At 39.3% G+C, this 121896-nt stretch overlaps 3 protein-coding genes across 5 annotated transcripts in view; 2 read left to right on the top strand and 1 right to left on the bottom strand.

The window, feature by feature from the left end:
- Positions 1-2460: 2460 nt before the first annotated feature.
- LOC101875123 (myosin regulatory light chain 2, smooth muscle minor isoform) lies at positions 2461-9153 on the bottom strand. Of its 2 annotated transcripts, XM_031052950.2 has the most exons (4): positions 8999-9153; positions 4123-4320; positions 3832-3993; positions 2468-2973 (listed from the first exon to the last, which is right to left on the bottom strand). In XM_031052950.2, the coding sequence occupies exons 2-4, from the start codon at positions 4304-4306 to the stop codon at positions 2801-2803; spliced, it is 519 nt and encodes a 172-aa protein (XP_030908810.1). In that variant the 5' UTR covers positions 4307-4320; positions 8999-9153; the 3' UTR covers positions 2468-2800. The 2 variants fall into 2 exon arrangements, with proteins under 2 accessions (XP_033924556.1, XP_030908810.1); XM_034068665.1 differs by lacking the exon at positions 8999-9153 and having other exon boundaries at positions 2461-2973.
- A 17385-nt stretch (positions 9154-26538) lies between these two features.
- On the top strand, positions 26539-92887 carry MYOM1 (myomesin 1). Of its 2 annotated transcripts, XM_031052859.2 has the most exons (37): positions 26539-27026; positions 36171-36308; positions 41395-41605; positions 43255-43412; positions 47274-47366; positions 48305-48393; positions 48521-48583; positions 49427-49591; positions 50174-50335; positions 53705-53846; positions 54980-55179; positions 56767-56823; positions 57201-57325; positions 58720-58903; positions 59964-60138; positions 62376-62497; positions 63421-63438; positions 65396-65592; positions 66331-66457; positions 67209-67393; positions 68740-68854; positions 71969-72125; positions 73152-73258; positions 73380-73424; positions 77056-77192; positions 78047-78191; positions 78797-78856; positions 79112-79179; positions 79735-79848; positions 80515-80602; positions 81299-81337; positions 81431-81536; positions 83304-83467; positions 84867-84903; positions 85219-85241; positions 86856-86911; positions 92008-92887. In XM_031052859.2, exons 1-37 carry the CDS (start codon positions 26599-26601, stop codon positions 92287-92289), a joined length of 4782 nt encoding a protein of 1593 aa, XP_030908719.2. In that variant the 5' UTR covers positions 26539-26598; the 3' UTR covers positions 92290-92887. The 2 variants fall into 2 exon arrangements, with proteins under 2 accessions (XP_030908719.2, XP_030908720.2); XM_031052860.2 differs by lacking the exon at positions 63421-63438 and having other exon boundaries at positions 26602-26891; positions 36168-36308.
- An 11293-nt stretch (positions 92888-104180) lies between these two features.
- LPIN2 (lipin 2) overlaps positions 104181-121896 on the top strand; it is a 40143-nt gene continuing 22427 nt past the window's right edge. Inside the window, exons 1-3 of the mRNA XM_034062431.1 lie at positions 104181-104325; positions 118078-118278; positions 119953-120048. Coding sequence (XP_033918322.1) covers positions 118087-118278; positions 119953-120048 — 288 coding nt within the window. The 5' untranslated portion in view covers positions 104181-104325; positions 118078-118086. The remainder of the gene's footprint in view (positions 104326-118077; positions 118279-119952; positions 120049-121896) is intronic.

The following is a 121896-nucleotide window of genomic DNA, read 5'->3' as shown; positions in this document are numbered from 1 at the left end:
AGTAGTACTTCACAGGGCATTATATATCACTATAGATGTAGGGCTATTAAATGCGTGCATCTGCTGTGTAAATAGTTTTTCATTATAAGCTTAGTCTGGCGTGGAGCTTGGAGACCATTATACATGAACCCCAAGGGAGAAAAGGTTAGGCTCCAAGATCTTGACTGTAAACTGCAGAGCTAAGTCATCAGAATCTTAAGCTGTTTCAGTGACCAAAGTTATTTTTATTTTTGGAAGTGGATTATTGATGACACATCCCTACAGCCTCGGCATGCAGCCTCAGCTGTCTGGATGTCTCTTGTGGCCTAGCCACAAAGTGCATCTGATGCTCTTATATGGTCTCTTGGCTGGCTCTGTTGGCTGTGTAGCCTTCCCCTGCTAACGGGTTTGTGCCCGCCTGCCGGTTAACTGTTCATCTATGTTACACCACCAATACTAGGGAAACTGGCACTTGGAAGGTTGTGCTTGAACAGCCTTGTAAGTTTTTCCTCGGTAACATGTCTTCCTGAGCAGGTATCTGTATATTAAAGTGGTTCCCCATCCCTACCCCCTCATCAGAGGAAGTACCTGAGACTGTAGCATCTACACGATGCAACAAGGAACCCAGTGGCTATATCCCAATTTTCAGCTGGCTGCTCAAAAGTAGAGAGCAACAGTACAGAAGGCCTTCAAGTGGACAACCTCCTCTCAAGGAGGATCCCATATTTTCTTTTAAGTAACTAATTTATGGTTTTAAAATCACTACTTCAATACTTCCAGCAAGAAAAATCCAGCTGGCTTCTGTGCCAGTTACTCAAAGCAACATACCAGCACCTAAAATTTACTGAGAAGATGGGATCAGGAAAAGACTGGTTTGGGGATCCAGTGTTCATAACAGGAAGAAACTGACTCTCTGAATCTTGCACCATTTAGACATTCACAGGGAAAAAAAGAATCAAGATAGTCTAACATCTGTCTTTTGTGAGGGCTACTTGTATGTACACAATATTGAATTGCAGAGAGGGGATAAGATTAGTCAAGAAGTGACAGTGTAACTGTGCCTTGGCTTAATGCTACATAGCAATGGTGCAACAAGACAAGTACTTCCTAGATCTGCACACTGCTGTGTCACATGGGTACTGAAGGTGAGAAAGTTTCCCTCCATACTTGTAAGCTACCTTCCAAAAAAATCATCTGTTGCTAGAACCTTGCAGGCAACCCATGGAGAAACACCTCAGCAACCACGTTGAAGAGCACTGAGACAGTTTATAAGCAAACACTTGAAGAGTGGGTGCAGCAGCCTGAAGACATACACCAAAGAATATGGTCCACATGGGAGAAAGAAAAATTGAGGCTAAGCTCCAGATAGCAGACCAAAACTGGGACAAGAATGGCTGAAAACCTGTTTTAAGTAAGCCCAGAAGGGGAAGAAAGCACCCAGGAATACCAGAATATGCCTAACTACGCTTTGTAAACTTATTTACAGAGCTGAAGGCAGAACAGCTTCAGGAGCTGCCACACTAGGAACATAAGCAAGATTAGCCAATCAAGCCTCCATAGTACCATATGGAAAAATGAGACAACCCCTCTGTACAGTATGAGCTGCCCCAGCCTTTACAAGGGTAAACTTAAGACCCCTCTTCCTTGAGATCTTAAGTAGTGTGAAGTGGCTGAGGGCATTGTTTCTGGACAAGAGGTCATCACTTTAATAAATATCCCCCTTACACCTCTCAGCTTGAAGTAACCAAGAGAATGAGACCTATTGCAGGACACACTCCTGCTCAGAACTCACAAGAACAACCTTCCTCTTTTTTTGGTATTTGAGACAACAGCATGAGCACAGCTGTTCCTCAGCCAACAATTCTTGCTTGGTTAAAAGCCATTTTATTAATGTAGTAAGGAATATTTGTGATCTTTTAAAAAAGTGAGAGGGACTTTAGCATCTACATATAGGGATTTATCAAGTTAATTCTCGTAACTTTGGTGTCATTCTTAGCTGCAGAACAGTGAAGCTTTATGTAGGTTTTCTGCCATGTACTCCTGTTAGTGCTAGGATACATGCTGTAAGCTCAGAGATTCCTTTGCACAGGCTTCCTTTAGCAGAAAGGAAACAAATATGTCCAATCCCCTGCTAATAATCTGGCAACAGCCAGCATGAAAACTTGGCAAACAGGAATGCAAGTTTTGACACAAAATTATTGCTAAACCCCTATCAATATTAAAAGAAAATAAAAGCTGGGCACAGTATCTGTTGGCAGTGAGGCAATTTTAACCGTTTTTCTGGTGAACATGTAAAAAACCCAAGGTAAGAGATTTCTACAACTGCATTTTTAAAGTCACAATCACACACTGCAAGGAGCATTTCGGAACTGTGACACCAAACATATAAATGAGTTTTCCAGCTTGATTTGCAACTGCAAGTAGAATTCAATTAACAGCTACATTTACAAATGCATAATAGAAATATTCTTCACAAAAGAATTTGAGGTATTTTATCTATATAGCAATCTTTATTTCAAAATGGCATTTGTAATACAAAAATGTAAAAATCCAGCTAAACCAGAAACATTGAGATTAATTATTCTGGACTAAAAAGTCCACGGATCTTTGTCCCCATATCCTTTTCCTCGCAATATTTTCCCCTCTTCCAGTTTGATTAAACAGGTGCAAATGTGCCTAAATGGCCTGGAATATATAAATACATTGAAAAAGGCAAAAGCTGTAAAGCTAAATGCATGCAACAAGTTCTATCAGGAAGGAAACCCTCAAAAATAAATGTAAGTGTAAAGTAGAGATAATCTGCGGGTATCCAGGGATCCACTCAGTCATCCTTGTCTTTTGCTCCATGTTTCAGGATGCGTGTGAACTCAATATAGTTGAAGTTGCCCTTTTTGTCAATGGGTGCCTCCCTGTACAACTCATCTACCTCCTCATCTGTGAACCTGTCTCCCATTGTGGTAAGCAACTCTCGCAGGTAGTCTTCTTGGATGAACCCTGGAATACAGTAATACAGGACATTAGAAAAAGGAGTTTTTATAGTTATCTGCTGACAGATGGATGATAATGTATTTCCCTGAATTCTTTGTTTCAGTTAAAGATAGCTAGTCTTTGTTGCCAAACAAAAACAAAGACATTAAAGCCTATTACTACAGTTGCAAATTAATTACAAGCATCTAATTAAGTCAAGCCTCTTAGGGGATTTGCCTGGTCTCACTACTTCAAGTAAAGGCAAATCTTATGATTTGCCTGTGTTGTTTCAAAGAATATACAAATTGGTCAGTATATGTGTTGGACCTTCTTCCCAACAGCCAAGCTATACTCCTAGTACTACCAAAAGCATTTAACAGTTGTGTATTTTACACAAAAGGGATCTGTTTGTCTTAAACATTCCTAATCTTAAATCAGAGGCAAAACTCAGATTTACTAGACTGGTTGCAAAGAACACATTTGGGCATTGTTTATAAAACAAGCAACCTTGTAAACTTTGTGACTCCTATTAGCATTCCTGTTAGTCACTCAGGGATTTTCTTGTACTTGGTTTCTTCTCCTTTAAGTGCAGTTTAACAAAGAGAAGGTGGATACAAGCTGCCAACACAAAACAAGTTCTTCATAAAAGCACAATGGCTTTGAAGACAAGGATTCCCCTCACAAAAGGTGCCTTGAAGCTGGATTTTAAGTCAGGAAAAATTTAAGACCCTGGTTCCCAAATTAACTTTTTTTTTTTTTACCTTCTGCTCTCTTGAATACCACCAAAGGGCCAGAAGTTTGGGGATCTTGAGTTTTATAGTGTTTGAAAGAGTAATTTCAGCTGACAGGGCACAGACGTGATTTTTAGTTATTTCACCTACATACCTGTTGCTTCTTCATCAAAGCAAGCAAAAGCATTCCTGATTACATCTTCCGGGTCAGTGCCATTTAACTTCTCACCAAACATTGTGAGGAACATTGTGAAATTTATAGGGCCTGGAGCCTCATTCATCATGGAATCTAGGTATTCATCCGTTGGATTCTTTCCTACAAATAAAGAGATTCATAGTCCAGTTTAGCTTTCAAACTAAAAGTAACCTGAAGAGCTTATCATCATTATTCTAACTCTAACTGCACAAATTTGCCTGTCAACCACAAACAGAAAAGTGACATTACCAAGGGAGGCGAGCATATCATGCAAGTCCTCTTTGTCAATGAAGCCATCCCTGTTCTGGTCAATCATGTTGAAGGCCTCCTTGAACTCCTGAATCTGAGACTGATCAAACATGGCAAATACATTGGAAGTGGCGCGCTGAGGGCGCTTCTTGGTGGTCTTCGTCTTTGCTCTTTTGCTGGACATGTTGGCTGTTGGTTCTAGGGAAACAGAAACATACCCAAGATTTAGCCTTATTAAATCAGATTGCAAGTCCTTGGGAGAGGGGTGGATAAAGGAATATCAAATTCTATGTTGTAAATGTGAATTTGCTTAAAACAATTGGTTATAAACATATTATTTAGTATCTCTGGCTTTATTTTCTTTCACTTGCTACTAAGCACATTTTCCAGACTCAAGGACTGGCACTGTAGGCCAGAAGCAGGCTACATTAGGAAACCAAATGAAATAATAAATTAGCAAAGTGAAACTCACACAGTGCTTTTGTTGCTGATTCAATACTTTATCTGTGCCTTCTGCAAATTAAGACTACATATTTAGTAGTTAAGGAGGCACTGCTGACCTACCATGTAGAAGGATATGGGCTGCTAACCTAGTGTAGCGTGTAGTAATTAACTAAATCAAGCAGTACGCTAAACTAACATTTGTCAGGAGAAAAGTATTTTAGGCTCTGATTAACATTTTGTTGGAATAGCTGCCATTAAAAGAGCAGCAGGTCTCAGGACACAGAATGACCCTGGTGAGATCCTGTGGTTTTTGTGCAGATTTCTGCATGGTGCTGGGAGAGAGATCTGCCAAAGTACTCCTACTACAGTTCTTTCATCACAGTCAACTAAGGGAATTGTGTGTGGTGGAGAAAGGACACTGACTTTGTTCAAAAGCACTACTTTGCTATTCTGTTACACAGTGGAACTATTACACAACACATACACAAATGCAAGCATACTCTCTTTAAAATAAATTGACATAATAGTTCTAGAAATCTGAAGATGGTTTCTTTTAAATTATCAACCTTTCAAAACATATTTCACAGAATCTTTATATAGTTTCATGTATCAAGTACACTGATTTAATTGTTTCTCTTGATCTGTCAAATGAAAAAAATGTGGCAGTTCACTTGTTATAACACTGAGATAATTAGGATAGAAGAGAGGCTTTCAAGTTAACTCTGTTTGGCTAGGAATATATGATTTAGCCATCAACTATGGTTGACAGCACAAACAGGAAAAGCTGAGTCATTGACTGAAATGCAAACACAAAAGACCTCAACATTGCTACTGGATCAGAAGAAGACAGACACTGCTTAATGCTGTTTCCAAAAGTCTTCTTTCACCTCTATGCTTTAGTTTTACCTAGTGCAAGCAATCCATGCTGCTGTCATCCTTTATAATGCCCAAATTAAGAGTTATGCAAACCACGTTCCTTCTATCCTCTGTTGAATTTTACAAGGAGCACTGCACCAACTGTGTCCTGAAATAGGACAAATTTATACTTCACCTGCAGTCACAAGAATACCAAGTCTGAAATTTACAAGTATTAATTTTGTAACTTAAAAATTATCTGGTCAGAAAAGCAATTTAATCAATCACGGTACACTTCTGTTTCTTGGATAGTTTGCTCAAAGTTACAATATTTTATTTTAGACTCCTGACAAGAAAGACTGAAGTCACTAACTGTGACTGATCCTTAAAAAAGGGAGCAAATTTAAGTAAAGTAACTCCCACACATGGTTAATCAGTCCAACATTCAGGAAAAAAACCCAGTTAGTTTGGTTTTTCTTTGTTTGCTTGTTTTGTTTTTAATTAAAAGGAAATACATTTTACCTTGTTTTTTATCAGGTACCTGACAGGCTGTACCAAGCATCTGGATCATAAAAGGATATTCCATGGTTATGTCCTTCTCAGTCTGTCTACAAAGAGCGTTACTGATCTCCCTAGCTAATTCCATGCTTTTAAATCCTGCGTGCATATACAACGTTCCTCTGACGTATAAAACAAACCATTATGTCCCAAACTAAAAATAGCTTATGAAATGCAGCCACACATCCTTCAGCAATGAAGTTCTCTTCATTGCATTCACTAACCACAAGCTATCAGAGATGTCTGCTCTCCAAAGAATACTTCAGACAAATAAACATGAACTCCTGACATCTAGATACTTATGAAGACAATAAGGTAGCTTGCTTTCAAGCTGCAGTCAAGTTGGCGTACCTTCAGCATTTTACTTACCTCAATAAACATACTCATGCAAATTACTGTTAAACTCCAAATTATTTATAAAGTTCCACTACCCAAAAATAGAGTCAAACAGTAGTTTTCAAGGATGTGGCCTGAGTTCACTTTGCATGTGCTGCCAGGCAGCACTCCCAACAAGCTGCTACCTGCAATTCTCCTGTGTACAATTCCATCTTAGTCAAGAGGCAGCTGCAAAAGCAGACTACAGCCAACTGTACCTGCACATGGCAGGAGGAGAGCCTCTTTTTAATTGTTCAGAAGACTGCCATGCCAGAACACTGTACTAGAGAAGATAAAACATTTGCTGGTGTTTGCATTATTATTCCCTGAGTTTCTCTCCAGCAGGCTCAGGAGGCAGCTGTATGGAATACAGATGACACAACTCCTTCACTTTGAGAGACCTGTCAGCCTACATGTAGAGAAACATTAAGTCTCAAGAGATAGTGGTATCTTTCAGCACAAGTTTGGTGCAGCTGTGCCATTTGGTGCACTCCACTCTGGGCAACTCTATCAGAAAAAGGATGATAAATTGTAAAGTCCTCAGGCAAATGAGGCATCAATCCAGTTAGCCAAAGAGATCCATTCATAATTAAAAGGTTACAAGTGTTTACATGCAGTATACCTCTCTGTGTACAACAGTGGCTCATGTAATGAGCCAGAACTAACTTGAGTCAAGAACTGGGCCCATTAATTTTAGAAAAAAAATATTACATTTATATATTATATATATAATATTATAAAATATATTTATATATAAACCCCCCTTTGCTTTTATAATTGAAATATGGTAAGTATAGGCTGAAAATAGAAGAATCCCAGTAGATGTAAAGTGGAAATACTTCACATTAGATAGTACAAGTCATGACAGGCAAGTTTAGTCTGCTTAAAACTGTGATGCACTGAATGGTCTGGGACTTGTTTTGGAAACAGTTCAAGAAAACTCTAATGCAAGACCTTGCCTGTAAAACTTACCATAATATATTTCCAAAACCATAACCTTTACTTCGGAAGATTTTAACGTATTAAAAGGAAAGAAATAATAGCAAGGTAGTAATAGCATGCATTGCACTCTGTAGCTCGCACATGTGCATTCATTTGCTCTGTTAAGCAACAGCAATGGATACCAAACACAGCACACACAAACACAGAAGCACAGAAAGTCATCCTATGGCCCTTACCTCTGGGCAAAGGATAAACCCCAGGAAGAGACAAAACTGAACAACTAAAGAGCTTGAGCCAGCAACTAAGATTTGAAATTTTATAACCCACCAACAGTGCTGCAGGTTGGATCTGTTTAGAGGCAGTGACCAAAAGTTACGCTTTAGAAAATACCCTCATGTTTCAACACTGTTTTTATAATGCAAGATTTGGGGTGCCCATAATGCAAGATTTTCCCAGTATTAAAGGCTGACTACAAAGATGTAGACTCTCTTTTTACAAGGAGTCATATGGAAAAGACAGAGGTAATGGCCACATGTTACTCCTGTGGACATTCTAATTTGACACAACATGAAGTTTTTTCCACAAAGAGAAATCAGCCATTGGAATAATCTTCCCAGGGAAGTGGTGAATTCCCCAACACTGGACACTTTAAATATTCAGCTGAACAGGGTGCTGGGACATCTAGTCTAGGTCATGGTTTGTCTGGAAAGGTTGGGTCAGATGATCCTTGAGGTCCCTTCCAACCTGGAATTCTATGAGTCTATGACTGAAATGAAAAAAAAAAAAAAACAAACAGCCCACAAACAAACGAGCCACATAATAAAGCCCCACAGTCTACACTCAGAAAAGCCTCTACATGACCTAAGATAACAGTCACCTTCCTTTCAATAATAAAATTCAAAAGTCAGCCTCAAAGCTAAATCCCAAGTCCTGTCCACATAATCAATTACAGCATCAGGTACAACCATGCATCCATCACAGTACGGGTGGCAGCAGGAAGTGTAAGACTAGGGCACTCTGAGCTGATCTGTAGCAAGGCTCAATAAAGAGCAGATTACACTTTGGGGAAAAAAAGAAAGGGAAATAAAGACCACGCCCTCTCAATCTTGAAAGTCATCTTAATGCACTCCTCACGAATAAGCTTTCCTAAACCCTTGTATAGAAGTCAAGCTTGCCTTAAAATCCATTGTCTTTGATTCAACAGGGTCTCTGCAAATCAGCGGAAACCACTATGAGCTGTTCCTCAGAGCTCTGTCGCGGCCATGGTTATTTCAAAATGTACGCAGGAAAGAGGAGACTCACGGCCTCTCCTCCTATCTCGGCCTCTTCAGCCATGGCAGCTTTCACACTGGCCCTTCCCCTGCTCTAACTTATGGTGAGGAAACGGCTGCAGAGGGTCGATGCGGCCGGAAGGCAGCCGGTCACTTCCCACGGCGCCCTTGTGCCGGCGGGCGTGTCCACGGTAACGGCCCCACCGACCCATTCAAAAGGCCGCACTGGGAAAGCCGCGGGGCCAACGTAAAACAGGGCTCCAGCCAGGCCCGGCAACACCGATGCGAGAGCTGAAAAGAGCAGCCCCCGAGGCGGGCGATGCCGCAAGCGATCCCGGCCGGGCTCCTCAGGCGGTCTGGCCCACCGCACCCCAGCTCCATAACCCGCAGGCGGCTGCTGCAGCCCCAACCCAGCGCCGGTCCCACCTCACCTGACGGCTGCAGGAGAGAATCGTCGTCCTAGAGCGGCAGGGACCAGACGCAACAACAGCACTTCCGGAGAACCGGCGGCCAGCGCCCCGCCGGCGCAAAGGAAGGAAGACGTGGGCGAGACCATCGGCGCGAAGAGGCAGAGGGGGAACTGCGAGGCTCGTCGCTTCGGTGTCAAGGTTGCATAAGCCATGCCAAGAAGAGGCCCCGGCGGCGACCGTGTGTTTCGTGCTTCCTCTAGGAGAGTCTCTATCTTCCCTGAGAGCATAAGCTCAAGACCTGTGCTCGGCCTCTTTACCACCATGTCTCCCCCCAGCGAAATGCAGCATTGGTGCAGCGCAATGTAGTCACCACATTCCACAAACAGGAGGCGGAGGGAATGCCACGCCTGCCCTTATAAGGCAAGGCGGGAGTTTCCTGCCCGTCCTGCTCGCGGCCGTGGGCGGGGCTTCATCCCCTCGCCCCGCCTCCCCGGCCGCGCGCGGGTGTGGGCCCCGAGGGGGGGCGGGCGTTACCCGCCGTGTCTGCCCCTCTCAGCCCCTCCCGGCCCCTCAGGGCCCACCCCGCCCGGCTCCGCGCGTCCCTCCCGCTTTCCCTTATAGCACCCGCCGCGAAACGCCCTTCCCAACAGCCCGTGCTGCTTTTACAGGGGCGTTCTCAGGGAGGGTTGTGGTGGCCTCAGGGCATCACGGATCTCGACTGATCCCCTTTTCTGACAGAAACCCAGAGCATCTTCCCAGCTGTCCTTGGCCATACAGGGGCGGGGGAGCCGGTCCAATAAAAGTGCGTTTTATGGTAGTGTCGTGCGTGCTCGGGAGAGGCTGTGTCGCAAGAATTTCCTATGAATTAGGGCTTATGCCGATTTGTTGTCTGTACATCAGTCCATCTTCGAATAGTATTTACTGCCTCAGCTGATGGCGGCAATAAAACAGGCAGCCTGAGTCCTTGGGTGTATTCAGTTCTCCCATGGTCTGTGAAAACAGTGAGGGATTGCAACTGTTTCTGACGTTTTTGAGGGAAATAAAATAGAAGGCCTCAGGGAGACATTAGAACAGCCTTCCAATGCTTAAAAGGGCCTACAAGAAATGCAGTGAGGGCATTTTTACACGGCATATAGTGACAGGACAAGGGGGAATGACTTTGAACTCAAAAGAGAGGAGTCAATGGCAAAATTGACATGTAATTTAGCAGAGTTAGCCCTGACAAGAGCAGGAATGGGAATCTCTATCTGTATTAGAGGTATTTTTATCCAATGAAATAAATATCCAATAACAATGAATTCCTATTTTTTTTTTCCTTCAAAAATTGATACAATACTAACTCAGTGATTTGTAAGTATATTTATTTTTATGACCTACACCAAAATAATTTTTTGGCATACCCAAAATTGGAATAATCAAAAAATGCATGACTAAAAGAGCAATCAAAATGTGAATAATGATTACATAGGAACACCTGTCAGAAGAAGCCTTCATACCTGATACCTGTGTTTGGAGTGTCTGGCTATGAGTAGCTGCCAGGTTTAATATTTAACGTAATGAGTAATATATAATATATTGACTAACCACAGAAGACTTCAGCCTGTATTACTAAATCACCACAGGTGAGTTTACCTTATTGCCCTTTGAACTTTTGCAAGATTTTTTTCTTCTGAATAATTTCTTAATGGGAAAAGGTGTGCAACCTTTTATTTTGGAAAGTAGGGAGAAATTTAAAGACTCGTTAGATTTCAGGCACCTTTAAGAAACACAGATGGCAGTAGGATTGATTCAGGAACAGCAGTTGTGCTTCCAGAAAAAAATAATAAGCCAGTTATAAAAAGTATGCATGATTCATTTGTAATCTTCTTCACTAGCTCTTACTAAACTTCTTCAGACTGTATAAAAGTTTCATGAGTTCCACTTTACAGATGGTGACAGTGAAGCACAGGTGGTCTAAACAAACAATAATACATAAATGCTAAAGATGTGGTTTGGAATGTAAAAGGATTTTCAGTCAGGTGAGAAGTTTCTGAGGTTTTCTTAATTGAGATTTGGAAGTTTGCATACTTCCAAAACCCTTGTGAGTCTTTGAACACCCAAATTACTGTAGAATCCACCTGAAAGTGAGTTACATGTTACTTCTAAGAGGCCAAAGGTCCCTAAAGGAGGACATTTTCCAAGGCTGCTTTCAAACTCTTGAATCACAGAATGGTTTGGGTTGGAAGGGAAAAATTATGAAGTAAATAATAACAATAACAAAATAAAATAGAAGGAGAAGAAGAAAAGAAGGAGAAAAGGAGAAGGAGAAGAAAGAAGAAGGAAGAAGAAAGCTCCAGCAATCAACACACATCTTCCACACTACAGTGAATAACATGAATTTGCTTCAACAGTGCAATTCCTGCTGGTATCAGCCTGTGGAAGATGAGTGCCACATGGCAGGACTGGTACTGCCATTCCTAGGGCATTCCTGGCATGAGAATATGGCCCTGCACCTCCCTGACCCAGGAAGACATGAAGATGGAGGTGCTGCCTCTTGTTCACTCTGTGCAAGCTGAGCTGTTTTAGCTTTACAATCTGTTCGCTTCTTACACAACCCGGATATTCCACTCACAGTTGAAGTAAAGAAGCATTTTGAAAATGCAAAGCAATGTCAATACACTTAACAAACTAAACAAAAGCACTGGCTAAGCCAGGCTGCCATTCTGTACCATGAGGCCATGAGCAATATAGCATGTGAAAGAAAGAAGTGGCCACCATGTCTAAAGTGTTAAAAAAGGGGACTTGGGTGGACTCTCCAGCTGTGTCTGTGCACTGAAATAGTCCTCTGGTTTGCTGAAGAGCTAGTAACTGCAAACTAATGATTAAAAATACAGTTACCTTTGATTACAGTGTGCTGGATGACATCAAATCTTACCTTTCTTTCTCTTTCCAGAGACTTCTGTCTGCAGTCAATCATGTAGGCTATATCACTTTTTTCCAGCTGTGGTTAGTACTACAGGAACTGGTTTTAGTTTGAACAACTCTGCATTCTCTTTAACCTCAGAAACACATCTCTCTTATTTGGTACTGTTGCATTATGTATGACGTAGAATTGTCCTTCCCTTTTGGGACAAAAACTGGTTTGTCATTCCTCTTTGGGACAAAACCTGTCTCCAATGCTGAATGCGAGGAGTCAAGCAAGAACTGGAAGCCAAAGGAACAGCGGCCCATCCATCCTTGTGGCCCATTCTGCTCTGTGACAACTTCTGTCCCACCCTATCTCCCTGTGAGTGAGTTATGCATGTTGTGCAGGATGTGCACAAACTCAACACAGATGCTGTGTTGAGGAGCAGCACAGCCACATTCCCACAGCATTGACTGTGAGGATTCCCAGTCCTCTCTGGTTGACAGGTGAGATACCCTCCTCTGCTTAGCAGTATTCCTTCATTTGTTAAGCCCTTAGTGTAGTCCTTATCCTGGAGTTTATATATGTGCCATACTAGAAATGTTTTTTGTTGTTGCTGTTGGTTTTATTTTTCTCCAGGTTCTTTGCCTGATGCTGTGGGTGTACTACACTTCAGATGAAATAACTCAGATTGTATGACTGTGAGGGTGCTGAGGCACTGGCACAGACTGCCCAGAGAAGCTGTGGCTGCCCCATCCCTGGCAGTGCTCAAGGCCAGGCTGGAAGGGACTTTGAGCAACCTGGTCTAGTGGAAGGGGAACTGGATGAGCTTTAAGGTCCCTTCCCACCCAATCCATTCTATGATTGTGCTTTGCTCCAGGAGGAAGATAAATGGTTTATTTACAGCAGTAGTCAATTGCCTTTCTGTATTGTCCTGACTCAGCCTGAGGCAGAGGGCTCCGTGCCTGAGGCAGCACAGCCACACGAACACTGTGTACGTGGACCCAGAGTCCGTCCCCACGGCAGCCCCCTCTCGCCCCGGTGCCAGAAACCCTCACTGGAGCCCTGCTCCTGCCCGCTTTCAGGCTCTGTGGAGGCTGCTGAGGGAGAGTTAACTCCCCTTGAACTCTCGAGCTGGAGACGCTGGTGTCACTACAAGCCGCCCGGGCGGCGGGCGGGAGCTCCGGTACCGGCTGTCACCAGCAAGGGGAGCTCCTCATTTGGGTAGCGACAGAGAAACAGGCGGGGCTGAGTACGGCCGCCGGCGGGAGAGGACGCTGAAAAATGGCATCAAATCCTGCTGTGGCCTGGACAAGGAAGGGGAAAGACCCTATCAGTGCCACGGGCTGCGGGGTGACACTTGGGGTGTGCCCGAACTCCTCAAACTCCTGTAGCAAGCACCTACCTACCTCCGCAGAGAGAGGTATCTTACAAAGTGAGGATCTGCCTTGCTGTCCTAGCCCCTCTTTGCCCTGATTCAGTGCTGCTAATTGCTTTTTTCCAGTCACCAGAAACATACAGAAGTGTCTCCAAGCTCTGGCAGCTCCAGCAGCTTTCCCAGCTAAAGCTCTGTGAAAGCTGACATCACAGTTTCACCTGTGATGAAACCCCGAGCAGCCTCTCTGGTTTCAGTACAAACTGGGAATCAATGTGTTCCTTTTATGAAAAGCTCAAATATGTTTTTCTGGGATGGAAAGCATTTTGGTTTATGGTATTGCAAACAAAGTTACAAATGCAATAAGAGGTACAACATCAGTAATCAACAACACCTGGGGTAAACATGCTTTCTGCTTATATAGCAAAATTAGTTTCCTTGTTTTCTGCAGAGATACCCTGGGTAAGCGTGACAAGCCAGAGTTAATCTAGCACTTGGACAAGATTTACAAATCATCCTCTGAAACTGGATTGAATTTAGAAAAGGCTTGAAGGAAATTTTGAATAAAGCTGGGTTGAATAAAATACCCAAGTTCTTGGAAGGTATATGAAAACAAATATTCTAGAGGAGGCCAACAGCTGGAAAAAATGAGATTTGGGGTGAGTTTCATTCAAACCTGAAAGCCAATGAAGAACTCATAGTTTATGAACCCTTTTCAGTAAGAATTGAGGAAATAAGCAATCAGTGAACAAACAGACAAGTTACAATGGCAAAATGAGCAAACACAGCAAATTAAACCCAGCCTCACAAGGCTCTAAGTAGTGCTTCCTAATTCAAGTCTACTTGGATAGCCCACAGGAACATACTAATTTTGAATTTAGGAAGAACATGTTCTCTCCCTTGTGTAGCACAGGAAAAAATAATGAGGACTTAACAAGGACTGTTAAAAATTCATGAAAGACAGAAATGCTTTAAAAATCAAATATGTTGAATTTTTCTTATTTGTAAGCCTGTCCCACTGAACCTTCTCTGGATGTTCTGCTTGCACCCAGGACTCCACTGGCTCCCTGTTGCCACCTATGGGAGGAGATACCATTTTTTCTGTTGATGGGCAGAGAAGATGCCTCTCACTTGGGCTTTGCCAACCCACAGACTTGTTACCCTCATCACTAGCAACCCAGCAGCAAAAGTAATGTAATTGCTCCACCGGGAATTTCTGGAGCTCATTAGCAGCTGTTATTAACCCTCTTGCAGTCATTACTCAGCTGTGCTTGGTTGTCAGTCCTTGCTGGCGTTACCAAAGGGAAAGAACATATTCCCTCCATATTTACTCTGTCAGCTAGTGTAACAGTCCCTTGAGAGCTGTAACGAAAGAGTACAGTTTATGCAGATGCAGGAGGGTAAGCAGAAAATCAGCCCTCTGTCAGGAAGCCACTAATACCTTTGGCAGGGCTGTTCTCAGCTGTGCTCTGCACTTGCAGCCAGTGGCTGAGGATTCATCTTTCAGCTGTCTGCCCGCCATCATGGCCTGAGCAGCACACACTCTTCCACTCTGAAACCCCAAACTTGGGCCTTCTGTTAGTGGGAAACATAAAGTACCACAGTGCACTTAATAAGTACAATTTTTCCATAGGCAGAATAACAGAAATCTGATATCAGCTGAAAGATGTTCATTGTGCACTTTAGTTTCATGACACACGCAGACCTGCAGATGTAATGGTAAAGAGATGTACTAAAAATTTCAAGGTGTCTCTGAATGGCTTGATGAAAACTGTTTCTTCATCATATAGAGATAAAGACAGTACTAGCAAAAATATCTAATAACAATATGTTTCTTGTCCTGAAATATTCCCATTTCTCCCCAGTGTGAACTAATTGCATAGATTTTCCCCAAAATCCTGTTGGAATCTGAAACTTTCAAAAAGTTCAGCTTCTGCAAGTTAAGTAACCTAAAACATTAACTCATAAAGCCATATATTGTGAAAATAAGCTTGAACTGTCCAGTTTGATCTCTCCCTTGTAGTTAACTTTAATTTTCTTTGGCATTTGGCCAGAGCAAAATGATGTTTAAATAGTTTGGAGGGGTTTTTTTGCAAGAGCAAATACAGTAACTGTGGCTAAATTTCAAAGAATTGCCAGGAGATGATAGATGGTCTGCAGATGTGCTCAAATTTGGACTATCTCATAGTAAATAAGACACATCTAATGGACAAATGTTTCCCCTCTGTTTTTCATGCAACTATAAATAGTAAACAAAGATATGCCCTGTATTTTTGCTGTGTATATCTAGTCCTTGGGTTGGTATCAGCATTATAACACAGCAAATCGTATGAACTCCAGACTCACAACTTTATCTAATAACTGTGAGTGTTGTGGGTTTGTATCACTGTTCTAATTATTCCTGCAATGATTATGCTGTTATCTATAGGAATGTTTCTAGTTAATCCAAAGTGCGTGTGAGTAGAGAGAGATGATAATTCTGGAGGCTATCTCTCTTCCACTGTTTTTCCTTTGACAGATATAAAGATTAGGAATCATATCCATTGGGGTTAGTGGTGTAATGAGCCATGGAGAGTGGCAGCTCTTGCAATAAAGAGATTGCATTGCAAGTATGTTAGTAGGCGTTTTGGCATCATGTACTATGCATGCCTATCCATAAAGAGTGCAGCCCTCTGTGTGTAGTTCTCTAAATTACTCATCTAGCCCATGTTAACACAGAGGGGATGCATGCTGGAGGAACTGTTATGAGCAGCTCAGAAACAAAAAGTACCTGGACAAAAGAGGGTTTTCCACCCCATTGACAGCTCACTGCCAGCAACAGTGAGATCAAGTAGTAAGGGCATGAGCTGACAAAGTTTTTTATAGTACATTTATCACAATAGTTCAGAGACTTACAGAAAAACGAGCCCCAAGATGCCGGTATCATTCCACCTTCTTGAACTGGAGACAGCTAACATTAATTACAACGAAAATGTGTACGAGGACACTAGAACCAAAGACATTCAGTGACAAAAATGCAGAATTATAAGTGCCAGATCCCAGGCAGGTTTCAAATGGCTGCCACGCTGCCCATGAAGCACATTTACCCTGTGAGCAGGAGAAACCCAGGCAAACCAAGATCACCTGCCTTCCAAGTTATTACTGAGAATTAGATTGTAACATCTTCCTTGGCCAGTGAAGTTAATAATGACACTCAGTAGGGATGGTATCTGCTCTCCTGAGCAAACTCTGAGAAACTGCAAGATGTAGCTGTGCAGCAACAAAGCGATTGTAACTCAACAGGCTGAGAAGGTTGGGTCTGTTCAGCCTGGAGAAGAGAAGGCTGCGTGGAGACCTCATAGCAGTCTTCCAGTATCTGAAGGGGGCCTACAAGGATGCTGAAGAGGGACTCTTCATCAGGGACTGTAGTGATAGGACAAGGGGTAATGGGTTTAAACTTAAACAGGGGAAGTTCAGGTTAGATGTAAGGAAGAAGTTCTTTACTGTAAGGGTGGCAAGGCACTGGAACAAGTTGTCCAGAGAAGTAAATGCTCGATCCCTCACAGTGTTCAAGGCCAGGTTGGACAGTCTTGGGCAACATGGTTTAGTGGGAGGCATCCCTGCCCGTGGCAGGGGGGTTGGAATTAGATGACCTTAAGGTCCTTTCCAACCCAAACCATTCTGTGATTCTATGATTCTGTGAAACAATTCAGAGATGAACTTCAGAAACAGATATCCATTTAATCGTGCTACAAGGAAAAGAGAAAGAAAGAAATGAAAAGTTACAAAGCCAATTATGAGGCAGGATTTTAATGTTTGTAAATTTGACTTGGATGACTGGAGTTTGAAATACATCTCCAGTGCTATATTCTGTGGTTAGTCTTGCACATATCTGGTTCTTAAGTCGTATCTCCTTGTTGCTTTCCACTTCCATGGGGAGACTGAAAAGACAGAGATCACAGAGCAGAAAAGCCAGGTAGAGAATAATCCCCCCTGTGCCCAGGCCCTATCAGTGCCATTCCCTGAGATTGTATTCAGATTTGTCAACACTACATCTGCCTGCCCAGGTTCACAGTAATAAAGGTGAAAGAATCTTTAGTTTCCCATGAACTGTTATTAAAACCCAGATGATAATTAAGCATATATGCAGGTCACCCAGTGACTGCTGTTCACAAGCTCCCTGAATACTCTATCTTACATAGTAATGCAAGCCCTGACTTACAGTCTTTCTTCCTTGAAGTATTTTGGGATTCTTGATAGGTGTCTTTCACAGGTAATTGCTTCTCTTGAGTAAAATTATGTGAATTCCAAAATCAGTTTGACATTACAAGCTTGTTTTAAGAACTAGTACTGAGAAGGGACTGAAACTAAAGAGCTTTTTGAATTGTACAGCTGGTTTCTGTTTGCTCATTACTTTGAAGTTATTTTCAGTGAAATAATGTTATGCTTGTATCTGACACTTGGAAAGAAAAACTAGAAAACAAATAAAGCTTTGCTATGTTTGCTAGAGATTGTGAATATCAATATTGCTTTCAGCAGTTTCCACTCATCTAAGCAAATAACCATGTAGTTGATTAGCTAGTCTGAGCTTGCATTTAGAATACTGATCTATTAATTATACACATAATTGCATATCTATACACATGTATACAAGATCAGTCTGCTAGATCTTGATCTTCAAGATCAGTCTAGATCCATCTGCTAGACTGATCTTTGATGGATTTGAAGGAAAGACTATTTAAAATAAATTTAATTTATACTTGCAGTCTTCCTGCCTGTTTTCCAATCTGGTAATAAAATAATTCTTTATGGGCCACCATTCAGATTTTTTTTGTTCATTAGATAGGTAAAAAACCCCAACTGTTCTTTCAAATGGAAAGGGGTTCAATTTAAAACATGTAGTGATTTACCTTTTAGCTGAGACGGCCATGAGAGGTAATATACATAAAAGTTTTGACACAAGAATATAAGAACTGATGAAACATTTTAAATATATATATAAGTATATATAAAAATATATAAAATATATCTTAAATGTGTAAATATAAATTTATTTTTTTAATATTTTTATGTTATTATTTATAATTTAAATATATAAAATAGTTTTATTTATAAATAAAAGTTAAATGAAGTAATACTTAAAATTATAAAATATCTACAATATCTTAAATCTAAAAAGGCAATTCTTTTGAAAGCACATCAGCATTTGGAAGATTTTTGACAAATGACTTCATATGGGAAGCTTGAATCTTATACCTCTACAGCTCCTAAAGCTCTGCTGTGATTTATGCAAAGCAATTGTAATCATCATCAGTCAGGAAAAAAAGAGAGCAAGAGAATGTTTCCCCCTTAAATTTGCATATTCTGAATAAACTTGTTTTACACATGCCTGTCAAACTTACAAGCACATATAAAATCTTCATACAGTTTCCACAGGGATTGAGCAGTGACAAGATGTAGGAAAGATTCGAAGAATCTGGTGTGAAACAATGCAAAGATTTTTAATAGAAAGATTTTTAGCTCAGTTTGACAATGATTTGTTTTCAACATCTGTTTGAAATTACTGAAGCCCTAAATGAAGATGAGAAGCTGAGTATGCAGAATGAGCCAGCTGTATGTTCAACAGTGCCACAACCTGTGCTTTGCACAACAAAATAGGTGTGTGTCACTTGTTTCTGCCATATGTCATATCTCTGCCTTTTAAGACTTTATTTAAGGTCTCAGAAATTGTACTCCTGGGAAACCATTTATCTGTTTGACAGCATGTAGAATGGCAACTTTATATATGTATTTCTAAGACTAAATAAAGCATGCCGAACCATAAAATCACAGAATGGATTTGGTTGGAAGGGACCTTAAAAATCACCTGGTTCCATCCCCTCTGCCACAGGCAGGGACACCTTCCACTAGACAAAGTTGCTCAAAGCCCTCATTCCCTCAACTCTCATTCCCCAGCTAGGTACAAAATCAGGGTACTTTTAGACCTCATTAACTATTATTGCACAAAGCACTGTGGGTGGGGCTGTGGTGAAACCTCCTGTGCTTGCTGTTGTGTTGTATAGAGCAGCTGTACTTGGAAGCAGTTGCTGGTAACCATTTCTTACATAATTTTGCAACATGAGTGATGCCACAGATAACGTTTGTGTGTTTTTAGTTATCAAGAGGAAGAATGGGACCACATGGCTTCCGCCTCACTTCATGTTCCTCCCTGGTGCCACAGCAACACAAACCACCAGACCTCTGTCTGGTTTCCATGTCTGCTGTGGTTACCCTGGGCTCCATCACTCGCCTTGAGCTTTTGCATTTTACACTGTTTTCACACTTCCAACATGCTGCCCACGTCCCTTGGCTGCAGGTTTAGCCTTGCCAGGTAATTTAACTGAGGAGCCTGCCAGCAGCTCCCACTTGGTACCATCACTCACACCACTTACACCACCTGCATAGCTTTGCATGTGTCCAGCAGTGCAAGCAGAAGGTCTCTGTGAGCATCCCTTCTGTTTGACAGCAGAAATGATAAACAGAGTTTTTTTTGGGGGTTTTTTTTGTTGTTTTTTTTTTTTTTTTTTTTGTAAGAAACTGCTGTAATAGCTGAAATGACTTCAGTGGGGAATCTTCTCCTCCTGACAGGGTCTGTATGGTGTGCTGCATGGGTTGGAGTCCTGCTCGATGCTACACCGCTTGGGTTTCCCAGCATATAAGGGGATGTAAGTTTTTCTGTACTATTTTCTTCTTACAGTGTTAGCAGTAACACTTTATATTTTGACTAATACCTTACAGAGCCTGAGTGTCATTATTACTGGGAAAATAGTGGACAAGCATCTCCTGATGGAAAACAAGCAGTAACATTCAACACTCCTAGTGAAAAACTTGCACCAGTGTTGGTTCATTTCATATCTATTTCCCCCTCCTTTTGTATGCTAAAATAAAATCTGAGAAATACCTTTCTCATATCATCTTCGTTTTAATGTAAAGCAGCAACAGGAGAGCTAGAATCAGATACTGGCAGTGAAGGAAATGGCAATGTCCTCCTTTTTATCCAGCCCTGCCTCCGCATCAGTGAGGAGAATCTCTGATCAGGAAACCTTGAATGGAATTTCTATCCATATCAAGGAGAAAGTGGTCTTGTATTTGTTCTTCCAGGTGTGTGGCCAGACTCTCAAGCTGCAGTAGGCTGCTCCTATACCCTTCTGACTCCATGTGAAATACATGTACTGAGAGTGACACAGATAATAAACAGAAACAAAGATTGAATTCATCTGGAGATTAAGACCTTCTCATGGGTGAAGGTAAGGGAACACAGATCTTCCATGTGTTCAGTGGGTTATGAAGACAGCTAGTTAGGGTATAATAGAGAATAACACATCTTCCCAAAGGGATATTTTTTAAAAAATGGGAACCCATTCAGAAAATTTGACACAAGTCTGAAATAAATTAAAGAAGACAACACACATAATAAAAAACTGCATTCCTCAGAAAATGCTTTGTTAGTTGCATTTAGGATTCCACTCTAATAAAAGAGATTGACTTGGATGCTGTGGAATTTGACTAATACCCACTGCTAGAGGATGCTGTAGTTCTTAAGACTTCAATGGACTGTCTAAAAAGCTATTTTTTTCCCAGTATATAAGGTTTTAAATTAATCTTTCAGGTGTCCCATTCAGAAAGGCAAACTGGTCTCTGACACTGTGTAATTCTAATTAGCAGAAGACAGAACTAACATTTCCAAACAGTCTCTCTCCCAGGACCAGTGTCACAAACTACGTGTGGATGCACAGTACTGCAGGGATTCTGAAACTTACAGAAATCCAAGTGGTTTGAAACATGTACTTTGATACTCAAATAAGAGTTGAGTGATTTAAAATCTGCTGTGAAAATGATCTCATTTAAAGCCAGATAAAAATATGTAAATTTAAATGAAATAATGAACCCAAAATATGTTGATGTCACACTATCTCCATTTCTTTTACAGAATAAACAAAGGCAGCACAGAATTTGAAAACTCTATTGGCCTTGGTAGTGCCATTATTATACCCCAAAAACTACTGAAAATGTTGTTTAGATTTTAAAATCCCATCTGTGGTATATACACACTGTATTGCAGTGAGAGCAGAGAAGCAAGATGTTTGGGTGTTTTCATTTGTCTACATCTCTCTGAATTTTTAAAATGCAATTTGGATGTCATTAAGACTTTTAAGATGTCAGTGCAAATGACTTATGGTAAAGGAGTAGATCAGGAGTCTACAATAGAATACAGGAATCTCTCCACTGAGGCCCCTACCTTCTCTAATTAATAATGTGTATTAAAACCCAGATTCTACAGCTCAGTGGCATTGCCATTGCACAGACTTTTTGGGGGGGAATAAAAGGTTACATGAGGGTTCCCATTTTTCATTCTGCCTGTTGCAGGTTTGGCTATTTTCCTGAGCCATGATATAGTTTCTATGACTATACAGCTTTTTGTTGACCATACTTGCTGTGCTTGGAAGCAAAGACCAAAAGCCCGTATGGTTAATGTAGCTGAGGCATGTGAACTTACTTCATGGTGTAGTATCTGGCTGGGGCAGTGGGGTGGTAATGGCTTGCCAGGGAATAAGTAGACAGTGGGAAGAACGAAGAGGTTTCAGGTGGAGTCAAGGCAGTGAGGTGAAGAAGAGGGTACTGATGAACCACTGAAAAGACTGGGACCTGCTGGTCTTACCAGACCTTCAGCTGGTGGTTCCATACATAAAGAAGAATGTCTCAGCAGAAAAGGAGGATCTGGAAAGTTCTCAGTTGTGTCATATGGTGGGTATGGTGAAAAGTGGCTATAACAGAAATGAAAGGGTTGATATTTCTGTCAATGCAAATGTATAAAATTAACTGATCACTTGTACTAGAACTTAAACGTACAGTGCTTAGCAAAATCTGTATTTACAAGGAAGTCAAGGTGTGTTTCACATACTAGACTTCAGATGATGGAAATTGTTCTGATGTAATATTCAACCATACCAACTGTACATTTCTGTGCCAAAATGCTGTGACCAGTATTAAAGAAGACAAGCTCATTTAGTTATCCCTAGGGGTAATACTGATTAATTTAGAAATAAAAAGTTGGGTCTTTGAGCTGTATTGTCTGTGTCTACTTAAATACCTTATGAGATCATGTTAATTTAGTATTTTATCTTAAGATGATAAAAAAATAACACTATGTCAACAGAACAAAGAAAGCACATTTTTATTGAATTGTAACACATATTGTATGGCTTTATAGAGTTTTGCTGTTAGCTATATGTACTGTATACTGTTAGCTATAACTTCTCTATATTGCCTGCCATTAAGCTGAAATATCTAAATTACATGCACCATGGCTTGGCATTAAAAAAATAGAAAGAAACCCATAAAATATTTATATTCGTGTACCATGGCAAAGGTCAATACTGGGACTGATCTTTCTTAGTTTCTGGTTCCTGACACAATATTTTTTTCTCTCCTAGACGTAAAAAATCCTAGAAACAATTTTGAATTGGAATGCTGATTTCATACAGAATTTAGTGAAGATACTTAAAAGAGACAACTGTCAGTGTGAAGCTGCTGTCATCGTGTCTTTGCACAGAGATAGCACAGGGTATCAGTGTCTGACTCTGTCTCTCTCCCTCTTCGATGCTATATTTATCACACCCTTGGCCATAAAAGGTCTGGAGTGGGGCTCTGACATTCCACTGACTGCAGGCATTATTTTTGTTCTGGACCTTATGCCCAGTCCTTACCCCTCGTCCTGGCTACCTCTTTCTTTGCTGGCTTCATCTTCATTGTATTTTTCATCTGTTCATCCACTTGAGACTTATTCCATTTGCTGCTGTTCATTTGGGCCCTGGTAAGTGTTCCTTTATGACAGAGACTTTATGTTTCAAGTTTCTTTAATCTGAATCTGTAATGCTGAGTTCATAGTAGCTCCCTTTGTTCTTCTGAGCTCAGCAGTTATTTGAAGGACTTGTGGACACGAACTGAAGACATCTAAGGGTTCAGCTGTGAAACAAAGCAAATTAGTGTAAGGGTTCACTCATTATCCATTCAACTATCCTCACAAACTGTCACAGTACTCTGAAATGAAGCATGGGTTACTGAGATACAGGAGGAATTTGTCGAGTAACCTTCTTTGGGCTTAGAGAATGTGTAAATAATCTAAATAATTTCTAGTTGCATAGGTTTTCCTGTGATTTGTAAAGCTATTGGCTGAGCTGAAGGAAATGTTGTATTTTTTTCCCTGTTTACAAGAGTTCCTGAGCTTTATCTATTTCACTGTTTTCACTGATTGATGGAATAGATCTTTAAAGACTGGTAAACAGTGCAGGAGGTAATGCAAATGAAATTGCTTCCTTTAATGTGCGGCTATAACCTATGAACAAGTACAGAACTGTCTGCTCAGCAGTAATCTTTAGAATTCAGTTCAACAGCTACTAACATAAAGCTCCAAAAAGTACATGTTCATCTAATTATGGCCACTAACATCTTAGGCCAAACTCTGTAGTTATGAAATGCTACACAGATCTTACACTAAGAGGGGGCTGATCAGTGGACACAGACCAAATGCGTGCAGGTCACACAGGTTTTATAAAACTTGATTGGAGTCAAGCTGGTAATCGCAGTGCTCCAAATAAAACCAAAATTCTTAGAAGGTTTAGACTTTATTTTCAAGTCCAATAGCATCAGACTACTATATCTGATCAGATTAGCGCACCTAACTGATCCCTATGAGCAATGCTTGATGTTTCAGAAGAAATAAAAAACATAACTCATAGTGTGATAAAATACCTATAAAAGGAGTTTCCTCTTCTATGAGGAAACTCATCTGTGAGTCACTGTTGTCCTTCAAGTTGAACATGGAGAGCTGACTTCATGCTCAGTTCTGCCTTACTGCCTTAGCTTTTTGCTTCTGTTACAGATGATTCCTTTTACTCCTGAGGACAGTGAAGTCCAGACCTTGCTTCTAAGAAAAAGTTTCCTTTGTACATTTGAAATATTCTGACTTTAAGTTCTCTCTCTGCTTGTTCTTTTGCTCTGATAAGATGTAAATGAAATTTAACTTCTTCTTAATGGGCAACACATGTAATGCTTTATACTTGTGGGTCATCTTCCTTACTTTGAAGCATGGAGGGTTGTGGGAAACCCTGAGCGACAAGACTGTATGGCTGTTAGCATGGTGGCTGCTGTATCCATGATGAAGCCAGACAGCACTGCAAATGAAGCTGGTGAAGATGAAGAGAAACAACTGTACTATTCTATAGAAGAAAAACAAGATGTTCTTGTGTTGTTTCCCTTTCAGTGCACAAAACAATACTTATCTGTACTCCTTAACTTTGCCTAGCAGAGATCACAATGGCTTGCAAACCCTAAACCTAGCTCTGTGAAACTGGGAGGGAAAGGAATGAAGAAAAATGGAGACAAAATAATCTGAAACTAGGGAAATGAAGAGGAACTACGTACTACTAGAAGCTAACAAAGTGAAATAAATAATAACAGAAATAATTGATAGGCATTAGAATCATGGACGCTAGACAAAATAATTGGATTCTTTAGACTCCATGAAAAAATAGCAAGCAGGAGAAATTAGGGAATTAAAAAGGAACATTGGGTTTTGCCATGGAGAACAATGGGCTAACACCCTTTCACATTCCTCCCGATTCCTCAGATAAAAGTAAATGCATAAATTGGTCTCCTTGAAATCATAGTTTCACTGTGATCAGGATATCAGATATTTCCTTTATGTACTTAAAGACTTCTGAATCACTTTCTTACTTGCTGACTTTTCGCCAACAAGTGATCTGTTCCATCACACAAAGACCAGTTCCCTTGAGTGAGCTCTGAAATATAAGAAAGTTGAAACATTGGGTTTTTTTTTTTCGTAATTTGCCTTAGTCAGGGTGAATACCTCTGAGGACTTACCAAAGAGAATAGTTTGCAATTTGTTGACTTGCTGTCAGAACCAAATAGTAAAAAAAAGCCAAGGAATGAAATCCAGGAAGCTTAAAGACCAGGGAAAAAATATCTTGATTTTCATGAAAGCATGATTACACTCCAGCTCTGTAAGTGCATTTTATGGCAAAATATCACATCATTGGTCATTAACATGAACAAAACCAGAAGCAGAACAAGTTTCCTATTGTTGTGATTGATATTTAAAAACCCCAAATCTATGTAACAATAACAAACACCTCTCACTATTGCTTTTGCATCATTTATAAATTCTTCTGAACATTTCCACACTGTAGCTCATTTCTATTCTTAACCATGTATCTTTTCAGGGACATGTTGTAAGGTTAATCTCACAAGTGATAAAGGTTATCATAGGGATTTGTAAAGGCAAGCTTGCACATTAAAGAAGAAAAGGTCAGTTTAGCAACAGCAAAATAAACCAGCAACAAAATAAAGATTGAACTGCCAGCTTAAAAATAAACAAAAATAAAGCAAGGGAAACCCTTTCTACATTCAACCCTCCTCCCATTTTGAGAGGGAAACTACCTCTCACTTGATCATATTCCCTACTACGAGCAACTGCAATACAATCTACTGGTCACTGTGCAAAGTAAAACTTAGTTGGAACTCTGGTATGGAAGAAGTGTCTTGACAATATTGAACATGACATTCTAGGTTAAAAGAAAAGGTCATTTGGTCTAAAGAACATGGTATTATTTTACTCATTGCATACAGACTGCATCCCTGATCAAGCTGTATAAGTATGATTAGCCATTTTAAAAGGATCTCTTGTATCACATACAGAATAATTAATGTAATGCATGTTTGCAGAAAAAAATATTTTTAATTCACTATGAAAATATTACATGGAATATTAAATTCAATATAAAAATTTGATTACCAAATGAATGATATATTAATATATTTTTATTTCAGCTAATATAACCTTGGAATTGCTCATGGCTTTTAAAGTAATTTATTACTTTGTTCTTTCTTTTGTAATATAACAAAAATATTTACACTATCTCTGAAGAAGCTGAGCACATGAAATTTCATTAGTTCACAGTAATGAATGGAGAAGTTGAGCACATTAAACTTAAATAATCTGCAGTTACAAGACCAACTACAAATGAACAGACAAAATAGTGCAAGGTTTTCTGTTCATGATGAATGACATATGAGTGTCTTGTAACTTAAATGCAAACCCATCTTAAAGTCTAAAGCATGTCATAAAAAGATAACCCTTAATTCACTGCATTTGATTTTTGAATTTTTAAGTACTGTGTTAGTTTGTATGAAGTTGTGTATTATTTATATGCTAACTCAGAATTTTCTTTGAAAGTAGTCCTTGTCTGATCTGTTCTTTTCCAGACACTGTCCTGTTTATTTGCATTCAGAAATACACAGAAAAAAAATAATTAGAAGACACCCATGATGTCTTTACCTTTCTACCAAAGACACCATGAGCACTATGACCGTGCGTATCGCCATAAAGCACTGCAGTCCACTGTAAGCCAGTACCAAAAGGAAGCAAAGAGCAAATCTGCTGTCTATGCTCAAGGATCTACAGCTTACACGAGGGGCTCTGCAGCCTATCGCCATGCATCTGCAGCAGACTTCAGCCTTGAGTCCTCAGCAGCATATAGTCATGGCTCTTCAGCCTATGACCTAGAGTCAGCAGCCTACAGCTATGGATCTACAGCCTATGATCACTCTGCTGCACAAAGTAAAAGATCTGCTGCCTACAGTCTTGACTCTGAATCACTCAGCAAGAGCTCTTCTGCCTACAGGCATGGATCTGAATCCATCAACAAACTCGCTGCAGCCTACAGGCTGGGATCTGAATCTTACAGTCTTGGGTAAGTAAATCTGTTGTATTCTGAAACAAAAACATCCAGCCACCTCTCATTTAAATCAATGACAAAACCCTTCCCCTCATCCACAGAAATAGATTCTGTAACTTAGTGTTAATGTATTTTCTAAGCTTGGTGTCTTCCTTTGGCTTTGGCAACAGGAAGGACTGCTGTCACCTTAGTTTGTTGTACTAATTCATGTGCAACAGTTGGACTGGCATAAGAAGAGCACTGGCAATGCTGATGTGGCTGAGTGATGACATATTCATGCTCCAGACTCCTTAGGCATGAGCCACCTTTCCTTTCAAGTTGTTTAGCCATATTAACATAGCTGAATTTAAGATCCAATGTTGAGATAGCTTTTGGGTTGAGGCTGTCTCTTACCTGGACAGACTGGTGTAATAAGAGAACTTATTACACTTATTACAAGGGGAAATCCTGCCTGACCAATTTGGTGGCCCTCTATGATGGGGCTACAGAACTGATGGACAGGGGTAGAGCAGTTGATGTCATCTACCTGGGCTTGTGCAAAGCTTTTGACACTGTCCCACATGACATCCTTGTCCTTAATTGGAGAGACATAAATTCGATAGGTGGACCACTCAGTGGATAAAGAACTGGATGGATGGCTGCACGCAAAGAGTTGTGGTCAACGGCTCAGTGTCCATCTGGAGACCAGTAACAAGTGGTGTCCCTCAGGGATCGGTGTTGGGACCGATCTTGTTCAACATCTTTGTCAGTGACATGGACAGTGGGATTGAGTGTGCCCTCAGCAAGTTTGCCAATGACACCAAGCTGTGTGGTTCTGTTGATACACTGGAGGGAAGGAATGCCATCCAGGGGAACCTTGACATGCCTGTGAGGGGGGCTGATGCCAACCTTGTGAAGTTTAACCATGCCAAGTGCAAGGTCCTACACCTGGGTCGGAGCAATCCCAGGCACAGCTACAGGTTGGGCACAGAAGAAATTCAGTGCAGCCCTGTGGAGAAGAACTTGGAGGTGTTGGTCAATGTAAAAATGAACATGAGCCGGCTTCAGAGTGCTCTTGCAGCCCAGAAAGGCAGCTGTATCCTGGGCTGCATCAAAAGTAGCATGACCAGCAGGTCAAAGGAGGTGATCCTGCCCCTCTACTCTGCTCTTGTGAGACCTCACCTGGACTATTGTGTGCAGTTCTGGTGCCCTCAGCATAAAAAGGACATGGAACTGTTAGAACAAGTCCAGAGGAGGGCCACGAGGATGATCAGGGGACTGGAGCACCTCCCATATGAAGAGAGGCTGAGAAAGTTGGGGCTGTTTAGCCTGGAGAAGAAAAGGCTGTTTGGAGACCTCATAGCAGCCTTCTGGTACCTGAAGGGAGGCTATAGGGATGCTGGGGATGGAATATTCATCAGGCACTGTAGTGACAGGGCAAGGGGTAATGGATTCAAACTTAAACAGGGGAAATTTAGATTGGATATAAGAAGTTCTTTACTGTGAGGGTGGTGAGGAACTGGAATGTGTTGCCCAGGGAGGTAGTGAATGCTCCATCCCTGGCAGTGTTCAAGGCCAGGTTGGATGAAGCCTTGGGTGACATGGTTTAGTGTGAGGTGTCCCTGCCCATGGCAGGGGGGTTGGAACTAGATGATCTTAAGGTCCTTTCCAACCCTAACCATTCTATGATTCTAACTTAGGGCTGGTTATGCAAGTTTGAGCTGACATGTCCGTATATCATTAAACAATTCTTCTTTGGACTAATGATTTCACTTCTATGCTGAGTGATTCAAGAAACCAAAATTTTCACGCTGCATATTGGTTGAGGCATACTATTTCCAAAGTAAGAATATCACAAAGTGTTCATCTTGCACTAGAAGAGCAGCTATGCTTAGCTGCCATGTTTTTATTTTAATTAAGGTAACAAAAGTTGTTCAAGTATTACATTAGCAGTATATTTTAGATATCATAGCCTCATATTATTTGTATGTATCTCAGAGACTTACAGAAATCAGAGTTGTATTAAAGTAAGATTAGAGCAGCTGTTACCAATAGAAGATATATTCAACAAATTATAACCCAAACAACTTGCTTGCTGTTATATTGATGTAGAGTTTAGAGTATTATTAGCAGAACTGATCAAGAGTTGTCCATTAAAAATTTTTCATTTTGAAAACTGAATATTTTCCAAGAATTATGGATGATAGAACTTTTTATGAATTTTGGAACTTTTGGCCAAAACCACTGAGGGAAAGACAAACTGTACTGCAGTAAACAACACATTGTGATTACAGCCCTCACTTGCTTTTCAGGAGTTCAGAGTCAAGTCTCCATTTACCATGGTCTGTTCATGAATTTGATCCTCAAGCTGTTACAGCCCAGATGAATTACTTGACTATTTGACTGTCTTGGGCTGAGTAATGTCCAGTCTTTGTTGTTCTAACAATTTCACTTATGCAAATAATTAACCACTGCGTGTAGCAGTGAGAAGCTAATTTATGACTTGCTGATGAAAGGAAGCAAACAGGAGATGCTGGGACTGAGGGTTGTTTCCAGAGCACGCTGGATAGGGGAAGATATCCCAAATTTCTGCAAATGCAGCTGTGTCTTCATGACCCTAACCCAAAGCCTTCTCCTTCTCATGGAAAATGTTCCCACATGAAATGGGAACATTGCTTGAAGTTGAAAAAAAAATTATGGCAAAAAAGCCTACTTCCAAGTGGCAGTTATATACTTCAGCAGCTCTCGCTTGTCAGATGAGTTTCTTCTGAAACCTGTATATTCTCACCAAGAGCTCTATCATCATCAAATTAATTAATATTAAAGGAAATGGAGTTGCTCAATTGAGAGAGAACTTAAAATATTTCCAGGTTTCCTGAGGCTTTGTTTGAGATAATAGCTTTCATTTTAAAATAGTGTATTTTGCGATACTTCTAAGTTTCTCTGTCGTACAGGAGTTGTCAACAGTTTGGTAAATTACCCTGGTAGTCAGAGATAAGAATGTATCAGCTGTATCTTCTTTTTTTCTGTGATTCTGTCTTTGTATTGGATGTTTGAGAAAATCAGTGCTGCTATGTAAGACTAGGACTCAGGAGGTTTAGGCCACACAATTCAAATCTCTCCTGCACAAAATTTAGTATACGAGAGAATACAATTCAGAATTATAATCTCAATATTTAAGCTAATTTTATATTTAATATGGCCTCTGTGTTGGCATTTATTTGGTTCTTGGAGCCCATTTTGCTGCAACTTGCAAGAGGTAAATTAGAACAAATGATGTTACTATGCAGTTAAATATAGTGCAAATTTGAAGTAATTCTTTCCAAATTTGTACTGTGTTCCCCAGATAGCCCAAAACACTTTGAGGGGTAATGTGGAGATAAAAGATATCATTAAAACAAATTGGGCAAATCAGACTTCCTGTTTTCATCCATATGAAATGAATGGTGTAGAAAAAAAAAAAAGCCCCACACAAAAAAGGGAAAATGAGTCTCCAGATTCTTTCAATTTTCATAAAGTTGAAAGGGTCTTGAATTGAAATGCTGTGTCTAAATATCCTACAAGAGTGGTGGTTGCTTGAAACTTCAATGGACATATGAACCTAAATCCAGCTAAAATTCTTTGTCTAACAATTGATTATTGCATATCACTGGATTTTAACATCAGATATACTGCTCCATCAGCAGTACTCCATCCTCTGTGTGCTTCTGAGAAGGTTTGAGGCAGGTCTGCTGTAGCTGCTGATAGCACTACAGGCCTGTCAAACGGGAGTGCTGGATTAAACCACTTTACCTCTTCTTTCAGAAGCTCCATTCAATTGCCTCTGCTCAAACTTTCATTGTTTTATCATGAGTTGTTTTCCTGGCCAGCAGTATCAGATAATTCCATTTTGTCACAGACCGGTTATCTGCCACCAAATGAGAGACATGCTTAGAGAGAAAATAGGGGTTATTAATGTGGCTCAGGCATTTGCATATATTTTGCAGGTCAAAATAGCAAGGAACACATGGTGTAATTCAGGTGAACCAAGCAAACAGAGGAGACATGCCTTACTAAATTGCAATTAACTAGGCTGCCAGACAGTAAGAATGAATGCTTTTCTGAAAAATATTGTAATCAGGATCAGGGCAGGGCTGAGTAAATAATACACTTTAAGAAACATGAGAAGACTATGATCTTGGCACTGCTCATCTTTTGATTTATTATAGGTGAGGGTTAAGAAGGTGGCTTCCAAACGTCACAGCCAAGCATAGAAATCATATTAATGTGACCTGCTATGTGGAAACAATTCCCCTTTAAAAAAGAATTGTTGTGGAAGCTGTGTTAGGGAACGCATGGATATTGCCAGCAAATTGCCTAAGCCTGCAACAAATCTGTCAGCAACTTAAAATTAATATAGTCACTGGAGAGCACCTCTCATCTTTAGAGCCTGGCTTTAAAGAGCTTTCTTCTGAAACTCCTTTTTTTTCTTTCCTGTAACTGGGTTTTACAATCCACCGTCTTCTCTTTCTGTGAGCAAATTCATACATGGCATGTTAGGAAAGAAGCAGATGTGAGAAATAGATTCTGTAAAATGCCTCTTGGCTAATGGAACTCCTTCAGCAGGTACAGCTGGTACAGCCATTGTGCATACCAAATGCATCCTTTTCTGCTGTCGGAATAAAGTGAGAGAGATATGTAACAAAAGCATGCTAAGGACAAGATACATGATTTTCTAGAGGCAGGTGCCCTTTCATTCAGGGATGGAGTACCTAATAGGCTGTTGTAGTCCATATTTCTACGTTCACTGAGTATGGACTCTGTGCAGGGTGGAGAAAACTTCCCCTTCAAGCACAGAAACAAGGGCAGTGCCAATATATTGCAGTATATTTCTATCTGAGAACACAACATGAAAACAAAACCTCTGCTTGGGAGTTTTAGAGGCCCTGTGCAGTCTTGCTGTCTTTAGCTCTTCTATTGGCCTAGAGGGAAAAGCTAAAAGCATCTATCTGTTTTTTATATCTCTACAGGACAACACCTGTGTCTTTAGCATTTACAGTCAGTCAACTTCCAATTCAGTGACTGAGAAAGTAGGAAAATGCTGGTGTTGGTATTTTAACAAACTGAAAACCATTAAGAGATGAGGACAGTAGGCTTGGGCCACCAACCTTGGTAAGGCAGTACTGATAGTATCTGACCTGGAAAAATACACACATACACTAGCTAGGCGTATCAAATGAGGCTAAAAGCTGTTAAAAGGTCATGGTACTGTTCCTCCCTGTGAAACTAGAGAGCACCGATACTCTGCTCCTTCTCCTGCAGGGAGATTCTGTTCCACATATCAGGTAAAAGGTTGGAACATTTTAGAATAAAGGGCAAGATTTTAGAATCTGGTTCAAGAAACAGAGTCCCCCTTTGGGCTATGTAAATAACGGCTGTGGAGTTTGGTTTTTGTGTTGCAGAGGAAGAAATAGTCATAACAAGAAAGGAAAACAGGGAAATAAACCTCATGACAAAAGTAAGTGATCAGGTTATTTTGCCATGGAAAGAATATGCACTTCTACGAGCCTCCATATACCTCTGCCTGAATGAAAGCAAATAGTAGGAAGGTTTGGAAAAGCGAAACATTTTCTGCTGCTTCAAATTTATTCATCTCAGCTCTTAGTTTATACAGTGCAATTCTAAAAAAGATTTGTGAGTGACTCTGGATACCTGTCTGTAAACACCAGATGGATGTTCTGATGTGGCAATGGAGCAATTAGGTATTTAGGAGCAGCTGTGAGAGAAAGTGAAACTAAGCCAGAAAGCATATTGTGTCAGTGTGTTAATCTAAAGTGTGCTCATAGCTGAAATACTCGGTGAAGTTCTGATCATATAGTCTCAGAAAGTACAGTCTGAAACCAGAAAAGGGTCAGATATCAGCAAGAAGGGTAACAGGAGATGTGGAGTGCCTTCCACTGGGAGAAGGGGCTCTTACTTTGGGAAGTGCACAAATGTGGATAGGTAACATTAAGGTATAAAATAGTGAAAGATGTGCAGAGAGAAAAAGAAATTTCTGCAAAGAGCAGCATGTAAGCACAGAGGAGATTATAAAGTGACAGATTGAAACAGGTTCAAAAGAAAGTGCTATATTCATGTATAAATCTTAAGATCATTGCTACAGTCTGGATACAACCTCTAGCTCAGGATGTCTTTAAGTCTTTCCTTGAAACCAAAAGTATTTATCAAGGGAGGTATTTCTCTACATGAACTTTCTTTCTACCTGCCCTTGACCATTTCTGGAAGAGGAAACAGGCCTAAAAGCACCTTTGGCATTATTCAGTGAAACAGTTCTCACCAGAGCCTTGCTCAGTCCAGGTCAAGTTTCTCAGGTCCCTGTTTCTCAGACCTCATTGTGATGGAGATCTCCGGCATTAATCTGAAAGCTTTGGGGAATATTTTCATAAAGCCAGCTGTGGTGGGCAGAAAAAACCGAAAATGATATATTCAACTTCAAACACTTGAAGTGTTTGGTTAAAAAAAACAACCACCAAACAGACAGAACCTATAGCAATTTATCCTTTGCTTTTCAGATCATTTTAGAGAGTTATAAATAAAAAATAGGGGAAAAAAACCCAAACACAAAGAAAAGACACCGTCAAAAGTTCTAGCGGTCTATCGGAGAGTAATGAGAACTACTATATGAACTCCCTGTTAATTCCCTACATAAGTGTGTAATCTGGACCTTAACTGAAAACTAAACTGACAGGACAGCCAAATTCTTTAGGAACAAAGATCTGGTCTGCATTTAACAGTGCAAAAAAATGCCTGAGCTGAATTTTTCACAACATTTCGTCTACTTTTATGAAAATAGAAACTTTTTGACATTTAAACTGATCTGCAAATGAAGGTCCTTTTCAATCTTGAAACAACAAGGAGTCAAGTGGCCTCCTAAACAGCTCAGCCAAGTGTCCCCAGGAAATCTGTTTGCAGTCAGAGTCAAAATTCCAAGTTTGTCCCATTTTAAAATAGGACAGGAATAAAAGTCAGCTGCTTAGTAAAGAGCTGCAGCTTCTTACAGACTGTAGTTCAGGTATGAAAAATAATGAAAGTACTTTGCCTTTGATATTTCTTACCACCTATTTGACGAGTTCTCCCAATGCATTTGTTGTTTGCCGTAGTGACTGTACCACATTGTTGTCCAACCCAAGAGTGTGTCCACTGCATACCCTCTTCCTAGCTGTCTCTTCATTTTTATTTCACTCTGCCTGGACTGTTCCCAGATGTCTTCTGCTTGTATTTCCATCCCTGAAGTTGGATCTACCTCCCTCTGACTCTATCCCTGGCTGCCTGGGTCAGCGCCTGGCATCAGACCCTGGAGGAGGCAGCATCACTCATCTGTAGACTTGGTCTGTGCCTTGGCTGATCCAGTGGTACCTGATGTGGTAAACCTTTGGCCCCAGTCCTGGGTGTGTGCAACAGCTCCTCTCTGGCAGTGTTTCTGTTTGCATGGGAACCAGGATACAGGGTGAGGAGGTATGAAGGAGAATGAGTGCAGGGCTGCTTTTAGCCCCTGTACTGGGTATTTCTTGGCAGTGGTGCTGTAGGCTTGAAGGTGGTGGCTATAAAGTGGGCACCTGGGAGCACAGGGGAGAGGGCTGCATCAGTGCTGTGCCAGACAAGCCAGATACAATCAAGTCTGATGAGAAGCGGACTAAGCAGAAAGGAAGGGGATCTTACAGTGCTGGGAATGGCAGGGTAAAGAGATGAGGGCTGGAAAGCAGATATGGGAGGAGATGTGAAGTTCAGGTAAGGAACTAGATGGAGAAGGAGATGACAGTAAGAAAGCCATTAAGAGAGCTAGAGATCAAGAGACTGATTTATCAGGCACTGGGTAGGGAGACAATTTGGTCTGAGCAAAGGGACAGGCACAAAGAAATGAAGGAAGGAAAGATCAGAGAAGGATACTGGACCCATGTGATTTCACACACACAGTTTCACATGGTAGATTATTAACACATATTTCAGAAATCAAGCACTTCTGCTGGTATGACTTGTGTTGGTGGCAACTCTGGAGCTTGGTACTTTCTTTCACAGGGTTGCAGCCAAGGGAAAATATTAGCCCAGGCGTGTATCTGTAATCTTACATTATGCATGTTTAACATCCTCAGAAACCCAGTATTAGCATGAGTTCGGATTATATGTGTACAGCATGCCAAGTAGAGACACCAATGTAAACTACCTAGAGTATGGGAAGCAGGTTAGCCATGTCTGTGCTAATGCACTGTGCAAAGTAGCCACATGACTTAATTCTGTTCCTGTACCTGTGCACATAAGCAGTAAGCTTACATTGTGTAGACAAACCCCCAGACCAGAAGCAGACTCACATATTATTTCCCTTGGTGATGTTGAGACAGATGAATAGACACTTTTGAAGTTAATATAAGTCTGACAGCTAATTAGGCTATTCCATGAATCTGTGCTACATTAGGAAAGGAGGACAGTTATTTGGAACTTTGCTGAACCCAAAATGGCTGCCTCAAATATGCTTCACACTGTTCAGAATCCCTCCTCAGCTGGTGGGAAGGGGAAGCCTTGCTCTTCTTTCTCTCCACTCATTCTCCATTTATCTCTGCTATGTGAAATGGTGTTTCTTCACTTAGCTCTACACTTTCAATGCATTGGGGTGGCATGGGAGAGCAGTGGGAATGGTGATGCTGGTTACTGAGCAATACGCTGCCCAGCAATTTCTGTAGAGAGACTTATGAGCATTATTACTTTGATTACATTTGCACACCAACATTTTGTTTGGGGACTAGATAATTTCAGGACTATTATTCCAAAATTACCTGTAAATTTTGGAAAAGTAGAGAGTTCAGGTACAATCTTTATAATTACTCAGTTGCCTCACTGACTTCAGGATCTACCAAAACTGCGTATGCCAACTTTCCGAGTCCCAAACCAAGAAGCCATTAAATGTACATTGCTATCAGGTATAGTATTTATTCTCTCTATGTAGATTCAATATCACAGGGCATCAGTATTATATTAGTAATGACGAGTTTGTCAAAAGTGCATTTAGTTAATTGTTTAATAACTCTGAAGACATGCCTATGAAAATTGTATCTTCTTGTTTATGTAGAGAACAGTAATTTTTAGTAGCTTAATATTATTCTTAACAGCTTTTTTTTTCTTAATTTAACAATATTATTTTTATTTCAGACTGAAAAATTCCAATTTAATGATTGAAGATCAATCCTATAGGATGAGTCCCAAAGCAAAGAGAGCAAAACAAAATTTCGTTTCTGAGGACAAAGAGAATGAAGCCCTAGACTACTCAGTGCCCATATTCACAGGACGGTATGTTCATTTTCCTTTTGTTTGGTATTGTCTTTCTGACATTTTATTAACAAATTATAAAATAACATCTGTTAATCTTTTCTCACACCCATGGATCTCAAGGTGATTGCACTTCATATGAGTGATAAAAAGACAAAGAGAATTCAGCTGATTGGCAGAAAATCAGACTATGATCATCCAGAGTCAGGACAAATGAACCTAGGTGTCTGGACTTTGTTTTGTACAATGCCAGGGTGCTTTTTATGAAATTAAGATGTAATTATAACCTTGCTTATTGGAAACCAGGCAAGCATGTTGTACACATTATTCAGTTTATTCTTTGGGTTTTGAGACAGTTCTGTAATTCAGTGTCTCTTACCAAGCATTAAACATAGAAACAATGAAATGCTGTGTTAGTGTTTTGTCCTGGCACAGGGAAAATCTGGAATGAAACCAAATACTTTCTCAAATCCATTGTAATGATTCATACTGATCTCACATGTTGGTATTTATTGCATGATTACTACTGATGTAATAGATCTTACTTCAGCAGTGTCCTCAATGAAGCTGAATGTGAACTTTATGTGGAAGCCAGAACCAACATGAGCAAGGAGGCTCCCCTGCCCTTTTTGGGGTATGGCATATTGATTTTATTAGGAGTCTCTGGCAGCTCAAGCACAGTCACTTGTTCAGATTTATATATACCAGGTTGTGGGGTGGAAAACTGGTTCCTGATTGGAGGTCAGGAGAAAAATTTCTGGCTCACTTGCAGTTGAACAGAACTTTTCTTTCAACTTGTCTTTCTTCTGCCGTGCAGCATTTTCATGGAACACTTCCAAGCTGTTTCTGGGAGCCAGTGCTTTCCTGTCTAGTGCTTAATCAACACCCAATATCACATTTTCATTGTGCCCAAACTTGTGCTTACGTGTGAAAATGGGTTCCACCTTGTCAGTGGGAGACATTACTGCACTGGCCTTTTGAGTGTTTGTGATACTTCTGCAGTTTTGGTTTTTATTATTTCCCTTCACTATCTGGAGCAATTTTTTCTCACCCCTTGTACGTTCCTGTGTCAGATTTATTGCCCTTTGATCCAAACCACATTCAGAAGCACACACTGTTGCCTTTATAAACCATTGCTTTGGAGTTTCAGCTGTATCTTCTGTGACAGAAATACATAAATATGTCTCAGACAAAACTTACAGTGACGTATTTTCAAGGCTTCTCACTACCTTTGCATCTGTATGTCTTCCTCAGGCACAAATCTCATCCCTTTTTAGTGTATCTTGAGTCTACAAAAGTAAAATTTATAGTGCTGGTCAATAGTTGAAAGTCATGACTGTTGGCTAGGGATAGTGTGTAGCATCATTTATTTGTGTCTGTGCAATTATTTTGGCTTCCTGCATTAAAAGATCCTGTCAGATTCTTGAATCATTGTTACTATAGGGACTGTTACTTTAGGGACTGTAGTGACAGGACAAGGGGTAGTTTTCCCTTCAACAGGGGAAGTTTTGATTGGATATAAGGAGGAAGTTCTTTACTGTGAGGGTGATGAGGCATTGTAATGGGTTGGCCAAGGAAGTTGTGAATGCTCCATCCCTGGTAGCGTTCAAGGCCAGGTTGGACAGAGCCTTGGGTGATATGGTTTAGTGGGAGGTGTCCTTGCCCACGGCAGGGGGGTTGGAACTAGAAGATCTTAAGGTCTTTTCCAAACAAAGCATTCTATGATTCTATGATTTTGTGCTTCTTCTTACCATTTTTGATATCAATCTTACTTTTTACACATGCTAACTCAGGAAAATGTGTGTGCTTCTGTAGCACACTAATTAATTTATTTATTTTTTAATTAGTAAAAAAGTATAAAAAGAGTAGATGATGATTGCTAGGGTGTGCAACTAAATGTGGCAGGAAATGGTTGGTGTGTCTGTTTTAGGCTTTTTTTCTGCTGGCATCATGTTCATAACTGCATGCCAAGACTGCAGAAGTTGCATGCCACATTCCTGTCAGATATTTATTTTTGTTTGAAAGATAACAGCTGAAGCTCATTGAACCACGTGCATGTTATATGTCATTCCCAGATTCCTCTGTGAAATTGATGTGTTGTTTCCTTTGGGCAGATAGCTTTTACAAGGAATAGTTATTTATAAAGGTCAGCTCTCCATGGATTCATTGGAATTGTTGCCTGTGCTGCTGGATGACCTTCAGCACCATGTCACTGTTTCTGTTATTTGGTTCTATTTCAGAGCCATCAAGTTCTGCTGTAGAAAGGTCCCTTGCTCAGATTATTCCATTCACAACTATTCTTCTTGAATACCTAGCCTAATTCTTGCAAGATAAAATTTGGACAGACAGACAGCATTCTAGATAACAAAATACCCAGAGCTTAATTTAATGCCATAGGTGCTAAAGATACTGGATGTGTCTCATGGAACTATTTGCAGCCACTAACAAGCCTATGCCAAAGGACTTGAGATGGTAGATACCCTTTAAATAATGTTTGGTGTGTGCCATATGGGATTTGATCCTATTGTTTCTCTTCGAAAAAGATTTTCTACTGAAACCCCTGAGACCTGACTGCAGAATCATTTCTTAACTAGTACTGTGTGCTTTTTCGGATGCATTCATCTTTTCAGGGACCATGTTTCTCTTTGATCTGGAAAGGTTACAGCAGGAAGAAATGGTTAGCAAATCCAAATGTTTAATACTGTTGATGAAAAGCATCTGGGAACCACTACTGCAGATGACTATATTGAGTTCTATATTAGTCTGAGGATATTCATGAGCCCCCAGAAGATGCTTTATGCCTTGAGGAGTGTGTCTATCCTGTGAAGCTGCTGAGATCTTAACTACTGTGATTAAGGAGGAAATAATGTCAGCTTGCCTTTGAGAGAAAATTCCACTGATTCATTTAAGCTGAATGTAGATAGCTACATTCATATTAATTAAAGTGGGTTTTGAAAATCATCTTTAGGATCTCTGCCACATATCTGCAGCTTCAGACATATTTGTGGGGAGAGCTGTTATGCATAAGTGAAAGGATTCAATAATCCCACTGATACTTTTAATGATCTCCTGTTAAAGAAGCCAGAAACACAGAAAGTTCAAGGCAACATCTGAACACATGAAGGAGTTCAAAGCTCTATGCTGTTAAATACATTTTTTAGTCTTCTGAGAGATTTTTACACATAATTAAGTTTACAGCACGTTCTACTGCTTGCATGTCTTGCATCTCACTGAACTGAATTTTAGCCCAAAGACAGTGGGCTGGGCAGTAAATTATGGGCTTGAATCCAAATTTTCTTGAGTGGCAACACGTGCTATCAGATACATAATATGAGCAATCTTAAAGAAAACAGAAAAAAGCATTCACCCAAATCTTTTCACTTCGCAGCAGTAGTAAGCATTTTATGATAAAATAGTGAGGCTGTGCTTGAGCACATGCTGGAAATGAATGGAGACTGCTGTCTCTACAGTACTTTCAAGATGGCACTTCACAAGATCTAAAATAGAACCTCTTTTCTGTGTGCCATCTAAAGTTACCCTAAAGTAACTAAACTCAGCAGAAAGATATTAATGCTGCTCCTTAAGTCAAGAAACTGTAATTGGCACATGCACTAGTATAGCAGCTTTTATGTTCTGGCAGTGCCAAAACAATACAGCTGCCATGGTACTTCCACATGTACGCATGGAAACAAGGTTGGATCCATTGAGAGTAACTGTTTTTTTCATCTCACCTCTGTAAAAAGCCTGAGGAGGATGCTTCAGAAATCTTCTCAAAAACATTTGGAAAAACAGTCATCCTGCAAACAGGATTGAATTTTCTATGAATAAAGAGAACTTTTTGTGACATACAGTAATGTGTTTTTTGTATAAATCAGAGATAAGGACATTGTTATACAGCTGCAATTATCTTCTGCCCCTTATGTAGTCTTGTTATGAATACTACAGCTGTAAGTCAATAGCCTTAGATTTGTGGGTACATCTTTATACTGATGGACTTATAAAACCACAGCAGGATAATAGTTAAACTGAAAATGTGTGTGACATGGTTGCACAGACAGCCACCTAAAACAGTTGTGTTCTGTGGTAGCCTGCTATAGAATCATAGAATGGTTAGTGTAAAATGTAGTGTGCAGAGTGTGTAGAGTGGTTAGTGTAAAATTATCTAGTTCCAACCCCCGGCCACTCACTAAATCATGTTGCCCAAGGCTTCATCCAACCTGGCCTTGAACACTGCCAGGGATGGAACATTCACAGCTTCCCTGGGCAACCCATTCCAGTACCTCACCACCTTCACAGTAAAGAACTTCCTCCTTATATTCTAACCTGAACTTCTCCTGTTTAAGTTTGAATCTGTTACCCCTTGCCCTGTCACTACAGTGCCTGATGAATAGTCCATCCCCAGCATCCCTATAGCCTCCCTTCAGGTACCAGAAGGCTGCTATGAGGTCTCCACGCAGCCTTCTCTTCTCCAGGCTAAACAGCCCCAACTTTCTCAGCCTGTCTTCATATGGGAGGTGCTCCAGTCCCCTGATCATCCTCGTGGCCCTCCTCTGGACTTGTTCCAACAGTTCCATGTCCTTTTTATGTTGAGGACACCAGAACTGTACACAATACTCCAGGTGAGGTCTTACAAGAGCAGGGTAGAGGGGCAGGATCACCTCCTTTGACCTGCTGGTCATGCTCCTTTTGATGCAGCCCAGGATACAGCTGCCTTTCTGGGTTGCAAGAGCACACTGAAGCCGGCTCATGTTCATTTTTACATTGACCAACACCCCCAAGTCCTTCTCCACAGGGCTGCACTGAATTTCTTCTGTGCCCAACCTGTAGCTGTGCCTGGGATTGCCCCGACCCAGGTGTAGGACCTTGCACTTAATTTGGTTGAAATTCGTGAGGCTGGTTTTGGCCCACCTTTCAAGCGTGTCAAGGTCCCTCTGGATGGGTTTGAATGATCCCTCTATTTCTGTTTTGAATACATCTGAAACTGCTATAGCAGAAGCATATTATGAAAAAATGTTGTCCACTGTAGTTGACTGATTTGATAGAGAGTATAAATGGAACATATTCTCAGCATTTTCCAATGGGATTCTGCTTTTTAATATTCTTTCAGAGAAGTGAATATCAGTGGGATCACAGACACAGAAGAAGAAAGAATTAAAGAAAGTGCTGCATATGTTGCCAAGAGGAATCTTTTTGCCACAGGTGAAGGAGTTAGTGTCAGCAAGGTGGCCAAGTCAACTTCTGAAGAGGAGCATCACGAAAAAAAATCAAGGAAAGTAGCAATCCAGGAGTCTGCAGAACGTGTAGCCCTGAAGAAAACGGTAAAAAGCACAGAAATGAACACCTGAGCTGTCTTTTTGTTTGGTGTTTGTGAAGTACCTAGCACAGAAGGGTCCTGATTTACACCATGGGCAATCACAATTATGGTAGTAAAAACAGGTGTTTTCAATGGAAATCTTTTTAATGACCTAAAGTCTTGTTATCTTCGTGTCAGGTGGGTAAGGAAAGAGGTACTGTGCTTGATGCAGGCACCAGGAACACTTCCACTGTGCTGGGAGAAAGGGAGGGAGAATGAGGGTGGGGAATGCTCTTTGGTCATGTCAACACCAAGTTAAATGGCACAGCATCCTTCACCTGCGCAATGGGGTAGTTTCTGGACAGTGGAGAAAGGTGCCAGTATATATGCCTTACTAATAAGAAGGTGATGGGGTAATTTCTGGATATTTATGGCCTAGGAACAAGCTTGTTACAGGAACTTGTGCTTGTTACTGGGCTTGTTACTAGGAGCATAGTGCTTATACCAGAGTCTTAATCATAGGGTGTAAATTAAGGAGGGAATTGCCAAAGACATCGGGAACTGAATCTGTAATTATGGGTAGCTTTAGTATTATTGTGTAACTTCTTAAAGAATTATACTCAGCGTGTACTTACAAATATGTTATGACCAGACTGGCAGAATATATCAAGCACAAATATATTTAATTTAGGAAATGTATTAATAGTTTGAGCAGAAGAATTGGCAATATGCTTACAAAATATCCTGATGACATGAGGTTTAAAAGGGTGTAAACACTTTAAAGGACAAGGCAAAAATTCAAAATCATCTCAGGAACTGAGAAACAATGAAGGTGACAAGTGATAACAACCAGTGGAAATTACTACACATAGAAGGAAAAAGAACAAGTAAACAAGGAATGCCTGGCTAAGTAGAAGTAACTGAGAATTTGGGACTTATAACAGGTCACAGATTTAATGTCAGCCAATATAAAGTTAGTCGTTGTATAAACACAAACAGCATTCTGGAGTGTGTTAGCCAAAGTATAGTCATGAAAACATAAGGGGCAATTACTTAATCATGTTGGAGACTGTTAGGCCTCTGATAATGAGTAGTCAGCATTTTATTAATGTTGAGGATAAGCAGAACCGTTCCAGAACTAAGAAGCAACAATTGCAAGGAAAATTGGAATTGCACAGTTTATAAAAGACTGAGATGATTATGAAAGCTGTCTTCTAATAAATGTAATTTAGGGATCTGTAATTCTCCATAAATGTGAAAATCAGGGCAGAAGATAAAGACTTTAGTTTGCAGAAAACAAGATTTATAACATACTCGATTTTTTTCCCAGCTGTGTGGGTAGCCAAGCAGTTGAAATGGTTACCCCTGAGAGGAGGAAAGTACTCATCAGCAGGAAAGGTTTGAGAGCAGTTCTGACAGACATGATCCAGTCATATGTACTCTTGCATTGCAGATGTCTGAGTTTCAGACCCGTTTCTCTTTTCACTCTGTATTAAAAACAATTAAAAGGAAAATTATTTTACTTAGGGTAGTTTTAAGGGAAAAAAAACAGTAAATCAAATCTAACTCTTTTGGAAGTAGAACTTCTGGAAGATTAAAACTTTGTTAATACATTCATATTAATAATTTGCACTTACAGCTGCCGGACTTTATAATCAAATGTTTCTTTTCCAGCTAGAAGAGACTCAGGCATTCCACAAAAAGTTGAATCAAGATAGTCTTTTACATGCTCCTGAGTTTGTTATCGAGCCTCGTTCCCACACTATCTGGGAAAAGCAAAATGTTAAATTTCATTGTTCTGTCGCTGGCTGGCCAGAACCCCGTGTTACATGGTAAGTTTGTATCTGTAGCACTGAAAGTCACCACATAACCAGTATCTGAAGTTGCCTCAGTGGATGTGGTATTTTGTCTGGAAAGATACAAGTCCAATTAAAAAAAATCAGTACAGAGGCCTCTGTTGCATAACAATGATAGGAATACATAGATTATCTTTTTTTCATAGAGACATCCAATATATTATTTTTGTCTGCTGATGAAGGAAAAGCAGCCCAGTGTGATTTATCATCAGTATCATCCTCAAAATAATGTTTCCAAATACTTTTTAGTCTATGAATGCCATTAATGTCCCTGAAGCATTAAAGCATGCTTTGGTTATAAACTAGCTGTTTGGCTGCTGAGCAGATACAGTACTGAATCTCCATGAAAGTGAGATCTTATAGTGCAGGATGTTTATAGCAGACACATCATAACTATTTGAAGTCAAAGACTGCAGATAGATCCAAGACCACTGAAAGCTCTGGAGTCTGTTGGAAGCTTTCTATTCACTTGAATGGTATTTGGACAAAATATTTACTGTCAGAACTCCAACATATATTCTTAGTCACAGCTGAAGGTCTGATTTGACTCTTGCATTAATGTTTACTCTGACTGGAATTGAATTTAAGTTAATTAATAGTGACTTGAAGTCTCACTGTCTATTGAGCTGATCTTTCTTATCTGCTTCATGCTATACAGATACCAGCCAGTAATTAAGATAATAGGTAAAAACTTTTTTTTCAAACATAAAACAAGATTTGATGCTCATTATTTAATTTAGAAGATTCTTTCAGAATGTGTATATAAAATGTATGTTTGCGTTTATAAGACAGACAAAGAATAAGCCTGTGTTCATCAGTAAGCACTAATTAGGAGTAAGTCCTATGGAGATTCTATTTGTGGAGACAACAGAAAACGTCTACTATATCATGATGTCAAGTGATACTCATATTCTGCAATTTACTACTTGAATTGCTTAAAGGAATTTGTATTTATTTAATTCTAATCTTGGCCTTGATAAAAAGTGCTAAGAGGCACATTAATAGGCCAGAGCTCATGCCTATGACATAGTCACTTGATCTCTCTCCTTGGACTGTGACAACCAATAGACAGGCTTTGCACACACATTCTCCCCATCATGAAAGCATTGCAAGTGTCCTGTTTTGACATTCCTCCTAGAGAGGATTCCAGACAAACCCTCTGGATCTGGTCTCAGCTGGACTTAAGGAATGGTCAGCTATGTTCTTGGGTGTAATCCAGCTCTGTAACCTGAATCCTAACCAAGAACACGAGAGCTGGGCCATTTTCACTTTGGCTGAGATTTACCTTATCCCACAAACCTGACATGGATAAACCAAGCCTTCAGCTGTTCGCCTTTGCTCTCACTGTGAACTAGACTTTCATCTAAGTGCTAAATGTGGATGGTAGGAATTAATGCATCGTTCTGCCATACATCTGAATTCCAAAGGGATTTCAGTTAGCCACAGGCTACTAATGGAAAAAAAAAAAGTTCACAGTCATTTCAGCAGGTGTGTTTGCTCTGAGATACAGAACAGTGCTGACCCAGATCTGTCAGCTTTCTTCAGCATTTATACTGAAATGTCAGTTGTGTATTCCAGTCATTGTGTAAGCAATTAAGATCTTTTTATGCTGTGCCTGAAAAATTATAAAGTTTCAGGAACTCTCTTTAAAGAAAATCTTGCTGTCCAATGCAGCTGTTCTGACTCCCTTGGAAAAAGCATATGGAAACCCCAAGACATTTGAAACCAGTAGCAGAAAGCATAAACTATAAGTGCATAATGACAGTGGGAGGCTGCAGTCCAACATTAGCTAATGACTTGGCTGTGCTGGAATTTGTTTCCAGAAATAACAAGTGGTCCTGCAAACACATGAGCCCTATTCTTTCAATAGATGAATATGAATAAGTGAAAATTGAATCAATTATTTTTTACTAACCTGATAATGAAGACAAAAGAAGTGAAAGTCTTCTCACTGCTGTCATGACTGAGTTAAAGCTTGTTTCTGCACAACACCACGTGCTACTAAATGCCTTTGCTACCAGCAGGATTCAAGGGTTGCCCAGGATTTTGGAGAAAAGCTAAAGATATTATGGAAACAAGACCTATGTCACAGGTTTTCATATTCCCTGAAAATGTTAAGAACATTATTCTGTTTTCTAAACTATTAGACACATTACATGGAATATTAAGATGTTCCCAGGCAGATCAGCCTAGGGAGCACCATGGCACAAATGAGGTGGTGCTCCCCAGAAGAAGAATGGTGGTGAATGGATTACTCTTACTGGAGCCATGTATTGTTCTTTGCTGTGAGTCATGATAATGCAGTAGGAGATCCATAATAAGGTGAAGCATCTCTGCAGCTGTTTGAAGTCCAGAATAGAGAGTATTGCCCTGCATTGAGTCCCTTTTCATACACAGCTTGCTGAGAAGATCAGGATGAAAAGCATTGGGTTTATGATCCTCACTCACTTGGAAAAACCCCAGTGTGTTACTGTGTCCAAATATTTGTAGCCAGGGAAATATTCCTTATTCCACAACACTGAAAGTGCTGAAAGGTAATTTTCAGATTTACTGCAGATATAGTTTCATCTTGAAATATATAAAACTAATAGTATTCTTGGTAAAAATAAAATTGCTTATTATTGACTTGTTTGGTGAAATGGTCAGACCACTGACACCAGATCAGTTCCATTTCCTGACTGAAAATCATGAGAGATTAAAAATTGAAAATCAGAAATGAAGTAGCAAAGTTCTTTCTTTGGCTGGAAATCTGTTATGACTTGTGAAGAGAAAGGCTTATTTAAGCTATATCACACTAAGAAATGAAGAGACTTTCATTATTTATATTTCCACTTCCTTTATATAGGTACCTTATGGAGAACAGGGAAAGCTGTGTTAGAGGACACTGTCTTAGGAAACATTCTTTCTTTATAGATCTCAAATCAATCCTAAATGTACTGAGTACAATTCAGTATGTAATATTCTATTGCCATTTTGTTCCATATTAGTAATACTTACTTAAGACTGGATTCACTTGAACATTTACTTGGTTACACCATGTATTGTCCAAAATGAGTGACTTATGCAACAGTTGATCAGGAAGAATTTACATGAACTCTCCTTCTGTGAGTCTCAAGCTGTTTATATAAATTCTGAAATTAGCAGTACCAGCTCGCTACTGGATCAGTACTGGTTCATTCTTTCAAATTACTTACCATAACCTTTCCCTACCTGAAGATACACCTGTACCAGAAAACGCTTACAGCATATACCTGTAAAGGCACAGAAGCTTCTGGCAGCATAGCTCTTGCCAGATCCCTCACTGCAATGCAGTTTACCAGAAAGATGACTTTTCTTTATCATTCTAACCCTGCTGGGCCTTCTGTCAACTTAGCCATGCAAGCAAAAAAGAAAAAAACCCCAAACCTTCTACTTGACATTTTTGTGAATATGCAGTTTTTAAAAGTAGGTCAAATATGGAAACTAAACAAAATGTGTACGATACCTAATAGGGAAGGATGATGAAGAATTTTAGTTGTTTAAAACTGTCAACACTCTAGAGATGTTGCTCATGTGACTCCTCCATTTCTTTACAAATAGCAGCATGAAGCTCATGATAGTATAAACTGATTCTCATCCCATTCAATACTATTTTATCCTGTCAAAGGGGTCAAAGAAAAAGGGAAAGAGATTAAGCTTCTAAAGATATGTAATGTCTTCCCGGGAAATTAGACTGCAGTTTGCCTAAGAAAATATGCAGAAACTGATGTTTTATTTCAAACATCAAGAACTTGACGTCTTAAAGCATAAGATTATACATTTCCGTTTGTGACATACTGTTTCTTTGCTTTTCCATAGGTACAAAAACAATGTGCCCATCAATGTACAGGCTCATCCTGGCAAGTATATCATTGAAAGCCGATATGGGCTGCACTCACTGGAGATTAGCACGTAAGGGAATACTAAATAATTTAGCAGAGAGCTTAATCTGAAATGTCATAGATTAAGACCTGCAAAATGTGAACAAATCTCTTGGGATGTAAGAGATATCAAGTTTGTACAGCTGAGGTGAATGTTGTCTACTAAATGTTGAAACAGGTCTGGTTTTCCTCAGTAGAGGATATGGAATTTACCTAAGTGAATTTATTTGGACTATTGTTCTGTTTATGGCTGAGTCAGAAACATGTAGAGCGTTGTGATTACTTTTTCCATTTGTCTGCTCCATGAGTACAGTCAAACATGAGAAAAATCTAGTTCAGAGTAAAAATACATGAGTTAACTGTTTCTGAAACATAGCAAAGTTCCTGACTCATGCAGAAATGAGGAACAGAACTGAGATGTCCTCACGTGCACACAAGAGAGACCTTTAACAGTACTTGTCCTCCAAATACGATTTTCTTTTCAGTCACTTTGCATTAAAAGTCTGGAAATCATGAGACCTAATCACTTAATTTGACAATCAGCAACAATCTATGTTTGACAATTTAGATACTGGTAGGTGCCCATTGAAAATATATATGGATATCTCCCATTTCTACAGCTTCCACATTAGGCATCTCTCCATACAATACAGTAAATGAGAGATAATTGAGAGATAACTTAGATAAATATTATCAGACATTTTTTCCTATTTCTGCTGTATTCTCAATTTCAAATCTGTAAGTGCTGTCTGAAGAGAGACATTTATTTCAAACACTGCTTTCTTAACATTGAGAGAATGTAGCCATTAGTAGCTACAATCAATCCAGTGTCCAGTGTGTCTGTCTCCCAAGCTTTTACTTCTTTATAGATTTTACCCAGATTTCTGAGGGTTTCCTTAATCTAAAACATAGGAGAGGCTATGCCAAGGAGTAAACTGTTGCCCTGCCTAATAATTTCTATCTTTTTAGATGTGATTTTGATGACATTGCTCAGTATCGGGCCTCTGCTATGAATGTTAAAGGAGAAATTTCAGCTTTTGCTTCCCTCGTCGTAAAGAGTAGGTTTACAAAATACTTCCTTTGGGTTCTTTTTTGTTAAGATGTACATTACCACTTTTGGGTTTGGGGCTCAGAGAGCCTTTACCTCATGGTGATAGTGACTGGAGTTGTTCATTTTCTGTCTAGGGTACAAAGGAGAAACTGATGCAAGTCTTTTGCATTCTGGAACTTTTTCCATGCCTTTGGGACGTAAGTTGCAATATATGTTTGTTTGACACATCCATTTACAGTTGCAACATCATGTCAAATGACTAAGTAGAATATTATTTAAAACAGAAGCAGGTCTGATTTACAAAGGTACTGAATTCTACAATTTCAGATGGTGTTAGCTTCACCTGTAGGGGAAAATGGTTATGGGAAAGGAAGATAATGATCTGCATATACCCACTACTCACAGGAACATAGAGAGCTACCACTGTAGGACAGTTGTGGAAAAGGAAAATGTGTCCCAAGGTTTTATCAGCTGAGCTGTTTCAAAAGAAACATGGAGGCCCCTGTGCCACGTAGGTGCAGTACAAGTGTGATGCACTTATTATTTTCTGTCTGGAATGTTGCACAACTTGGGTCACACACCATTAGGAAAGATAAATTCAGGAGCAAGTACAGAAACAAGCTACCTGAATATCTGAGAGAACAAAGAGCTCATTTTATATTAAAACCCTAAATCATCAATCATAAATTGAAGTATTTTTAAATTATTAAGCAAACCTTATGAGAAAATGATAGAACACTGCATCTGAAATTGTGGACACTGAAATGAAATTCTGAAGGAGCCTCTCCCATATAAAATGAACTAGCTGTAAAAACTAGGGTTGCATGAATAAAGAAATGGTTGGTTCTCTTCGGTAGGAAGTGCTTACATTATTTAACACTGCAATTACCTGTGAAGATGATGACTCAATATGTATTTTTGCTGTTTACCCTAAACTTTAGCTGAGCTTATATTCATAATCATTGGGTGCTTTTGCTTCCTACTCTTGTCACAAAAGGAAGGAAAAAGTAAACAGACGGATTTTTTTTTTCATTATACAGTTGGCGTTACCCCTCATGGCTATGCTTCCAGGTTCGAAATCAGCTTTGTTGACAAGTTTGATGTATCCTTTGGGAGAGAAGGCGAGACAATAAGTCTGGGCTGCACAGTTGTCATCAATCCTGATATCAAGCGCTTCAAACCAGAAATTCAATGGTACAGAAATGGTGAGAATGTTTGACAAGAAGAAATATAAACTTCTTTCACATACACCTTTACTCACTTCAGAATAAGTGAATGTTGTGATTTGGTCATCACTGTCTCAGATTTTTAAATGGTAATATTTTCTCCTTTTCCATTCAAAGTAATTAAAAAATTAGCATTTCCAAGTGCAACCACAGTTAGAAAACTGATGAACCATGAAAATGTCTTCTAGGGTTTTTTCTGTCTTAAAATGTTTTTGAAATTAGAAGCATTTTGATCAACTCCAACATCTGTGTGTCCCATCTGCATACCCCACATAGCTTTTACGATTTTTTTTATGCCAAAACATTTCTTAAGTAGTTGCACAAATGTGTTGTGCAACAGCTGATAAAAAAAAACTGTTGCTTTCTGAAGTTACACTTTGAAGATAAAATTGGCATGAGTGCAGTATTAGCTGTACTTTATGTTTATACTTGAAGACAGGAAGTTGCATAATAAGAATGGCCTCTGTGCATTTCCAGTCTGTTCCAATATATTCTCTGTACTCCAAATGTATTCCTCAGTAGATCCAGCTAGTTCTCACCATTAAATTCCCTAATTTCTAGGTGTTCTGATTACACCATCCAAATGGGTCCAGATGCAGTGGAGCGGGGAGCGAGCTGCCTTAACACTGAATCATGCAAACAAGGAGGATGAAGGTCTTTACACTCTGCGAGTGGTGATGGGAGACTACTATGAAGAGTACAGTGCTTATGTCTTTGTTAGAGGTAAGTACTGTCTTGTGAAGAGAATTCACTACAAAAATGAAGAAAATATCCTAGCAAAATCAGTATCAGACATTTGAGGTGCTTTTTTTCCCTAATAAAAAGAGAATTATTATTTTCCATTAATAACTTCTAGCAATATAATTTCTAATTGTTATTTCTGGGGAAAAAAAGGATTTTTCATGAAAAGAAAAATTCTACATCATAACTTAAAAATGTATTTCTGTAACGATCTCACTGCTAGCTAAATTGCACTGTTTTGATAAAGATTTTATGCACCATTTGAGGGGTTCTCTCTAATGCACAATGTGGGGAAAAATATGGTGGAACGGAAACACAAAGTTCTGCACCTGGGGAAGAATAAATCTATGCACCATTATAGGCTGGGGGCTGACTGGCTGGATAAACACTTTTCAGAAAAGACTTGAGGGTCCTGGTGGACACCAAGGTGAACATGTGCCCTTGTTGCAAAGGACAGCAGTATCCTGGACCTGCATTAGGAAGAGCATTGCCAGCAAATTGAGGAGGTGGTCCTTCCCCTCTACTCAGCACTGGTGAGACTCATCTGGACTTCTGGATCCAGTCCTAGCCTCCCCAGTACAAGAGAGACATGGACTCACTGGAATGAGTCCAGTAAAGGGCTGTGAAGGTGATTAAGGGCTTGGAGCATCTCTCATATGAGGAAAGGCTGAGAGATGTGGGGCTGTTCAGAGAAGGCTTAGGGTGAGTTTATCCATGTGTATAAATATCTGATGGAGGGGAGTAAAGAAGCCTTTTTCAGTGCCAGGACAAGAGGCAATGATCACAAATTAAAATACAGTAAATCCCATTTAACCATAAGAAAATGTATTTTTTACTCAAAGGGTGGTTGAACACTGAAACAAGTTACCCAGCCAGGCTGTGGAGTCTCCATCATTGGAGATATGCAAAACATGATTCGACAGAGTCCTAGGGCACAAGCTCTAGCTGGTCCTGCTTTGATCCAAGGTTTGAATTATGTGATCCCTGGAGTTACCTGCCAATCTTAACCATTCTGTGATTCTCTAAAGAAAAGCAGCAAAATGTGGAATTAAAACATAATTTATCAGAGTGTTGTTTGCTTCTAAACATGAAAAACTGCTTTTTCATGTAAGCATGAAAAACTCTTTGCTTGTAAATGAAAAACTTCTTTAAATTTCTATTAGAGAAATATTTCTTTAGAGGGAGCCATGGCTATCAGGTTGCGTACTGGTTCTATATCTGCCTCAGCCGCTAAAAGCAGCTGAAGTGTGTAATGCTAATTCAAATGGGTCTCAGAATTCTTGGCTCTGAGATCATACCCGGAAGGGTATTGTGCTGCCGAGTCCAGCAGAGCTGTGTGAGATAATGGCCTACTCAGAAAATATGGCTGAAGCAGGTGTTTTCATTACCTGCAGAAAGTACTGGAGTGAGCATCTGTGACAAGAAATAGGATTTGTCTTTCTTGCTTTGTTTTAAATTGTGCTGCCACACAGATAAATGATCACCCTTGTTCCTGTTACATCTTCTAGCAGTGCAGATATGACCTGACTGCAAATCCACTTCCACTTTCACCACAGTGTGCTCGCCAAATTCTAATTAGATTAGTTCTACATTCCTACTTAAATGGTCCACACAGTCTCAGCTGGCTAGTATATTCCTCACTGCTCCTCTGAAATTGTAAACAAATTTGCTATAAATGGCTAGCTGTGGTATTTAAGCACAAGTGGTTGTCTTTCTGTGTCACACATTGAAACCCCTGTGAATTGATGGAAGTAAGCAATGCACTAATCCAGCACATAACATTAGGTCTTTAGACAGGCTGAGCGAGTGTGTGTGCCTCTTCTGCCATGGCTACAGGTCAGCATTTGTCAGCAAGCCATCAGGGATGAAATCCTAGCCCCTCAGAGGCTGATCAGAAATGCTGGTTGTCCCAGCTATTTCCTACTCTGTCTTGGAAACAAAACTGTGGTGTCTCACTTTCTGTTAAGTGGAATATATCGGCAGTAAAATCTTTCCTATGGAGATCACTGAACACATGTTGTTGTTACTCCTAAGGTTCTTATTTTGTTAACGGGAGTGCTTTTTTGTACATTATCATTAAAATAAAAAAAAAAAAACCAAACCCACATCAAGTTAGCTGTAATTAGAACCTGAACTCGGTAACTTTGGTGCAGCTTCAAAAACTCCATGTGATGTTAATCTGCCTGTAAGAGAAGATAGTGTCAAATATAGGTTCTTTTTTTCTTTTCTGAAGACTACTGTTTTACTTAATGAAGCATGTTAGATTCTCTTATAAGGCTTTTTTTTTCTGAAAGGCAGAAGGATGAAGAATAGGGATTATTGTATAACAGGATTATTACAAAATCCTGTAATGCCTTGAAACATCAAAGCTTTTTAAGAAGTCTGGGAACTAGATGTGATGCATGAATAGTATTTACTAGCAAAATATTCTTTTCTTCAGGTATGTACATCTTTCATGTCTATGTCAGGTCTTCTTTTGAAGTAGTTCACAGCAAGGTTTGAAAAGTGCATGTAATTCTACAAATTGATGTTATTTTACAGAGAAACAACCTCTCTTCTTTGAAATTCTCTCATACGGTTGTTCTGCAAAGGTTATTTTTTCTCTACAAGAAAATGACCCCATCTCACAAATCAAATTAACTGTGTAAACAGTAAGATTCTCCAGTGACCAGTGCTGTGCTCTGGTTTTTAAAGCTTTAGATAAGATATGCCCAGAAGCTTATGCTGGAGTCAAGGCCCTTGGACACTAGCAGTCACAGCTCTGTGATAAACACTTGAAAGGAACATTATGCTTATCCTCATGAAGGTTATATTCCACAATGATGTATTTTTATGTGTAATATAATTGAACTTCAAAAGATTTTGATACCATTGAAGTTCTTAACTAACCATAATCAAACAAGGAAGGACTATGTCTGGAGATAGTTTATTCAGTGTTTTATATCCAATGTGTGAATACTTTTAATTGAGCTATTGCCCGGTTGATAACACCAGGCAATATAACAGCCTCTTCCCATAAGTAGAAGAGCAGGTAAATATATAGTCTGCCAAGTTTTTAGTTCAGCTGTGTCTCTGGCAAATATCTAACCAAAATGCATGTTATTAATTTTATTTAAAATGAGTAGGTGAATTACTTTTACAGTATGTTGTAACTTTTTAAGCATTTGTAAATGTGGCAAAGAGAAAACCAAAACCTAGAAAAACATTGCCAATATAAAATCTAATACTTTTTGAAGCCAGTAATGGAACTTCTTTTTTTGGCTCATTAGGAACAGATTTCAGTCCTTAAAGATTAATAATTGCTAAAGAACTGTGGTTCACATTTGGAAACGTATGTCTCCATCCTCACAGATGCTGATGCTGAAATCCCTGGAGCCCCTGGTGCACCACTGGATGTGAAGTGCTTAGATGCCAACAAAGATTATGTCATTGTCTCCTGGAAGCAGCCTGCTGTCGATGGAGGAAACCCCATCCTTGGATATTTCATTGACAGGTCAGTGAGCACGCCAGACTGGATAATTTGTATTGCTGTTCATTCTAACTCAAAAACCTAAAGGCAGATTCAAAAGCATGAGATAAAATAATCTATCATTTGTTATTTTCATTTTCTTTTATGTTTACCTCCTTTATTCTACATTTGCTTCTAAATTCAAAGTTGTGTTACTTCTCTCCAGTATTTGATCCCGCTGAAAGTATTTAGGCACCCACATATTCAGCCAGGGTAGCCCCTAACTGCTTGTAGAGTGAGTATGTTGCTCAGGGAGGCAGGACCAGCTTGTGCTAATGCTAGAGGTGAAGCTCGGGCATCCTTCGCCCCAAGCAGAAACCAGAACCTAAAACTGTCCTGAGCAAGACAGTAACAATTCCCACAAAAGGGATGCTTGTGTGTGCCAAGATATCTGGGTAGGGACTGTAATGTTCACTTTGGCAGATATTTCATCATCAATAAAAAGTCTTTCCTGAATTGCTAGTTCATGTCCCTGTTGAGCATGTTGCTGGATAATGGAAGCCATCTCCACAATCTGCTGCTGGCTCCCTGAGCAGAAGTCACTGTGATCCTTCTCTGCTCCTTGTTATCTCTTCCTTCTGCCACAAACCAGACTCCTGCCAGGTGTGAGGCTTCGCAGCAGTGGAATCTGTATCACCCCACCAGGTCTTGTCATTGCAGTGGCTGCAGCCACGGCACTGCAGGCTCCCTTGGCAGCCCCAGTGGTCTTTGAAACAGGGCCCAGCTGAGTGCCTTACTTTAACCTCGTTCACAGCCGTCTGTATGCTGGGCTGGTCACAGAACTCACAAGGGAGGTCTCCATGCCCCATGAAGCCCATCATTTTATGGGAGGTACAGTGGAGCACTGTGTATGATAGATGAACTAGTCACCTTCTGGCAACTGCAAAAGATACATGTATTTCCTGAGTACTCAAGGGATTTAGTGCATGCCCAGATGGTTCTTCGTGCCTGACCCCTTGGTGCATCTGCTTTGATGTCATTAGAGTGCAATGCTGTAAGGAAGCTGGTACAGACCAGCCAATGAACATGAATAGATGATTAAGCCGTAAAGGGGAGTGGGTGCCCCAAGTTTGTGTTTCTCCCTTCCCAGCACTTCTCTTGCTGTTGGTATTTTTCAGGTGTGAGGTTGGCACCACCCACTGGACCCAGTGCAATGAGAGTCCTGTGAAGTTTGCTCGTTTTCCTGTCACTGGTCTGATTGAAGGCCGTTCCTACATCTTCCGAGTTCGAGCTGTGAACAAAGCTGGTGTCAGCCTACCGTCCCGGGTATCAGAGCCCGTGGCTGCTCTGGATCCTTCTGACAGAGCCAGGCTTAGAAGTAAGATGTGCTTTTTGCAGGTTGCCTGAGACATGCAAGGGGTCACAACTCATTAGGAAGAACCCCAACAGAATAGTATGACAATCTATTCGTAAGCCTTTGAAATCCCACTAGAGGGAGCAATGCAAAAACAAAACCCTCTTTGAAGACAGCTTTGCCGAGAAGAAATCATCTCAGTGCCCTTTGTACAAAGTGCTCTACCTGCTGAAATGGCTTTGGCTGGCTACAGTGCCATGCTCTGAACTTGCAGGAAGGGGAGAAAAGACACAGGAGAGCTAATTGCCTAAAGACACTCACTTCCGTTCAGCCAACAAAATAGCTGAACAGATCCTGTGAATAGTCACTCTCTGAGACACAGAAAGGATGGTTGATTCTGTGCTCATGTAAATATCAAACTTTTGCTGTAACATCAGCAAAATACCAGGGTAGCCCAGCAGACCCCAAGCTCTCTGTGTTAAATTTTATATGTGAAGGATATTTCTGCCATTGCCTCGTAATATCCCAGACATTTTGTTTCCAAATCCACCTCTCTACCCATACACTAAATCATATACCTAAAATCCAGTTATTTCTACTCATTTCTGAAGTTTTACTGTTTAAAATTGTCGATGTAAAGGGGTATTGTATGCAAAGCTACAGAGCTCCCATGGTCCCAGCTTGTATGTCTTACTGTATCATAATGCTGCAAGCTAGAGACTGCAGTCAGATGATCAAAATAAAAACAAAAGGCCAGAGGAAGTAGGTTTGGCACCACCAGGAAGCACTGTAATCAGACAGACATGTGAAACCTGAAGTCTGGGGGAGGCTTCTTCTCAAGGGGGAGCATGGAAGCTGTCTCAGGTGATAAAGTCTGCTCTTGGTGGCCTATTCCCATTATATGTCCTCCTTTCATCCCTCATGATCCTTTCTAATCCCCACCAGCTCCCTCTCTGCTTGCATCTCCAAAATGGATCCGCTAATGTAGGGTGAAGCACATGGAGGTGGAGATCAGCATTTGCAAAAATTATCTCTGAAAGTGTATTGACCTGGTTGATAGCTGAATGTGTAACCACAATAATATGATAACACAGAGGCACTGAGAGTGCAACCCAAATCATATCTAGTGGATATGCTGAGTCAGGCTGAGTTTCTGTTTGTGACTGTGACCCATGATTTGAAAGCTGGCAATGCGAGGGAAAGTGGTTAAAAAGAGACAAAGAGCAGCCTGCAGGATTTTGGCGGTTCTTTTAATGAGTGAGCTATTAATCGAAATGAATAGAATATGGAAAATAAAGTTGAAGTTAATTCTCTGAAAACAATGAGTTGCTGACTTCAGTGGTTCAGTAGGTGACTTCAGTGACATTTTAGTAAGGAACAGATGTTTCAGTGGATTAAATTTTCTAGCTATATTGATTGATGAGCTGCTCTGAGTATTCAGTCTTGGGTAACTAGCTTGCTACATGAGCAACGTTCACAGCAGTAACAAAAAATAGAGCTCACATGAATCTTGTAAATGTTAGCATTGAATCACAAAAGGGTAATTTGTCTCATTATTTCAAAACTCCCTTAAATCTCTCATTTCCATGATACCTCTAACATTTGTTTCAGGTCACCCTTCTGCTCCCTGGACTGGACAGATTATTGTCACTGAGGAAGAACCTGCAGGTAAACAGCCCTTTTGCCTACAAAAGTCTAATGTGAAGCTGGCTGAGTAATTGGGAAAACTCCTGGTGAGTTCAGTTGACTTTGGCACGCACCCAAAGTTAGTTCTGAGAGTCGATTGGCCTTGAATAACACAATTTGGTTGTAGAGGTGAGGTTTCATTATTCAGGACTTAAAGAATAAACATACTTAGAATTAAAAGAGTTCATTTAAAATCAATATTTAGAAGACTCTTAACTATATGTTTAAAAAATAAATAAATAAATCAGGTGCCAAGGTATATTAGTACTCCTACATTTTAGTTAAGTCACTAATTCTGACACAAATGTGAAGGATTTAAATCTCAATTCCCTCTCCTGTTCTTCTCCCTTGCTCTTCAGAGGGTGTTGTTCCTGGTCCACCTACAGACCTCCAAGTTATTGAAGCCACCAAGAACTACGTTGTGCTTAGCTGGAAACCTCCTGGACAGCGCGGCCATGAGGGTATCATGTACTTTGTGGAAAAGGTAAAACTGAACAAAATCAGAATCACGATATGGTAAACTTTAACATGTTTGTTTTGTCATCTCTTCTGGACTTTCAGTTAACTTTCCTTTCCACCTGAGATTTTCAAACTAGGGCCAGGAGAGTTATCTTCATCAAGATAAGTGTTACTGTAGATTAAGATAAACTAGGAAAAAAAGAAAGATGGGAAATAGGAAAGTAGATGCAGAATGTGTCACACACTCTAATATCCTTTTATAAATTGTGTCATTGACCTACCCTGGAGTAGGCAGGCTGGCAAACTCCTTCTGTAATGAAAAAGCACAGAGAGAAATCACATGTTTATATATATACATATATATAGATATGATTTTTTTTTTTAAATACATATATAAAAAAAATTGTGTAAAGGAAAGCTTGTCTGGTGGGACAGATTGTTTGGACAGAGGAATTCTGCCAGAGATTCCTGGCATCAGCACTTTCTCCTGCAGCTGCCTTTTCATATTTATCCTCTACATCACCTTTCCATTTGTTTCACCAACTCAAAAAAGATGACAAAATTTATTTTCCAGAGCAGAATCAGTTTTAATTTCAGTGTCCTGCTTTTCTGAGTCATTTTTGCATGGCCACTAGCCTAGAAAATTCTTCATGCCATCACCCTTTTTACTTGTATCTTCATGGTTCACAAACTTATCGATGCTTTTCCTTATCATCCTAGAGGTGTCATGAAGCAAGACATAAATATCTTCCCATTATGTGTTTTTCATCTCTCCCACAAAATCTGGTCTAAATAAGTGAGTTTCACTTAGCAACAGACTTAGAGTGGATGAATATATGAATTTTGAGTTTCCATGTAAGAAAGCTTTTTAATAACCTCTTGCATGCCGAGTACTGAGTAATAATGTCACATAGGCAGATAATGTTCTGCTGAGAATTTGAAATCCCTCAGAAACCAAAACCATTACTTGAAATTTCCCTTAATGTAAATCAGGCAAAAATTATTCACTAATATTAATGGTATAAGTGATCATTAGGCGTGACACAACAGCATCTAGAAGCAATGTGGTAATATTAGACTTCTGTTCTTTGGATGATGTTGAATGTCTGCAAAACTTATTTTGAAAGTGGTCCAGAACTGGATGCAATTAATAATAACATCACTTACTGGCAGTGAAGAGGAGTTTAGCTTTGATATATAAAACCCAGTAAGCTTTTATGTGCGTTTTCTGGAGTAGGTGGACATCTGGCAGACTCATAAGCTTTGAAAGATGCTCATTCTGTGGAAAGGCCCAAAAAAGGAACATGACTTCTCCATAGCAGACATGCATTTGGTGGTCCAGGTAGAAAGTCTTATTGTGTTAGACACTCAGCTTTTAGGGACTTCTGTTCCAAACATGGCTTCTGGGTTTGACTGCAGTGCGTTGCTGGCACAGAGGACTGGCAAAGGGTGAACACCGAGATCCCTGTGAAGTCCCCTCGTTTTGCAGTTTTTGATTTGGCTGAAGGCAAATCCTACTGCTTCCGAGTTCGCTGTTGCAATTCAGCTGGAATTGGTGAACCTTCAGAAGCAACTGAAGCCACTGTTGTGGATGACAAACTCGGTAAGTGTGTGGTCATATGTATTAGATTTTCTTTTCAGTTTATGATGTAATTGTTTTGTCTGAAGACAGATAGCTGCTCAGTGTATAATTCAATTATTAAAAGCAGTCAGTGATTTATTCCCTTTAGCTAAAAGAATTTTGTTTTTTGTTGTTGAACCTTTAACATGTAGTCAAATGAAAGATGCAAACTAAGGGAATTAATCTGTGAATAACGATGCCAAGATCTGCAAAGGCTGCAAATAGTGAAAGAAAATGAAAACTCAAGAAGGTACAAAAATGTTTTGTTTTACTTAGAGTCTTCATTGAAAATAATCCCAGACATCAGTAGAGTATAACCTTCCTTGTTTGCCAAATTAAACAAAAGTGAAGAATTTAATACTAACATGAATGCAGAGACTATTTCCACTGGAAGAGAAGCCAAGATGTTCACCACAGTAAATCACCAGTACCTACATCTACATTAGCAATATGTTTCCAAACAGCAATGCAGATTTCAATCCAGTTTCCAGATTGCCTCTTTTTACTTCATACTGCCTGAGTTTTCAGAACAGTTTGATGCACATGAGCTACATTCGTTAAGAAATGTCAAACAGCTCTTTTCAAATAACACTTTAGATGCATTTTGCTATTTAACAGGGGCATTGGTTTCTGACTTATTCTGTGGGCTACACAGATCTTCAGTGTGTACCTTACACATTTTTCCATTTAGAAGGCTCAAAATCACATTTCTGTGTAGATGTTCAGCACAAGGGAATACATTAAATCTAATTTTATGGAAATGTGCTGAATTACAGGCTATAGAGAAGTAAAGAACCTCACCAACAAAGGCTTGAACCTATTGATCCTGTCCTGTTGTTGCTTAACCTGTCAGGTTATTTAATTTAAATCAGAGGAGTTTTTTGAGGGTTAAATCTGTATTAGTCATGCTAATATAAGAATATAGAATTAATATTCTACCAAGAATTCTATAGAATGAATGTCAAGAATAGAATGTCATCCTGATTTTATTTGTAGATTTTGACTGGCTGGTTACTAATTTTTTTCTGTTTCTCTCTCACAGATGTTCCCAAAGCTCCTGGACGTATTATGCCAATTAGGAATACAGATACCTCAGTTGTTGTCACTTGGGCTGAGCCCCCAGATGCCAAGGAGCTGGTTGGGTACTACATTGAGTCAAGTGTAGTTGGATCTGGTCACTGGGAACCATGCAATAACAATCCAGTGAAAGGCACAAGGTAATGGATTTCCAAGCATGGAAATTATGGTCACCAATTTTTTATTTACTGGATTTATGTGCTTTCCAGACATTACTAGTAATAGTAAAGTTAATCACTCTGTGGTAGCCAGCAGGCTAGAATCACTCTTGCTGGCGAAGTTTGTAAGAAGTTATAAAAGTGTATTTCAAACTGTGAGCCTGGTCCAAAATGAATTTATAATCAATCTTATGTCAGAAACAGTCAAAGGGCAAGGGAAATGTGGACATTGCTAGTGAAGAAAAGAGAAGCTCTTAGCTTCTCTTTGCTCTTTTCAATAGCACAATAGCCATTTGCTATTGTACAGCCTATCAGTCTGATGAAAAATAGTACAGTGAGGAATGGCTGAAATTACAAGTGTGGAAAACTGAACTACATAATGTTTGGAAGCAAAGTCTTATGTTTTGGAAAACAGCTGTAAACGTTTCTGAACTGTGTATCTAGAATGTCAGGAGGACTTGTGGACTATATCACACTAGCAACATTACTTTCTAACTACTCTTTCACTTGCAGTTATCAAGATATTAATGAACACTCTTCAATATTTAGTATAAACTCACATTTCTTACTGACATGAAGCTCAGTCTCTATTCAGAAAAATAATCAAGACTTAAAACTTTGCAAACTAAATCAGATTTGGTTTTGTTTGAGTAAGGATGTAATCTTCAAAGTCTAAAAGGATAATTGCAGAACTTGATCTCAAGTGGACTGATGTCAATGCAGAAGCAGCCTCTACTTATTATGATTGATTTGGCTTATTTGTAATTGCTATCCATGACAACCCTTATTACAATAAGTATGGAGCTGCTAAATACTCTTGGACCAACTTTGTTTTTAAAAAGGCATTTTAAATACTTTGTGTATCAAAAATACCTAAATCCCCACTTGCTTGAACACAAGCACAACAATCTCCTGTAAGCATTCTTTTGTGCATTTATATTGCAATACTTGCATGTGCTAATTTATATATTTTCATATATATTTCAATGACTTATAGTGTGGTTATATCAAGTGTTGGTGAAGTTTCATGCTGTTTTCATATTTAAAATATGAAACGTAAACTTTATTCACCATAAAAATAGAAACAGTGTTCTGAGATACAACATACTGTGATGCAGCTACACTGCTTAGGTTCCTATCACTGCATTTACAGTCAGTGTGATGTAATGTAGGATGCAGCCTCGCATAGGCTGTCTGTTAACTCTTGGCTTTTCTGATTGAATCAATCTCAGAGCATTAGCTGTAGCTCATAGTTTGCATTATGCAGCATAGTTTAATCTTTTGAAATCTGTTTTCTGCATGCATCTTGGTGAAAGCAAATAATTTTGAAAAGCCTGTCAGAATGAGTAGGAAAAATACTGCTCTGAAAATATGAATTCAGGTTGGGTTTTTTTCCTAAAATAAACTGTTAACTTTGAAATACATTTTATTTTCCCCACTATATTTGCTTCAAACATCATTGCATGATGCCAGCATTAGCAGTGCAAGACATGACATTATGAAGTAGAACAAAGAAAATACACTTCAAATAACTATTCTAAAATAAGTTTTGTTTTAAATAAAACATTGGCATTTTTAAAACACAATTTTTCCAATATAAATTATTCCTGCCTTGGGAAATGCTGTTTTCCGAGTGGACACTAGACAAAATCTATGAGATTTTTAATGTAATCATTAGGTAACTCACTAGATTATTGTGTCATGTGTAGAAGCAAAAATGAGATAAAAAATTAGGCACTTTTTAGCTCTTGTACTATGCATTGTAATGTTTTTGAACACTGCAATTTGTCATCTATTATTGGAAGTGAAACATGGGAACTTGTGCTACAGGTGTCTCTTACGTCATTACGATATTTCACAGAGTAACATAGATGTTATTTCTGCAGCTTTTTGCATTTTTTCCATTAGGAAGTATGGACTTTATATACTAACACAGAAGTAAGGTAAACCCTCTGGTAACAGAAATACTTGAACAGTCTTAAGAAGGAAAGAGTCTTGGTAAATGGTTTATCTGAAGAGACATGGTTTTAGACATTTGAATTAGGTGCTTAAATCCATTCTACATTTTCTGGGCTTCATTTAAGTCACTGGGGTCATGGTTTATCCTCAGTTTTCAGAAATGAGAATACATTTTATGGAAGAAATTATTTCTTTTCCCATTTAAGATTTCTATGTTCTTCATAATACTTTCTAAGTATTCCTTCACTGATTTGTTTTAGATTCATTTGCCACGGGCTTGTCAATGGTGAGAAGTACATTTTCAGAGTCAGAGCTGTTAATGCAGCAGGGCTCAGTGAATTTTCAGAGGATTCAGAGCCTATACAAGTGGAAGCAGCCATTGGTAAGCTCTTTGCCGTTGCTCTTTTTAATGGCAAATATGTTGGGTTTTAATTAAGAGGTTTTCAGCAACTATTTGTAACTAATTGTTTTGTTTCACAATGCTGTCCACAAATAATAATTTATCCATAGATCCTATGGCCTCACAGCCGTAGTTTCACAGTCACTGCACTCTTTTAGACTCTTCACCCTCACCATCCAGTCTTCTCCAAGTGTTTCTTGTGAACCACTGTAAGAGAGCACTGCCAAGTTCACTGCATAGGTATCCTGGAAAATGGAATGTCATTCTGACTCCGTAATGTGGTATATATCATCTCTAATGCACACATCCTATATAACAGTCAGTTCCTAAGAAATTTGTCTCCATACCTAAACCTAATAATCAGTGCAATGCGTCTTTTGTAAAGCTTCTATAACCCTGTGTGTTCCCCCTTTGTTGATTAATTATTTCTGTTTGACACTTCCTGAACTAATCCATAAAGATTAATGGTATCATTGGCTAGAATAAATTGCATGTCTGCAACATCCTCACTCTCATTTGTTGAAACTGTATACCTCACAACCTTAGAGCAGAGAGATATGGCTTAGGGCAATTTTGTGAGATCATTTTGAAGGGATCAGAAATATGACTCAGAAGATCTAATACTAAAATAATCATAGCAAATAAGGATTACTATTAACTTTCCATATTTCTTCTCTTGAAAAGTATACATTACTAAAAGGGCATTACTTGTGAGCAGGTTGAGAGGTATTCTGTGAGTTTCAAATTTTTGTGAATTTAAGATTAACATTTTGTGTACAAAACCTGTGATTTGTCATACTTTGGCTGTATTGCTCATTGTACGCATTTCTTCATTCTGTTGACTAAATTAAGAGAAAAAATGTATTCTAATTCAAAATGTCTTTGCTGTTTTCTGGAAATTATAGGGGGAGGATTGCTTCATGGTGTGTGTCCTGAACTGAGTGGTAAAGCTGGTGGACTAACAGACCGCACTACCATCTGGGAAGGCATGCATGAGTCCTCCCAGCCTATCTTTGACACAGATGCTTTGCTAAAATGCAATGCTAAGTTTACTAGAGACACATTACCCAGTAGCTCTGACAAACTGTCAAGTACAGGGGACAGTAACATGAAAGAAATGGTTAAGGACACTGTCATATCTTCACTACGAAAAGTTGCTCCTAAGCAGGCAAGTAAGTCTCGACCTGAGGATCTTTTGACACTAGAAGAAGTGCCAAAGAAGAAAGATAAAGGTGAGAGTTAATAAAATAAATAGATTTCACTGCTTGGGTACATCTACTTCAGATGGTTGTAAGTTCTGCTCATCAGCGTCACAAGTGAACATGCTATCCAGTGGTTCATCTTCCATCGGACCCATTAAGTGCATGCTCAACTCTCCATTAAGATCATTATGCATGTAATGGTATTGGAAACCACTACAAACTTAGTGCCTACTGAAAGAGAAATATATAAATCTGTTTACTGCTTTAATAGCTTGCTTGACTACATATTAATGTAGCCAAGATACGGTATTATTTCTAAATCACTTCAGTGATTTTTTAGGACTCTTTCTTATCTCGTCTCTGTGTTATGTAAATGTGAAGGAAACAAAACTTGATTATGATGGTAAGCATGAAAATCTGTATTATGTTAGAATATAAGATTTGTGGATTTATGCCTAAGCTACAGTTTATCCTCTGAGACACAGTGCTAACAATGAATGTTGTGTTGTATCTTTAACTGACAGCAATATGTAGTGAGAAAAACCTATCAAGTTAAAGACACATGCACAAAATCATGCTTTATGTTTTCAACACCTAAACACCCATTATGCCCAAGAAATGTGGGGCTTGAATTTCATTTAAGTCCTGGTCCCTGGCCAGTGAACTGAATTCTTCCCCAGGCCTCTGAAGTGAGACTCAAAAAGCTTGTGCAAAGTGTTGAACAGAAAACAAAGCAGAGGCACCTGGAGCTAGCTGGCATTGATATAAAACATTAAAACCAAAAGCAAACATATAAGATGTAGGATTTCCACCAAAAGTAGGACTTCTGGATTACAAGTAGGGCTCTTCACTGATGCATGATATATAGAGTGTGGGCATGCATTTCCCCACCAGGTACAGAAAAGACTTTATAAGAAAATGGGTTGAGATGAAGTTAATGTTATCTTTATTGTTTAGAAAACATAAATAGAAAAAAAGATTATGCCACATATTTTTTAATGTCAGTTCCAATAACAGACATATTCCATTTCTGGTCAGTCTACAGTGCCTATGATCACGCCTTCTTCTGTTAAGGTAAGATCATGTGATGGGTGCAATGATAAAATTTGCACAGTCTGTAAATTTAAAAAAAAAATAAAAGAAGAAGAAAAAAGAATGAACAGATACAGTCCATGCTCAGAAGGGAAGAATGTGGGCCTAATAAAAAAAAGGCAAAAAACCAACCAAAACCAAAAAAACCCTGAACTAAAATTAATATTGTAGGTGGGAAAAAGGGTTTACCTTCAGCAAAAGAAAACAAATCATTGCATCTCCTTTTTTTTTTTTGCCTTTTCCTGTAATGTTAGTTTTAGTTCCTCATTTTCCACAGTTTTAATGTGAGTCCTGATCACTTACATCAGAGCTGCAATTGCAACACATTCTTTCACTATGTATCAGCTTGCTTCTCAAAAAACAAGTCATCCTGAAAACTAATTCCTATGCAGTTTGGACCTCTTCATTTGATTTATGGAAGCTTTTATCCTGCATTTCTTATTCCAACTCCAGAAACTTCCCTTGACCACATAAATTTTGTTATAATTAGGAAATGCAGGATGGGAGCCACCTGGGTGCACTAATTAAGTGCCAGTCTGATTATTGAAATATCGCTTCTTACTTACATCTATTCACATTGAAACAGCTGCTCCATCTCCACCTTACGACATCACGGTACTTGAGAGTGTTCGTGACTCGATGGTATTAGGATGGAAACAACCTAAAGTCACTGGTGGAACTGAAGTTACCGGCTACTACGTGAACTATCGTGAAGTGCTTGATGGAGTTCCTGGGAAATGGATGGAGGCCAACATTAAGGCCATTAGTGAGAGGGCATACAGGGTAAGTGGTTAACTTCTGTACTTGATGTGAGTGCAGACAGTATTTCCAAAACAGATCTCAGAGACAGATTTCGATAAGTTATGGTTCAGTGTACAGATTGCTGTTCAGAGGGGTTTATACCCATGATGATACATTTATTCAGTTCTATTAAACTTCTCTGCAAAACTGTTTGTACACTGATCTGATAGTCTGGCACCAACTCTTGTCTGTGAATTCACTACTCTAGGCATGACCAATTTTTTATGTCGTGCCCTCAAGCATTCCTACTGGGTTTGGTGGACCTACCCCAGTTCTTACTGGTGCTGGAAACAGCTGTGTACCAGCTGCACTTTGTGATCAGTTCTTGACCTAATTTAGAGATAGTGCTAGCTACAACCTTTTTGAGCTGCTTTACAAATGGAAATCAGTGCCAGGACTGAGTTTCACCCTACTGTGAGGACAAGTCTTGCCTTAAGTGAACTTGCTTGTATTATGAGACAGATTAATATGACTGTTGTGCAATACACTGCTCCTTTCCTGACTACCCAAGTGTCTATTAATGGGAAAAGTGGCTTGAAGTTTGGTGTGCTAAGACCACTCACATATGCTCCACCACTGATCAGAGGAAAAGCCAGGATAGTTATTGCCTTATGTATGATGTCAATAATGCTTTTATCTCTTCATGCACACAACACCTGTTCATGTGTTCAATAAAGCCTTAATCCAAAGTTAATAAGTACCATCTTATTGATTATGCAGATTCAAAACCTGAAGGAAAACATGGTGTACCAGTTCCAGGTAGCTGCTGCTAACCTGGCAGGGGTTGGGACACCTTCCCAACCCAGCCAGCCCTTCAAATGTGAAGAATGGACCATTGCTGTACCTGGTAGGATCCTGAGTGGGAGGTGGAGGTTACTCACTGCTCAAGGGTGCTCTGTAATCAATTATCCATCAAAGTTCTCAAAGCCTTCAGTTTCCAGAGGAGTCAAAAGGCACTGAAGTTCATACCCAGGCTTGAGTCTCCATCACTCTGATGCAGTACATTTACAATGGCATATTAAACAACTCCTATGTAATGAACAGCATTTTACAACCCCTTGTACTTTCATTATCTTTCCTGCTTGGTTCCTGTACTGTGTCTGCCACTTTGCTTCCTATTGTAAATGGTAGACGTAAATATCTGTCTAAGGTGCAAGGCAGAGAATAATGAGGTAATGAGGTCCTGTAACCCTTGTCTAAATGTATCACTTCAAGGCCAGATTGCTGGCCTGTTGACACTTGTTGAAATGAATGAAAACAACCTCTATCAACTTCAGTGGACTTTAGAGCAGTTCTTGAAGCAGCACATCAGCTTAATAATTAACTTATTTCCCTGAGTCAGGAGATTATTTGTCAGTTTTGTTTGTTCATGAGTATTTGATCAAGATACAAGTCTCAGCAAGTTGGATTGTTTTTTGGGATAGTCTTTTTAATAGGCATAGGTTGTATTTATATCACATCTAGATATGACACAGAGGAGTTGCCCATGTTATGCCAGCTCTGGGTGTACAACATGTCTAGTTTTGGATTCTGAAGTTTTATGCATTAGCCACTTTGAGATTTGTTTTGATACCACAACTCCAACTTTTACCTTTCAGGGCCACCTCATGATGTCACATGCTCAGAAGTTAGGCAGGACTCTTTGGTTTTACTGTGGAAGGAACCAGTTTATACAGGCCGTAGTCCCATAGTTGGTTATTATGTTGATATGAAGGAAACTGAAGCAAAGGAGGATTGCTGGAAGAGTGTCAATGAGAAGCCACTTCAAAATAAATACTTGAAGGTAAACAGCTTAAGATTCAAATACTGGTATAACAGTATAACCTTGATGAAGTCAGCCTTCAACAGCATCATCATGTTCTGATCATGGTTCCATTTAATGAAATAGTAGGTTATGTTGTGTTGAGGATATACACAATGTACATCTGTATAGTCAGAGAAGACAGTAACTCAGAAGATAATCTGGTATGACAAACTTAAAAGTAAAAGAAAGCGCTGCTAAATTCAAATACCATTCTGTAACACAGGAGGCGTCCCTAGCATTTTCTGGCCCAAAGGGCAAGATAGATGTCACTACACAAAAGCAGATAGCATAAAACTAGATGTTATGATAATGTGGAGGTTCTTTAGGATACAAAGTACCATCTGCTCACATTTCACAGTAAGTTAAACCCAAGCTTTGTGCACTGTTATGTCTCATCATTTTGTGGAATGACTTCTAAATAAAGAGTCAGCAGTGTCTCAGTTCTAGAGATATACCTGAAGTAGGTTTGCTAGTTATATGCTTTTCAGAATATTTGAAAGACAGCTCACTTTAAAGTGTGATACTTTCATATGTTTTAAAGGAGTATTAACAGGTGTTATAATGTATGATTCCTCAAGTCACTACAATTAAATCTGTACAATTAACTGCTCTCCTGTTTCTAAATAAGTATAGCTGGCATTTATTACTCTGATAATTTCATTTTTAAACGACAGAATTTACCTGCAGTAAAAGACTGTGATGTTTCAGAGGTTAATGTAAATAAGTTTAAAACATCCTATTCAGTAACAATGCTCCTTTTGCAAAGAAATCATAGAATCATAGAATGGTTAGAGTTGGAAAGGACCTTAAATATCAGGTAGTTCCAATCCCCCTGACATAGGCAGGGATACCTTTCACTAGACCAGGTTGCTCAAAGTCCCGTCCAACCTGGCCTTGAACACTGCTGTGAATGGGGCAGCCACAACCTGTGCCAGTGCCTCACCATCCTCACAGTAAAGAATTTCTTCCTAATGTCTAATCTAAACCTTCCTTCTTTCAGCTTAAAGCCATTCTTCCTTGTCCTATCACTACATGCCCCTCTAGATTTCTTGTAGGCCTCCTTTAGTAATGATGCTGTCTAAATATTAGCTATGTATACATGGAAGAAGCAAGCCATACAGATTAGTCATGTCATTCTGGAACTGAAAAAAAAAAAAAAACAACAAAAAAGGAAGAAATACTTCAAATATTTGTCAACTGGAAAAGAAGCAAAGCAAAAAAAGAAAGGAAATATAATTGTTAAGTATTCAGAATGATCTGTAATAAGCATGAAATTAAAATTAGTGTTTTGTAACACATGGTGCATGTATATGTGCTCCTTCCAGATAGGTGGCCTAAAACAAGGTGTGAGCTATGTGTTTCGTGTGCGAGCAACGAACCAGGCTGGTGTTGGGAAACCATCAGACGTCACGAGTCCTGTTGTAGCTGAAACACGACCAGGTTTGTTAGAAGTACTTCCTCTTTTTCATCATATTTAAATAGGTTCCTGTTTGTGTTTACATACAGGCTGCATGCGAGCAGCCCCACCCCTCTCAAGTCAAACTTTTTCTAAGTAGGAAATGAGCTGTGGGTCATACCTTACTTTCTTGTCTGGAACACTTTTATGTCGGAACAGATTTTCTTACCTAACTACAGCTTCAGGAATATAAAAAAATACAATAAAATTGTAAGATTTGCGTATATCATTTGCATAAGTAGAGACCCACTAGGATCAGCTCAACCACAAAATAGTACATATGTAGATTTTACCTATCTTATTTTCCTTTTCTTAACCTAGTAATGTACCTGAGAAAAGGGTACAAGAAATTACTTTTTTTTCCCTTGGCCTTTGAAATAAAGGCTCTAAAAACATAATGCTGTCACTTTGGAGACCCCTGTCAGTAGGAATTCAAGTGCAACTGTTTGCTGGAGTCACCCTTGAAGGTTGGTTCCATATCTGCAGATACAGCATCCACAAAGGTAATCTCCTAAAAAGTACTAAGAAAGGACAAAAGGCATATTAAAAAACCTCTTTTGGAAAGCAGCCTCTTGGTGAGGCTTCTGCCTTTCTCACTCAAAACACACAAATCTCAAGACCAATCATACAGTTTTATTTTTTAAATTACCACAAGTGTTTTGTTGTTGCCCAGTGAATGCTGCCTTTATCACCATTTTGGATAGAGACAAAATATTGTCAGGTGTCTCCAGACAATTCCTGCTGGAAATTTGCTTTTGACAAATGTGTAAAATATCAAAACAACTGAGCTTTCTAATTAGAGAATGTAAGTAAAGACTATCCAAATGAAAATATTTGCTTTAATGCGAATTGTACCAATTGTCTTTATGCAGTGAAATGTGTAAATATAATTATGTGATACTTTGCATCCACTTTTTCTTGTTTGAAAACCACATTTAATTTTTACAGTTATCTCCTAAAATTTAGTTAAAAAAATATACCCCACCAATCCAGGCTACTTTTGAGCTGTAAACTTGTCTTTAGACAAAAGTACTTTGGTGCGTGTGGACCTCACAGGAAATAGAGTAAACCCAAGAGCAGACTGCAGCTGTTCCCCATTGCTGCCCTTAATCCTTGTGCATCTTGGTGCAAAGCAAAGTCAGATTCTGCTCCTGCATCAGTCACTTGAGAAGGGCTTGAACCTCAGAAATTATTGAAACCCTGTCTCATTCAACTTTTCTGATTAGCTGCATTCAAAATGGTACCATTAACTAGTGTTTTGAAGATTTTATATGACATCTAAGCATTTTATTTCTCGCAATGACTTCAAGAGAAGCTCTGAATGATATGTTGAAACCACTGAGCTATCTAGAGGAGAGAAATTAAGACTGCTTCTACTACAGGGGTCTCTTTGGCTCTACTTTGTAGGATTGGTGGAGAATTCTGGTCAGTAATTTAAAAAGATTTTTTTTTACTTATATAACTATATATAAATATTACAGGTAAACACCTGTAAACACTTCTGGAAATAAATGCAATACATTGTTATAAAAATGACAATACCTTAAAACAAATATAAAAGATCCTGTCCTTCAAATGAACATTCTGGCTGTAATTCTTTGCACATTGCATAATCTGCCATCAAAAGATTTGTGTGCTGATGATCTACAGGAAACAAAACACTACCATATGTCAAGTGATGAATATGCATATAAAAATTAAATTATAGAAAAATAGCAAATATGCTGCTGCCTGGTAAAATATTTGTGTACCTTAGATTTCATTTATCATATATTGGTACTTAGTGTGCTTTCTTGCTGTGAGGGCTGGTAAGTAACAGTAACAAAATTGGAATATTAATCTCATTTTCCATTAAATGGTTATGGCAGATTATAAATACTAAGAAAGCTGCATGTACAGAAGTTGTCATTACAGGAGCTACACACAATGCTGGAAAGGATGTTGTATAGTATTAGGATGATGAAACACAGAAATCTGCTTGTATGCTTGAGGCTCATTAAGAATTATGCTAAAAATAAAGCATTTAATCTTAATGTCAGGAATAAGGATTTAGTTTTTAAGGTACAATACTTTGTGGAGAAAGTGTGTCATTAGCATTCTAGGCAGCCCAGAACTGTCTTAGGCTAAGTAATATAACATGAGTGTCTTATTCAGACGGGAGACCCAGCTCAGAGCTGTTCAGAAAAGGAGTCTGGATGTTCTCCAGCACCTCTCAGTGCACAAGTCCTCCCTGACATTCTGACAAGTTGTTGAAATGAAAGTTAACACCACAGACGATGAGCTTGCCCGGCTGCCCAAATCCCAGACAAAATTCCCTCAGCTTTACTGGTGTGCAAGGAGGCACGATAGAAGTGCCTTCAGGTTTCTGACCTGGTATTTGTCCCCAGAGACTTTTAAAAGACAAACTGGGTCACTTTATCCATCTCAAGGACTTTAGGTACTGGCAAAACAGGGTGGGCAACTTAAGTAGCTAATTACAAATATTCACTGCTTTGTAGGCTCAGGATTAATGCTGCAGACAGTGGCAGGGCTGGATGCCAAGCACAGCAATTAAACCAACCTCCCGGAGTGAAGCCAGTGCTACCGAAAATGTGCCTCTATTGCACAAGTGTTCACTGCTGCAGCAACTCGACTGCTTCCTCTTCTGCCTCTGAACCTCTTTGAACACCCACAGTTGCACACAGTATTCCCCTTAGAGCTCTTATATTATTATAGAGAAAAGAATTCATGCGGCATAATGAAAGCTCTGACTGCCCTTTACCATAGAAAATATTGCTATTTAATATTTCAAACATTTAGTGGATTTAGAGGCTTCCTTTTCTTTTTTTCCCTTCAGGTTTTTACAGAACAAATATCATGACTGCCATGTGCGCTTAGGCTTGCTCAAATAAATCAGTTGATTTACAATGCTCTTTAATTTGTGGATTAGAATAAAAACTGTTCTTGAGAATTGAAAACTGAGAATGACAAAGTTTGAAGCAATTTATGTGCCAACTGAGAAAATGGCAAGGAGCTGTTTAATCCACCTCATAAATGATATCTATATAAACTTGTCTGCTGGTTTCTCTATCTGGAGTTGTCTTGTTCTGCTCTTTCAGGAACCAAGGAAGTAGAAGTTGTTGTGGATGATAATGGAGCCATTTCCTTGAACTTTGAATGTGATCAGATGTCTCCTAACTCTAAGTTTGTTTGGTCCAAGAATTATGAACCGATTGAGGATGACACTCGACTGAACATCGATACTAAAGGCGGAAAGTAAGAACCTTGGGGACAGCAATAGTCTGGTGTTTGAGAGATCTCGACAGAAATCCGTCCTTTTGGATGTATGACTCAGTCAGTTACTAAAAGGCTACTTCATGAACAGGCTGTTCTCCAGCAAGTCCATATGCAGATCATTTGTAAATTGTAGCTTGCACAAAATAAAGCAGACTTTCTACTTAGGCAATTTAGTTATGTTTAAGAACAGGGAGAGAAAATCTGTGCTCTTTCATCTTATAATTTGTCAATCAAGGCAAATTATTATTTTTTCCACTGTTGTTATTTTAATAATACATATTGTTATATTTTAATAATCCTCAAAGGATAAAGTTATCTGGCTGCTTGCAAAATGCTTTTGCCATGTAACACTGTTGCAGTCTTTGGAGGTGCTGGAGTAAGCAGGAGTCTCTTCTGCTGGCATTACAGGACCCGATTTGGAAACTTCTATAATGCTTTACAAGCCTACTCTGTTTCTTCCTGCTTTTAACAGAGAGGAAGAAATGGCAAAGGCACGGGTTCACCCTCTGAAGTGCCCATGCACTCTTCTAGTTACAGAAATCATGAGAAAAAACCCTGTGGCTCACTCACCACACTCATGGTATTGTATATGAAAATTGAATCAGCCTGTGCTTATAGCACACTTCCACATTCATCAAAGACTTGACAACATAGAATATCTGAAGTTGGGAGAGACCCTTAAGGTTGCTAGGCATGCTTGAGCTAGTTTAAACTAGCTATCTCCAGTGTTTTTGTCACTATGTTAGAGTTGTGCCATCTTCCTTTGTACCGCACATGACAGGATTCAGTGTTTTTGTCACTATATGATAGTTATGCCATCTTCATTTGTACCACACATGATAGGACCTACTCCAGTTTATAATGGACAGAGCCCCACATTTTCCTGTTCAGTCAGAGCAAAAGGTAATACAAGACTATTTTTATCTGGTGTTATAGACATAAAGAAGGGGTTTGGTTCAGACTGATCTCATCTCTTTATCAAAATGCTTGTTTGTTTTCTTAAAGGTCAAAAGCTACCTTTAAGGATCTTGGAGAAGATGATTTGGGAATTTACTCTTGTGTTGTTACAGACACTGATGGAGTTTCCTCAAGCTACACAATCGATGAAGAAGGTAGACACGACATCTATTAAGCATGCCTGTTTTGCTTTCACACCTGTTTTCCCCTGCTGCTGTGCCTCTCAGATGCATGAGGCATGCACACCTTATATTACTTCTTTTCTGTCTTTTGCAGAAATGAAACGTCTGCTTGCTCTGAGCCATGAACACAAATTCCCAAGTAAGTGAATCAAACATGTCTGTAGGGGAGAGCTTTGCATGCAGTGGGGTATCACAAAGCTCCTGTCACCATCATGTGGGGAAGTCATTACAGTAATTTCAAGTGAAAGTAGTTTTGCTTTTAAAATCTAATTTTATTTTTTCTCATTTTTTTTTTCAGTACGTTTGTATATTACTGATGTTCTTCCCAACCTGTGGCAGGCTATTGGTCTGGGCATGTAATAAGTCTATATAGCAGCAGCAAAATAAGTATTCCATTGGCTTTGTTCTACAGAACAGCCTTTTATACTTACTCAGCATACCTAACCTGTTTTGAAAACCAGAAGTTGAAAAATTCTCTAACTTTGCTCCAAATACAAGGTTAACAAAGCAGGCAACTGTATAAAATTCAGCTGTGATGATCTCTATATATAGAACTTTCCTGCTGAAAATTCATTCCCTCCCTCTTTCCTTAACACTTGACAATATGAACATCATTCCTGCAGCTTGGGATGGTATTTTTGTCAACTCTACAGACATTCCATACCTTTGTGATATCCTGCGTTATTACTAGCACAACTTGGTTATTTTCACTGCAATGCGAATAATTGGTGAAAAAAAAAATGGATTGTGTAATGAAACTTATTACACACAAAGAGATGAGACCTAAACCTGGTTTCATCTTTTCCCACAATATTCTCTTTTTTATTTTCATTCCAGTCACTAAAACTCTTGTCTAGGTTTTAACATCTTCAGCTTCGTGCATGCACTGTTGACACTTCTGCCAACTCAGCCCATATCGTGCCTCTCAGCCCAGTCAAAACTTGGCTGAAGAAATGGCCTTTTTGCCTACATCGCCTCTCTTTCTCATTTCCTTTCGTGTCTTTTTCATACCAGCTCTACTCCTATTGTATCACCTTTTGACATCTTAATGACAGTCTAAGCATCCCCTTGTTTACTCCTGCTCCTCCTAGTTCTTTCCTCCTAATTATGTCTTCACACTGGAAGTTAGTCATCACAAAACCTTGCTGTTGTCACATGTCCTTACTTGCCCTGACCCTTCTGAGTGCTATTGCATTCTCTGTGTTCATAACTAATGTCACAAAATAAACTCAGGACACAGCTGATGCCTTCTTTTTTTGCATTGTATTAGTTAACAGAATCACAGAATCACACAGTACACTTCTAGTTCTGCATGAACTTCCAGGAGGCACAGGCAAAAAAGGAGATCACTGCAGAATATATCCTTAAGGAGAAAACTGTCTTACTTGCTTTGGTCACTCCAGGCTCTGTTGACACTAAAAAAAAAAGAGGTTGAGATTCATCTGGTTGTGCCTATGAGGCTAGAAAAATAATAACAACCTTCTGTGGATCACCACGAAACCTTAGGTCTATCTCCAGATAATCTATTTGAGGATTACCCAAAATTCTTAAAAAAGAATTAGTTGGTAGGCATTTCTGATTCAACAAGAGCCCTTGCCTGCTGCTTTGTTTGGACTTCTGAACTGCATTAATTGAAAGTTCTGCTTAGAAACATCTGCAGCCAGTAACTCTGTAGGAAAATGGGTTGCTTGAATAACGCAGCCTTACAAAACACAACTACATATGCATGTGATCATCTATTGGTTCTAGGTAAAAATAAACTGTTTCAACTTTACAATTTAGTAACTGCCTGAAGACTCTCTGCCAAGTACTCACAGTAACTTGTGATGCTATACAAATAGGATGTAAAACCTTGTAAGCAAGATGGTTGGGAAATGTCTGAAGTAACTATCGTTTGGTGCTTATAGAAATATTTTAAAAGGCTTTGTCTGTGGAGGACTGTAACACAGATTCACCCTTTGTCTCACTTCATGAGAAGTGATCAGCCTGTTCTCCAAAAAGAATCCTTTCGCAACCTTTCAGCCTTTAACAGCTTCTGAGATACCTTCCTTTCTCCCATGTTAGACTAAGATATTTATAGTTAATTACATACAAATCAAGTGTGGATTTAATCTTGCCATAGAGCTGATAGTGAGACAAAGGCAGTGCAGCCTGATGTCTATTCACATCCTGTCTCTATTCCACTGGCTCCTGTAGCATTTCAGTTGTTTTGTTTTGACAAATTATGCAAGACCTGAGATTCCTTCTGTTTCTTACAAGCAAAGTGATGCGCTGGGTGACGAAGCTTCACACAGACCATTTGCACTGCTGGGGCACACACCTGTGGGCTTCTTCTTCGCTTTGCTCCCTCGTGCTAATTCTGTCCCTCCAGGCTCTGGGCTTTCCTCTCTCTGGTTAAGCCCATGTCTTTTTCATTATTCTCTTTTTTTTTTCCTGTGACTGTCACCTCACCTCCCAGAAACTTTATTTTCTCCAGAGACAGGTCCTGTGCCACTCAGGCATCAAAAGCACACATGCTGTGGCAAAGGGATGAGCATGCAAAAGGAAGATATAGGGGGTTCTTACCCCCAACTTTGTTTAGCAGTGGGGTGGGATGGCAGCTCTGCTCCAGAAGACACTCCAGTTTTTTAGAATGGTTCTAGTAGAAAGATGGTACATCTGTCCTAGTCTTCTCCTGCTATAGCTGGGCCTTTGCATACACAGAGCTAAAGAAACAACCCTGCCCTGGGATTTGTCTGGGAGGAGGTGTGTCTTTATGCTATCTATCACCAGACTATATCACCAAGCATCAGCCTTCAGCTGTTCCATATTACGCCCTAGCAATGCAGACCTTACACTGCTGTGAAAGCAGAGACTGGGGGAGAGTTCACATACAGCATATGTACTCTCCAGAGTATGATTTTTGTTGAGAATTACCTAAGACAGCTGATGGAAGCTGATAAAATGAACAATATGCCCCAGTATCGCTGTATAAATTCTTATGCTTAATGTTGCTGATTAAGATATCTTAACAAGCAGTTCAAGTGAGAGCAAGCTAGGACTTCTACTAATTAGAACCAGGAAAAATAAAAAAGAATGATAAATACTAATATTATATATGGTATAGTACTCTTCACATTATGTTGTTTTTCCTGCTAACACAAGGAGTTGGTCTACATGTGGAGGACTCCCATTATTCACAGGTAAACAAAACGTACTGGGGAGACCAAGAGGGAGTTGTAATACTTCATGAATTCTGGACATGGAATTTGTACTCAGCAAAGGATCAGAGTGCTTACAGAACTCTCCCAGCCTGCAGCTCAGCAGCTGACTTTCTGATCTGTCTTCATGCTTGGGTTTCTTTTCACAGAATCACAGAATCCCAAGGGTTTGTGTTTTTCTTTTTTGTGCTGAGTCAGTTCACTGTCTTACAGTAATACTGTTAGGCAATTCATTAAACATGTATCTGCACCCTACAGATGCACATCATGCTGCAGAGATGCTTGCAGTTTACCTTTGAAATAGCCTTGTATTAAAATGGAGCATAACTCAAATCCTGAACACTTCCAGTCTGTACAGATCTGATTGAATCAAAAGATTAAATCTTGTCTGTCATCCTGTGTCTATGTGGGTGGAAAGGCATTCTGTCTGTATGAAAAGCTATCATAAGCTAGTTACCTTGCATGCAGTAATCAGTACGAAAGGAAAAAGTGGCTTTCTGTTTATAGAAGAAAACAGTCGTTGAGGCACAGGCAAAGTATATGCCTCATTCTTTTCTTTCTTCTTTCTAGCTGTCCCACTTGCCTCTGAGTTGGCAGTGGAAATCTTGGAAAAAGGGGAAGTGAGATTCTGGTTGCAAGCTGAAAAACTGTCTGGCAATGCAAAGGCCAACTTTATATTTAATGATAAGGAGATTTTCAATGGAGAGGTAAGTCTTTTCAATGCTTATATGTGTTTGCATTTTTATAAATACCAATGAGTATTAATGTCTGTCTCCAATATACTTCCAACTAGTGTTCCACACTAATGTGTTTTCATGAGAAACAGGAGAGCTGTGATGCTCTCATCAAGAGCATCATTAGAAAGATTTTGTTTGTAGTTCTGAGCTCCAAAGGAGTTCTTCTAGACACAGTTTACAAAGTGGAGTTAAATGATTTCCTATCACCTTTGTGAGTACCACACATTCTCTTAACTAGTGGGACTCATAGGAGTCCCAGGCAAGCAGCTGCTGTGGTCTGCAAGGAGTCACTGCACTAGACCAGATTCATTCTATCCTTCATCTATAGCCCTAGAATACCCTTGTGTTTGGTTGTCACTCTCTCTGCTGTCTGCAGAAGTTTATTATACCAAGCGAGGATTCCCAAGTGGTTGTTTCCAGCAGCAGGACTTGTTACTCCCAAAGACATGACATGGCATGCTTTTGTTGCAACACTGGTATCAGGTAGAAGGCAGAGATGGAGCATTCTACACAAAACCTTATAAAAATACAATCATCCTTAAAGAAAGTGTTATTCTGAAGAGATGCAAATCTAAGTCTTTCCAGTGAAAAAGAGCACAGTAATCACTGTACAACAGGCATGTCACATGCTTGTATAGCATCAGTAAACAGGCTTCACCTCTAACAGATTTCTTATTTATTTGGTTGTACTAGAGACAGTGCTAGAGATAGTGGAAATCTGTATAAAGAAAACAGAATTTCAACCGAAGACACCATATAACATTTGACAAATATTTGCTGATTCTGATACCCATTAATTGTTTCCTTACTTTCCATTCCTGAAGAAATATAAAATGAAAGTGGACCAGAAGACTGGCCTTGTTGAAATGATTATGGATAAACTTGAGGAGAAGGATGAAGGGACTTACACTTTCCAACTGCAGGACGGAAAAGCAGCCAATCAATCCAGCCTTGTCCTCATTGGTGATGGTGAGCTAATCTATATTGCACAGTAGGCTGGAAAATATACTGAGATTACCTCAGTTGTCATTGCCACTTTCCACTGTTTTCAATACAGTAGATTTTCCAGTGTTTTTTCATGTCACAGTACTTGCCTGCCTCATATAGCACAGGGCATGTGTGTGAACTTACTTAAAGTGCTGGGAAGAAGGGGAATTGTTATAAAAATGTAAATATTGCAGCCTGTCATGGTTTGCTTTCCTATGGGTGGAATGAAAATTTCCCCCGTAAGAAGCCCATTCAGCTGGGAACAAGTAGGCTGCTCCCTTTAGAGCCTGAGCAGCTTGCTAACACTGCTGGTGCTCATTTGCCTTCCTACCAAGAGCAGAAAGGAGATGTATGATTTTGGATTACGCTTCAGCTGACATGACACATTAAACTCCTGATGTCTGCAAGCAGCTAGGGAAGTTGAGTTAGCTGCAATCAGCTCCTGACACTGTAAAATGTTCAGTGAAAACTTGACCCTATAGCAGGATCCTTAATGACCTCCAAAGAACAGAGTTGCAGCTGTGTTCAGTACCATACAAATGGCACATGATGGTTAACATTGTCTTTCTTATTGTTTTCATTCCTAGTATTCAAAAAGCTGCAGGATGAAGCAGATTTCCAGAGAAAAGAGTGGCACAGGAAACAAGGTGATAATATGGATATTTGTATGAATCTCATATGCGTTAGTCTGTTAAGACTTTGTTTATATTTACATGTTAATTTGAAGTAGATGGTGTTTGTTCTGTTATATTGGTTGATTGCCTTCTGAAGGAGAAATAGGAAAAATAAAACTACATTGAAAGATAACAGTATTCTTGTCAAGAAAAACACATTTGTCTTTGGGTTTGTATCATGAATGCTATTGATGTGACCTTTAAAAGTACATCTGTAATCTTAAACAGGTCCTCATTTTGTGGATAAACTGGGATGGGAAGTTACTGATGACTGTAACGTGATGTTGAAATGTAAGGTAAGGAACAAAGAAAACACTGAGTACAACGTTCAAAGCACTTTGACCTAACGCTACTTAGATGGTGAAGGTGAGAAGGGAGATGCCCTTTGCTTTTATACCAATATGCCAAATGGTACAGAGCCTCTGAGGACTAATCACACTGGGGTGACTGCTCATTGTGTGTAACAAAATACCTTGAAAAATAGCTTGCACTTTTTTTCTTCAGGTCTGCCAGCCACCCACCCAAGAAAAGGCATCTGAATAAGAATGACAAGTCTTTGTAAACCCTGGGAATTTCTGTTTTTTGGCTGCTTTATGTGTGTAGAAATCCCCGGGGCAGGACCACTGGTTCCCTGAACTCCTTGAAGCTGTTAGCAGTCCTTTTCTTTCTCTTTTCACCCCTGTTTTCGCTCTTGCAACCGTTATTTTAAAATGGAGGCCTGCAATAACTCATTGCTATCAAGTTGTAAAGCTTGCTGTTCTTTTATGAGAGACTTGAACAGGCTAACCCATGCAATAGTAAGTTTCCCTACTCAAAGAGAATAATTACAATGTGGTTTTCACCCATCTTAGGTGGCTAACATTAAGAAGGAAACACACATCCTATGGTACAAAGATGACAGGGAGATAATGGTAGATGAAGAACATGACTTTAAGGATGGAGTGTGTACTCTGCTGATATCAGAGGTGAGTGTCCTTGTTAGCCCTCAGCTGAATTTAGTGCTATGAATTCAGATGTATGATATGATCTAATCTGATATTTCAGCAAAACAATCAAAAAAGGAAGTGGGTTTTAAAAATGGAAAAACAAGATGTCTGTGTTTTAGCTAAAGCAAATGTCTATAACTGCTCACTCAGATTTTCAGGAAATGATGACAGAGGAGATAATAAGCTTGTCCCTTCCTTTGCATGTCAGTTTAACAGCAGAATGAGACCTTATTTATGTTTCAAACGGCATTTGGAAAGCACTTGTCTCTCAGGCTTTCAGAGGACCACCCTCTTGGAGTCACCAGAGAGGTCTGGTCCATATCCAGCCTTGCTGCAGACTCCTGGGAAGTGAATTGCATTCACCTCTTCACCTCTTCACTCTTGGTTCTTTGGCTGTGGAAGAGAGGAAGAGTCAGGCACCCTGGGGTTGGGGGCTTCCCTGTGGCTGTAGCCCAGGACCCCCCTACCAAGATCTATCCCACCACCCCAGCCAGGAGCAGGGCAGCTGGGGGCACTGGGGAAGCCCCAGCCCTGGGCATCAGGCACCTCCTTGGGGACAGGGATGAGACATCAGCTGGGTTCTGAATTCTAGATTTTTCTATGGTAGCTGTTCTGAAAACTGGTTTTACTGTTATAATATTGCAGTTTTCTAAGAAAGATGCTGGCACTTATGAAGTCATACTGAAGGATGACAGAGGAAAGGACTCCAGCCAGCTAAATCTAAAGGACACAGGTCAGAGCCACTTTCAGTCACACCAGCTAACAGCCTGACTGCTTGCCTACAAGTGGGTTCAGGGTAATACAGGCAACTGCATGTGTCACCCTCCTGTGGCTTTGCTCCTTCCGTGTACAAAATCATCTCATTAGAAAAAGCGAGATTTTTCAGTTCAAACAATGTTCGAATACAGCTTATTGTGTCTGGATTCTGTTCAGTGATAACAGGCTTCCTCAGGGGGCCATCAGCAATGTAAGTCTACAAGTATAAAAAGAAGCTATAGAACCAGAAAATGTAAAATTATTTCACTTTTTATTGTTTTGCCATTCATTTATTTAGGGGCCTTTCCACTTATTGTAATTACTATATTTTTAAAATGTCACTTAGATTTCTAAGCAAGTGGAAACAAACCTTGTCCATTAGAATGCATATAGATGGTTCAGCATTCCAACTGAACAGTGTCATTTACCAAAAAAAACAGAATAATACAGTTTTGTTCAGCGGCAGCAGTAATCATCGAGGCTGCAGTTAAATGAAGTCTGGAAATTATGGAATAACAGGCTGTATTTTTGCATCACACAGATTTTTAATATGCTTTTGATTTCTTTTTCAAACCCACTGGGGGAGAAAATTTCAGAGCCAGTACTTGTCCTTTTATTGACTGTGCTTGAGTTGCAGACACAGAGTCTTAGTCTCTGGGTTTTATTTCCACAGCTTTTGCAGATCTGATGAATGAAGTATGCAGAAGGATTGGTAAGCACTTAATTCTCTTTTGCAATGAATGACTCATTGTGACACACAATGAGTGGCTCCATGGCTGCATAAAACCATGTGCTCTTCTTTCAGCTTTATCTGCAACAGACCTGAAAATCCAGAGCACAGCTGAGGGTATCAGGCTGTACTCCTATGTTACTCATTATGTGGATGATCTGAGAGTAGGCTGGGTGCACAAGTAAGTACACAAAACTTGGCAAAAGTCAATGCCCTTTTGTTTTGGTAGACTCAAGGAAAAAAAAAAAAGGATATATGAAGGAGATGTTTTCCATGAGTCCTTCTCTCATATGAGTTAGTTTCAATGAATTACATCCCTGTGAAACCAGTACAAGAGTCAGGCATTGGTGGTAAAGGGGCCTCCTGTTGTTTTCCTCATGAGACAGATAGTCCCATGCCATGGGATTCTGTCAGAGCTGTGTTGCTTCAGAGCACTTCCCACCTCAGGGATGGGACCTGCGTCTTTTCCTAAATCAGTTTTAAGGAATGATGCAAACATAACCTGAGAGACTGACAAGCTTTAAAGGTCAGCACCATACTTTCAGAGATACCTAGCCTGGAGGTCTGCTTCTCTGGAAGCCACAATTCACAGGAACTGGGGCAAGCAGGCACATCCTCTTAATGCATGGATTCACGTTTAGGAGGCAAAGCAAGTTCCATCGTGTGCCTGGGGCAGTAAAATCCAGACAGCCCCTCCTGTGAGCGAGCACTACAGACCTAACAAAGACAGACAGAACTGAGATTTTAAAGAATAATTTGAATGCCCAACTCCCCATAAAATTAATGGGAGTTGCATATCCAAATCCAGGAGACAGCTTTGAATTCTCAGCCAGCACAAACAGTGTGCACTGGAAAACCCAAAGAAGTAAACAACTTAGATCGCTTCAAATATATTATTACTATTCTTGCTGTTTCACTTCCTGAGGACATGGTAGTAGTTAGTCTTTAGGATGGAATGTGAATTACTGATCTCTCAATAAAATGAGGCCCAGAATAGCCAGGATCTGCTGTTGTAGGCTCTCTATAATTATTGACACTGATGTTAACCAGCAACCCTGTCAGAGAAATGAAAGCAGTTTGAGGTTTTCCTGTTTCTTGACACCCATTTGGGCCTAGTATCACCAGGAGTCCTAAGTATTTCAAAACTATAAATGAATATAAAATATTCTGTGTTTTTCCTCTCTCTCTTAAATGTATTCTTCTTTCTCTATCTCTTTGTCTTCTCTATTTAATTTTTAGAAACTAATTTCATCCTGAAGTACATCAAATTAATCTAGAAAAAAAAGTTCTTTGTGCCTCCAGTATTCTCGAAATTATGAGTTTAAAGATCAAAAGGAAATGAGTAGCTTATTTGACAAATATCTTTTGCTTTCTCCAGGGCAATTAACTGCTGAGAAATTAACTAATTAACTGCTAGGAAGCTGAGAAATTGATACATTCTGTAGAAGATATATGTAGGTCAAAGTGAGTTTAATTGTAAATGCCAAAGCCTAGCAGACCATCAGAAAACATTCCAACTGGACAAACACCATCTGTGACAGAAGTGTGGTTTTTTTGTAGGTACAGCCCTGTACAGTTTTGTTTTGCCTAAACAGAAATAAACCTATGCTAAAAAGAGAACTTGAATGTTTGAGGATGTATGGATTACCTATCAGAGATATGGCTTTTAAAGCTGTATAACTTTTTTATGGCTCAGGTCATAGATTAAGATGCGTAAACTTTCTGCAGGCTTTGAGGAAAGCTAGACCTTGAACAGGGAAAAAAATGCCATATCAGTTATGTCCATTTGGTACACAGCTTTAGCAAGAATTTGAATTCAGAAGTTTCAGAATATGGTGGCATACTATAGCAGCTTGGAAATCTGCAAATGTACTCAGTGACTCAGCATAAGCAAATGCTGTTTATACTCCAGTAAAACAAAAGGCTAACATTTTCCTGTGTTTTTCAGCGATACCCAGATTAAGTTTACAGACCGAGTGAAGACTGGTGTCACTGGGGAGCAGATCTGGTTGCAGATCAGTGAGCCAACTCCACAGGATAAAGGCAAATACACAATGGAGCTCTTTGATGGTGAAACAGTACACAAAAAGACAGTGGATCTTTCTGGACAAGGTAGGCCATTCCATCTGCTAACATCATCTGTATGTGGGCATTAAGCTGTGGTAGGGTGTGAGCATCTACAGCAGGATCTTGTTACAGACCTGTTACCCTTTGGGTTGCAGGGTCTGTGTTCACACCTAGCAGCCTGGCAGTGTTTGTGGGGACAGTGCAATTTGCTTTCCCCAGCCTGTGTTCTCGAATCATAAACTGTGAAGGGCTTTTTCCTATTCCAAATAGCCAGTTACGGTTTGCCTACTCAGACGTCAGCCCAGCTTCTGAGCTATCTTACAAAATCCCTTCTGTTACTGGCATTGATTGGCAGTTTTAAATACAAGTTGTAGCACTGAATGCCTTCTGTATCTCTCCCTTCCAAGTAATATTTGGAGGAGGAAGTGAAGAACAAGTTCATTCTGTTACTTTCCTACTGTTATTTCTTTGATGGATATAATGAGGCTCCTTATAATTCAGAGATGTCAAGACCTTTCATCATCATGATGAAGGACTGTTAGAGGAACAACTAAAATTATTTGGATTGACTGTTGGAAGCTTTTACTCTGAGAGACATCTCAGATCCTAAGGAATAGGTTAACTCCTTCCAAACTGATGAGTTTCCATCCCCAGTCATTCCCAGCCCTAAAGCTTCACTTAGGGTCTGCAAGCTCTGTGTAAGGGCAATAACCTTATAATCATCTCCATGTTGTTTCTTCTGTACTCTGTCTCCACTTTCTGAGAAAAGAGAGGATTTCTTCCCTTTCAAGGGGGAGAGGCTGACCTCTCTAATGATGGTAGCATAGCCTGAATTAACAAAGGAGATAACAGTTTGCTGTTTGATGGCCATCAGTGTGACACCTCAGAGCAGATGGGAAAAAGAGGTAGCTTGTATTCATTAAGCCAGTGTTCTCTGAAATGTGGTACGTGCAAGATAATCTGCTGGGGTGCAGGAAGAAAATATGAGAACTTCAGGAGTACATGTACATAATTTATAAATAAATATACATATTTTGGGGATGCATACTCAAAACAGTGTTAGATAGAGGTGTATGAGCGAAAAAGTCTGGGAGACCACTGCTATAAGCTATTATTTACGTGGTAAATTGTGGGTTTCTTTTTCTCTTTTCTGAAATTACTTCAGCCTATTTCTCTCCTGCTATTTGTTTGTCTTAAAGCTTGACTTTTAGAAGAAAAAAAAAAGTGTTTATGCATTCATATGTATAAATAATAGCTGCCTTATACAAGATGGCCTTTATTAGTTGAACAATTCAGCATTTTAATGCTTATGCAATTCATATGCATCCATCCATTATTATATCTTTAATGATGTCACATTTTAATTTTTTTCTACATTTTAATTGAAACTGGTGATGATTTATCTCTGAATCTACCTTTAAAACCAACTTTTCTCTTTACAAAGCATTTGATGATGCCGTTGCTGAGTTCCAGTCACTGAAGTAAGTATTATGCCATCTAAATACGGTAATGGTAGCCATAAAATAGTAACAGTATTTGTTTGTTTTGTGTTGGAGCTAACTATATCCTATAAAACAAATATTAGTCCTACAGAAGCCTGTAGGGGTTTTGCATGTGATTCCTTTGCTGTAACTGTTATGTAACAGGTAATGAAAAAAACAAATAAAGCAGTATTGCCAAATGATGAGATTTTCCTTAAAGGATTAAAAGCAGTTGAAAAGATAAGCTATTTTTAAATCACTCTAAGTAAACTTTAACTGGAATTGAACTTTCCTTTTTGTTTCTTTCAATTCTAGGCAAGCCTTAATTGCAGAGAAAAGTAAGTGGGCTTTCTTTGACAATGTTTGCCATAAACTGTTTGTGAAGATTTTCTTCCTCTCCAGGAAGGATGTGTGTTGGGAAAGAGAGGGCATGTATACGTGCATATGTGCATCCTAAAACGAGTTTGACCTTATGCCAAGGAGAAAGAAGGAGAGCAACTTTTTAGTCATTTAACACTGGTGCAAATCGTAGCTCATCACATTATAGTTATAGGTTATGTCGATTTTTCCCATCTAAGCTCCTGTTCTCATTACCAGTTAGCATGCTTTAAAAATTAGCTTTGTTGCTGAGATCTCTCATACATGTCCTCTGCACAAAAGTCACTTTGTTTACAAAGATGGAGGAAATAACTTGGCTACTTTTGAACTATCTGAAATGTTAAGTGACTATATTACATACAGAAAAGGGTAAGAAAACAGCAGTAGCTTTTGCATAACACAGATACCTAAACACAGATCCCTGAATCCCCTCTAGTTCTTTTTCCCTGTGTGTCAATTCCAATATAGCTATTAAAACAAATGTAGTATTAATTACTTAAGGAGTAAATAGAAATCAACTTGAATTAAGCTCAATATTCTCCCTATTTACAGAAAAATACATAGAAAGAATCTAAGACATCAGAGAATTCTCCCACTACAGATGATCTTCAGACATGTATAAAAACTGGAATTAGAAAAGTTATTGGAGAAAAATGTGTAGAGAGATCTGAGCTAATTCATCCTGGATATATACTCCACATAGAGTAGGGCTTGGCTATATACAGTGATCCCTACATGTCCCAGCTGAGACAGTGCAGAGATCAGTAATAGCCCTGCCCTGGCCATTTCCTTTCTAACCCTGGACCATTTATAAGGAGCTGGCATGTTACATGACATAATACAGTCCCGTTTCTCATCTCATAAGGTTGCTATCTCTGTGCTCCAGAGCACATCTTTTACAGAATACATTGGAAAGGTATATTCTGTATAGTCATTTCCTTCCTCTGCCAGGCTCCACCAAGACATATAATGAACAAAATCCATATTCCAGAATAAGTACACCAAAGCCTGCATATGGTCAGCTTATTTGTATTTGTGTAAGATTCGTATGGGACTCTGAACTTTAAACTAGAGCAGATATCAACCTCATTTACACACAGATATGCACAAAGTGGTGGAATTTCACTGTTGTCATCAAGACTGAAGTCTGTCTTTGCATTTAGATATAAAACCTCATCTGAACCACTTCATTAAGTGTCATTCATTTCCTTTTGGAAACACAACATTTTTAGTTTATGACACTAAAAACCTAGATTACCAGATCTCAAAAATTGAGATGTCTTGTGCAATCAGAAGTAACATTGAATTGATAGCAAATTCTGCACGACACAACACATGTTCTTTAGTCCCCCCTGTGAAGTGATTGACACCAGCTATTAACACATCTTTGGCTGTGATTTCAATGTTTTCTTAAGTCCAAATGGTGTGTGCTAAGAATGCTGAATAGTTCTCTGCTAGTGGACACCTTAGAGACAAGTTGTACATAAATAAGATAAAAGAAAAGAACCAGAGGGAAACAGAACCTGGGACATAGCTGATTTTGAGACACTAAAGAAAATTACATTTATTTCCAGATCGTGCACGGGTTGTCGGAGGTTTGCCTGATGTTGTCACCATTCAGGAGGGCAAGGTACAGTAAAATAACTGAAGCTTTACACAACAGCTTTGAATGCCTTTCAATAATGGGAAAATATTAACTTTTTTTTTCTTTAAAATCTGCTACATTATTTATTCATCGCCTGCCTTCTGTATATAATTCAACAGTCTTGCACAGATGGGTTTATGTATTCAGGGCAGTGTCTTTTCTTAAGCATTAGATAAAAGTGAGAAGACAATGTGAGCTGAGACTAAAACTCCTTATATAACCAGCTCTTTAAAAATTCATGCACAGGTTTCACAGTTAGATTTTCTTTTATAACAGGGTATCAGGGAAGCTTAATTCCTTTTTCTACCAGATAGCTAGTCACCCTGTGTCTTTTGCAGTTAACTTTCTTGCAATGTGGCAAGATAATTACACCTCTCAAGGCTGGCTTTTAAACTGTGTAAAAATAGTAAACCAACTCTTAGTAATAAATCAACTCTTGTCCAGACAAAAGGAGAGAATTTTCTCTATTTCATGAGGGTAAATGAGAAGGAAGTCAAAAGAAGGCACTGGTGTTACACTTGATTATATTGACAGAGTTTAACTGAAAAATTACTGTGAGGCATTCCCAGATGAACACAGCTACATTGGCGCTTGAGCATAGAACAGATGACCCAGAAAGTCAGTTCTCAATCTTGCAACCTTTTCCCAGCACACTGGTTCTACAAGCTGCTGCTTAATAGTAGTGAGATCAAGAAGTGTTGGCTTTTCACTTCCAACTGGTCTACCAAGAGCCAGTTCCTCTACAGTATGTGTGAACACTGAAATGGGGCATGTGAATGTCATTGAAAACCTGTAACATGACAACTACGGTACAGCAGCTTCCTGATGTTTCTGGCTTTATCTGGCAATAAGTCAGCTTGGTTAAAAGTATTTGATTACAAGCTGAGCAGGAGTGTTAAGAATCTAGAAGCTTGGCCTGAATCACTTAACAATGTGAGATGTATAATGGCCAACAGGCAGTAGGCTGCAGCAGTTCTGGGAAAATTAAGTATGTTGGCATAAGCCAACATTAAGCATTAAGCCTTTTATTAAGGGATTTAGCAGTTTGAGAAATGCTGTATAAGTAAGAAGGACTCATGAGTACTATAACTGTAGGTAGAAGACACAAAGAAACAGAATAAATTTGCAGATTCTCAGCTAATAGTGCTTGTGCTTGGAGCACTAATTGTGCTCACGCTTGGAGATGAGACTCTCACATTGCTTTGGCAGGGGGTAAATTTGGGTAGTTATTATCAGTTTTAAGCTTTCTGCCAAAAGAGAGTTGATATGAAGTTGAGTATGGGCTCACAAATGCAAAATGTGAACTGTTTATAAAAAGAAAGTTTGTAAAAACTGAGTTTCAGAATGTTACCCAGGCACACATTGTCCTTCACAGCAAGAACATTTGTAGTGTTTGAACAAATGACTGAAAAACTCTGAGAACTCAAGACAAATATCCTTGACCTTATGTTTCTGGATTGAGTAGATAATCATTTTGATAATCAGAGTAGGACAGAGAATGATCAGGGAAAACAGTGGCTTTTTTTTTTGGCTGGTGTTGGCTCATCTTCTATTGCTTGCAAATATGCTGGATAAAGGGGAATGTAGTTCTCTGTTGTGTAATGCATGCAAATTGCAGAGTCATCAAGGATTTTGAAAAAGGAATAAATGAGGAAGCAGAGGACTGTCAGTTGCAAGCTTTGATTCTAAATACCAGTGCAGCCATAACTAGAGTTATATGAACAGACTGGTATCCCTAGATTGAACTTCCAAGCATATGCATATCTCAGACTTTACACTGTGACTGTGATGCTATTTATTATCTTTCTGCATGTGAGCTGAAGGATACGTGTGAGAACGAACAAACCAGTGTTTACCCAGTGTTAATCAAACAGTGTTCCAGATGGCCTAAGAAGCTTCCACTGATAGACATAAATGCTCTTCAGCAGTGTGGTATATTTGGAAAAGGCTAATTGTCAGCTCGTATTAGGAATCTGACCTGATAGAGAATTCTAGCATAAGTTTTGTGTACAGCCAGCCAAATTAACCAAAGTGGCTCTTTTCATGAAGGCCTGTAAGTGAGTAAAGGGGTTTTATTTTTAAAAGGAGAGGCTAAGGATTCTGACAGGCACTTTTAGACCTACAGGCAACACCTTATACCCTACGGTCCACGAACTCCCCATTTGGTAAGTTCGGTAAGTCCCAGGGGTAAGTACCCTCTCAGGTAGGCTGGAAAAAGGGAGCAGGCTACCCTGATCGAGCTGCTTCAATTCACTCACTGGCATCTGCCGTGGTTTAACCTTAGCTGGCAACTATGCCCCACACAGCCACTTGCTCACTCCCCTCCCTCTGTGGGTTGGGGGACAGAATAAGCAGAGCAAAAGTAAGAAAACTCATGGGTTGAGATACAGACAGTTTAACAGGTAGAGCAAAAGCTGCACATGGAAGTAAAGCAAAACAAGGAATTCATTCACCACTTCCCATGGTCCGGCAGGTGTTCAGCCATCTCCAGGAGAGCAGGGCTGCATCACACATAATGGTTACTTGGGAAGACAAATGCCATCACTCCAAACATCACCCCCATTCTTTCTTCTTCTCCAAGCTCTATATGCTGAGCATGAGGCCATATGATATGGGATATCCTGTGGTCAGTTGGGGTCAGGTGCCCTGGCTGTGTCCCCTCCCAGCTTTTTGTGCCCTCAGTCTGCTCAGTGGTGGGGTGGTGTGAGGAGCAGAAAAGGCCTTGACTCTGTGTAAGCACTGCTCAGCAACAATGAAAACATCTCTGTATTATCAATATTGTTTGCAGCATGACTCCAAAACATAACCCCATACCAGCTACTGTGAAGAAAATCTAACTCTATCCCAGCCAACACTAGCACATATCTTAGCACAAACAGCCCATGAATGTGAGTTTGTTCTAATATGCAAGAGGAATGATACATTTTCCTCTGCTACCTGTATTACTCATGATAATCTGCAGTGAAAGGCAGAAAAGGCAATGGGGGGCACAAAGAGTCTGGACTTGCAGTTGCTGGTTTCTCCAAGGGCATGTGCCTCAGCGATCCAGGTCCAGACTTGCTAAGGGAACTCCTGTGTGGAGCTCTGAAACACTAAGACCCATCTCAAAGAGACGGGGTTTTCTCGCCCAGCATTTTTCAGATACATCAGATTTCCTCACAGATTTCCTCACTAACCAGAACAACTTGACAGGTTTCCAGCCATTTTCCCCACCCCCCCCACCCCAGACAACCATTAGAGCCAGACAAGTACTGGAAAAAGGGGATTATCTTGAAAATGAAAGGTGCCTCTTCCCCCTGGAGTAGAGGGCATACTTTTTTACCAGGATATCAGGTTGAATGCAGCATTATAATCAGTAATATATGAGTAATATGAGTAACAGAGATATACATGAGCAAAGACAATATCCTGCCCAAAGATGAGAAAATCTGAAACAAAGATAGGAGCAGACACAGTGGGCAATCACTTCTCCTTGGCTAAGGTTCCATAATTATAGGCTTACCTTCCAGAAAACCAAAGACTTCACCATTTACATAGTGAATGATAAGATACACCTCTGCACATTAGTAGATGGTAAATAAATAGTAAGAGCTGGGAACATCAAGAGGAGCACTGATGTCAAACAGGAGCTAGTGGTGCAAGGTTAAGCAGCTATTTTAAGGGATGATTTAGAATAGTAATCACTGCTGCTTGAATCTCTTTGAATTAAGGAGTGCTGATACCACTTCAGACACCTAAGGTTTGAACGATGCCACTAACAATGTTGTCTGGAGATGGACATCAGCTCATTAGCATCTTGGAGTGGGAGCTGAGGCCACTCAGTGGTAATCTTTTCCCCGCTAGAGAAGCAGAAGACAATAAAAACATACTAAGCAGCTGAAGGGGCCAATATGCAATGCCTGGCTGAGGCTGAGGTCATGTTTGTATCAAGTGATAAGGAAGAGGAAGAAATGTAAAATCTCTCTTGTTTTCCCCTTGTTTTTAAAAAAGATGGACTGATATGGCAATATAAACCACATTCACACCAGAGGCTTTGAGAGGAGGCAGTCAACAGCTTCACATGGTCACCATCTGCAGGTGCTGCAGGAAATCAGATAGAGGCCATTTCCATCCTGCTGTAACCACCTTTCACTTGGACTCTGCCTTTCCTTTGTTACCAAGAATTATGTGTTCTTGATGGAGGAAAGACATGTGGGATCTATTTGATCTTTATTTTGTTCTTAGAGGTACAAAAATCTTTCTTTTTTACAGAGGTATCCATTTTTTTCTATCTGCTCGTTTCAGCAGCCTCCTGGGTGTCCCTCTTCTGTCCCATCTTCCACCATCACACTACCTGATAAGAGGCAGAGAGGTGAAGGGAAGGTAGTCTGTTGAATAGATTTCTCATAGTAGATAGTATCATGACAGCCCATAAGGGCCAACAAAATGAAGATACTTACTTCAGTCTGGTGGGACTGAATCCAGTCCTTCAAAACATTAAAGGGAAATACATGAACACCAAAGAAAGGGCAAAGCCTGTACCGATTTCCATTAAGAACAGTTTTACAGGACTGCATAAAACAATTCAAGTCTGTTGGAAGAGCTGTCAGGGCATAGCTTAAGAAGTTTCTAAATTAAACAATATAGTTCAGGGACACTTTGTTCTTAGTTATTTAAAAAGGCAGGCACACTTTCTTCACTTCTGGGGTAAACACATAGTGAGCCTAGCATGAAATACATTAATGTTAAGTTGAATGATGGTTCCTCAAATTCTTATTTCAGCTCTAACATGCAAAATGCTGACAACATCTAATTTTATATTAAACAGTATGCACGGAGAAAGCTCTACTGATGATTATGAGAGCAAAGAAGAATGTCCATGAAATATTTAAAGGTTCTAATGGAGTTTATGAATTGAGTTCCTTACTTTTGCTTATCATACAGAAGACTGACAAAAATTATTGATTACTGATGACAATATACATCTATTTACTAAAAGCAGGAAGCTAAGTGGGGACTTGGAACATTTGGAGAGTCAGGTATCAAAAATCACAGCAGATATTTACTGACTGACTTACAATCATTTTGCACTTCTTCCATAGGCACTTAATCTTTCTTGCACTGTCTGGGGAGATCCTACCCCAGAGGTGTCATGGCTGAAGAACGAAAAATCATTTGTATCAGATGCTAATTGCATCCTGAAATTTGAATCTGGAAAAAACGTCAGCTTTACCATCTCCAGTGTGTCTACACTCGACTCTGGGAAATACTCCATTGTGGTGAAGAACAAGTATGGCACAGAGATCAGTGACGTCACTGTAAGTGTGTACATACCTGAGGAAGAGAGGCGGTCTGAGGAAGAAGATACGAAAACAAAAGCATGAATTTAAGACTAGAAAACAGAAGTCTGCGGGAGATTTTGGATGATAGGGTGACATAATCTGTGTGTGTAAATGGCTTTCTGCTTTAGCAGGCAGCCTTGGATTCTTCCATTCACTTCACTTTTGTTTCTAACATGCTTAATTGTGCCAGGGAAAACAGGGGCTTACCTTAATATTTTCTTACTGCTAACTTCACAGAACCTAACTGTGGCATCTCAGTCAGGCCAAATGCATGCTGGCTGTACACACAGGTCTACCATTTGACCCTCTTCCTGGAGCAATTGACCCTACAACAAAAATGGAAAGGGTGAAGAATAGTTTTAATGGAGGCAACTGATGAGGTAGATGGACAGATAAAAATGATTGAGGCATTTTTGAGCAGCAGTTTAGATTTGTTCCAAGATTGGTAAAGTAGCATAGATGGAATGCATTAGAGAATTAAACCATGGAGAAACTAGCGCTGGTTTTTGTCTACATTAAGACCCCTTTATATTGCTGTGTTAATTTACAGAGGCCTTAGTATGGGTGTCTTTTCCATCCATAAATATTGTTTAATCTGCCCAATTGGGGTAAAAGTACTGTAACATAAATAAAAATTATGCTTAGGAGGCCAGAATATTAATGTGTGTGTGTGTCTGCAAAAATGTATGAACTCTCCTCTGTGTTCACAAATAAACTGAATTCACTTCTTTCCTTCCATCACAAGCTTGTTTCACTGTGTCTTGTTTTACTAGTCACGGTTCTGGTAGTTGTGCACAATATTTTAGTGTCTTAATGCTTTCACCACTGTAATTACCTCTAGCTTCCCTTTGGATTGCTGTTAATCTTCACTGCTCATGACAAAACCCACAATGGCACCTCTTCACAGCTCTCTGTCTGGACTTTCACTATGTCATGTCTCAACAAGGTATTTTTGCATCTTTAGACACAGTCATAGTCTCATCCGATCCAGTTCATTCATTCAGTTCATTCAATTCATGCTTATGAATTTTTGTTGAAGGGTGCTAGGTAAGTAGTTAGTTAGACTGAGACCTCAGTTAAGTTAATCCGAACTTAACGCTGGGCATCAGAAATAACACATTTTGCCAAGATGTTTTAAAGCTACAGAAAGAATCTTTACTGGAGCATAATAAAAGAAGTGGGTTTTTTTTCAGATAAAAATGCTTCAGACAAAAAACCACATTTGTCCAGATCTGTGAACACACTTACAATGCCACTGATTATTATTAGCTGAGGAGGAACAACAGAATGTACATGTATGTCCATTCTGCTAGACATATGTGCAATATATTACGTTACAGAAGACATATATATGATCAGAAGCAGTCATCAGCCCAATTGCTAATTATAAATGTCCCATATTAACAATTCTCTTCATTACTAGTCTTAGAACAGCACAGCTCTTCACAGCAAAATCTAAAGAACTAACGTGTATGTTTTCAGTATAAGCATGATCTGTGTGTGACCTTCCACATACTTTCTCTCTTCATTTTAAACCCTTGCCATGTGAAGTTTAGTGTCAGCTAATGTAAAAGACAAAGTGGAAGCATGAGGAATTCTCAAGTAATGATTCAAAACAGTTATCAACGGCAAAAGTGGCAATTTTTGCAATTTTAAAATATTTTTTTAAAATCAGTTTCTATAAAGGGCTACTTTATGATCTTAATAATAAAAAAGTAAAAATCCAGATTTAGATCAGGTTTATAATTTATAACTTCCCAAAACATGTTAGCATGTGCTTAACTTCATGCATGAACAGTTCCACTGGTTTCAAGGAGGATGTTAAGTTAATTTGGCATAGATAAACTTCCAGGGTAGATTTCACATCACAGGGATTTTTAACATGAAATTATGTAAAACTAATGTGTTTTCAGCATTTCACTTATCTCCTAAAACAGTTAAAACTCAAGTATCAAGCTCGATGACACTATTGCAATTTTAAGGTTCAAGTGTGTAATTATGTACATTAATGAATCCATACTTGTTATTAAAAAAGTTCAGACTAGTCACAACAGCTGCATATCAAACAGCTTAATTTTAAAATTTCAAGATACAATCGTGAGAATATCTGCAACTTGAGATAAAACAAGATTCTTCTGAGTTTAAAGAACTAATGTAAAATTAACTGGTAATTTTGCTTAGTATGACATGAAGCCAATTCAAGGATGATAAGCAGGTCCCCCCCTCTTGATGCCAGGACAACATACACCTTAAAACCAGGTATCACACCTCTTCCATCCTCCATGGTGCAAACAAGAATATGACTTGCTCTTTGCAATATGTGATAACTTATGTTTATTATTTAGTATTAGCATATTTTTTATAATGATTGTATTTTGGCAGCAGTTTATTACTACTGCTTTATCTTCAAAAATCTGTTCTCCTGCATCCCTTCTTTTGGGAGAATTGTGAGGGAATACAAGTGGGATATTTCCCAGATAACAGCCTGGATTCTACTTCACTTTGTAAGGTATATGTTTCAGATCTCTGAAAGTCAGAGAGTAATAGCTACTTCTAGATATATTCCTGTCAGAGATTCTGTTGTGGTGGTTTCAAACTGAATTTGTGATGCATCCACATTTCTCGCTTGTGCCCTTTTTGTTCTTGCTTTGCTTCAGGTGATTGTGATATCTGTGTCAGGACAGACTGACACAGTCCAAGGACATGATCAAAATAATGTAACTGTATCTAAAAAGAAAAAAATGACAACAGGAAGCAAACGGAAGGAAGGGGAAAAGAAAGGTAAGAACACTTTTATCATTATGGTCCTCTGCTCCAAGGAACAAACCCGTAAACATGACTTGGGGGTGTCAGTCAATGAGAAAATGAACATGAGCCAGCAGTGTGCACTCACAGCCCAGAAAGCCAACCGTATCCTGGGCTGCATCAAAAGGAGCGTGACCAGCAGGTCAAAGGAGGTGATCCTGCCCCTCTGCTCTCGTGAGACCTCACTTGGAGTATTGTGTGCAATTCTGGTGTCCTTAACATAAAAAGGACATAGTACTGTTAGAACAAGTCCAGAGGAGGGCCACGAGGATGATCAGGGGACTGGAGCATCTCCCATATGAAGACAGGCTGAGAAAGTTGGAGCTGTTCAGCCTGGAGAAGAGAAGGCTGCGTGGAGACCTCATAGCAGCCTTCCAGTATCTGAAGGGGGCCTACAGGGATGCTGGGGAGGGACTATTCATTAGGGACTGTAGTGATAGGACAAGGGGTAATGGGTTGAAACTTAAACAGGGGAAGTTTAGATTGGATATAAGGAAGAAATTCTTTCCTGTGAGGGTGGTGAGGCACTGGAATGGGTTGCCCAGGGAGGTTGTGAATGCTCCATCCCTGGCAGTGTTCAAGACCAGGTTGGATGAAGCCTTGGGTGATATGGTTTAGTGTGAGGTGTCGCTGCCCATGGCAGGGGGGTTGGAACTGGATGGTCTTGAGGTCCTTTCCAACCCTAACTATTCTATGATTCTATGATTCTAAGGGAGTAGAACACCTCCCTTATGAGGAGAGGCTGAGGGAGCTGGGTCTCTTTAGCTTGGAGGAGACTGAGGAGTGACCTCATCAGTATTTAGAAATATGTAAAGGGTGGGTGTCAGGATGATGGAGCTAGTTTTTTTCAGTGATATCCAGTGGTAGGACAAGGGGCAATGGGTGTAAACTGGAGCATAGGAGGTTCCACGTTAACATCAGGAAGAACTTCTTTACTGTAAGAGTGACAGAGCACTGGAACAGGTTGCCCAGGGAGGTTGTGGAGTCTCCTACATTGGAGATATTCAAGGCCCGCCTGGACAAGTTTCTGTGTGATGTACTCTAGGTTACCCTGCTCTTGCAGGGGGGTTGGACTAGATGATCTTTTGAGGTCCCTTCCAACCCTTGGGATTCTGTGATTCTGTGATTAACAATCTGTGCCAATTGATATTTCTCAGATCACAAACATTCAAATTTACAGTATGCCTTCTCTTAGTCAACGATAAAAGCAAACGTAAACCTCAGTGAAAGACACTTAAATCAACACTTTTAAATCACCTTTCTACTGAGCTATGAGTTCTCATCTTGGCTCACCTGGCTGATAAAAGTTTTTTAAGCCATGATAAATACTTTTCAATTCCTGGATGCAGAGGAAAGACCTCCTAAACATTTATATATACACAGATGATGTTATTTTCCAAAGACTTTGGAACCCAAAACCAAAAAGGGCCTTGCTAATTAATTGGCCCTAAATGCCAAAGTGTTTTAGAAAATCCTGATTGTTGAGGTTAATCAATTATTCTCTTTGTTTTATGTTCATATTGAACGGTAAAGTTGGAATTACGGGTGACCATTTCTTTTGTCCAATTTTGAGAAGGGGTAGAAAATGAAAAGATCTCTGGTGTTTCGGCATTCTTGTACATTACAGAACTGTACTGTTCCTTTAGAAATTTACTATATAATTGCTACTTGGACATTGATTTATTCTGCACAATTATCAGGCCCTCATGTAGAGCATTTCAGTTCCAAATAAGGCTTAAATTCCAACATTATCAGAACATCTGTTTTACGTATTTTTACCGAAGTATTTTTTCTGTGTATACATGTTATATCATTGGTGACAGAAGATTTTATACTCTATTCCCCTCCTCTTTCTGCTCTTAAGGGAAGAACAAATATTTAAATATATTTCTTTCCTCTCCTGCCCTAACAGTATGAGTAACTTAGACATTTCTGAGCAATCTTGTAAACTGGGTGAGTTATGTGAGAAACAATTCTTTACATGTCTTTAACAAGACATTAAAGACCATAAAGACCTGGACTTGCTTTTGGCTCTGTAAAAAGTAGTAATGTAATTTGTGATACTGAATCTCTCTATATGGGTATGGGAAGATGAAAAGAACACAAATAAGGTCATAATCAATGTGAAAGCAAAACTTATCTTACATATCTCTGTGCTGCTGAGCATAGTAAATGGAGGGAAATTTTATTACTTGTAGAAGAAACTACTGCGACAAAAGAGACACCTAATACAAATGAAATCTGCCCTGTGGAAAAAGAAAAGGATACAAAAAGCAACCAGCAAGCAGCAAAGAAGACTGGTGAAAAGGCAGCAGTAGTGGAAAAGGTTCCTCAGCCCACAGAAAGCTTAGATAAGCATGGAAAGAAACCACCGGAAAAAACAGCCTTGAGTAAACCCCCCTGTTCTTGAATAAAGAAGAACAAATGGGATCTTGTGATCATGATGACAAGTTGAAGTTGAGATTCATGGGTAGCCATAATATCTTAATACAAAAGTTTATTAGTGTTTTTTGTAACATTTGCAATGCTTCATAACTTTAAATGCATAGTAGATGGGTACTTATGTCTCAGTACCACATTAGTTGCGCTGCAGCAATTTCTAAGTATCTAAACAATGATCCATGTACTGACAAGGTGATTTTACTTACTAAAAAATGTGCATGATAAGCAGAGTTTATTAGAGCAAATCCTGTCCAGAACTGGCCTATTTACTACTCTGTAAAAGAACGCAGACATAAATTATGGGGCTCTGTTAACTGATATTTGTAGGTCATCCCAGCTTGAGGCAGACCCTGCTTACTTTCTCAACAAAACCATACATACAGTCCTCTTATTGTCACACAGGCTGTACTTTTCACCATGACTTGTTTGGCCACAGAGGAAGATTCCCAGAAACAGAACCATCTCCCATGAATGCAGGGGTGTCATAAGTAGGTTTTCTTTTGATCCAAGTTTCTTTCAAGCAAACCTGCTCCATCAGGTGGATCAGGATAATATCTGGGCATTTTTTATCATCCAGGCTGATATGACTGCTTTTCAGTCCTCTCCATTAGTTCCCTGGATACAGCATTAATCCATAAAGTATCAGCTGCCCCACATGCTTGTTTCTTTCCACACTTTTTGCTGCAGCAATCACACTACGCAAATCAAAACAGTGACTGCTACACAAAAACAAGAAACTTTAAAATATAGACTGAACTACAACTAAGATCATCCTGCTAGACTTAAGTACTGACACACAGAGCTTGGTTCAGTTCTACATTACATCTTGCTCTAGTAGGAGACTGGAGTAGCCCAGCAGTGAACGATATAAGCATAGGTTCCATACAGAAATTCAGTAAGGAGCATTTCCATGCTAGGGGACTTTTAAAATGAGAACATTAATGTATGTAGGTTCTCAGGCAACTGTTACAGAAAAGGTAAATTTCTAAAGATGTGAGATTACATCACTCTCAAGAGTTACAGTCTAGCCTTTCAAAACATCACAAAGCTGCAGCTGTTTCACAAAACTCTTAACTCCTCTTTGCCATGGCAATTATTTCAACCTGCCTTACCTCTGTAAAAATCCATCATTTCCTACGGCTCCTTTGGGTTGGGAGCCCATCTCCCACTAACACCAACAGCAGCATGTAAGTTATATATATAGAACAGCCTGTACCACTGAGAGCCTGATCCAATTCCTGCAAAATGCCACAGGGGTCTTTTCATTAGCTTTAATAGAAAACAAGCTGAATCTCACAAGAATGTTCTAAAAATGTCTCATATCTCAGATTACAAAGCCCATTTTGCTCACTGTGAAGCCAATGGCAGATCTCTCTTTTGTGTCACTGTAGCAGAATTGGGTCTTAGCTTTTTACTGAAAAAAAAAAAACAACAAGCCAGTATTTTCCTGATATTCAATTAAAGCCTACTGGAAATACTTAAAAAAAAATAAACTAAAAGGTACTAGGGTGGAGGTTTGGGGTTTTTCTCTTTGCTTGGTTTGTTTCTGAAATTTTGTTTTGAGGATGATTCCTCAAAAAGGTGGAAATGCAGTCACATCAGTATTGTTTTACTGGAAACGATTTGCTCTCCAGAAGCACAGTGTTGTGATGTGTGGTGAGATATACACAAATAAACATTTCAAAGAATTAAAAAAAGCGATTTTTTTATTATTTAAGCTGTAGTTTCTCACAAATGTATATCAAAATGTTCAAAATTAACATTAATAGAATTGTTGAGTATATAAAAGTCTAATTATGTTTCCATGGTTGAATAATTTTTCTTGCATTCTGTATATATAATTTATGTACTATTCTCCATTATGACTATGAAAATTTGTTCCAGTCTCTGTCCATTACATGAGGACAGAATGCAAATTATTTCTGAAGCAACAGAATTGCCTATCAAACAGAATCATTTGACTACATTTAAAACCAGACACTGGTTCCAATGTTTATCTGAAGTGCCCCTTCTGGATAATATTTTCTTTCTTGCCCACATATTCCACTCCAGTGTGCATTACTCTCTATATTCAAATTTATAAGTCTATTATAAACTCATATTCTTCTGTTATAACAACTGTATTTAAGAGTGTGAGAAAGTGTAGCATTAAGCTAAATTATTTGATCACTTTCCAAAACTACAAAAGGTGATTTCTGAAGATGAAGGAAGATGTGAAAAAGAGGTTTTTACTCTGCCTTCCACTGTAATAAAGTCATTGTGATTCCAGGTGTCCTTGAATTCTTCTGAGAATTAGTTCTGGATTTGTGACCCAGTTATTGAAAAGATCTGTCTGTGGTCTGAGAGTGACAAACCATAATTTGGTGATACCTAAAGCCATAATCTTTGAAGCAATTAGTTGCAAGGTGAGATCATCCCTGTACTGGCGTAGCACTCTGTATCCTTGAACAACAATAAGATGAACACATGAATGATATTCCACATAAGCTGCACTTCCACTGACTAGACAGACATCCAAACCAAATCTTTCCACACAAGTGTTTTGTCTTGCTAAAATAACAGTAAGTTTTAAGAACTAAAGCAAAATGTTGGCCAGGCAAAAGAGACACAAAAGCTGTAAAGAGCAGAGAAAACTGTTTCTTTCCACAAGGGCTTTGGGAGATGAAGGTACTGTGAGAGACACGGTGGGGGCATAAGACTGCTGGCAAGGAGAGGAAGGAAGGCACCAGATTTGGCTGCAATCTTCTGCTGACTTCTCTCCTTTTCTCATTTCCCATTTCATTACACAAGATGTCTTTCCTGTAATCTTTCTCCTTCTGCACACTTTCAAATGCAGTACCTTTCATTCCCTCTTTCCCCACTTTGCTTTTATACCATCCATTCAATTTGATACAGTCATTTCCAGTTCACTGTTTCATCACTCATACTAACAGGTGCAGAATAAACCCTTCTTAATTAGGCTGTGATTTTGGCAAGAACAAGGAGCCTCATAGCAGGAAGCCTGCAACCCTATCGTATCTATTATCACAAAATGGTTTGTGAAACACCTGCTAATGATTGGAGAAATATTGCTTACATGACACTTGATCCAAGTGTGCTGACTTAACCAAATATCCTAAAGCTACAAACAAGTTCATCAATTAAAGCAGGACTATTGGTGTGCTTAAATATTTTGGTGGCCTGGGGTTACAGCTCCTTACAGCCCTGAATCTGGCTATTAACATTTTAATATTGCTAATTGTTTCCAACTGTTAGATGGAAACTAAACCAATTTGTTACATCCTATCATAATGTCATTTTGATCTCTGAGAAGCTCCTGAAACAATCCTGAGAGGACATATGCTAGTCATGACTAAAATGCAGAGATAAAGAGTCTCTCAGGTTTACTAGGAGTAAGATAAAACAGAGTCTAAACAACAGTAAAAAATAAATGTTTAAGGATATCCTGGCTTCTGTAATATGAGTAGGGGTGATGGCGAGCATGGGATAAATGACTGCTCCAAACAATGGTTTCTGGGTGTTGCATGCATACAGGCAATGAGACATCAACAATGTCTCATTGATGATGTCAGCTTTTTTTTTTTCCTTATGTGGCCAAAGAATTTATTTTGTTTTAATACAGATATATATAATTGTTGTAACAACTAAGCAAAAGGCCAACTTTTCTTTAATCTACAAATGTCAGCAGCACATTGAGCTCTCAGGGACCAATGCAAGCTGGGGGTCACTACATCCCTACGTCTACAACTCTCTACTCTCTACAAAACCACACTTCCGAGACTTCACCAAAGCCATGCCTGGCACCTCATGTCCTCCCAGACCTGTGATTTACCTCTGGCACTCTGTATCCTGCTGGAGACCCCTCAGCATTTCTTGCCTAGCCCTACATGGGCTCCCTCTCTCACATATTGTTGCTGCTAGACATGATCTGGCAGTTGAACAGCCAGAGAGCCACTTATTTATGTATGATTTATGCTTTCAAATTATTTCCCCTTCAGAAAAAAAAACACAAAAGTAAGCAGTCGCTCTCATCACACCCTCCCCTGTCCCTGATGGGGAAAATAACAGTGACATTTGTGGTGAAAAGGCAAAATGAATGTAAATGTGGTGGCAGGTTTCCTCTGGCCCGGAGGCTCTGCTTTCACTACAAGTTATGGTTCAACAAGGACTGCAAATCATGCCTAGATGTAGAGAGATCCTATCTACACCACTACACGGTGTGTAACTCCACGCAATCAGAGTGGAAACAAATCTCACTTGGTGCAGCTGTGAAAATTGCAAGCCTTTTTACAGCTTGATCATAATCTATGTGTAAGTGTAGAAGAGCAGAGAACACAAAAGGAGAACACTGAGGGCTGTCTACCTCTGTGGCCTTCTGATTGTCCGGAGATAATTATGGAATGGAAAAGGTTACCTAAAGTGAAAACACTGTATTTTTAAATAAATGCTCTTTAATCAGAAACACCCATTTCAGTATGAAACAGACAAGTAAGACTTACCAATTTGTTACCTCTTTACAAGCAGAGATTTTTCTGCTCCTAAGAAGCTAGCCTGCTTTTGGATTAGGCTTAGTTTTATAATAGGATCTAGCTTAAAAATTATATTTGAGGACATATGATAGATTGAGCCCCTACCTCTTATGTTCCTGTGAACAGGGCTGTCCAGTGCTGGAAAGGAAAATGCCCTCAACGAAAAAAAATTCACTTGCTGTCATGACCAGCAAAGAGATCACATGAACACAAAACTAGTGTTAAAGGAACCACTGATGTGGTTGCCCTCACAAACTGAGCAACTCACATACCAGCTAAGGAAGAAAAATGATCTATTTGCTGAAACACAGACTGTGTGCCTGCAACAGACATTATGCTAATGTGGCTATGTAATTATTATTGCATTATATTCAAATGAGAGGCCTCTTCAGGAAACTACTGCAGCTGAAACATGGTTGTGCTGAAGGGTAGAAAATTACTTCATTAGTCTGTGTTACATCTTTATATCCCAAGGCCAGGAAAGTGTTCCAAAATTGACTGAATTTCTGACACAACAACATTATGAAGATGGGCAGACGTGAAACCTGACCTTTCTTTTTGCATATATATAAGATAGTCACCTTACCCATGTAATCTTGTGCTTGTGTCTTCTTCCACAAACAGCTTCCTTTAAAAATCCAGCCTGCATGCTACACAGGAATAGATTTCTTTTAGTTCTATGCTCAAAGAGATTTATGTTATTTGCAAATAAGCAAACTAACTGACGATAATCTTTTATGGGGCTTTGTCCCAGGAGGTACAGACAAATAGAAAGATCTAATCTCTGTGTAGGACTGGTACAAAAGATTACTAAGGATATTTTCATAGATACATGGACCATCACAGTTAACTTTGTCTATACGCTACTCTGCCAGCTAGCACATCTTTTTGTCAATTGCACTGAATATGCTGTTAACTAGCCCAATTTCTTATGTGAGAATTATATAAAACCTATGCAACAGCCCAGAATGGTTCTAACAACCACTGGAGCAAAGCCAGTTCTTAGCAAAACTCTTGTAAACAGATTGACAGATGACAAAGTAATTGGTAGACAGATAAAAGTCCAGTAAAACAAAGAAGTAACATGGACAGCAATAAAACAATTCACATTTGTGAAATCTGAACTGTATTTCCAATTACGCTACTTCTCTTTCCCCCTTCTTATGCGGCAAGATTTTTGTGTGAGAATATTCTCCTGCTTCAGTATGATGTCTCAGTATAATCCAGGGCCTCTGGGCAATAGTGTGACTCAAGTAAATAGTAACATATAATAAAAACCAGCTTCAGCGAGCACCGTCATGAATCACACAACCAATGGGCAAGGAAGCTGCTGAACTGAAATGCAGACCTGGCCTGTTGGACAGGTTCTGATTTTGCAATGCTACAGTTTAATAAATAAATATAAAAATAATAAAAAGCACAGTTTTTCAGTCCCCTCCGGGTACTCTGATAACTTTCAGGAGGATGCAGTGACAGATGTATAAACCGGCAAGAAGAACGCTGCTACTTCTTACACATCCTCGTCACGAGGTGTTAATTCCGAGACGCAGCTCAGACTGTGGCTATAAATAGCTGCAGAGCACACTCCCCTGCGGACCGCCTCACCCCGCGCCTGGCGGAACGGGCTGGAGCCCGCGGTAGGTACCCAGGATGCAGCTCTATGACCGAACCGAGCACAGGGCCGAACAGGGGAATCACAGCGGGAGGCGAGGAAGGGGGGGGGGGGGGGGGGGGGAGGAGGGGGGAGCGAGGCCACCCGCACCCGGCTGTGGATGGCTGCCTCAGTAAGGCCGCGGCCGCTACTGTCTGTGCTCCTCCGTCCCCCTTCGCCGGTTAGAACACCCGCGGCCGCCTCCTGCCCCACCCGGCGCGAGTTCCGCGGGACAGGCACAGCGCGTGGCGGCTGCTACGTGCGCGCCTGCGGAGGCACAAGCCGGGACCGCGCCCCCTCCCCGCGCACGCACTGCAGGCCGCGCGCGTCCTGCGTCTCCCCGAAGGTCACGTGGAGCCCGGGGCGAGGCGGGGCCGCGCCGCTGAGGTGGCGCGCGCTTGCCCCCCCCCCCCGCCGCGGCGGTGTGCCAGCCCCCCACCCCCCCCCCCCGCCGCAACGCGCCGGGGGCGCGCGCTCTCGCGGACGTGCAGGCGGTGCACCAACGGCCGCCGCTTGGCGCAGCTCGCAGCCAGCCGCCGAGCGCGGCTCTCCTGTGCCCATATCCCCACGTCTGGTCCCGGGCTGTTCTCTCCCCCCCGCCATCCGTCCGTCTATCCGTCCGTGCTCGGCTGACGCCGGGCCCCGCTCAAGGTAAACGAGAAGGGGCAGCCAATTCGGCTGGGGAGGGGGCGCGCACGATGTTTGCTTCAGTTTGCAGTTCTACCTACTGTGTGAGGTAGAAGCGGGCGGGGTGAGTGGTCAGACGCTCGGCCACGCCGGCCGGCTGCAGGGGAAGGTGGGTGGCGGACGGCCCGGCCCGGCCCCGCTCCGCTCACCGGAGAGGGTTCTGAGCAGGCACCGTTGACCCCCCCCCCCCCACCCGCCTTGACTGTTGCTGGGAAGCGGAGCCGGCTGGCCTGCCCGCCGCCGATGCCTGCGCTGCCAGCCGCTGCCCTGGGATCTGGTGTGCAGGATGGGGCGAGGAAGGGGGGGGAAGGGGAACCATCCCCTCCTGTCCCCTGGCTGCTGGGTGCGCGGGCTAGACCGGGAGTGGGGGTCTGCTGTGTGCCTATGCCTGTATGGGCTGTGCCTGGGCAGCGCAGGGTGACCGCCGGCGCTTCCTGCCATCCTTGCGGTGACAGGAGGGCGGTGTACCGTTTTGAAACGTCTGTTCTACTGGCTCCGCTTGGCGGTGCGACTCTCAAATGTTAAAAGTCGCAATCCGTCCCCTGCTGCCCGGGCTAGCGCCTTCCGTTTGCGGATATTGTATTGCTTGAACTCGGGCTGCTAACTTGCGTACCTGCGGGGCACTCCGCCTTTGTTTTTTCTGTTTATCCCCGCTGGTGCGGAGAGTATGAAGTGCTCATCCCTGGAAATACGCTGGGCGTTTTTTGTGTGTCTATTCGAGTTTTTACCAACTGCACGTCTGAATTTGTGTGAGCTGCATATTTCCTCTTGTTACCTACTGGTTACTGAGTACATGTAGCAGACATCAGGGATTTTTAATAGATCAAGACAATATGCCGTTTAAACGTCTGCGTTTCCATTCAACAAAATGTGATAAATATGCCTGGGTTTTGTATGTGCACATCGTTTGAGGAGTTGGGGGTTTGTGTGTTTGTTTGTTTTCCAATCAAAATTCCATTGTGGCCACAAGAATTTGTTAGCCATAGTATATTTGCAGTATATGGCTATACTGCATAGCTATACTATATAGTATATGGCTATAAACAGTACATTTGTTAGTATGTGGTATTATTTGGGATATTGTCAGAGATGATGACTAGAGATGATCCACATACAGGATACAGAGATGACCCTACAGAACTCAGTTGTTTGGCTATTGGCTTTCTTTGATTAGCTGGGAGGTTTTATACCTTATAATAGCATTTCTCAGGACAATTTTGGATACTGAGTAGTTAATGTTTGCAAAATGTATTGAAAAAAGGAAAATGTGTAGCATTATGCACATTGTAAAAATATACAGATATTCATTAGTCACAATGAAAAACTGCAAGTCACAAAATGCTTTCTCTGTGTTACTGAAAGTGCAGGCTTGTCACTCAGTAGATAGCTAACCAGGCTAGGCCCCTAGCTCCAGCCAGCACCATGAGTTGTGCCTTCTCTCCTAGCTCTAGTTTCTTTGCATCCCAGAACGTGCAGAAATGTAAACAATTTCATCCCTTACAGAAAACAAAATCTCTCTACTTGAATAGAGTAAGAGAATGACTGTGAGATGCTCTGTAAAAGCATATTGCTATTATATGGCAGAATAGTAAACTGACGGGCTAAAGTTAAAAAGTTTCTCAATGAGCTCAGGATTCAGAACTTTGAGTTATATGCTTTATTATCTGACACTGTTATTTACAGTAGGAATAACTAGATAATGCTGCAATGCTTTCATAAGCAATTAGTGTTTGTTTTTAAGCTTATAGCAGAACTTCAGTTAAGCATATAAAAATATTTGGGTTTTTTAATGGCCTGTAAAAGAGGTGGTGTAAGAACCATATGTAATATTTTGTCTTGTTACAAAACTAAGTTTAGTTCTTCATTATTATATACTTGGAAGACAGGTTTGAAATGTTCCAGTTCCGCAGTTCAGAGAACTTTTTGTCCTTTTCTCCCTACTTCCAGCATGTAAAATCATGATCAGTTATGGGGAAATATAAACTCACTTGACACCTACTTATGTATCTGGAGGTCCAGAATAGCTGTGTATTGCACTACATGTTTCATGCCTTGGTCTCTGCCCCAGAAAACTTGCAATCTAGATCAGATAAAGCTGAAAGAATTTTGTTCACAGCCACACTGGGAACTTCTGTCAAAGCTAGATGTTAAATCAGGTACATTTGTTCTGCAGTTACTGGAAGTAACCGTTCACATGGTTGATACAATCTTCTTCCTTCTCAGTCTTGCCTCTTAAGTGCAAGGTCACAAAATATAGGAAAATACAGTTCTTCACAGTTTGTGTGTTATCATAGAGGATCTGTGCTCAATTAGAAAACTACTTTTTTTTTAAAGAGATTTGTTTTTTGTATAAAGTAACTTCTTAATCGTTGTTTATTTCATGAATTGCAAGTAAGTTGTATGTCAGTGGCTGAAATGGTATGAAAGGACTCCTTCTGGTATGAGATTCAGTGCTGCCTGTTACATACATCTACAAGGAAAAAGCCTTCAGGCTTATACAAAACAGTGAGTGATACGTTTGTGATCAAATTCAAGTCTAAGGCATATGCATTAGATGTCTTCATCCCATACTGCACAAATACTGAGACCGTAACATAGTGGCATACGGTATCCCAGTGATTTTTGCATCTGGCAGTTCTGATGAGAGTATTTACTTTATGAACCTTCAATCTTACGGAAGTTGCATTTTAAGGTTCTACACTAACCCAAAAATGTCTGCTCTGTAAATACGTTACTGTTATATAGGTAAGCAGATATTTTAATTTTTTAATGATAAATAAAATTATCCACTTCAAGTTCAGCAAAAATATTGCTGCTTTTGCAAAGAATGTTTCACTTAAAAATGAGCTTTTTATTCTGCATAGCTACTGTCTCAGTCTTACTACAGACTCTATTACGTAGTAACAGTAGTGTTTACTTTTCAGTTTGTGCAGGCAGGCTGATTTAATATGAAATTGTCATGACAAGTCAAGCCAGAGCCAGACTGTTTGAGGACAGAGCTTAAGCACATTCTTGGGGGATTTTATTTTATGGGTTTTTTTTAATAGATTTTTTTTTTTGTCTCTATTGCAAGGAAATTTCCAAGTAAAGGGTGCTAGCTTCCCCTTCCCACTTAAGGATTTAATTGTTATCAGTTTCTTTCAGCTTTGCAGTCCTGTAATTTGATATTAACCACCAGAATTTGTCCTGAGTCACTCTTTTTCCCCAAATTAAGGGACATTTCTTCACTGCTGCTTTCAGTACTGAGTGAAAGGACGAGACTTTTAATGTAGGAACTGTCCCATTTCTTTATCCAAAGTGCGTAAGTTCTGTATCAAAAATATAAATACACAAAGTAATAATGTAAAAGCCTCCAGTGTACCAGGTGATGTTTGTTGGTCTGCATGGCTGAAGGCAGCACATGTTAAGCCAGTTTTAGGCAATGTCTTTAGGTTTACTTGTCTTTTTTTAGACTGTACAACTGTCTCCTCAGGAAATGTACTACTTCCAGTTTGATGATTATGAAGAGCCCTTTAAAGGAAATATTTAAAGGATTATTTGCCAGATTCTTTCAAAGTGCTTCTAATAATGAATTGTAGCTGAGATTCCATTAGAAATCGAAGTACTTGTCTGTCGTGTGGCTGGCAATAACATTTAGTTTGTGATGTGAACTGAAATACAGTGATTAAAACAAAAGTAGAAATTACCTGATGGTGACTTAGAACTGTTCATTTCACAAACAAAAAGTGTGCATGTTAACACAAACAAGAAATCTGCGGGGCTACTTTACAGGTTTCTTATGTTCCATATAGGTAGTGCAGATGTGCTATGGTGTGATAGGGGTCAACAGATAGATCCTTCAGACAGATGTGATCTCTGTGTTCATTAAAACTCAATAATGCAAGTAATTTGTGTTTGGTGAATGAGTAAGCATATGCTGCTTTGCTCAGCTATATTTAATTTTCCCTTTCCCAGCATCTCATGTTATGAATACGTTTGTGTGGGAATTCTGTAAGACTAGCACTTTTACTCAATTTTCTAATAAAAAGGCCAGGTCTTATACGCAAATTAAATTTATGGATGTTGGTCTATCTTGGTACGTGTTTATCAGTTTGACAATAAGGACAGTCTACAAAGTAACAGAAGGTTTCTTCTTGATATATACTGTATTTAGAACTTAGGGGATATTCCATGTATCTATTTCTCAGAATAAATATATTTATGTTCTTGCCATCCTGAAGATACAAACTAGTTTCAGATCTTATATTCATGTCTACATTTTAAAAATAACCAAATTATACACCAGTAGTAGATCAAGATGCATTTCGTGGTTAAATACATTACTATGTTCCTTTTCTTTCACTTCTAAATCCTGGACAGTTATCAGAAAATATAAATTCACTTGAGGCAGATCAGTATCTGGAAATAAACCTTTTTAAGTGGAGAAAATAGAAAGAAATGGGATTGTTTATTAGGGAAATGCTTAGTACTTTCTAGAAACATACAGGAAAAACTTCATCTGCTTTCTCTCCTATAAAAATGATATAGATGGAATGTCTGTTCAGAAACTTTGGTTTCTGTGGTATGTGTCTAGAAATAAGTTCAACCAAGGATGTTGCGTGGCAGTAGAGAAGTCTGCCTGGAAATAGATATGTGAAGTGTGTCAGGCACTTGTGTGGGTTATGCCCATGCAGATTCCAAAGTGCTGTGCTTTTGGATTAGCCAGTTACTTCTTTTAAGTGCCTTGAAAGAAGTTAAGGTCTTACATGGAAATTTTGTGTGCATGTAACCAAACTTTTTTACTGAATTGGTTTTTTTAACAGTAAAGTTCGCTTTATGGACTCTTAAAGTATTCTTTGTTCTTGCTGAAGTTCCATTGCAATCAGGAAAAAAAAGGTGACTTAAAAATATATATTAAAAAAAAAGAAAAAAAGCTTATATTAATAGAAGGAAAGATGCCATAATACCAGAATCAGATGATTCATCAGAAACCATATAACTGTTGACCCATTACAAAAGGGCCAAGTCCAAATAAACTGCGGATGTCCTGTCTTGCTATCTCTTCTAACCCCACCCTTGGAGATTAAAAAAGCTATTTGAGCTGCCCTGAAAAAATATCCTAATTTGAAGGGCTCCTGACTCCCATCTGATAGGAGATCTTGAAAGCATTGAGTATACCATCTTGCATCGTAGGTGGAGAACTAGACATCTGATTTCGTACTTTTTGCACCACCAGTTTAGTGGGCAATGAACTGCTTTTATATCACTGGTGTACTCTAGCGTCTTTTAACTCCTTGGCTTCTTGTACTTGTGATAGGGTTTTTTTAATTATTTTTAGTTTTTTGACAGCCTGGAGTTGCAGGTAAAAAGCAGGTAACTGCCTTTTAGTCTTTTTCAGGATTTTTTGAGCAGAACTTGATTTTTAGTTGCACAGAACTTTACTAAAATGGAAAATTTAATTCCAATTTCATCCAAGCTACCTTCAGCCTTTATATGGAAAATTTTAGCAAGTATATATATACATATGTATATATTTTATTAGAGGCAAAGCTTGATGGTATGTTTCCACTCTACTAGAGGAAAAGCTCTAGCTGTTTTCTCATAGAAGAATTGTTGTGCACCTTTCAGAAAGGATCTGAGGCCCAAATGGTCTTAATTCAGTATGTCTTCCATCATTTCTGTCTGAATTTATTCTATTTTGGCAAAGTTACTAGCCTTTGGATTAGGCTTAAAAGTCTATATTGAGAATGGATGGACTTTTGCAGTCAGAAATAACAGGTGCTGTATTGACTGTATTTTACCACAAGCTGGAATTAGCAGAGCTTCATTTCCAGTTTCAGTAAGCAGATGCATCAGACCACGGCTAGGATAGAGAACTTGGGCAGAGGAAAGTGTTTTCAGTCCTAGTCTGTTTTTCATAATCTCTATAGGAGTATTAGGAACTTTCCACTTTGTTTGCACTCTATAGGAAAAGTGTAAAAAAAGTGCATGAAACTGTGATGGACTTCAGGAATCAGAGTTGAGGCTTGGGGAGAAGGGACCTGTTCTAGTGTTAGGCTGGGGTGGGGGACTGAGAACTGTGGTGCTTAAGTCATAGCTGACCAGTAAAATGATTTGGGGCAAAATGAGGTGAAAGAAACATAGGGGCATGAACAAGTGTTGCCCCATACTTGCTGTACCTATTAGACATGTTAATTAGAGAAGGATTTGTCTTACTCATTCTAATCTCCTAGCCTGAGTTTTCCATTGCATGGCTGAAGAACACATTGCATGGCTGAAGTAATACTGTATCTCTGAGATGCTGTAAAACTAAACGATTGCAATCAAGTACATTATGAAGGTTACTATAGAAAAGTAGTACTTAAAATGGTATTGTACGTCCCACCAGGGATTTTGACTAATGAGCAAAGCGATAAAATGTGTAGACCCACAAAGAGCAGAAAAAAAAAAAGAACCCAGGGTGGTGACTGATATTTCTTAGCAATATTAACTTGCATGAAACTAGTGAAAAAACTCATATGTGCTTTCTAAGGCTAAACCACACTAAAATTTACTCACACCAAAGACCTGATTAAGGTTGCATGAAAAACATTGCTTCTGCTATTTCCATACTGGGCCACTTGCTTTTCAAATCTAAAGCTAATTTTCTTGTGTAAATTGTAAGCATATTATGTAGAACTGAAACTTATTCAGATGGAATTATGTTTTATTTACCATATTAATTTTGAGAAATAAAAGACAAGGAGGCTTGCTAAATGTGCAAAGCTTATTACCTGGCTTAATTTTACCTTACTGCAGTGACTGCAGTTTTATCTGTATTATAGAAAATCTGTCTTCTGAAATGCTTTTAGAAGCTTTGAAGAAAATAATATCAATCTGAAATACTAAAATAGAATAGATAAAACATTGTACACAAAAAAACCCAACACACAAACCAACCAACATAAAGCTAAGTAAAAAGTGTTCAAAAAGAAGCACCATCTTGCAAAGCTGGCTTCCATTCTGCTCATACCTGTGTGATTTTTACCATATATTAATGGAGCACTCATGATAAAGTAATGATGAACAAGCAGAGAATACATCTATTAGTTCTTAATATTCTATGAAAATGCCTGTCATGTCTGCTAACAAAACCAGTAATTTTTCTTGTGAAGAGCTACATTAAACATTCATTGTATAGAAAAGGACCCAGACATGGTAGCAGCTTATTCGTAGAATCATAGAATAGTTAGGGTTGGAAAGGACCTCAAGATCATCCAGTTCCAACCCCCCTGCCATGGGCAGGGACACCTCATACTAAACCATATCACCCAAGGCTTCATCCAACCTGGTCTTGAACACTGCCAGGGATGGAGCATTCACAACCTCCCTGGGCAACCCATTCCAGTACCTCACCACCCTCACAGGAAAGAATTTCTTCCTTATATCCAGTCTAAACCTCTGCTGTTTAAGTTTCAGCCCGTTACCCCTTGTCCTATCACTACAGTCCCTAATGAAGAGTCCCTCCCCAGCATCCCTGTAGGCCCCCTTCAGATACTGGAAGGCTGCTACGAGGTCTCCATGCAGCCTTCTCTTCTCCAGGCTGAACAGCTCCAACTTTCTCAGCCTGTCTTTATACAGGAGGTGCTCCAGTCCCCTGATCATCCTCGTGGCCCTCCTCTGGACTTGTTCTAACAGTTCCATTGCAGCCTTACTTGCAGGTGTAGCAGTCCCAACACTCCATTTAGGAGTGTGTCATCAAGACTGGTTTAGTTTTGGTCTTGATTGTAGTTCTTTAGTTATTTTGGAAACCTACCTTTGGCTGCAGCCAATAATGTGTTTCATTGGCTTTGCATCAGAGCCTAATACATAAATGTACAAAACTTAGAGGAGAATAGTGTGAATGTAGTAGTAGGATCCTAGATTATTTTTTAGACTGTAATTCGATCAGCATTCTTCCAGCATCTTCTGTAGCAGACATAAAGTAACACCTTGAGGGTGGGGAGGAGATGCTTGGGTTTAAGGTAATGAGAATATGTCTACATTGAGGGAATATTAATGGTCTTTAGAGATTCTTTCACATTCAGGGTAGACTTGTTTCCTTATACTCCTACATTCCCTCAGTTATTTCACATATTCACAATACTATTTTGAAAAATAATGACATATCAGAATTCCTCACATTGAAAACTGATTCTTGTTCTCAGTCATAGAGCTAGATATACAGTAAGTGTGTATGTGTTGTCCACACATCTGAATTGTACTGCTTTAACAATTCAGTTTAAAGAAAGCAGGAAAACTTCTCAGGAAAAAATATTTTTGTGTGTATTGGTTTTGTGTGGTTTAATATAAGCTTTGCACCAGGTCAGTTTACTATTGTAATGCAGTTTCAGAAACAGGGAAAAATAGCCCATAAATACTAGACCCTGAAATGTCATCAAATTTGTCCCATAAAATGTTACTAGCTAGCCCAATGAAGCCATTAGGGGAGGGAGCAGGCACATGGAGTGGCAGCAGGCATTCTTGATTTAGGTGTTCTGCAGGCTGAACTAGGACTTTGAATGCTGCCTCAGGTGCTAGAGTTGCACCAGTGGGCAAAAAGTCTCCAAGTGAGCTAATGTAGACTTTGCTTAAGAATCATTAACTAAATCCCTGTTTCTTTCCATGGGAGCTCCAGCTAAAGTCACGTGACTTGGTGTAAAACAAGATCATTACCTATCAGTGCAAACATATGGCAAGTGTGGCCGTATTATTGCTTATCTCCAACACTGCAAGGGGGCTGTGACATTTCAAGCAAAGCCTATTGGTGAGGGAGTTTCTGTGTGAGCTTTCTTAAAGAAGTGCTTCCTTTTTAATCCTAATACTGCATGGGAAAATATACCAAACACTTTTCTCTGAGACTAGAAGATTTATATAATTCTTCTGCTTCAATGGAAAAAGAAGAAATGCTGGTACAACATTTTGATATGGCTGTAAGCTTTGTATTTATCTGTACTGTGGAAAGTTAGTTTCCCTTCGTCTGAGATGCATTTCTTAGAAAAGGATGGTTTTGAAGATGACTTTAGTAGAAGCGTTGTTGCTGTCCATGAAAGAGTTCCTTCTGGAATCTTGGTGAGTTTGACAGATTGATTGTTAAGTATGGTTATATAATTTCCTATAGCATAGTTAAAATGCATTAAGATTGCCAGCCTATATCAAATATTGTGTGCAAGATTTTAATTAGGCATTCAAAAGACCTACTTTGTTTCCCACTTTTGTTCTCTAAGTGCTCTGCGCAGTACCAGGAACAATCCTAAACCCAAATTAAAATCTTTGCTTAGGAGCAGAGGTGGTTTTCCAACTTTTACAGTTGTCCTGTTTCACACAGTTATTCCACTTCTCCATCTTCTTAGGGTATGAAATAAAAACCAGTAAAATGCTTGCAAAAGATTTTTGTTGGTTAAGGAAAGCTCCCAACTCATAAATACATATATAAATGCAAATATAGGCAAAATGAGATAAATTGAGGGAAACTATTGCTATGCATGTTTTTGTTTTCTACGTAATCCCTTGAAATAAATGCAATGTGTTTACTGTTTACATCATGTGGTATTAGACTGTCTTTCAATCCTCTAAATGTGTGTCAAAATAAATGGGATGTATGAACATCTACCCTCTTACAAGCTAAGATCTACATTTAAGTAACTTTTTCTTGCAGTGTTAGTTAAAATTTGTGCTATCTGAAGCTGTATGTCTTCAGAGCAATCTGACAGCTTGTCTTTGAGTAACTTGCACTCTTTTTCTGTTGCTGAATTGGGTATATGTAGTGTTCATGTTCATAGGGGTCCACCTGTACAAAAGGTGTTAGCATTAAGAACACAAAAATATAGCTTACTATTACTAAAACACTACTCTAAATGCACAGAAAACACAAATTTGTGGACAGACTTTGGTTATATCTTGCACTTGTATATAGATACTACTGAATAACATTAAAAAAATCATTCAAGAGAACATGTTGGGCTTGTAGCAGCCAAAATAACATCTTTGTTAATAGTACATAGATATAATTCATATCCACAAAACCTCCTGCTCAGGTTATGTTAATGTAAACATTTCCTGGTGATAAGCTTTGAAAATTTGGCTATCATGTAGAACATGTTAGATACTTAATCTGAGTTGTATTACTGTTTGATTGTTATTTCTGAGGGCCATTCTGTCAGTCATTGCTGTAACATGAGGAAGTCAACCAGCATACACAGGCTTAATTTTAGTTTATCTGATTTGAGCATTTTATAGATGAAGGCACGTAATTTTATGTTTAGCTCTTAAACTTCTGCCATAGATATTTTATTTTCTTATTTTTTATTTACTTTTATGCCCTCTCTCAAAAGGAAAGGAAAAAGGCAGTTTCAGTTTCTGACTTCTGTAGTGTAATGGCTTCTTGCCAGAAAAAAAATCTTTTTTTATGATACAGGACAGAGAGATCGTTTTCCCCCATTCCAATTACCATTGCACTTACCTTGGCAGTATTAACATATTCAGCTATGAGAAATTTTGCAAACTAGCTAGTATATTAGGTATTGATAGCCTTTTAGTTTGCTATCATAGAAGAATAAGTAGTAGTGAGCTATATTAACTTTAGCAGAGTTCTGGAATTTTACTGCTTCAGGTAATATATGTACTTTGGATAGCAAAATAAATAAAACCTAAAGTAAACCTAAAGTTAAACGGTATTGTGAAGTATTTCTGCAGGGTCCTTTCTTAGCTTGGCTTGTCCATCAGACTTCTGTCTTGAGTTTCAGAACTGGAAATTGGCATGCCTTTTAGGTTCTTGTAGTAGATTGTGAAGGCATACTGCTCTTTCTTTTCTGCTTTCAGGACAATGTTATTTAATGAATCCTTGCTAAGCATGAAATAGGGTTACTGAGGAAATACTTTGTCTTACTAGTTATTCTCTGATCAGGCTGTTTCTGTTGTATTTGCGAAAATTAACACAATAACATTTTACCCTGTTCCTCTCTATAACTCTATGGTCAGGTTCTCTATTGCTCACCACAAGTTTTCCAACAATATACAATAAAACTTAAAGCAATTCCTCTCTCTCCCATTTTAAAATCTCCTAGCTGCAATTCTATTGACATTTGAGATAAATTCAATGTCTCATGTTTTTCAGGCATGTAGTGACACTTTATTTCTATTTGATCATTTGCTTACTACAGTTTGACCCTTCTTAAATAACATGTTTATCTTTCAAAGTGGACCCTTATGTTAAGAGTTGAACTACAACCTGATAAGCAATAATGTACACTACTTTCTGATCTACAATTTTGTTTATTTACAATATACAAAACAATGCTTGTGTTAAGACTTGTGTCATAAAAAGCTTCTTTCCTTATGAACAGTGTTTTTAATAGTAGGTTCAATCCTTCATAACTTTGTCACACAAAAGAGGTTATTCTGTTTGTGTATGTTTTGTGGCTATGCGGTGAGCTACAGAAATGTAACTAAGATCTGGAAGAGAGATAACTTTTGCTACACAAAAGCAAGAATATATGAAAAATAGGTGAATGTTTCAGTCTTGTAAGGGTTTTTTTGTGATTTTTCTGTGGCTAGTCAGTGTCGATTAGCATGTATGTGAGGGAAAAGTAGATTATTTATCAACTGAGCTCAGTTCTTAGCAGTTGTTTTGAAATTCTGATTTTTAAACAGTTGCTACTGATATGATAGATAATTCCTTGCTAATGTCCACTTCTCAAGTCCTAAAATGAAATATATGAATAGACACTCTATTAAAGGACTGTATTCGTGATTATGCTATGCATTTCTTTTTAACCAATTCAGTCTCCTTGGTGACGTGAAATCAACTTTTCTTAGTAAGCCAATACCATGGACTCCTCTTGGAAGCAGCCAAGGTATAGCCATGAATGATAATGCCTGTGTTAGAGAATTTTTCCTAAGATTGAAACTAAAGATGTTTGGCATTGCAGAAGAAGACTGCTTGCTTAAACAGTAAAGCAGAGATGTTACTAGCCTTCTGTCTTGGGTTACAGTTCCATGAGATGCAGTAAATATCTCGCTTGTCAAAAGGAAAGATGTTCGGTTCCCTGCTCCAGCTTTTTTTTTTTCCCTAGCTTTCTGGTGCTGCCATGTGCCTCATGTCTGATGTTTGTCATATTCTTCTCTGAGCTAATCCAACTTATTAACCCACCGAAGCAACAATAACGAAAAATAGGTAGACTTTTGCGAGGGAGCTAAAGTCAGCTCATTAAGAGGGGTCAGGTGAGGAAAGGTTGAAGTGAGACTTCCCCTTATTCACCCACTTATGTATCTTATTCACCCAAGGGCATGCTATTATTAGCAAGCAGTCAATTTTATAGTTATCCGCGAAACTACTTGGAGATGAAGCTGAATTTTATTAATCACTAACATTGTTAGGGAGTCCATTCCTCTAATCTTATTAGTCACTCAGTGACAGGCTGTTCTGTCTTCATCAGCCATATTGTACAAAAGCTACAGAAGAAAATCCTCTATCATGTTACCTAACATACTAATTCTGTGGGTAATTTCCAAACAGTTTTGCATCTGTATTGGAAAACTCCATTTTCTTTTTGAGTCTTGTAAAGAGAAAGGATTGTTTTTTCTTTTTTTTTCTTTCCAAAACTCTAAATATGATTAGGTAATATAAGTTGGGCTTGAGAAGCCTGAGATGACAAAAATACTTTCATAACTGCTCTTAAGTCTCTGAAAGCAATTTTGAATCTCCTGCGTGCTTAAAATTATATTGGTACTGTTAGATGCTACGAAAGTAGCTTCCTTTTGAATGAAGGCAGTGTATCCTGTGTTACGGTAAAGAAGATTTTGAAGTCTCAGAACAGAAGTAATTAATGATCTAGATAATGAAAGCAGTATCAGGAGGAAAAACTCTTGTAGTGCAATAGTTTTGTTTAGGGGTATTAAGAAGAACTCTAAACCTTGTTCAGGGGCTCATAAAAATAGATTAGGAAATAGACAAAGAAATTCACTGCACTTTTTAGGGATATTATCCCCAAATAGGATTTCTACAGTTTGAGCCCTGTTATGTGTTATGTTTTTGCAGTGGCTCTTTGATCTTCCAAATAATACCCTTAGTTTCAGAGGCAAGTAATTGCTTGGATATATTTGAAATGAGCTTGTAGCAGTCTTTTGGGTGGGAGGCAGGAGACAACAGAATGAGAAAGGGTTGCACTTAGGTTTCCATTAGAAGAGTTTTATCTCCTCTTTCTATTAAAGCTTAGATGTTATGAGAAATCTTTGGACTTCATCAGTTATTGGAAGTCATAGTTCATGTTGTATTCTTAGCCTGAGAGATTTGCAGTCATTCAAAATTCATTTGTTCAATTAAATACTTTTAATGGAGTAGGCAGAATGTTTGATAAGTGATTCTATGGGTTTTTTTTTGTTTGACTATACCATAATCTTCTTACTGCATATATCTTCCTTTCCTTGTATTCTGTTATCAGCTCCTTACTCCCATGTAGTAAGATTACTTCGCTTAGACTGCATGTTATTTTTCAATTCTATGGTGTCCGGAGTATGAGCAACCACAAAAAAAAAAAACCTAAAAAGATTTGTTTTCTCTTGATTGAAACTTTGAGAAACCTATGGAAAGTAGGTGGTGGGTAAGATAACTCTTTACACTTAAAATAATGTATTGCATGAGTGTGTAAACTTGACATAAAATTGATTTTAAAAACTTTGATTATTAAGTTTACTTTTTTTTCCCTTCTTCTCTCTTAGTCTCAGACTATGAACTACGTAGGACAACTTGCAGGACAAGTGCTGGTTACTGTGAAGGAGCTGTACAAAGGTATTAATCAGGCCACCCTTTCAGGATGCATTGATGTCATTGTGGTCCGGCAACAGGATGGTACATTCCAGTGTTCTCCTTTTCATGTCCGATTTGGGAAGCTTGGTGTACTGCGCTCTAAAGAAAAAGTGGTAAGTTCAGAAAGCGAGCCAAGCCAAAATTTTGGATACCAATGCATTCCTTTATTTCTGCCGCCAACTTTTCCTTCTTTCCCCAGTCCCCCCATACCCAGTTGGCAGGCTAATTTAGTACAGAGCAGTTTCTCATACGTGTTGTATAGAGTGATAGTTTTGGAATAGAAAACAGAACTTCCTGTGGTAATCTAAGGACTCTGCAAAATAAACACTGAAAGAAAAGCTTTGACAACTCGAGCTATGCAGAAAGAACAGTACAAACATAGAGACTTCACTGTCTTAAAATGTTTACATTGCTGTTTATTTAAGTATGCTGGGAAAGAAATGCTTAATGCCAGTTAACTGATCCTTGATGTTGCAAGCAACTCTTTGGAATGTCTGGAGAACAAATAGAGCATATCTTAAGGGTTGGTGACCTATCATAAATGTTGCTCCCTGCTAGCACTGCTGAAGGCTGATATGCAATAGAAAATGCAGTTATTAGTATCCACAAGCATTCCTGTGTGGGCATGTTTGAAAGAGAACCTGGTACATATCTCTGTCCAGCCAGTCTGAGACTGTAGCACTACCTAACCGGATTGTCCCGCCATCCCCTTTCCATAGGCTTTAGTAGTCATTCCTAGGGAGTGAGTTGGATTTGGATTATAAATATGACGGAAAAATGGACCTATTGTGAGGGACGACTTTATGTTACTGTCAGTAGGGAGTACTGTGTATGACAGTATTGCCTGTGGGTGTGCTATCCAAAGATGGATTGATTTAAACAGATCATAAATTCTCAGGATTACATGTGGCTTTTCTCAGAAGTGACAGGACACTTCAGGAAACTACCCCCATCTTTATATCTCAGTTGTAAAAGGAGACTAAAGTGTAACTAAAAGAGTGGTTATGTCATGGCCTTTTTTTGTTTATGGTCCACACTGAGAGCTACATGCACTAAACTTTTAAGTTTATCATAAAACAGGCTAGCAGCAGTTTTCTTGTCTCTTTTTCTTTGTTTTGTTTTGTTTTGATTTCTCACTTGCTAGTGTTTTTCTTAATGAGCATGCTGATAACAGTTTAAGTACCTTTTTATGAGAATAAAAACCTTCTTCCTCTAATGACAAAGCTATGGTTGCAGAAGGGCTGTGGTCCTATGTCATATCCCCATAAACTTACCAGCAGGAAAATCTGCAACAATGATAACTGGGTTAACTGAGTTGCAGAAATAATTGTGGCATATCTCTATCCCCTTGAAACAAACCCTGCCTCCAGTAGAATTCTGCTTTATCATCTTAAGCTTTTGGTATTCAGGATTCATATTCATACCAGGCCTCAGTTCAGGTTGAGCTTTAAATATATGAACCTGAACAGTCTCAATCATTTTTCCCAGAAATAAAGACTAGATGAATGATTATTATTTATGCTTCTAGCTCTCCAAATTAGTTGAACAGGGTTCAGTCTTCAGATTTTTTTCTTATAGGCATTAGGCTGTCTGCTTAGGAGCATAATGTATTTTGCAGATTAAGAAAATAAAGACTATTATGATAACAGACTTCTTTCTAAAAGCAGAGGAAGAAGAAAGAGGCATGATTATACAGTGGAACAAAGTTTACTCTGAGATAAGTGGGCCTTAAGGTCAGTGCTTTCCCTTATGATTAATTATTTGCATTAAATTGTCTTCTTCCACAGATTGATATAGAAATTAATGGTGATGCTGTTGATCTTCATATGAAACTGGGTGACAATGGAGAAGCTTTCTTTGTACAAGAAACCGAGGAAGAAAATGTAAGTGCTTTGTGGTTCATGATGGCTACAATACAATATTAACAGAATAATGTGTTAATTATTAATATAGTGTTGCCAATGTTGGAACTTTTATGAAAGCTAGATTTTCTGTGACTGAATCTTAACATCCCTTTCATATGCTGCAAGATGCTAGTGCCTTGTACAGTTCTGCTACCAATGGTAGCAAAGTAACTATTTTTATTTTTTTATTTTTAAGAGCTTTTTTTGAAAGATATGTTGAAATTCTTATTTTTTTATTTTTTTACTTTATAGTATTTTTTTCTTATTGACTGCAGTTGTACAGTTTGCAGTGCTTTATAATAGTATTTGCCTTAGGTTCTTATAGCTTGTGCTGCTGATCTCTGTACTAATAAAAGTTGTTTATTTGGCATATTTTTAATTTGTCTTATTTTTAGCACGGTTTCTAACAATTTTATCTGTGAAATCTTCAGTAATTTCTTCAATTTGAGAATTCTTCTTGTATTATAGTAAAGTGATTAATTTCCCAAGAACCTATTGCAGCTGGAAGCCCCTGAAAAACAGAAATAACAGTTTATTTTCACTTTGATTTCTTAAGAATATGGAACCTGTGAAATCACAATATTTGTCAGTCCTGAGCTTTGGTTTTGACAGCTTTTGAATCTATTGGCATAGGTTAGCAAGACAGAAGGAAAGAAGTACTAAATACAGAGTTACAAACAGTTTAATGAAAATAGTCAGAGGAGAGAGGAAAAAAACTTTGTCTCAGTGAAGTAAAAGATGAAGTGCCAGCTTCCTGCTATTAGGAATTGGAGTCCTTCAAGGATATGAGCTTGATCCACTTTTTAGTTTAGGTGTTACTTGTTTACTGGGAAGGATTGGAGGAAACTCACATGTTGAAAGGAGTTAAATATAATTTAAAGTGGAAGGTGAAAATAAGCATTAGGACTCTAAATGGTAACTTAGGATAGGGATTCATAACATTTAAGAGAAGGGAAGACTGGGTTCTGTTATACATCACGATTAAAATCAATACTGAAGCAATGTCAGCCATTGATGAGTCTTAAGACTTTCAGAAAGAAGAGTGCTAAACACTACCTTTGTCCCCAGTATGATGTTTTAAAGGAACTATTGCACTTGCTTAGTATATTTTAATTTGCAAGGGGAGTGTATAATGTGTTCTGGAAAGCTTGTAGTTCATGTCAAAACTAGTTAGCTGCAATGCAGAGGGCTGATTTGTATTTAGTGCTTCTAGACTTTTTTTTTTTTCCCCTCAGTATTTCTGGTACTGATCCGTGTGTCCTTATAGTTACCTCTTGAAGCTGTGCTTAAGGTATGGATGTTAAAGATGTCACTGGTTCCTTATTGCTCCAGAAAAGTGTTTTCAAGTGGTCAGTCTTTGCTGTTTTCATATCTTGACAGCATTCAGAAGTAACACCACATGCCTCAAGTTATGCAGATTGGGACTATTACTATGTACTTTCAGGCATAATTTTTTTGTCAGCTTTCTTTTAACTTTTCTGTGACATTTTTTAAAATTTTCTCTTGTTATTCTGGCTTATTTGTCACTAATTGTGTATAATACTAACTTTATGTGCTATAATTTTATTTGGAGGTTTTTCACAGTGCAAAATCCCTGTGTGTCATTGGTGTATAAGGCTGTATGTTGCCCTCCTTTCTCCACTTCTCTCTACCACTAGCGGAAAAAAAACTTGTGTGTAACTCAACTCAGTGGAAAAATTGAATTTAATATTAAATAATAGCAGTTAAGACTTTGAACACATTAAAAATAAGATCAGTGCTTTGGCTGTTTCTGATCACAGTTTAGTTCCTGAATAGTCTGCAGAAGAGTCCTGTAAAATAACAGGC

The sequence above is a fragment of the Melopsittacus undulatus genome, chromosome 1 (genome assembly GCF_012275295.1).
Source record: "Melopsittacus undulatus isolate bMelUnd1 chromosome 1, bMelUnd1.mat.Z, whole genome shotgun sequence".
NCBI classification, from domain to species: domain Eukaryota; kingdom Metazoa; phylum Chordata; class Aves; order Psittaciformes; family Psittaculidae; genus Melopsittacus; species Melopsittacus undulatus.
The sequence above is the reverse complement of the archived record's forward strand: the minus strand, read 5'-3'. Positions and strand labels throughout refer to the sequence as shown.

Bases quoted from the DNA above. Each gene is read 5' to 3' on its own strand.
- MYOM1 (XM_031052859.2), top strand. From the start codon at position 26,599: ATGATGTCTTTACCTTTCTACCAAAGACACCATGAGCACTATGACCGT. The intron at 43,413-47,273 runs GTAAGTTTGTAT...GCTTTTCCATAG, and splicing joins CCAGAACCCCGTGTTACATG to GTACAAAAACAATGTGCCCA. The intron at 48,394-48,520 runs GTAGGTTTACAA...TTTTCTGTCTAG, and splicing joins TGCTTCCCTCGTCGTAAAGA to GGTACAAAGGAGAAACTGAT.
- LOC101875123 (XM_031052950.2), bottom strand. From the start codon at position 4,306: ATGTCCAGCAAAAGAGCAAAGACGAAGACCACCAAGAAGCGCCCTCAG. The intron at 3,994-4,122 runs GTAATGTCACTT...CTTTATTTGTAG, and splicing joins TGATATGCTCGCCTCCCTTG to GAAAGAATCCAACGGATGAA. The intron at 2,974-3,831 runs GTATGTAGGTGA...ACTGTATTCCAG, and splicing joins CTTTGATGAAGAAGCAACAG to GGTTCATCCAAGAAGACTAC.